At 43.6% G+C, this 133,024-nt stretch overlaps 2 protein-coding genes across 2 annotated transcripts; one reads left to right on the top strand and one right to left on the bottom strand.

Moving 5' to 3' along the window:
- Nucleotides 1–39,509: 39,509 nt before the first annotated feature.
- LOC142487782 (patched domain-containing protein 3-like) lies at nt 39,510–53,548 on the top strand. The gene is made up of 4 exons (XM_075587654.1): nt 39,510–40,279; nt 41,469–41,590; nt 48,771–48,916; nt 51,304–53,548. Exons 1-4 carry the CDS (start codon nt 39,527–39,529, stop codon nt 52,953–52,955), a joined length of 2,673 nt encoding a protein of 890 aa, XP_075443769.1. The 5' UTR covers nt 39,510–39,526; the 3' UTR covers nt 52,956–53,548.
- A 10,141-nt stretch (nt 53,549–63,689) lies between these two features.
- Nucleotides 63,690–107,203, bottom strand: LOC142487781 (phthioceranic/hydroxyphthioceranic acid synthase-like). The gene is made up of 6 exons (XM_075587653.1): nt 107,087–107,203; nt 90,570–90,723; nt 82,778–82,938; nt 80,408–80,611; nt 76,655–76,836; nt 63,690–68,930 (listed from the first exon to the last, which is right to left on the bottom strand). Exons 1-6 carry the CDS (start codon nt 107,142–107,144, stop codon nt 63,816–63,818), a joined length of 5,874 nt encoding a protein of 1,957 aa, XP_075443768.1. The 5' UTR covers nt 107,145–107,203; the 3' UTR covers nt 63,690–63,815.
- Between the last annotated feature and the right edge of the window lie 25,821 nt (nt 107,204–133,024).

The following is a 133,024-nucleotide window of genomic DNA, read 5'->3' as shown; positions in this document are numbered from 1 at the left end:
AGGGTAATAAATGAAGTTGTTTTAAAAGCTTGATTTGATGTGTTTTAAATTAATTTGTCTATGCTGCTATGCATTAATGTGTGTATAATGTATTTTAAAATTAGATAGATGTAATTGTTGATATTGTATGGTGTACTTGAGGTCAGGGTTAGCCTTGGTTTTCAATTTTGTATTCTTGTTGGTACATATATTTTTTCACAGGCTAAATTGTTCTGTTCAAGGCTTGAATTTGTTAATTGTTTAATTGTTAGGGATGGAATGTAAATTGTTTAGGGATGTCATTAATGCATGGTAATTGATTTATGTTTACTGGATTGGTTAAAATAGTATACTTGTTGGGAGGTATTTGTATTTTGCTTGCAATGTTATTGTTAACATTCATTTGCAGAATGTATATGGTGCATAGATTGTATGCATCATATATACAATGTAAATGCAATGTGTTGATTGGCATTTGAGGTATTTGTTTGGCAGTTGATGATTGTGATTGTAAGTTCAGTTAGGATTATTAAAGGAAATTAATTTTATTGTAGTGTGTCTGTATGGAGAAGTGTTATTTGGAGTACAGCATGTTTTTGATAACCCTTCTACATTTATTTGTATATTGGTTCATCATGTGTGTGTATCTCTCTCTCTCTCTCTCTCTCTCTCTCTCTCTCTCTCTCTCTCTCTCTCTCTCTCTGTATATATGTATATATATATATATATATATATATATATATATATATATATATATATATATTTGCATGATGAAGCCACTGTACAAATTCATGGGTGCAGGGTGGGTATCGGGCCAGTGTGGCTTAACCCCTTAATTACCTTTGCGGTTATTATCCGATAAGGTGTTTAAGGGGTTAATTGATATCTGAATGTAATTGCAATGTATTGGTTTTGTTTTGGCAATGTATTTTGTGGGCAAGACAAGGATGTTGCTGGCGACGGAGACTTCTTATTGATGAGGTAAGTAGCACTTTATCCCTATCTGGATAATAGTTATTTTGCACATTATTGTACTGTAGGTGTTGGGTGTGTGTGTGTGTGTGTGTGTGTGTGTGTGTATGTATGTATTGAATGTATAGGCCAGGTTTATTTTTTTTACATTAAGGGTTTGTTCCGTGGTTCCGCGTGAGACCTCTGGAGACCACCTGCGGGTCTCCTCGGGTGTCTCACGGGTATCAGGCTGGTGGTTCCACGGGTGACACATGCGGGGATGAAGCGGTGGTCCCACATCCGTGGGGGCACCACCGACCTATAGGTGCGGGGATGAAGTGGTGGTCCAACATCTGTGGGGGCACAGCGGACCCGTAGTGAGCACTCGTGAGTTCCCCAGACCCCCGTGGGAACCACCAGAGGCCCCGCAGACACCTGTGGGTCTGACCCGGGGCTCCCAGACATCCTTGGGCCTACCGTGGGGACCCAATTGTGGCCCATGGTGCCCAAGGAGACCACCTGGGGGCCATGGCACTTGGTGGGACCCACCAACAGGCCTCCAGAACCTGTTTGAAAAGGGCTGCTGGTACCCTGTAGGTCTGTCAGGTGCCCCGCCAGCCCATCGGGGACTCGCGTGGGGCTGTGTTATGAACCCTGTTTGTAAAAGGATAAATCTTGTATTTATGGGGGGGCACAGGGGGTGGGTACTGTATTTAATAAATTGAATGATGTTTATTGTGGGTCACTGTATTGTTTTTATTGTGAGTACTGGGGGTGGGGGGGGGGTTCCCCAATGGTATGTGGGTAGGCCTCCCTTGTGGGTAGTGGGTGTGGGTGGTTAGGGCTCATGGGGTGGGGGGTTAGTGTGGGAGGGTATGTAGGCATCCCGAGTGGTGGGTGAGGGTGGGTTAACCCCTTAATGACTGTAGCGGTTATTAACCGCTATTGTGATTAAGGGGTTAGGGGACTTTACATTGGATGTTTTCATTCTTGTGTCTGTTTTGCAGCAGCGGAGGGGGCATGAGCAGGATGAAGAGGAGGATGGCCTTCATCGTGGCAGCCGGACATGGGTGGTGAGTACTATATGTATTTAATTTATTTATTGTTGTTTATGTATTTCAAATACACAGTGGGTGTATGTTGTTTATTGCTATGTTTATTGGGGGCAAATGTCCCCAATAAACATGCTATTCTGCCTTAACCCCTTCATTGCCTTAGCGGCTATACGCTATGGTAATGAAGCAGCATTTCTGTATTTTTAATAATATTGTGCGGAAGCAGGGGGTCCCCTGAGCTGAACCGCATAGAGACCCCCTGCTTCCCGAGTTACAGGCCCCGGTTTGGGGCACCGGTGCCAGTGTCGCCGCCATATTTATAGCAGACACGGCGCGAATGGGGTGCTATAAAAATGGCGGCGACACTGCCACCCGATGACACATTCCGAGGCCTGTAACTCGGGAAGCAGGGGGTCCCTGGTCCACAAAGCAACACGGTTCAGCTCAGGGTACCCCCTGCTCACTGTACACTATTATTAAAAATACATTCATGCTGCTTCGTTACCGTAGCAGATAGCCGCAAAGGTAAGGAACGAGTCTTTATTGATATGTGTGTTTTACTGATAGTGGAGATGTGCAGAGGGTCTCCGGAGCTGAACCGCTTTGGTTTTAGGTCCGGGGACCCCCTGCTTCCCGAGATACAGGCCCCTTTAGGGGGTGCCTCTGCTTTGTTTACATTCCGCGGTCACGTGATCGGGACCTTTAAATGCAGAGGGATACCGGCACCTCATAAAGGGGCCTGTATCTCGGGAAGCAGGGTGTCCCCGGACCTGAAACCAATGCGGTTCAGCTCCGGAGACCCCCTGCACATGTACACTATCAGTAAAAGTTGTTTATAAATACTTTATTTTTTGCCGATGTTTGCGCTGAGAGAGCGGCTTGTCTCTCTCTGCTGCAAACATCTATCAGCAGAAAAGGCCTATCGGAAGGCTTATCGGCACAGGCTCATCGGCAGTTTTGCTTTCGCAGTGATTCGGCAGGGATCGGCATGGATTCGGCCCTTACTGAATACTGTGAGGGCAAATCGCCAAACAAAGGCCTATCGGCAACCCTTGCCGAAAAGATTTTATCGGGGCTTACTGCATGAGGCCCCAGGTCAAGAGTGCAGCCCCCTCCAAAAGGCTCTATCTCAGACCCTCGAGAACACCCTATTGTCTAGATCAGAAGGGAGCATGGAGACCGAGCACATTCCCCCAGTACTGGAACATTGGGGTCTGGTTCAGCAACATCTCAAAGTCCTGACCATAAATATGTTTGTAATATAAGGATCCCCCTCCCCTCGGTGTTTCCCTCTCCTCTGCCCTTGCCCCTCCCTCCCCCCAACCCATAAAGATTTAATAGCAAAACTATCTGGTGCAGTCACAGCTCCTCCCGCCCCCCCTTCCCGACCCCCCTTCCAGATCTTCCCTGCTCCCCAACAAGGTATATTTAAACTAAGAGTATGGAGAGCCATCCCCTTTCCTCATCCCTATCCCCCCTATCCTAGCCCACTATTCCTCACCCCCCATCATCTAACCTCCCCCTTATCCCCCCCCCAAGAAATGTGTCAAAAGCACCCCGGAATGCTTAGACCACCCAGGTTTTAACGAAAACTGTCTATCAAAGAGGTAACCGTCAGCTGATAGCATAAGTAATATGTTTGTCTCAATCTTCAGTAAATCTACTGGGAGATGTATTTAGCATACCTCCCCCCCCCCTCTACCATCACCTTTCTGCCACTCCCCCTCTCTTCCCCCCTTCACCCCTTCCCCCCCATCTCCCCTCCCAACTAATCCTCTTCCATCCCTCCCCCCTACCCTTCCCCACCTATCCCCCCAGAGGATTCGAGCTGAAGATGATACTGACAGCTGGGTAAGATCTAGTTCTCAAAATCTCGAACCAGTTACTGACGTATATAGGACGATTTAAATATGTTATGTATCTTAACTATCTGTAAGACTGATGAGAAGGCAGCAGTTATTCTGTAGGTTGAAAATGGGTTATGTTTAAAAATGCAAATAGGCAGTGGCCTTACGATATTAAGTATGCTTAGAGATGGTATCCCCAGAGAAAAGAAATATCTTAAAGAAAATAATAGGCTAATCGCTCTCACTCGCTGGATGAGGAGCAGGGTCTCTCCCTCTCCTCCCCCCTCTTCCCTTTAGTCCCTTCCACTGCTCATTTTCTTCCTTCTGCCTCTCCCCCAGTCATACCCGCCCTCCATCTCTCCCCGACTCGCCCTCTCGGGTGCTTAACCTCAGAGAACCAAGAAACACACCTGACCTACTCATCACTAAAAAACTACAACCTTGGGAAAGTGGTTAGATATAATACCCGTTCCCTGGAAACAAAACCAAATATAACTTCAATAAAAATAGTATCAATGACTGTCAAAGGTTTGAAATCAAATAAGAAAAGGAGACTAGCGCTGCAGGAACTTAAAAAAACAAGAGGAGACATCCTGTTTCTGCAAGAAACACCTTTGAATACTATTACTCCCCCAAACACATTTAGACAAACATTCCCCCAGGCATACTATGCATCATTCACAGCTAAAAAAAGAGGAGTGACTATCTTAATTAAACACAATATCCCATTTGTCACCAGTAAGGTCTCGGCTGACCCAGGAGGCAGATATCTTATTTTGCAGGGATCCCTTTCAGGGGTCCCAATAACTCTCCTCAATATTTATGCCCCCAACGAAAATCAAATAGATTTCCTGATGGGCATCTTAGAATCTATGGACTTATTGCAGGGGATATGAACATGGTAAGCGCTCCAGATCTGGATAAATCCACAACACTGGGTACGAGCCACTCAAGGGTAACCCAGGAAAACGCCAAAAAATGTAGGGAAATAATAAAGAATTTCTCACTCATAGATGTCAAGAGAGCCCAACACCAGGGCCAGCGGGATTATACTTATTTCTCAGCTCCACATCAGACCTATTCGAGGATTGGTTATTACTGGGTACCAAAGATATTCTCCAGGCATCCGTCCAGTCGAATATAGGATCAATAACCTGGTCGGACCATGCCCCCATCGAATTGGTGCTCTCCCTGCCCTTTGGTAAAAACAACAGATATCCCTGGAAACTAAATGACTCTCTATTAAATTTAAAGGAGATAGAGAACTCAATCAGGCAAAAACTAGCAGAATACTTTGCTATAAACAAAGGCTGGGTAGCGTCCCCATCAATACTGTGGGAGGCCCACAAGGCATCAATTAGGGGAGATCTTATCTCAATAGCGGCATACAGTACAAAAAAAAGTTTAAACAAAAACAATAGAAATAAATATCTGACAATTTGACTTTACTAGAGCAACAACATAAAAAGTACCCTTCAAAAAAATTATACAAACTTTTAGCCAAAACCAGATTAGAGCTTAAACAGATCCAACTGGACGAAGTGGAGAGAGCACTAAGATGGACAAATCAACGTTACTATGATAAGGGCAATAAAGCGGACCGGTTGTTGGCTAACAAGCTCAGAGATGTAAGAGTTAAATCTCAAATCCCAGCAATTCGCACTAAAGCAGGGCTGATAGTGCAGACTTCTACTCCCTCATTTCGGGTACCAACTTGAACCCTCTCTTGGCGTCCTCATCAGGTGTGGTCTCTAATGAAAAGTACCAGTCGGCCTTGTCGCATCCCGTGTTGTTAGGTACAGTGGCCATATGCTTTCACCCTGGTGAAATCTCTGTTAACCCCTTCTCCAAGTTGGAGTTCTGTCTGAAGCCTTCTTGGGCAGAGATTCGATGGCATTCCTCCTTGAATACGGGGTGAATCCATAGAGATGCTAGGGGTAATTGCCCTGCATCTTGCAGATAGGCCCGGATCAGTGCCATTACCACATCTGCGTTGGTCCCCATTATGATGGTGGAATTCGGATGTTCCCGAGGCTCGGGACATATCAAAGCTTCTACTTCCATGGGGTGACATTTGTTAGTATTGAGCTCCAAACACACTTGAATCACACCATCAATGGGGTGCTAGCCTCCACAATTTAATCTTTTTCCGCCGACTGCATAGGCAGATGCTTGAGGTGCAGGTCGTAGAATGGGCGGTAGGTGATGGTCACTTGTGACCCAGTGTCCAGCAATGCAGAGGCGTAGATTCCCTCCACTAGGAACTAGGACTCGTAGGACCTACTCGAGTACAGGCATCCAATGGGGTCTTCTCTTCGGGACTAGGTGCAGGGGTACTAACCGAGGATGTGGATGGTACCTCTGCCGAATGCACGATGAAGGCCATGGCTCCAGGGGTGGAAGTGTCCGACTTTGGGCAGTCCCGTGCGAAGTGGCCTTCTTTGTGGCAGTTGAAGCAACGATTTCTTTGGGTCGCATTGAAGCCAATGTTAGGAGCCAAGCTCTGAGGCATAGAGGGGGTCTGTCGTGGAGGACCCTAGGGGTTATTGTCCTCAGAATTCTCCTTCACACTAGGCTTCTTGGCGGGAGTTGCTTTGGTCTCCCCTTTGAAGATTCCCGAGAGGTCTTGGGAGTGTGGAAGTGAAATTAAACCTCCTGCTTCCTTATGTGGCCCAGCAATTCCAGGAAGGTGGGGTTTTTCTCGGCCCGTGGAGCACCTCTCATCATGAGAGCTACAGTATAGGGTGCAAGGTTAGAGATCCTTTCATGAGTTGCTTGAATCTGTACTCATCCACTACTGTTGCAGATATCCAAGAGTAGTTGTGTATAGGCGCACAGCAAACGAAGAACAGGTCATCTGGCAAATGAAAAATACTTATTAATGCTGCATTAAAAAAACGGTGGAGGGTACAACACTCCTACCCATTTCGTGCTGTGAGGCACTTTATCAAGGAGTTAACTCCTTGATAAAGTGCCTCAAAGCGTCGAAACGCGTAGGTGTGTTGTACCCTCCACCGTTTTTTTAATGCAGCATTAATAAATATTTTTCATTTGCCACATGACCTGTTCTTTGTTTGCTGTGCGCCTATAAACAACTACTCTTGGATATCATTGGACTTTGGATGAGGCTGCACGCTTGTGGACACTAAGGGGAAACAGTGAATTCTCAATCTTTTTTCTATGGGCCATCCCAAGGAGGAGGAAAGGTTATAATACTTTCGCCCTACACCCTCAGGGAATTATTGAGTCAATTTATGCCAAGACAGAGTACTACACTTATAGCACATATATTCCCCTTATCTGTCTTCCCCTACATGGACAAAATGATGGGACCAAGCAATTTACTTCCTACATAACCTTTATACAGCTGCGGCCGCCTTTATCCTAATGCGGCCATAGCGGTGCAACTCTGATAACCGCGGGCAGATGCAGTATGTTTTTTTCCCCACGAAATATATTGCAGTATTGTAGCGCTCGTAATATTAGCATTTTATTAGCGCTGTCTGCAATACTGCAATACCATCTAAAAACTCAGGGGGGCATTCGCGAGCTGTTGTCTTCAAAGTCTAATACTTTAGCAGTTCAACCTACAGTACGTCAGTACACAGTCTGCGTGTGCGCGCGCAGTAATTGTAAATTTGCATATTTATACATGCATGTGCAGTGCTGTATGTCTCATTTGAAAATTGTTGAAACGCATAGGCGTGTACTGTAACAGTATCACATTACGGCATATACAGCGCTCTCCCCTCGCTTGCCCCCGCACAGGTTAATTTACTGCACTTCAGTATTTCAACTTCTTATCTTATCTACAGTACAGTACAACTCTCCCACACCATTCCTTTGAATGTGTGTCTGTCTGGTTTCAATCACATTCCTGCTTGCTAGCTGATGATAACTTCACCATTGCTTGCTTGCGAAGTTCAAGAGTGAGTGACCAAAAAATCCTAATTTTTTATTGTTATTTTCTCCACAAGCCTGCCTAAACCATTTTGATATTACGATATTCAATCTGTGCTGTAGCTTTTGACTGCGACACTGTGCATTTGACTGCACATGGTTGATTTGTGTGCTTTTTATATATTTGGGGGTGTAGGGATCAAATTATTATGATAACCAGCCTTTTGAAAATATGTCATTTCTTTGAACTACAGTACAGCTAATTCTTCATGCAGCTGTACCATGTACCCCCCACCCCCACGCACAAACACAAGGCTCGCTCAAGGATTTTAACCTCTTATCGACAGACACCTCTCCAGAACCATTCCGGTCTAAAGCTTGTCATTGTGTTTTTAATCGTCCGTCCCTAGCCGAGCATCACCTCTCTGCGCCTGCGTGTAATCCTCTTTGGGATTGGAGCTACAGTACATAGCTGATGATTACTGCACACGGGCCTGTAACTTCACCATTGCTTGCTTGCGAAGTTCAAGAGTGAGTGACCAAAAAAAAACATTTTTTTTATCCTCATTTTTTATTTTTATTTTCTTCACAAGCCTGCCTAAACCATCTTGATATTACGACATTCAATCTATGCTGTAGCTTTTGACTGCGACACTGTGCGTTTGACTGCACATGGTTGATTTGTGTGCTTTTTATGTAATTGGGGGTGTAGGGATCAAATTATTATGATGACCTGTCTTTTGAAAATATGTCATTTCTTTGAACTACAGTACAGCTAATCATTCATGCAGCTGTACCCTGTACCCCCACCCCCATGCACACACACAAGGCTCACTCAAGGATTTTAACCTCTTATCGACAGGCACCTCTCCAGAACCATTTAGTTTCTTAAGCTTGTCATTGTGTTTTTAATCGTCCGTCCCTAGCCGAGCATCACCTCTCTGGGCCTGCGTGTAATCCTCTTTGGGATTGGAGCTACAGTACATAGCTGATGATTACTGCACATGCGCCTGTAACTTCCCCACTGCTTGCTTGCGAAGTTCAAAAGTGAGTGACCAAAAAATATATATATATATATTTTTTTTCTCCTCATTTTTTATTTTTATTTTCTCCACAAGCCTGCCTAAACCATCTTGATATTACGATATTCAATCTGTGCTGTAGCTTTTGACTGCGACACTATGCATTTGACTGCACATGGTTGATTTGTGTGCTTTTTATGTATTTGGGGGTGTAGGGATCAAATTATTTTGATGACCTGTCTTTTGAAAATATGTCATTTTTTTGAACTACAGTACAGCTAATCCTTCATGCAGCTGTACCCTGTACCCCCCACCCCCACGCACACACACAAGGCTCGCTCAAGGATTTTAACCTCTTATCGACAGACACCTCTCCAGAACCATTCCGTTTCTAAAGCTTGTCCTTGTGTTTTTAATCGTCCGTCCCAAGCCGAGCATCACCTCTCTGCGCCTGCGTGTAATCCTCTTGGGGATTGGAGCTACAGTACATAGCTGATGATTACTGCACATGCGCCTGTAACTTCACCATTGCTTGCTTGCGAAGTTCAAGAGTGAGTGACCAAAAAAACCCATTTTTTTTATCCTCATTTTTTATTTTTATTTTCTTCACAAGCCTGCCTAAACCATCTTGATATTACGATATTCAATCTATGCTGTAGCTTTCGACTGCGACACTGTGCGTTTGACTGCACATGGTTAATTTGTGTGCTTTTTATGTATTTGGGGGTGTAGGGATCAAATTATTATAATGACCTGTCTTTTGAAAATATGTCATTTCTTTGAACTACAGTACAGCTAATCCTTCATGCAGCTGTACCCTGTAACCCCCACCCCCACGCACACACACAATGCTCGCTCAAGGATTTTAACCTCTTATCGACAGACACCTCTCCAGAACCATTCCGTTTCTAAAGCTTGTCATTGTGTTTTTAATCGTCCATCCCTAGACGAGCATCACCTCTCTGCACCTGCGTGTAATCCTCTTTGGGATTGGAGCTACAGTACATAGCTGATGATTACTGCACATGCGCCTGTAACTTCACCACTGCTTGCTTGCGAAGTTCAAGAGTGAGTGACCAAAAAAATATATATATATATTTTTTTCTCCTCATTTTTTTTTCCACAAGCCTGCCTAAACCCTCTTGATATTACGATATTTAATCTGTGCTGTAGCTTTTGACTGCGACACTGTGCATTTGACTGCACATTGTTGATTTGTGTGCTTTTTATGTATTTGGGGGTGTAGGGATCAAATTATTATGATGACCTGCCTTTTGAAAATATGTAATTTCTTTGAACTACAGTACAGCTAATCCTTCATGCAGCTGTACCCTGTACCCCCCACCCCCACGCACACACAAGGCTCGCTCAAGGATTTGAACCTCTTATCGACAGACACCTCTCCAGAACCATTCCGGTTCTAAAGCTTGTCATTGTGTTTTTAAACGTCCATCCCTAGCCGAGCATCACCTCTCTGCGCCTGCGTGTAATCCTCTTTGGGATTGGAGCTACAGTACATAGCTGATGATTACTGCACATGCGTCTGTAAAGTCACCATTGCTTGCTTGCGAAGTTCAAGAGTGAGTGACCAAAATTTTTTTTTTTTAAATTCTCCTCATTTTTTATTTTTATTTTCTCCACAAGCCTGCCTAAACCATCTTGATATTACGATATTCAATATATGCTGTAGCTTTTGACTGCGACACTGTGCGTTTGACTGCACATGGTTGATTTGTGTGCTTTTTATATATTTGGGGGTGTAGGGATCAAATTATTATGATGACCTGTCTTTTGAAAATATGTCATTTCTTTGAACTACAGTACAGCTAATCATTCATGCAGCTGTACCCTGTACCCCCACCCCCATGCACACACACAAGGCTCGCTCAAGGATTTTAACCTCTTATCGACAGACACCTCTCCAGAACCATTCCGGTCTAAAGCTTGTCATTGTGTTTTTAATCGTCCGTCCCTAGCCGAGCATCACCTCTCTGCGCCTGCGTGTAATCCTCTTTGGGATTGGAGCTACAGTACATAGCTGATGATTACTGCACATGGGCCTGTAACTTCACCATTGCTTGCTTGCGAAGTTCAAGAGTGAGTGACCAAAAAAAAACATTTTTTTTATCCTCATTTTTTATTTTTATTTTCTTCACAAGCCTGCCTAAACCATCTTGATATTACGACATTCAATCTATGCTGTAGCTTTTGACTGCGACACTGTGCGTTTGACTGCACATGGTTGATTTGTGTGCTTTTTATGTAATTGGGGGTGTAGGGATCAAATTATTATGATGACCTGTCTTTTGAAAATATGTCATTTCTTTGAACTACAGTACAGCTAATCATTCATGCAGCTGTACCCTGTACCCCCACCCCCATGCACACACACAAGGCTCACTCAAGGATTTTAACCTCTTATCGACAGGCACCTCTCCAGAACCATTTAGTTTCTTAAGCTTGTCATTGTGTTTTTAATCGTCCGTCCCTAGCCGAGCATCACCTCTCTGGGCCTGCGTGTAATCCTCTTTGGGATTGGAGCTACAGTACATAGCTGATGATTACTGCACATGCGCCTGTAACTTCCCCACTGCTTGCTTGCGAAGTTCAAAAGTGAGTGACCAAAAAATATATATATATATATTTTTTTTCTCCTCATTTTTTATTTTTATTTTCTCCACAAGCCTGCCTAAACCATCTTGATATTACGATATTCAATCTGTGCTGTAGCTTTTGACTGCGACACTATGCATTTGACTGCACATGGTTGATTTGTGTGCTTTTTATGTATTTGGGGGTGTAGGGATCAAATTATTTTGATGACCTGTCTTTTGAAAATGTCATTTCTTTGAACTACAGTACAGCTAATCCTTCATGCAGCTGTACCCTGTACCCCCCACCCCCACGCACACACACAAGGCTCGCTCAAGGATTTTAACCTCTTATCGACAGACACCTCTCCAGAACCATTCCGTTTCTAAAGCTTGTCCTTGTGTTTTTAATCGTCCGTCCCAAGCCGAGCATCACCTCTCTGCGCCTGCGTGTAATCCTCTTGGGGATTGGAGCTACAGTACATAGCTGATGATTACTGCACATGCGCCTGTAACTTCACCATTGCTTGCTTGCGAAGTTCAAGAGTGAGTGACCAAAAAAACCCATTTTTTTTATCCTCATTTTTTATTTTTATTTTCTTCACAAGCCTGCCTAAACCATCTTGATATTACGATATTCAATCTATGCTGTAGCTTTCGACTGCGACACTGTGCGTTTGACTGCACATGGTTAATTTGTGTGCTTTTTATGTATTTGGGGGTGTAGGGATCAAATTATTATGATGACCTGTCTTTTGAAAATATGTCATTTCTTTGAACTACAGTACAGCTAATCCTTCATGCAGCTGTACCCTGTAACCCCCACCCCCACGCACACACACAATGCTCGCTCAAGGATTTTAACCTCTTATCGACAGACACCTCTCCAGAACCATTCCGTTTCTAAAGCTTGTCATTGTGTTTTTAATCGTCCATCCCTAGACGAGCATCACCTCTCTGCACCTGCGTGTAATCCTCTTTGGGATTGGAGCTACAGTACATAGCTGATGATTACTGCACATGCGCCTGTAACTTCACCACTGCTTGCTTGCGAAGTTCAAGAGTGAGTGACCAAAAAAATATATATATATATATTTTTCTCCTCATTTTTTTTTCCACAAGCCTGCCTAAACCCTCTTGATATTACGATATTTAATCTGTGCTGTAGCTTTTGACTGCGACACTGTGCATTTGACTGCACATTGTTGATTTGTGTGCTTTTTATATATTTGGGGGTGTAGGGATCAAATTATTATGATGACCTGTCTTTTGAAAATATGTAATTTCTTTGAACTACAGTACAGCTAATCATTCATGCAGCTGTACCCTGTACCCCCACCCCCATGCACACACACAAGGCTCGCTCAAGGATTTTAACCTCTTATCGACAGGCACCTCTCCAGAACCATTTAGTTTCTTAAGCTTGTCATTGTGTTTTTAATCGTCCGTCCCTAGCCGAGCATCACCTCTCTGGGCCTGCGTGTAATCCTCTTTGGGATTGGAGCTACAGTACATAGCTGATGATTACTGCATATGCGCCTGTAACTTCACCACTGCTTGCTTGCGAAGTTCAAGAGTGAGTGACCAAAAAATATATATATATATATTTTTTTTCTCCTCATTTTTTATTTTTATTTTCTCCACAAGCCTGCCTAAACCATCTTGATATTACGATATTTAATCTGTGCTGTAGCTTTTGACTGCGACACTGTGCATTTGACTGCACATTGTTGATTTGTGTGCTTTTTATGTATTTGGGGGTGTAGGGATCAAATTATTATGATGACCTGCCTTTTGAAAATATGTAATTTCTTTGAACTACAGTACAGCTAATCCTTCATGCAGCTGTACCCTGTACCCCCCACCCCCACGCACACACAAGGCTCGCTCAAGGATTTGAACCTCTTATCGACAGACACCTCTCCAGAACCATTCCGGTTCTAAAGCTTGTCATTGTGTTTTTAAACGTCCATCCCTAGCCGAGCATCACCTCTCTGCGCCTGCGTGTAATCCTCTTTGGGATTGGAGCTACAGTACATAGCTGATGATTACTGCACATGCGCCTGTAACTTCACCACTGCTTGCTTGCGAAGTTCAAGAGTGAGTGACCAAAAAATATATATATATATATATTTTTTCTCCTCATTTTTTATTTTTATTTTCTCCACAAGCCTGCCTAAACCATCTTGATATTACGATATTCAATCTGTGCTGTAGCTTTTGACTGCGACACTATGCATTTGACTGCACATGGTTGATTTGTGTGCTTTTTATGTATTTGGGGGTGTAGGGATCAAATTATTTTGATGACCTGTCTTTTGAAAATATGTCATTTCTTTGAACTACAGTACAGCTAATCCTTCATGCAGCTGTACCCTGTACCCCCCACCCCCACGCACACACACAAGGCTCGCTCAAGGATTTTAACCTCTTATCGACAGACACCTCTCCAGAACCATTCCGTTTCTAAAGCTAGTCATTGTGTTTTTAATCGTCCGTCCCAAGCCGAGCATCACCTCTCTGCGCCTGCGTGTAATCCTCTTGGGGATTGGAGCTACAGTACATAGCTGATGATTACTGCACATGCGCCTGTAACTTCACCATTGCTTGCTTGCGAAGTTCAAGAGTGAGTGACCAAAAAACCCCATTTTTTTTATCCTCATTTTTTATTTTTATTTTCTTCACAAGCCTGCCTAAACCATCTTGATATTACGATATTCAATCTATGCTGTAGCTTTCGACTGCGACACTGTGCGTTTGACTGCACATGGTTAATTTGTGTGCTTTTTATGTATTTGGGGGTGTAGGGATCAAATTATTATAATGACCTGTCTTTTGAAAATATGTCATTTCTTTGAACTACAGTACAGCTAATCCTTCATGCAGCTGTACCCTGTAACCCCCACCCCCACGCACACACACAAGGCTCGCTCAAGGATTTTAACCTCTTATCGACAGACACCTCTCCAGAACCATTCCGTTTCTAAAGCTTGTCATTGTGTTTTTAATCGTCCATCCCTAGACGAGCATCACCTCTCTGCACCTGCGTGTAATCCTCTTTGGGATTGGAGCTACAGTACATAGCTGATGATTACTGCACATGTGCCTGTAACTTCACCACTGCTTGCTTGCGAAGTTCAAGAGTGAGTGACCAAAAAAATATATATATATATATTTTTTTTTCTCCTCGTTTTTTTTCCACAAGCCTGCCTAAACCCTCTTGATATTACGATATTTAATCTGTGCTGTAGCTTTTGACTGCAACACTGTGCATTTGACTGCACATTGTTGATTTGTGTGCTTTTTATGTATTTGAGGGTGTAGGGATCAAATTATTATGATGACCTGCCTTTTGAAAATATGTAATTTCTTTGAACTACAGTACAGCTAATCCTTCATGCAGCTGTACCCTGTACCCCCCACCCCCACGCACACACAAGGCTCGCTCAAGGATTTGAACCTCTTATCGACAGACACCTCTCCAGAACCATTCCGGTTCTAAAGCTTGTCATTGTGTTTTTAAACGTCCATCCCTAGCCGAGCATCACCTCTCTGCGCCTGCGTGTAATCCTCTTTGGGATTGGAGCTACAGTACATAGCTGATGATTACTGCACATGCGTCTGTAACGTCACCATTGCTTGCTTGCGAAGTTCAAAAGTGAGTGACCAAAATTTTTTTTTTAAAAATTCTCCTCATTTTTTATTTTTATTTTCTCCACAAGCCTGCCTAAACCATCTTGATATTACGATATTCAATATATGCTGTAGCTTTTGACTGCGACACTGTGCGTTTGACTGCACATGGTTGATTTGTGTGCTTTTTATATATTTGGGGGTGTAGGGATCAAATTATTATGATGACCTGCCTTTTGAAAATATGTCATTTCTTTGAACTACAGTACAGCTAATCCTTCATGCAACTGTACCCTGTACCCCCACCCCCATGCACACACAAGGCTCGCTCAAGGATTTTAACCTCTTATCGACAGACACCTCTCCAGAACCATTCCGGTTCTAAAGCTTGTCATTGTGTTTTTAATCGTCCGTCCTTAGCCGAGCATCACCTCTCTGCGCCTGCATGTAATCCTCTTTGGGATTGGAGCTACAGTACATAGCTGATGATTACTGCACATGCGTCTGTAACGTCACCATTGCTTGCTTGAGAAGTTCAAAAGTGAGTGACCAAAAAAAATATATATATTTTTTTTCTCCTCATTTTTTATTTTTATTTTCTCCACAAGCCTGCCTAAACCATCTTGATATTACTATATTCAATCTATGCTGTAGCTTTTGACTGCGACACTGTGCGTTTGACTGCACATGGTTGATTTGTGTGCTTTTTATGTATTTGGGGGTGTAGGGATCAAATTATTATGATGACCTGCCTTTTGAAAATATGTCATTTCTTTGAACTACAGTACAGCTAATCCTTCATGCAGCCTGTACCCGCCACCCCCATGCACACACACAAGGCTCGCTCAAGGATTTGAACCTCTTATCGACAGACACCTCTCCAGAACCATTTAGTTTCTTAAGCTTGTCATTGTGTTTTTAATCGTCCATCCCAAGCCGAGCATCACCTCTCTGCGCCTGCGTGTAATCCTCAAAACCATTCATACATTTTCCTATTGTTGGTTTTGAGTTACCTCTCTGTAATCCTCTTTGGGAACGGAGCTAGCTGATGATTACTCCGCATGACTCACCCATCCACCCCCCCCAACCCTTTGAGGCTTTGTTTACGGTAACACTTATGATAATCCCTTCTCGAATTTGATATGTAAATCTGATTTGCACAGCACTGTGAAATTGAGAGTTAAAAAAACCATAATCTGATTCAGGTTTTTGGTGCAGTAATTTACCATTTTTTGTCATTCTTTCTTTTTCTTTGGTGTAGGGGGGGGGGGGGTCAATGATTATGATTATCATGAATGTAAAGAAATATTTATTTTATTTTATCAGGAACAAAAAATACAAATATACAAATAATCATGAATAATTCAAACGGCAGTCTTTATTCAGTTCTTCTGTCAGTTGAAAATTGAGGGCCGTTGGATAATCATGAATAATGCACATTGATGATAATATTAATTAATAATATATAATATATAATAATATATATAATAATATAATTTTTTCCATCTTTATCTTCTTCCTTATTCTGTGTACAGAACAGTAGTTCATTGAGAGAGGGGAGGTTTTGTGTAAATCATGACTGCAGTTTAGATACACTTAACTGTCACACAGTTCACAAACTTTACAGATGATACCCCCCTCTCCCCCAGTCCATCCTTTTTTTCTGAAAAGACAAGAAAATTAAAAATTAGTGCAGTTATGTACATACTGTATTATAGCATTGTGTACTGTATAGTACAGTACCTTCAAACTAGTATATAATGGAACTACTGTATACTGTGACTACTGTTAAATACTTTGCAATGAGATGGCTAGTGCTGCTCTCTCAGGAAAGAAAAAAATCGAGCAGTTAGGTGCATATTATGGCATTATGTACTGTATTGCTACTCCATATTGGACTACAGTATGCAGTTAGTACTGTCAAACTTGTCTATACTGGAACTACTGTATACTGTGACTACTGTTAAATACTTTGTAACCAGATGGCTAGTGCTGCTCTCTCAGGAAAGAAAAAATCTGTGCCATACTTACCTGTATCATACAGTACTGTACTTGGTGTGCCTGTACTTACCATACTACAGTACAGTACTATACCATACTACCTTCCTGATTCTTGCCCATTACGTGCAATCACAATGGGCAACACAGTCGCAATATGGCCAATATATTTATTGCATCGTTCCACGGTGACCACATCGTTCCATAAACTCATTATGCCTTGCGCCAACTCATTGTTTTTGGAGCTTTTCACGACTTTTCAGATATGGTCCTTCAGCTGATGCCAGACCATTTCTATAGGATTGAAGTCTGCCCAATCTGTCATTGGAGGGGGGAAAAATGGCCAATTAGTTAAAGAGATACAGTACACAGTAAAAGCAGTGGGAAAAAATGAGACACGGTTACCGCACTTACTCCGCTGGCATCTTCACCCAGTTGATACCGCGCTCAAGAATATGAGCTGTTGACGCGGTGTGCTTCGGATCGTTGTCCTAGTAGAAACGGTGACCATCTGGGAACTCACGTGTGATGTATTCCACAATCTCAGGCACAATTTGCTCTTGGAAAAAAGCTTTATTCATGATTCCTATAACAAGAAAAGAAAAGTGCTCAAAAAACTGCACACTTGTACAGTACAGTGCATAAGGCAAAAGCGTGTGACATATTTTACTGTAACTTCAAAGATGACGATGCATCCTGGTCCACGCCTAGAGATGGCACCCCACACATGCATCTTCACTGGGTGTTTTGGACGCGGCTTCATAGATATGCGACCTTTTTTGTGGAATGCAAAGGTGGCAAATCTCTCCAGCGAAACAGTAGACTCGCCAGTGAAGATGCAATCCTGGAAAGTTTCTCCACTGTCGATCCATGCCTGGGCCTGGACTACTCTCTGGATCTTGTTAACATCCCTTATCATAGGGTACGCTCTGTAATGACAAGGAATAATTTTATAGGTACAGTACAGTTTCTTAAACAACACTTTAACCTCCTGTACTGTCCAGTACTAACCTCACACGTCCATATTTCCATTCAATTCTGCGTCTCATCTTCTTTATGCTGGTCTCGGATACAGTGAGATTGTGATTTTGCTGCAGAGTGTATTTGACCCTTAAGGCACTCTTCTCATCATTCTCTTCACTTATTTTGTCGACCAGAAGAGTTGTCTCCCTACAGTGTACAGAAAAACAACAATTCGGTAAGTTACAGTACAGTAGGCCACAAGTGCAGCACATCAATTACAGTAAAAATAGTATAAAATTAGATAGATCTACACAATATATAGTTCTATTAATATGCAGCAATATAAACAATAATAGATATACTGTATTATATACTGTAGTTATATAAATATACCTAAATAACTATAAAATTAGATATATCTATACTAAATAGTTATATTAATATGCAGCAATATAAACAATAATAGATATACTGAACTATATACTGTAGTTATATAAATATACCGAAATAACTATAAAATTAGATAGATCTACACAATATATAGTTCTATTAATATGCAGCGATATAAACAATAATAGATATACTGTATTATATACTGTAGTTATATAAATATACCGAAATAACTATAAAATTAGATAGATCTATACTATATAGTTATATTAATATGCAGCAATATAAACAATAATAGATATACTGTATTATATACTGTAGTTATATAAATATACCGAAATAACTATAAAATTAGATAGATCTACACAATATATAGTTCAATTAATATGCAGCAATATAAACAATAATAGATATACTGTATTATATACTGCAGTTATATAAATATACCTAAATAACTATGAAATTAGATAGATCTATACAATATATAGTTCTATTAATATGCAGCAATATAAACAATAATAGATATACTGTATTATATACTGTAGTTATATAAATATACCTAAATAACTATGAAATTAGATAGATCTATACTATATAGTTATATTAATATGCAGCAATATAAACAATAATAGATATACTGTATTATATACTGTAGTTATATAAATATACCGAAATAACTATAAAATTAGATAGATCTACACAATATATAGTTCTATTAATATGCAGCAATATAAACAATAATAGATATACTGTATTATATAGTTATAAATATACTTACGCGTTATTTACCGTTGGTGTCCTCGTGCGTTGTTTGTTTTTTCCGTGTGCATGATAGCACACGGTGGTTGATGGCACAACGAGGCCAGAAGCAGCTAACCAGCGTCGGATATCTGCAATTCGTTGTCTCTGCCACCGCTTCCCGGGAACTCCAACCGGATCACGGCAACACCAACCGCATGGGAACAGCAACCGCAGCTATCAGCTTTCTGCCTAACTACTTCTAGAGTGACAGCAACCCTAACCTAGGGCCTGTCCCTGAGGAACCGCAACCTGGGATGGCTTGGGGAAACTCCTAGGGCCTGTGGACATAACCTGCCCCCCTTCCCCTAGCTACCCAGTCTCAACTGTAACTGCTAATCCTAGCAGCCTAACGCACCTGCAGCCAACACTCAGCTCACACTGTCAGCCTGCAGGGATTCACACACACTTCACACACACTGCACGCACTGCGCCCAGCACATGCAGCGACACACACACAGACAGCTGCAATCACACACAGCCACCTGGATCCCGTAGCAATCCACTACTAGCACACTGTGCCTATTTGCCAGTGCCCACAGCCCTCTCCGCTGTGGCACTGCCAAACCTGCACCTTCCACACTCAAGGGTCACCTCCCTAGCTAAGGCGTCCCTCTTCAGTTACCCCCTGCCCTTCCCGGGAATTGGGGCCTGCCTGGGAATCTAGAGAGAACCCTTACCTGATGCAGGAGCCACGCGCTCCCTGCACCCTTCCTACACCTTCCTTCTCCTCTGCCTGACTGACTGTTGCAAAGCCCGGGAAATGTATCTATATTCCCGGGCTGAGCTTCCTCCAGCCCTATTGGCTACACTCAGGCACCTGATGCCTGTCTCCCTAAGCCTCCTGGGAGTTGTAGTTCCCAGGGGCTGCCTAAAGCATTGGGGCCGCGTGCGCGCTTCCCCTGCACATGCGCAAACCCCTAATGGCCGCCTCACTCTCTCTCCTCCCTGTCCTGCCCTCGCGCGATCTCTCTGGGGCTGCCTTAACTTTCTACCCCTCTCTGCGCATGCGCGATCCCTCTGGGGCCTTCCCTGCGCCTGCCTGTCCCTGCGCATGCGCGAACTAACGCGCAATGGCGGCGCCCTGCTCTCGGAGCCGCCCGGACCTCCAGGGATGCAGAGCGCTCCCTTCACTGGCCCCCACCCTCGCGCTCTCCCGGCGGGTCCACCGCTGCCTCCGGCGGCACCCGCGACCACCCGGTCAGCGCGGAGGGAGGTCAGGGAGCCAATTTTTACCTCGGGGCTACATTCTCCCCCTTGCAGAATCCCAACGCCCTCGCTTGGGTAGCAACCATACAGGGAAAAATACATGGCATAAATCACATCACAGGTAACATGCATTTTGTCATCAATCCTCATATGGATACCCGAGGCCAGCTGAGTCTCAGAGTGGAGTGCCCCTAACAGATTGGGTGAGGGTATCCCACCGTGACTCCTGTGAGTCTTTTGGAACTCAAGACCTGTCCCTTGCACCAACCCACCTTCTCCTTCTCGCAGAAAAAATAGTAAGGGGTCCTGGGTATTGACCCTTGCCGGATCCTCCGGTCTCGTCTCACGGGAGACAGAAAAGCTCAGTCTCTTGCCTCGATCCACCACATGGCGAACATAGCGCTCCATCGCGCACCTGGGAGAGGCCACAACTACCAGAGCGGTCTCAACAGAGTCTTTGTCCGCTCCAACAATCCCTTTAACGGTGACTTCGTCCGCGGACGCACCACTTCTTCGGGTAGGCCCGTTTGGAGACTCCTCTCACAGGAGTATGTGTTGCTCCGGTCCGCTACACCGGATACCTTCATGAGGTCGGATTCGTTCCATGATCCGCAGAGATCTTCTGGGGGAGACACCTCCACCAGGACGCGATGACGGGGTGAGCCCATCGCCCGGGTGACCCTACCTCTGGCGTCACCAGGCTCCACAATCACCGGGGAGCTCACACCCAACACCCCTGGGGCAGTCAACTTACCCCTGTCGTTGTCGGCAGGTACTGATCCCAAGCCTGGGACCGCTGGTACCTCGGTGGTAGGCCGGACTGGCCGTTGCAGGGCACACGGGCCCACATCATGGTCTGGATCAGTGGAGGTGGTTGCCTCGGTGACCTCACTGGAGTGGTCCGCCGGCAGGCGCATCACCACGCTCGGTTGGTCGCTGGACTCATCACACAAGGGCGGGGGTATAAACACCTTACCCTGGCCTTCCGGGACTTGTGGTTCTGGTCTCGGTGGTTCCTGCTCGGGAACCGGATCTGGAACCGACATCGGGGGTTCCGCCATCTGGAGCTCCGCCTTCAGCGGCTCCGCCTCAGCGTCTGGAAAGTTCATTTGGGCACACGGGCCCTCCACCACCCCCATCGCTGAAGTGGGCAATTCAGGAGCGGCTTCACCCACCTCGGTAGCACCATCAGGCGCCTCGTTCTCTGCAGTTTCCGCCATCAGAGGTTCCTGCTCCTCCATTTGCATGTCCCCTTTGAGAGGGTCTGCAACAGTGGTCTGGACACACGGGTCCCCGGAGGCCTCTGCAATCAAAACAAACTGAGGACAAGTATCATTTACTGTAGGAGGGATGTCCGGCTCCTCCTCTTCTTTCTCGGCTGGTTCCGCCGCCGGGGGCAGGCTAGGCTTTAGGAACCAGGCCCCGCAACACTCACATTGGGGCTCCCATGCCAGTGCCTCCCTCCGATTACAGCCACATTTGAGGCTCCAACACTGGGTAAATGTTTCTCCATCCACCTCAGTTGACCTGAAACCTAACTGTAACTGAGATGGTTCGACTCCATCTTTAAGGGCTCCACTCAGGCAGGGGCACATTATCATCGTGACCTCCATTCCTGGCAAATTCCAGGGCTCATACACCTCAGGGTGTAACCCCTGGCAGTCTCTCTCATCCTCGGGGATGGGACACTCAATTTCTGTAACAGAGTCCTTTTCCGCTGGCGGTTTGGGTTGCAAGAACTGCGCCGCACAGTCAGGACACTTAGGCCCTTGGGTCAGCTCACCAACGGCACACTCACAGTCATACAGACGGCCGTGCAAGCATTCTTCCCCGTCTACTACGGTCATCGTGAGAGCAACTGGTGACTCAGATGCTCCGTCCAGCCAGCCACCAGTCGCTTTCCAGTCTCTTAATGCACACGGGCACACCACCATGGACAAGTCTAAATGGGGGGCCCGTACGATTCTATACAGCCAAGGGTGCTTTTCTCGGCATCCCTTGCTTTCCTTAGGGGGAACAGAATTGGCTGATTTCTGCTCACGACACTCCCTCCCCCTGGTGGACTCTAGAGGAAAAACAGCACAGTCTTTTGGGGAATGTTGCAAACTCTGTTCTGAGTCACTCACAGTGAGGGGGCGGGGCTCGGGTTTTCCCGCCAGTCCTGGAGAACGGTTGGCAACATTTTCCCGCGCGGCCGGGAACTTAGCACGTGGCTTTCTCCGCCTTGAGGGCTTCCCCATGGCGAAACAAAAATAGGACAAGGATTAGAAAAAAACATACAGGGCACCCCAGGTCTGATCTCTCAGCAGCGCCTCCAAATGTAACCCTTTTTGTGAACCGGCCGACCCACCCAATCTCACATTGGCCCCTCGTGGTCTAACCGGTCCCTTTCCCTGCAACACACCTGCTCCTAAAGGGTTACTGGTACTGAAACACACCTGCGGCTCCAGGAGATCTGAGCCTCCGCTAGCTGGGAGCCTGGGGAAACCCTTAACGTTACCTGGTGCAGCGCCTCCACTTACCCAGGATCCCCCGTTAGGAAAGATAGCCCTGAGTAAGAAATACCATAACACACGTAGATAAAACAATACTAACACTTTACTTGAGAACACATATCACATACCATAACACATTGCATAACATAACATAACCCTTACATAACCAGATGCTCTACCCGCATCACCTCAGCCCAATGTCTGGTGCTCCCCACCCAGTGTCCTGTGATCACCCCACGCCCAATGTCTCGTAAATCCTACGGAGGTCGTGGGTGACTGCGCAGTCACTAAATTAAGCTAGGGCCCAGTTGGTGCACTTAGATTACTTGAGATACCTTCCGAGCACTCCGATGCTCGGGACCGCAACTCTCTTCTCAAAGGGTCAGACGTCCGTCTGATCCTTTCCAGGTACTCTGCCGGTGGACCCCAACGAGGGTCCCACCGCTTCCCGGGAACTCCAACCGGATCACGGCAACACCAACCGCATGGGAACAGCAACCGCAGCTATCAGCTTTCTGCCTAACTACTTCTAGAGTGACAGCAACCCTAACCTAGGGCCTGTCCCTGAGGAACCGCAACCTGGGATGGCTTGGGGAAACTCCTAGGGCCTGTGGACATAACCTGCCCCCCTTCCCCTAGCTACCCAGTCTCAACTGTAACTGCTAATCCTAGCAGCCTAACGCACCTGCAGCCAACACTCAGCTCACACTGTCAGCCTGCAGGGATTCACACACACTTCACACACACTGCACGCACTGCGCCCAGCACATGCAGCGACACACACACAGACAGCTGCAATCACACACAGCCACCTGGATCCCGTAGCAATCCACTACTAGCACACTGTGCCTATTTGCCAGTGCCCACAGCCCTCTCCGCTGTGGCACTGCCAAACCTGCACCTTCCACACTCAAGGGTCACCTCCCTAGCTAAGGCGTCCCTCTTCAGTTACCCCCTGCCCTTCCCAGGAATTGGGGCCTGCCTGGGAATCTAGAGAGAACCCTTACCTGATGCAGGAGCCACGCGCTCCCTGCACCCTTTCTACACCTTCCTTCTCCTCTGCCTGACTGACTGTTGCAAAGCCCGGGAAATGTATCTATATTCCCGGGCTGAGCTTCCTCCAGCCCTATTGGCTACACTCAGGCACCTGATGCCTGTCTCCCTAAGCCTCCTGGGAGTTGTAGTTCCCAGGGGCTGCCTAAAGCATTGGGGCCGCGTGCGCGCTTCCCCTGCGCATGCGCGAACCCCTAATGGCCGCCTCACTCTCTCTCCTCCCTGTCCTGCCCTCGCGCGATCTTGTATTAATAAAGAAATGTTTTTACTTACTGTACACAAGACCTGCACAATTCCAGTCCCCGAGGGCCGCAAACAGGCCCTTTTTTCAAGGTTATCCTTAAAACGGGGCCTGTTTGCGACCCTCGAGGACTGGAGTTGTGCAGGCCTGACTGACTGTTCTGTTCACCATCCTACTGTAAATGTTTTGACTTTCTGTACATAAATGTTTTCACTAGCAGTAAACCATACACCTGTTAATGTTTTGAATTGCTGTACACTTAAAATGTTTTTAAATTGTATTTGTAAATAAATGTTTTTGTACGTACTCCACCAATAAAAGAAAATGTTGATTTCTTTTAAATTGTTCCATTGTCTCCTTTTATACTGTAACAAAATACAGTATTTCTAGAACATACTGTACAGTACTGTCCAGACATACTGTACAACAAGCATGTCAAACTCGCGGCCCGCGGGCCGCATGCGGCCCACAATGAGTATCTGTGCGGCCCAGCCAATGTGTCCTGGTTACGGCGGCGGTGAGGAGGATGCGGCAGCTGGTAAGTATTCTCTGTGTGAGTGAATGCTGCCAGGGGATTGGATGTAGGGCCGCATGGGTTTGAATGAAGGAGGCGGGGCTTAGAATGCCAGTCGGGATGCAGGGGATTGGTCGCAAGGAGGTCAGAGGAAACCGGGGGCGGGGCTTCCACTTTGTGCAGAGCACACGGTGAGTGTGTCTCTGCCTTCCCGCTCCTGGCTCCTTTGCCTGCTGCGCGGTGTCCCCCGCCGGGCGGGCAGCCACAGGGACCTGGGGCAGAGGCGCTCACCCCCTTTGGCGCTCACCCCCCTTGCCGCTCACCCCCTTTGCCGCCCACCCCCTTTGCCACTCACCCCCTTTGCCGCTCACCCCTTGGCACCCCCCCCTTGCACCCTTGGCGCTCCCTTTGCCCCCGGTCTGCATGGTGCGGGAGATGGGCGTGGGGGCGGGCAGTGGGGGTGCGCGATTGCTGATGGGCGGTGGGTGCAGCGGGAGGCTCAAAAAGCAGGCCTTTCCTCTGTCCCCCGCCACCCCCCCCCTCCAGTCACTCACATCCGTTGCTGTACTCCACTTTGTGTGTGTGTGTGGGGGGGGAGGTGTGGGAGGGGGGGGTGGGGGGGGAGGGTGTGTGTGGGGGTGTGTGTGGGTGTGTGTATGTGTGTGTGTGGGTGTGTGTGGGTGTGGGGGGGGGGGGTGGGGGTATGTGTGTGTGTGTGTGTGTATGTGTGTGGGGTGGGGGGAGTGTGTGTGTGTGTGTGTGTGTGTGTGTGTGTGTGTGTGTGTGTGGCGGGGTGTGTGTGTTTTTGTGTGGAGGACTGTGTGTGTGTGGGGGGGGAGTGTTTGTGTGGGGGGGAGTGTGTGTGTGGGGGGGAGTGTGAGTGTGGGGGGGAGTGTGTGTGGGGGGGGAGTGTGTGTGTGGGGGGGAGTGTGTGTGTGTGGGGGGGAGTGTGTGTGGGGGAGGCTGTTTATAACACACACACACACATACACACACACACACACACACACTGTACTTTTCAAAATAAACCTGCGTTTCTATGAAAATTAAAGTTTTTGATTTTTTGCGGCCCGCATAAACTTAAACCTTGTTTATTTGGCCCGTGTTAGCCTTTGAGTTTGACATGCTTGCTGCACAGTATACTGTAGGCATGCTCAGCACTGTACAGTACATCACGAGTATTAAAACAATACAAGCTGTACGGGTATAGAATACACATATGTACTGGAATACATGTAGAATAAATACATACTTTTTATTTTTCGGGTTTATTATACAGTATATATAAAAAAGTATTGTATACGGTCTGAAAACAACAGCATACTGTTTCAGGTTTTCTATGAAGCTCTCAGTTACAGTATTCTATCCTAATCAATAACAACGGCCACTAAACTGTAGACTCCGGTACGTGTTTTTTTTAATCAGATTCAGCAATGTGCAGGCATTGTAACACAAAGCGATATTATCCATCGAAATCCCTCCATTTGCCGTTTTCCGCATGAGATGACAAAGTTTTCTTTTCTGAGGAAAAACAAAAAGTAAAAGTTTTACTGTAATTGTCAGTCAGTCCCCTAAAGAAGTTCCCACAGTCAGTCCCACCAATAATTTTCTCGGGGGGTGTATCCTGTTCACATGCGCATGCGCCTACTGTCGATGTGATGACACGCATACTGTATGCGTTTCAAGAAGGTTCCAATGCACATGCGCCTAGCTTTAAACCAATTGTTCAGTGTCTACCACAGAAGCTGCTCAGCCAATGATATTGCTTACAGGAGAATCGCTTGACTGTGCATTGATATTTAAAAAACAGAATAACAGAATAAAATACGGCAACATTACTCACCATAGACTTTGCCAATCAGCTGGCGCTGAGCCACTGCCAGTCCCGTATTCTTGATTATACACGTAGTTGACAGGTGACAGCGGGACTACTACACCCGTAGTCAGCTGATGAGGCTGGAAATCGCTTAGGTACATGCAAACTTGCTGGAATCTGTACGCGAAATCCGGCTCAGGCAGCAGGTATCCGGGCGGGGACAGACAGCAAGGGTTGTCGGTCACCAGGTTTTCACTGATGGTCGGACCGTTATTGGAAGCCGGTTCTGGCGCATTGCTTTCCTGCGACTGACGTTTCTTAGTTGGTTTTAACATGACCTTTCGCCTTTTGAAGTCTCCATGATCATAGATACGGGAAAAATCCAGTGATACACACCAATACCCTCCAATAACATCGGGATCAATACGAAAAAAACATGGATCAATACATAACTTTTTCCTTATTGCACGCTTCCACACATGAGCATCTGGTGAGAATTTGTAAAAGTCATAGTTTTCGATAAAATACTGATAAATTTGACCAACTGTGGACATCTTATCATTTGTTGCATTAATCGCGGCCCATATTAAATAAGCGTACGTTCTGTCGGGTTTTTGGAACATGGACTGCAGTTGTGCACTCATGTCGGGACTCTCAAGACTCTCAGGACAATAAAACAAGACCAGACACTGTGCTTGTATTTTTTTTAATATGAAAAGCCTAAATTGATACATTATTGTAACTTCTTCAGTCCCAAGGCAAATTTACAATGGACCACTGTGTTATTCTTTTAAACACCTGCAAGTCGACACATTACTGAAGCACATGCGCATTACAATTCATGAATATCTGCCATCTGGCGGATACGCGAAGAATTGCAACCAATTAAATCCGAAACATTATCAATAAACACATCAACCGCGGGTGTGAATGCAACATGAATGTGGTATGAATGCGGTCAGAATGCGGCGTGAAGTGCGGTGAAGTGCGTGGCATTCGGAAAAAATCCCCGAAAAAATTCAGAGATGTTGGAGAATAAAAGGGGCCGAGGCTGTACATCACTACTGTTGCAGGAATGATTTTCTTGGAGAGTGATCCCCAATAAGTATAGTTGTATGCGTCTGACAAACGTGGACAGCTCTTCTCCCTCCTTCTGGCGGAGAACGGGAACTGAGCCAAGAGCTCATCTTCATCATCCTTGCAAATTTAGGCATGGCTGAGAAGTTCGACTAGGCGGTGGCTTCTCCCTCGGTCTCGCGGTGCATTTGCACAAGTTGGGCTGCAGGGGGCCCTAGGCACTCGACTATCCGTTGCCTCTTCACGGCTTTGGGACAAGACCATTCCTTGAGCACACGTAGTGTATGCTCCTTCCATGTCTCAAATTCTTCTTCTTCGACGGGAGTGGGCGATATCCCGGAGAAAGCTTTGAGCTTACGGTAGTTGTGGGACTATGAGGACTGCATAAATTTGTCAGCTAACCTTTGTAAGATTTCCTCAACGTCCACGCTTCAGGACGAGCGTCAACTACGGCACTCCAACTGGCTACTGTGGACTGACTCTGGATTATCGTAGTTCCTTCTATGAGTGGTAGAGGGGTGGTGTTGTTCAACTACCAAGGGTACTTCAGGTGTAGGTCCCAGACTGAAAGGCCTTATTAGTATTGGTGGATCAAGGTATATTAACGGACAACCCGTGGGTAAGGCTTCCCGGAAAATGCAGGGCCGGGGGACCCTCATCCTCACTTAACTTGTTGTCGGCGGTAATGATGACTATGCTTCATCGGTAGGTGGGAAACCACATGCGGCCTAGGGGCCGAGATCCGGCTAAACCAGGGAACAGCCTTAGGGAGGTGCATATTTGCTGTGGGGTGTACCAGCTGGTACATCCCCCACCGCGACCACGTGGTGTGGACACTCGCGGAACATGATGACCTCTTGTTTGGAGGGTACGAACATGGTTCCCTAACTATTTATTCTGCTATCTCAGGCACCCCAGGTCTGAATCTCAGCAGCGCCTCCAAATTTAGCCCCTTTTCCCTATGATTAAGGGAACTACGCGTCATGATATACCTGTTTGCTCACAGGAGGTCTAGGCCTCCGCCTTTGGAAGCCAGGGGTGAGTTCTTTCTCTACTCGATACAGCACCTCCACCCATGAGGGATCCCAGCGTTGGTGGGAGAACCCCTCACAGGAACCAATCACAGTATTGAGTAATACACAAACAGGTATATAAAAACTGTTTACTGACACACACATATACAATAATAATAACAATATAATAGTCTAATGCATTATCCCAACACAGTACCCAACACCCCGGTGTTGTCCCCCCTAAGTACTAAGGGTGCCATAGGCTCAGAAACAGCCGGTGGCAATAGAAAAGTCCCACCCAAGGAATGAGGTAGCGCTACTCCTGTGTGGATCGTTGGTGCAATTAATACCTCCCTGGGCACTTCTGTACCCAGGTACCGCTGATGGATCAAAGGGATCAGTCAGGTCCCATGCCGTGGGGCCTCCAACATAATCCCCTCACTCCTTACGCATCCTGATCCGCCTTGTGAGGCGGGCTCCAGCTGGAGTATCTCGCCTAATGTCTATGATGTGGCCTGTGGCCTGGTCCCAGACCACAGAGCACTGTGTCACCGGTATGACAGCAATACTAGGCTCTAAGGGGAAGCGTCCTTATCTGGGGCCTTACCTGCAATACTCTAGCTCGGGCCTAAGGGGCAAGTCTAGACCTAGTCCAGGGAAGCACTGCTCCCTGGACACTAACTGCTCCATTGCCTCCCTCCGTCAGACTGCCTCGTGGTCCCTTTTCGCACCAAAGCTATCTCCTTCCTACTCCTGGATCAAGCCCTATTGGCTGGGACTCCCCACATGAGCAGCCCCTCCCGCTAAACACTATTGGACATGTAGTCCTGCGCGGCATCTTGTGGAGCCACCTAAGATGGCCAAAGCACTGAGCACCACTATTCTGCGCATGCGCAACCTCTAAGATGGTGGCCCCTGCACTCCAGGTCCGCAGCGGAGCTCCGGCGGCTCTGATCAACCAGGCAGCTTCCCTCCCTCACCGGAAGTAAGAGGGGCTCGGCTACATACATATGGACCAAGAAATGTTTGCGTCAACTTATGTCTGGGTTATGCCAAATAGAAGAATGATAAATTGCTGCACACTATTATAATAAGAAAAAAGGGGATACAACTACCGGTGCTCCTGGTTCAGGATTCTCTTTATCAATCTAGGGTATACGAAGGGAAGAAAATCAGGGCTCCATGGATTTGCTCAATAAACTAATTTATTGTCAATAGACAACGTTTCGGCCACACAGGCCTTTCTCAAAAGCAGGATGACATTTCTGCTTTTGAGAAAGGCCTGTGTGGCCGAAACGTTGTCTATTGGCAATAAATTAGTTTATTGAGCAGATCCGTGGAGCCCTGATTTTCTTCCCTGGGTTATGCCAAAAACACTTGACAGACAATTGAGACGCATGTACAACAACCAAGTGGTGCATGCTTGCAGTTTAATATTACATATAATTTACATGTGTGCCACACAGACAACATTCAATCTTCACGTCTAACGCTCATTTGTTTAATTGTGAAAAGAAGTTAATGCACACAGCACAACAGATAAACATAGGTTTTATACATTGGTGCACGTAAATGCACTAACTTCCAATTCTTGTGCGCGTCGCTCTTACTGTAAAATCAGTTAAATCACTCAAAGTGATACTTTACACATAGCCCCTTCGAGTTATGTGAGGCACATGTAGGTCTTGATTATCTCCAATTGCAGGTACGTTATCAGAAAAATACAGTATCCTCTTCTTTAACAGGAAATGATTTCTGTTTAAGCTCTCTTTTGTTTACAAGGTTGACTATTAAAACGAAACAAAAACTGACTTTAAATATTCTTATTTACAGTAGTTAAAAATGTATTATGTATCAAGTTTCTATGTGATACTACAGCAACAAAAGATGTCCTGTCCGGACTTGACTAATTTAAGCAACTGAAATTTGTGAGGCGTAATAAAGGAAAACAATAACATTAATTTCCTTATCAGTAAATGTGTTTTATTTGCAAATGCTGGAATATATGTTTGTCATCAATAAACGATGGTGCTTCACATCAACTGTACTTTTGCAGCAGTTTCATTTTCTTTTTTGTGTGTTTAATTTAAAAATCAAATAATCATACAAAACCATGTACTGTAGATGTTGCAAAGATGGGTATGCCAAACATTGGTCCATAAAATATATAGATTCTCAAAGCTGCTCTGATGAAAAATCGATGCTCTGTGCTAAAAGTCTCTTTGAACGACATTCTTGCAACATGGAAGGTCTCGCAAGCACTGGTATCCAAAAGCCCCTCGCAGCAAACTCACATTTTATCAGCGAGTTACTGACAACTACAATATTGAATGTCATTATCAGGGCCGCAGACAGTTTTCTAAGGGCCCAGGACAAGAGATGACTGTGCCCCCCCATCCCCCATTTCGCTTGTCCCCCTCATCTCACACCTCATGAGCCCCTCTATTTCCTTCCCCTCTTCCCATGTATTTGTTGCCCCTCCATCTCACTCCCGCTCTCTCCTCTCACTCTCCCCCCTCCATTAATTACCCCACTCTCACTAAATCCCTTCCCCCCGCATGTATTTCTATCCCCTCCGTCTCACTCTTGCTCCCTCTTTTCCTCGCTCGCTTGCTCCTCTCACTCTCCCCCCTCCATCAATTACCCCACTCTCACTCAATCCCTTCATTTCCGTATGTATTTCTCTTCCCTCCGTCACAATCTTAATCCCTATTTTCCTCACTATCTCCTCTCACTCACCCTCCATCAATTACCCCACTCTAACTCAATCTCCCCTCCTCACTTATTCCCTCCCCCGACACAGACAATCCCCCCAACAAAATACATATATAAAAAGAAAAAACACCCTGAAATACATATAAACGCCTCCACCCCACAGGGGAGGTCTGCAACCCTATACCCATTGATTGTCACAGTGGTACGTCATGCCCATATAATATGCGCATGATTAGCCACTATGGCAGTCAACGGGCAACATAAAAAAAAAACAAGCACCAAAAATACAAAATTCAATCAAACCAAGCACAAAAAATACCATATGTAATCTAACCAAGCATCAAAAAGACATAACAATTAAATTAAACTGTTGTTGTTTGCAAACTCACAAGCATGGGCCGTAGGTAATGAGTACTTTATTGCATAGTATACTGAATGATCATACAGGAGGGTCACCAAGTGACTTTGTAAGTGGAGGGCCAAAGCAGGCTTTTTATACACATTTGATTTTCTTTGTCTAACATAGGTTGCTAGGCAGAATACACAGTAAATGACTACTATTGTGAAGCCTATCATCTGAGAAGTCACTAAACCAATAAAAAAATTGGGTTAATACAGCTCAGTAGAAATAACAAAATATAATAAAATACATAAAATACAAAAGATACATTTTATCCAATTATTTTGTGTAATTGGAGACTTGGTACCTCTGGGCGTTGAGCCAAACACCTGGCCTATGGGTCAACTGATAATGAAAACTCGCAACAAGCACATTCTTCCACACACTGATAATGAGTTCTGGAATACAGCATGAAGAAATGCATATTAGACACAACAAAACAGACATGATGAATTCGGAAAACTGCTAACAATTCCCTCTCCATAGACCCCCCCCCAGTCCATTTCAATAATATGTCCATTACAACATTATTATTTGATCAAAGCCTAGCACCAAAAATAAAAAATTAAATCAAACCAAGCACCAAAACAACACAAAAATTATATAAACCAAGCACCAGAACTACACAGCAATTAAATAAACAAAGCACAAAAACTACACAACAATTAAATAAACAAAGCACCAAAACTACACAACAATTAAGTAAACAAAGCTCCAAAACTACACAACAATTAAATAAAAACAACAACCAAAAATACATAACATAACAATGAAATAAAAACAAGCATTTGAAATGCATTGCTTGTCACTGTATTTATCTATAGCCCGATTGGGGCATAGATAAGCACATTAGCAGTCAATGGGTAACCAAAAAAAAAATACAAATAAAATTAAAATACCAAAAAAACAAAAATAACATACAATCAATGTTTTTCTTGTCTTTGCCCTCCGATTCCGACTGCAGCAGGAACCTCATGATCCTCGAAGCAATGCTCCTCAACTTTTAGTAATTTCTTTTTTCCGTTCTTCAATATGCAGTGTTCTGTCTTAATTACTTGTAATCTAATCCAATGGGGCGGGTGTGGTCCCCTTTTTAAGCACAAATGAGACGGGACAGGCCTTATATAAGGCCTGTGATTTCACATTTGAGTGTCAGATGGTACACCTCCAATCCGATTGGATGGTGTACCATGTGACAGATTCTTTTTTATTTTTAAAGGATGAGATGTTATCAAAAGGGAGGGAAGCCAGACAATCAGGAAGTCTATGCTTCCCTCCCTTTATGATGACGTCACCAAAATGAAATGGCTGCCATCACCAAAATGAAATGGCTGCCATCACGTTACTCCAACCAATTGGATTGGGAGATATACCATATGAGGCATCACATGGTACACCCCCAATCTGATTGGTTATTGTAAACCATGTGACAGCTTCCATTTTTTTTTTCAAAGAATGTGACGTCATTTTATAGGGAGAGATGTCACATTGTATCTTATTTTTGCTTTTTTGGCATCTTAATTGTATTTAAGCAATTTTGGGCTTTTTGTGGCTTCTCGTATGGCTTTTTTTTTGTTGTCAGAGTGTTAAAGCTCATTAAAAAGCCATTAGAGCACGATAATGCCCTGTTATCAAACTTTAGTGACTAGCAAAACAGGCAATATCGTGCTTTAAGGGCATTTAACGTGCATTAAGCCACGTCTCAAAGTTTAGTGAATGTAAATGTGTAGTCACAAATGTGCATTCAATAGTGCTAAGAATAAAGACAGAATATATGGAAATGGTCTTTGTGTCGTTTGTGGGTGACAGAGAAAGCCTCGTGGGTGAGTGGTGTACTGTATCACAAATTGTGTCAAAAGATACAAAATATGCGTAGCGGCTGTTCTGTGTGGGAAAGCTGTTACATTGTAGTAACTTAGTACTGTAGATATTTGCAATATATTCAGATGAGTCACTTAATTGCTCTTCACTCTGAGAGCCAATTTATTTAGCTCTAGTGTCACTATTACTCTATCAGTTTAGCACAGTTAGCTAGTATTGTATCTTTTTCCACATACACCATATGTTTTCTGCACATACAGTATGCAACAGTATAAGAAACAACAAGCTTGTTACCTGTGAAGCCCTTCGGAGCACAGGTAATTGTGCAGTGTATTAAAAAAAGCTGTCATGTGCATTAGATTTTTTTTTTTTTATTACTCAGGGGTGGTATTGTTTTTGTCATTTACTTTTTGTCTGGTTCGTATCTACTTAAGAATTATTATTTGTATTTTTTCTGTGCATTTAAATACATTTTTAGAGGTGTGATGTATAAATCTCTAGATGAATTAGAACTTTTTTTTAAATCCAGCTGGTGGCACACACAAAGACTACTATTTGACAAATAACATTTCCTGGACGTTACCAGGAAATAATTTTATTTAAGCTCTCTTTTGTTTGTGTCATTGTTAATAGAAAAGAAATCAAAACAGACGTCTTATATTCTTATTTATTTAGAATTTAAATATCTATCAAGTTACGTGTGATATTAAAAGAACCATAACCTGTTCTGACTTGACTCATTTAAGCAACTGAAATGTGTTAACCTTAACCAAGACCAATAATATTCTAAGGGGCATATGTATCAAGGTAAAAGTTGTCTAATTTTGTAACTATTACCCATGTTTAATGTTATCACAGAACAAATATGGTGAAATGTTGGAGCAAACAGTCCACTCCCTATCTATTAAAAAAAAGCATCAAATTTAAATGAATAGGATTTTGTCTTTGATATACTGTATTTAGTGCAGTTTGGTTTGCTGCAGAATTGCACCATTTTTGTCTTGATATATTGCACCCTTTATTGTTTGGTGCTGGACTATGTTCTTGTCATCAGTAATCTCTTTGCTCCAGTTGTTGCCCCATATGTGTCAGCTTCTGATTTAGGGACTGTCAACAGGAAGCTAAAGATTGAAATTACAATATGCAAGATTATAATGAGATGTATGAAATTGTTCACCCCTGTAACTCTCTTATTCTCCATTTGAACTATGTAAAAAAAAACCTGGCACATATGAGGTGACATTAACATTCTTTTTAGAAGTCTGCACCAGTTGAAAAACACTGAAATAACAAGCTTGTTACATATGAACCACCGTGGAGCATTTAACCAGGGCTGCCGACAGCTCTTTCAAGCCCAGGATTACCTTTGAGCTGGTTAGGGCAGGTTTTGTTGTGCATAGGCGGAGGTTGGAGGTGTGTGGAGCAGGGAGGGAAAGATTACCTGTGTACCGCCCAATTCGTGGACCCAGCAGAGGAAGAGGCCTAGCTGTCCAATCACAGAAATTGTATCAGAATTCGAGTTGGAAGGGGCCCAACTTCAGGAATTGGCAGGCCGATCCCACCTCTGTCATAGGGCCAGGGACACTTTCCCTGCTCTGCCCCTCTTTCAGCGGCCCTGAATGTTATGTTGCAGTAGGACAAGATGTCTTGTGAGCCCAACTTTTTTTGTATAACTTGATGGTGATATTATTTTGATTATTTACTGTTTGCTTGGGCATGTACAGTCGTGTGAAAAAGAAAGTACACCTTCTTTCAATTCCATGGTTTTACATATCAGGACATAATAACAACCATCTGTTCTTTACCAGATCTTAAAATGAGGTAAATACAACCTCAGATAAACAACAATACATGACATATTACACAGTGCCATGATTTATTTAACAAAAATAAAGCCAAAATAGAGAAGCCATGTGTGAAAAACTAAGTACACCTTTTGATTCAATAGCTTGTAGAACCACCTTTAGCAGCAATAACTTGAAGTAATCGTTTTCTGTATGACTTTATCAGTCTCTCACATCGGTGTGGAGGAATTTTGGCCCACTCTTCTTTACAACGTTGCTTCAGTTCTTTGAGGTTTGTGGGCATTTATTTATGCACAGCTCTCTTAAGGTCCCGCCACATCATTTCAATCAGGTTGAGGTTTGGACTTTGACTGGGCCATTGCAACACCTTGATTCTTTTCTTTTTCAGCCATTCTGTTGTAGATTTGCTGGTGTTCTTGGGATCATTGTCCTGTTGCATGACCCTATTTGGGCCAAGCTTTAGCTGTCGGACAGATGGCCTCACATTTGACTCTAGAATACTTTGGTATACAGAGGAGTTCATGGTCCACTCAATGACAGCAAGTATCCCATGTCCCGTGGCTGCAAAACAAGCCCAAATCATCACCCCTCCACCACTGTGCTTAACAGTTGGCATGAGGTGTTTGTGCTGATATGCTGTGTTTGGTTTTCGCCAAACGTGGCGCTGTGCATTATGGCCAAACATCTCCACTTTGGTCTTGTCTATCCAAAGGACATTGTTCCAGAAGTCTTGAAGTTTGGTCAGATGCAACTTTGCAAACCTAAGCCGTGCTGCCATGTTCTTTTTAGAGAGAAAAGGCTTTCTCCTGGCAACCCTTCCATCCAAACTGCAGATTTTCCCAGAATTTCCTGTTCAAATTTGAAATTAGCGATCGGATTATGTTATTGTAAGGCCACCCGGAGTCTTAAAAATCCATCTTTGCATCTCAGCCACACGGATTTTAAGGAATCTGTTGACAGATTTAATTGAAATCCTAATCCATGGAACAACTTTATATTCAATAAAAATCCAAATCAGAAAGAATCCGAATCAGAAAGAATCCGTAAACAGGTTAAACTACAAGTTTGATTTAGTAAATATTGTATAAATGTATGACCTATAGTACTGCAGCAGCCCAACCAACCAACACCCAAATCCGGCCTACAGTACAATGCCTTAACATTGAGGCTGAACCCCTATTTATATACTCCTCCCATAATAATTCTGTTTAACGGATTCTAATCACTTTGACGGATTCGGATTCCCTTTGCAGGTTTGGATTCATAATCCATCGGACAGATTTGAAATAACTGAAAAACAAAACAAATCTGCCTTTTTGAGACTTATCGCTGAATTCTGTGGATAAAATTAACTGGCCAATTCGTGTCTGAATCGACATTACATTGCAGATTTTGCCCTCATCTCTAATTCAAAAATGCTTTTTTTTGTTCAATCCAACTAGTATTTTGGCTTGTGATTAAAAAAAGTGACATGCACAGCTTATGGGGTGCTATGTACAAAGACTGTTATTATTCATGTAATGAATGTAGGCAGTGCAGTGCAGTGCATCATGTTAAATTATATGTACATAAATATGTTACAAGTATTAATGAAACCCAATAAAAAAAAAGTACATTATTCATTGAGATATATTCATTTTATTTCATTTTACAATTAACCTCTTATTTTACCCTGAACCAAAAGTACAGTTTATCAATGACATAAATTGTAGACTGATGAAGTGTCATCAGAGCGACTATTCATACATATGGATGCACTCAGAAATGTTTGCGTCGACTTACACTTCCAGCATACGCTGGAAAAAAATATTACATATTATTTATATCTGTGCACCATAGACAACATTCAATCTCCACCTCTAACGCTGTAATTTTTTTTGATTGTGAAAAGGATTTTGATGCCCACACAGCACAACAGATAAACATTGGCTTTATACATTGATGCACGTAAACACACTAACTTGCCATTCTTGTGTGCGTCTCTCTTACTTACAGTGATACTTTATACATAGCCCCTTGGAGTTATGTGAGGCACATGTAGGTCTTTGATTACCTCCGATTGCACGTACCTGATCAGGAAAAAACAGTATCCTCTTCTTTAACAGGAAATCATTTCTGCTTAAGCTCTCTTTTGTTTACACGGTTGAATATTAAAACGAAACCAAAACTGACTTTAAATATACTTGTTTATTTAGAATTGTAATGTGTATATAGTGTTTATGTGATATAACAGTAACAAAAAGAAGTCCTGTCCGGACTTGACACATTTAAGCAACTGAAATTTGTGATACGTAACCAAGGAGACCAATAACATTAATTTCTGTATCTTAATGTGTTTATTGTCTAATGCTGAAATATATGCCTGTCATCAATAAACTATGGTTCTTCCCATTAACTATACTTCTGCAGAAGTTGGATTTGTTTTTTGTGTTTTTACTCTTAACATTAAAAAATTATACAAAACCATGCAGATGTTGCAAATGATGGGATTGCAAAACATGGGTCTATAAAATCTATAGCTCCACAAATAAACATGTTCCAAAAGGAAATGTGTACTTTTGGAATAGTGTCATCATGTTCTGATGAAAACTCATTGCTCTGTGCTAAAGTCTCTTCGAAAGACATTATTGCAACACGGAAGGGCTCCCATGCACTGGTATCCAAAAGCCCCTTGTATGCAAACTCACATTTTATCAGTGAGATGCTGTAAACTACAGTATTGAATGTCATTATTAACTCTTTGGTGCTGGCACCTGACCACCAAAAGATACACAAGAATGGCAAGGTTATATCTACAGTAACAAAATAATAATATATATCTATAGACCCCTGGTAGAGATGACATATTGTAATCTGCTCACCAAGGGATGCTTCATTAGGGGTGAGGTTGTCACAAGATCTAAGAATGAAAACATGAGTCATACATACTAAACATGTTCAAAGCATTACCACGAATAGGATGTATTACAACAATTACAATAACATTACATGTACAATGACAAACAACAACAAGATAATATAATCAAACTATGACTTACATCCCACTAATTACTAAAACCATACAGTATGTAATCCTTGTTTGCAATTTGAAAATCTAATAGACTGCCCTTTGACATAATGTAGTTTCTTAATTTCGCCGCCACCACTAGGATTGATTTTATTTTATTTTTGTATTGGCTGAATTGATAAAAAAAAAGATACTGTAAATCAGAATTATGCTGCAAAACAACATGTTTTTAAACTGAATGTGTTGTGTCCCCTTTTTTAATAACAGTAAAATGATCAAGGAGGTTACATGCTAATTTAGGCTTCTTATTACCTCAGATTGCAAATAACTAGTCTAACTAATAATAATAATAACTTTATTTCATTAAGCGCTTTTCTCCCAATGGTACTTTATTTCTATTAATACAAAAGCTTCCGTGCTCTACTCTAATACCCTTAATTAATAAAAAAAACATTACAAAAATAAAAACAAACACAAAGTCTCGTGCTCTGTCCTCCTTAGGGCCGGTTCCTCGGCTCTTCAGGGCCCTACCAGGGGACCCCAAAAACATGTACAGAAGGGAGAAAGGCAGAAAGGCACAATTCCGGTTTAGTAAAAATATATAGATATATTGTGGGCTTCAAGCCCCAATTATCACTTACATATCAGAAATGATTCAGCAGCATCAGAGGGTAAAAGGGGGTATGGAGGTCATATCCACAGTGGCGACAGGCTGCATCCATACCCTCTGATGCTGCTGAATCATTTCTGATATGTAAGTGATAATTGGGGTGTGTGGCCCACAATATATCTATATATATTTTTTACTAAACCAGAATTATGCCTTTCTTCCTTTCTCTCTTTGTGCTTATTTCTAGTAATGTTTGTGAGGTTGTACTTTGAAAATAAATAAAAACTGACTTATTTATATAGAATGTGGGGATGAAGTTTTCCTGTGATAGGAACTCAACCAAATTAGCCCTGTTGTTACTCATTTATACAACTAACATTTTTGAGCTGTAACCAAGAAGACCAGTAACATTTGTTACTGTATGTTGGCAAAGTTCACTATCAATTGAATTTCTTTATTGTCCAGTTCTGCACAAAATAATTGGCAACAATAGGCAACGCTGTTCAGATTAACTGTACATTTGAGGAAGTTGGGTTTGTTTTTCTTGTGTTTACTTTTGACATCAGGCTGCCAGATCCCTACCTTTTCCATTCTTGATGTGAGTTGTTCATTTGCTATTGAGAATGGCTAGGTGTCACACAGACTGTCTAGAGAGACCTCTCTCCCGTGGGTTCCGCTGGCTGGGAATGCTGGTTGGCAGATATCCCTGGTGGTTCCTAATAATTCCCATTGTTTTATCTGCTGGGTTAGGAGGGGGGTTTTATTTTTTACCCCAGAGACAAGCTAATGACATAGAAGACCAGTTCACTCCAGTTGGTGGTCCAGCTAAGGGTGAGAGGGACTTCATTAGGACGCACTTCCCTATCAATGACTCTGGGCACTTTTCCGCACAAAGGTTATATACAGAAGGATCCTTTGCCTCGCTTATTGCTGTCAGTTCCCCACATGATATCCTAAATGTGAGCACAATCCGGGAGATGTTGCAGTTGGATGAGCTGGTGAAGAGCCTGAATATTACAAGACTAGGAGGTGGAGGTAATGTGAGACTCAACTTTCAACAGCTGTGTGCACAAGTCCGGGGTCCCACCTGTGTTTCATCCAATCCACTGCTAGACACATTGAGAGGTAACCCTGAGCTGATAGAGACAATAGAAGTGGCTTATCCCATGTTCCCGAATAGAACGTTCCTGGCCAGGTACCTCGGTGGTGTAACACTGGGCCCAGCAAACACTGTGCAGACAGCCCAAGCCCTGAGGTTGGTGTATTACCTGAGAGAGGACAGTGACGAGGACCGAGACAACAACCTGCAGTGGCTCAACTACTTTATCAAAACCATCCCTCAGGAAATAGATGCATTACAACTGAAATCTATACAGGTAAGAAGAGATCCTGTTGTTAATACTCTGAAAAGTGAAACCAATAATACAGACAAAAAAAGACTAGAAGGTACTGCTCCACATGAGGTCAATTTATTCCAAACACTAATTTTATATTTATAATCAGCAAGACATTTTTACCTAAAAATATGTCTTCTCCCCTGATGTGTTATCTGACTATGCCACTTCCTCAGAGGGGAAAAGACCTGGAGCCGAGGAGAAAGTCTGTTTTTCTGGAAACAAATGTTAACCATATAATAGTTAAATAAAATATACATGATTAAAAGGATTAAACCATTTGCCAGGTTATGCTGGATTGTGAAAAATGAAGATATTATACAATTGTGATGCTTGTTAGATTAGACTGTGACTAGACTAGCATTAACTGTTCTTCTGAGATGTATTTAATTGCAACAACTTGATGGGAAAAAGATGTTATTTTGTAGACTACATACTGTACTTCTCTATTACTTTATAAAAAACTGTTTTTGCGAATCAAAGGTATTTCACACAATCTACAGTATATACAGTATATAATTTTGATAAAAAGTATACAAACTTTCAATTAATTCTTCTAGATTTGCAATTAAACAAATTGAAATCTAAAATAATTTCTTCAGTACATTTAAAAAATAATCTCTTTACTGGCAGATCTGGTCTCATTAAGTTCTCTCATGCAGATGGTAACATTCTTGAAAAACATTTGATCTGTAATTGATTTTATAATATTTAACGGCATATCAGTTTTTACTTTTAATGATATAATATTTCCTTTTTCTGTTGTAAGAATTAGTTTTCGGTTTTAAAATTCTACATTCATATATGTATTATTTTTGCGTACAGTAATTCAAGACTAATTTCTCAGTTGTTAAATGATTAGTTATGCAGTATACTGTACTATTGTGCTACTCATGTTGCTTCTATTGAATAGAAATTTTCATGTATACATGTTTCTCTAAATTAGGAAATGATTGAAATTGATCAAAGTTCATCGCTGTAGTTTTGGTGTTAAATGTAGTTTAAATGCAAGAAACTGACCTTAAGACAGTATAACCCAACCCATACAGTGCATCATGGGTGTAAAAAATAAAAATGGTACATGGTACCTATCTAGAAACAAACACCTTATAGAAATATTGCATTCTACAAACCTATAATTCACAAAAACTATTTTCCTGTTTTACATCAGGTATCTTACTTCACATCAGTATCCCGACAGCAGGAATTTGAAGGGAACGCAAAGACTGCGATTCCATTGTTTTCCATCACATACTTTGTCACAATAACCTTTTCCATTATCTCTTGTTTAAGGTATGTATTTTATACAACAAAAATGTAAGCAAAAAGCATGTTATATATCCACATTTGAAGAAAGTTTGATTGAGATAAAAAATAAATAAACATATTAATGAAAATACATGCATCATATTTTTCTTTGTAAAACATTACCGCCCAAATGTACTAAACAGTGCTCACCCTGAATGGGCCATAAGATGCCATGCAGTTTAGCACCAGTTAGTAAATATTGCCAGGCGTGTCTAAACATTCATAAAGAAAACTGTCTACTTATAATGTATATTTATATATACATATCTATTTCCTTTAACCCATTAGACTAGGGAGTTATTCAAAATCTAGACACGCTTTACATGTGTTGCACATTTTTACCTTCCTACAGTATATTCATGAAAGAAAGCCGTTTGTGAGACAGATATAAAGATGGCCACGATTAGTGTTTCGGGTTTTATCTTGGCAAAGGCATAGTGGCAGGATTTTAATTTCCTGGCCAAAATATGTAACTAAAGAGAACGCTTTCATTGAAATGAAACATGACAAATTATTGTTATGAATAAAATACAGGCATAAGCAGCATTTCATAGAGAATTTAAAAATAAGAACCACGTTAACAGATTACATTTTTAATTAAAGAAGTAGAATGACATGCATCAGTATCAGTTGCTTTTGCTCTTTTATAGAACATTTGAATATTATAATTCTATATACACAGAGTGCCAGAATTAGTTTTCTCAATATTTCATTGAGAATTACTTGATATTTCCCCAGTGACATATTTTATCAGGAAGAAGAACGAAACGTATACGCAATTTCTACAGAAAAAATGGGGACCCGCTAAATGGGACGGCATTATAAAACGTTTCTATATATTTCAGTGATTAGTAAATTATCATTTATATGCCCATTTCTGCCACAAGGGTTGTTAAAGAAGAATGTATTACCAATAAAATAAAACTATATCTCCAAAATGATTTATAAGGCTAAGGTTATAAAAAAAATTAAGTAGGCCAAAGTTACAACCTTTGCCGTCCCCCTTATCAATTCAGCGGTATATGTAAGCAGGATCCTTTCTAGAAGTACTATATAAAGGTCAGGTAGGTGGCATTGACCCTTCTTTAAAAACAGGTAGATCCATGGAGAGGATCAAGCAAGCTGTAAAACGTTACTTTGCTCAGGGTCCACATTTTGAAAAGAAATATAAAGTACACTCCCCCACAGCAGGAGGGGGCTAACTGCACACCTTCATATACCCTTTATATACCCACATTAAATTAATGTTCCTGAAAAGGAAAGTCAAGAATAAAAAGTTGCTTCCACCCCTCTATCTCTCTTCCACCTCTATCATTCGCCCCTTCTCAGTCTCACCCTCTTACTCTCCCACCCTCTCTTTCACTCTTTCCCCTCTCTCTCACCCTCCTTCTTGCCATTTTCCATGCCTCTCTCACTCTTCACCTCTCTCCCTATTGCCCTTATATCTCAAAACACTCACATCTCTCTCTCTCTCCCCTTCTCTTTCTCATTCTTTCCCCTCCCTCTCTTTCCCTGACTCTACCCCCTCTCTCTCTCTCACACACTATTCCTCTCTCTCACCCTCCTTCTCTCCCTCTTCCATGCCTCTCTCACTCTTCACCTCTCTTCCTATTGCCCTTATATCTTAAAACACTCACCTCTCTCTCTCTCTCTCTCTCTCTCTCTCTCTCTTCCCTTCTCTTTCTCATTCTTTCCCCTCCCTCTCTTTCCCTGACTCTACCCCCTCTCTCTCTCACACACACTATTCCTCCCCCTCTACTCCCACTCTTCCACACTCTTCCGTCCCTCTCTCTATCCATCCCCCCTCTCTTTAGAGATGGGCAACACTGTCAAAATTAGGTTTCCGAAATTCCGCTGATTATTTTGCCGAAATTCGTTCCACACACAAAATCTGCGTGTGGATTGTTAAAAAGAGAGACATACACATGAAGAAAAAGAGAGATACACATAGAGAAAGAGACACGGAGAGAGAGAGAGAGAGAGAGAGAGAGAGAGAGAGAGACACACACACAGACAGAGAGACACACACAATGAGACATACACACACAGACTCACCCTCCTTCTTGCCATTTTCCATGCCTCTCTCACTCTTCACCTCTCTCCCTATTGCCCTTATATCTCAAAACACTCACATCTCTCTCTCTCTCCCCTTCTCTTTCTCATTCTTTCCCCTCCCTCTCTTTCCCTGACTCTACCCCCTCTCTCTCTCTCACACACTATTCCTCTCTCTCACCCTCCTTCTCTCCCTCTTCCATGCCTCTCTCACTCTTCACCTCTCTTCCTATTGCCCTTATATCTTAAAACACTCACCTCTCTCTCTCTCTCTCTCTCTCTCTCTCTCTCTCTCTCTCTCTCTCTCTCTCTCTCTTCCCTTCTCTTTCTCATTCTTTCCCCTCCCTCTCTTTCCCTGACTCTACCCCCTCTCTCTCTCACACACACTATTCCTCCCCCTCTACTCCCACTCTTCCACACTCTTCCGTCCCTCTCTCTATCCATCCCCCCTCTCTTTAGAGATGGGCAACACTGTCAAAATTAGGTTTCCGAAATTCCGCTGATTATTTTGCCGAAATTCGTTCCACACACAAAATCTGCGTGTGGATTGTTAAAAAGAGAGACATACACATGAAGAAAAAGAGAGATACACATAGAGAAAGAGACACGGAGAGAGAGAGAGAGAGAGAGAGAGAGAGAGAGAGAGAGAGAGACACACACACAGACAGAGAGACACACACAATGAGACATACACACACAGACACACCCACACAGAGACAGAGGCACACACACACATATACACAGAGAGAGAGAAATTGACATACACAGACAGACGCACACACATACATACAGAGATAAACACACAGAGACCAAGATACACACAGAGACAAAGACACACATGCACACACAGACACACACACACAGAGACACACACACAGAGACAGACACACACCCACCCAGAGAGAGAGAGAGAGAGAGAGAGAAAGAGACAGAGACAGAGAGAGACAGAGACAGAGAGAGACAGAGAGAGACAGAGAGAGAGACAGAGAGACAGAGACAGAGAGACAGAGACAGAGAGACAGAGAGACAGAGACAGAGACACATACACACAGACATAGACATACAGAGAGAGAGAGAGAGAGAGAGAGACACACAGAAACACAGAGAGAGAGAGAGACACACACACACACACACAGAGACACACACACAGACAAAAACACAGAGAGACAGAGATACACACACACAAAGAGACAGAGACACAGATACACACACACAGAGACCGAGATACACACACACAGAGACAAAGACACAAACACACACTAAGACACACACGCAGACAGAGACACACACATACAGAGAGACACAAATACACACACAGTGACAGAGACACACACACACAGAGACAGACACACACAGTCACACAAATACACACAGAGAGACAAAGACACACACAGAGACAAAGACACAAACAAATACATACACAGAGACTGAGACACAAACGCAGACAGAGACTCACACATACAGTGAGACACAATACAACAGGCCGGCGGGCATCCCCGGCTGACCCCACAAGTGTCACCGGGTGATCCCCGTGGGCATCCCGGGGTCCCCGCGGGTGTCCGGGGGTCCCCGCAGGCGTCCGGGGGTCTGCGGTACCAATGGTGTGCCCCAAAAAAATAAACAATATTTTAAAATAAATACACCCTTGCCCCCTAACACATACACTACAGTAATGGGCAAAATTACTATTATCCACTTATGGCTAATAGTGCATTTGCCCATTTAAAATACATGAATCACAAAAATACAGTAAATACATATTGCACTCACCCTTTCCTGGCACCCACGATGAAGGCTGTCTTCATCCTCATCCTGCCCATGTCCCTCCGGTGCTACAAAACATACACAAGAATAAAAAGAGCCAATGTAATGCTCCTAACCCCTTAATCCCCTTGGCGGTCATTAACTGCTATAGTAATTAAGGGGTTAACCCACCCTCACCCACCACTTGGGATGCCTAACCACCCTCCCCCACTACCCACCCTGTGAGGCCTAACCACCCTCACCCACAACCCATCGGGAGGCCTACTCACCCTGGCTTGGGGACAAAACCCCCTTCCCCCACCCCCGCTACCCTCAATAAACATCACTATATTTAATAAACAAGACATAACCCACCCACCCCTATGCCCCCCCATAATTATATGATTTATTAATTTAAATACAGAGTTAATACGCCAGGCCCACGGGAGTCCCCGGTGGTCCTGGCGGGTGTCCGCATGCCCCACAGTGTACCAGTACTCCAGGGTCTGGAGGCCTCCGGGTGGACCCCGCCAGGTGCCGTGGGCCTCTGGGTGGTCCCCACGGGTCACCGTGGGCCCCAAATGGGGTCTCCACATTTGGGCCCACGGGTGTCTGGGGCTCCCCGGGTCAGCCCCACAGGTGTCTGAGTCCTCGGGTGGTTCCCACGGAGGTCTGGGGCCCTCGGGTGGTCCCTACGGGTCTGCGGGGACCAACCTCATATTCCATTGACCTGCCCAAGTTTCCATTCTTTTCAAGTCCTTCTGGAGAGAAATTACATTCTGCTATGATTCTACTACCATATACAATTTAGAGTTCTCAGCAAAGATGGAGACTTTGCTCTCTATGCCAACCTCATGTCATTAATAAACAAGTTAAAAAGTATGGGTCCCAGTACCGATCCTTGAGGTATTCCCTCACAACTTCAGCCTGAAAAAGTTCCATTTACGACAACTCTCTGCTGTTTATCCTTCAAACAGTTTTCAATTCAGGTGAAAATATTTTTACCGAGTCCTATTTGCTTTATTTTGTACACTAACCTCTTGTGTGGAACCGTATCAAAAGCCTTTGCAAAATCTACTCAACTGCATTACCCTAGTCTAAATTCCTACTTACCTCCTCAAAGAAACTAATAAGGTTAGTTTGGCATGACCTATCCTTCATAAATCCATGCTATTACTAATAATTTTGTTTTCAATTAGGTATTCCTAAATATTATCCCATACTAAACTTCAAATAGCTTCCCCACTATTAATATGAGGCTTTCAGGTCTGTAATTCTGTGGTTGTGATCTAGCTCAATTTTTAAACATATGCACCACGTCTGCTTTATGCCAATTTTGTGGTACTGTGCCTGTAGAAATAGAGTCCTTGCATATTAAATGTAATGGTTTGGCTATTACCCGATTTAGCTCCTTAAGAACTCTTGGATGTATGCCATCCAAAGCCAGGTGCCTATTTACTTTAATTGTATCATCGCCTATGAACTTCTTCCTCAGTTAACCAATTATTTGTTAGTATAGAGGTTGTGGCTTGTTCCTGTAGTACTATTATTGCCATGTATTCTTCCCTGGTAAGTACAGAGGCAAATAATTTGTTTAATATCTCTGCTTTTTCCCTATCTCCAATATATTTGCTCTCTCTTCATATTCTGATAGAGATTAAATAAAACATGTTTTCTGACACACTATCTTTCTTCCCCCTCCCTTATCCGTGGATAAAAGGAACTGCCCAATTTGAGTTGGATCCAAATTCTCTCTAAAAAAAATTGCCCCTCTCACTTCTTCCCTCTATCTCTCACTCTTCCCCCCTATCTCTTCTCCTATTCCTCTCACACTCTCCCCCCTCTCCCGCTTCCCCTCTGTCTCTCTCTTTCATGCTTCCCCCTCTCTCACACTCTTCCTCCCCTATCTCTCTTACTCTCATTCCCCCTCTATCTCAATCACCCTTTCCCCCTCTTTCTCCCTCTCTGCCCACCTTCCTTCTTCCTCCCCCTTTACTTTCTCTCTCTCTTCCTCTCTCCCTCTCTATTTCTTTCCTCACTCTCTCTAACCCCGTTTCTCTTTCTCCCCCTTTCTCTCTCTCACTCCCCCTCTCTCCCTATTTTCTACTTCTCCCCCCCTTCTGTCACTCTTTCCCCCTCGTTCTTTCTCACTCTCCTTTCCCTACCTGTCTCAGTTTTCCTGCTCTCTCTCTCTCTCTCTCTATCTCTATCGCTATCTCTATCTCTATCTCTTTCACTCTTCACTCTCTCTGACCCTCCCCATAGTCTCATATGCTTCCCCCTCGCTCTGATTTTCTCCCAATATATCTTTTTTTACTCTTCCTCTCCCTCTATCACTCTCTCACTCTCCCCCTCTCCCACTCTTTGCCATATCTCTCTCACTCTCCCCCCCTGTCTGCACTTTCCTTCACCCTATCTCTCTCACTTTCCCCACCTCTCTCTGTTCCAGCCCCCCTCTCTGTCTCACTCTTGCCCACTCTCTATCTCACGGTCCCCCCTCTCACAAACTCTTTTCCCTCTCTCACATCTATCTTTCTCACTTTTTACCCACTCTATCTTTCTGTCACTTACCCCCTCTCTCTGTCTCTTTCTCCCTCTCTCACTCTCTCAGTCTCCCCCTGCCTCTATCTCATACTCCACACCTCTCTCTCTCTGACTATTCCCCACCTCTCTAACTCTTCCACCTCACTCTTCCCCAGTCTCTCTCTGTGACTCTCCCCCCCACCCACCTCTTTCTCTCATGCCCTCCCCTCTCTCTCTCACCCCCGTTTTTTACTTTTCTCCCTCTTCCCCCTCTCATTCCTTCCCCCTCTCTCGCACTCTTCTCCTATCTCTCTCACTCTCCCCACTCTCTCTCTACCCTCTTTCACACTTCCCCTCTGTCTCTCTCTCTCTTCCCTCTCTCTCTCTCTCTCTCGCACACTCTATCCTCCCTCTCTCCCACTCTTCCCTCCCTATCTCTCTTACTCTCACCCCCCCCTCTGTCTCAATCACTCTCCACTTTCTTTCTCCCTCTCCCTCCACTATCTCTTTCTTCCATCCCCCCACCTTCTATCATCCCCCTCTCTCTCTTACAGTATGCTTTAAAAAGAAAGATAAACTATTACAGACTGTTCACCACATGGGTGAGCTATGTATACACACACACATGTGATTATCTTAACCCTTCCAAGACTATCACCTCCTAAAAGGGTAACACAGGGTGCTCTATCTGAAATCAATGTAGCCATTTGGCTATAGCCTTTAATATTCCACATTATATAAACTTACTAGGCCCAACTTTGTAGGGTGCTACAGTATAAACATATACATTATTAATACCATATGGTACCTAATAATACATTAACTTCTTTAATCTCCTTTTTTGTAGATTTGACTGTGTAAGGAATAAAGTGTGGGTTGCTACATTTGGAGTGGTTTCCTCTGGGTTAGCCGTCTTGAGTAGCTTTGGACTTATTTTGCTTTGTGGAGTGCCTTTTGTTGTAACAGTAGCAAATGCACCGTTTCTTATTCTAGGTAAGTGTGAAAAAAGGATCAAGCTGGTTTTTGTATATACATTTCATGCTGTGGGGTTTTTTTGGCGTGAAAGACGCCTACACCTGTTTGCCTCTAAGTAGGAAGATGTTACCAATTCATCTTTACCCAGTCGGGGAAGCAGTAGGTTTCACAAGGTTGGCGGCTGACAAGAAACTGCTAGAAAGCCAATCAGTTTGGGTGTCCAATGAAAGCCATTTTAAAAGTAGGCAAAATAAAATGTAAAAATATTTCTCAACGCTAGAATCTCAAAGGCTCTGACTACTGCAATCCACATTGAAGACCCTGTGGTTCAAATCCTAAAAAATGGGGGGTCTGTAGGAGGACCTTTCTGCTTAAATATATTTCTCAAATTCAGCAACTAGAAACATTAATTTAGTACATAAAATGTGCATCTAGTTTCTATATTAAGGAGTACAAGATATATCTCTGTGTAACAGGGCCAGATGGGAATATGGCGAGTCCAGTGCACTGTGTACACATGGGATCTCTTACCCCCTCTAGAGCTGCCCTCGCATCACATGATTATGTCAAGTAACGTCATGTCATCATGGTGACGTGTCGTCATCCGTGGTGACGCGTATTACCTGGGGATGCCGGCTCTTACAGAAGCCCTGCTCCCTGCCCCCCAGCCTATCGTTGGTAATCTTAGTTTAAATGTCTTGGTAGTTAATGTAACCACCACAACATTTCAATTATGATTAAAGAAGTTGGGCCGGGGAAGAACGTGGGACCCCTGTAAGCGTGGGGCCCGGTGCAGTTCCCCCCGGGCACTGCCATCAAGCCGTGTAAAGAACACAGGAATTTTTTATTTGCTAGACTGCTTAGATGGATATCAGTTTCTCACATTATGAGGTAGATCCTCAAAGCTCCATTAAATCGGGGCAACTAATGTTACCTAAATAGTTAAGAGACTTTAGCTTCCCTGACTTTAACAGGGAACCACTAAGCTACAGTAAATATAGGGGAAAAGAATGTCTGTTAGCTCCCTCATTTGCATACTGTATGAGTGTTGCCTGGCAATCATTGGCTTATATTTGTGTAAGAATTTTGTGCTGTGAGTTCTAGCTGGTTCACTATCAGCATTATGGGGTATACTGTATGTAACAAGACCAAAGTATATAATATGTATAAAAAATGGATCTATTTATTTTCACGAGGCATATGGAAAATGCTCTTCAGCTATACATGAGGGGTTGAAGGTTCACCTAGTGTGCCGAATGCCTTTTCACCGGCCCTGTACAGAGTGCTTGACAGAAGAGGTTTAGAATACAGCGAATTAAAACACAGGGGTAGGGGCACCAAACAAAAGTTTAGACATTTGAAATAAGGAAAACCACAAAATACATAAAGTCTAAATTACAATTTTTGGATTTTCATTGCCAAGCTTCTTGAAGCGAAGTCAGACCCGACAAACTAGTTTGAATTTGATAAAGTGAATGTTTTGATTATTAAGCTGGGATTTGCATGTATCAATCAAAAATGTAAAGGAAAACAAAGAAAGGTAGCGCTAGATCTGAGAGAAGTGTGTGACTAATGTAATAATTATCACCAAGTGTGATTTAATATGATGGCCTGTTATTCTATAATACGAATAGAGGCGGCTGCCTGTGATATAACTCTGACCCCCAGGTCAGAGGAACAATATGTAGAAAAGATGTTATATCTCTGGCGCCCTGCACATACAAATAATGTGATAAAAAAGGATATATACAACCAGGGCTGGTGACTGTAACAGATCCAAGGATGTGCTCCAATCGATGAATTATCGCACATAGAATAAAAACAAACAAAAATACATAGCGTGATACTGTATAGTAAATTCAAGACAAACTATAACATAAAAACAAGATGCTGAGATGAACAACAGGTGACTGATAAAAATAACACATTTAATAAAAAAACACAAGTTAAGAACATAAAGAATAATATATGATAATATAAATATGATTATGAATATGGAATAGGTCCCACTGGTAGATCTGCTGCTGCGGCTGAAAAACCCACTTACCAGACGTGAAGTGGTAACAGGCAGTGGATAATTCAGAGAGTATCCACTGCCTATGTGGCTTTCGTTGATTGCAAAAAAGTGATACATCTCTTGCACAGCCAGGACGAGGTGGTAGCGTGCACATAGGAATCAAAGAATCACAATTACATACATTAAATAGTTGCAGATATCTATTTTTCCATTTAATTGACTGTCACTTCCGTTGGATTTTTAATGTCTATTAAGCAATAATAATTATTCATTATAAAAAGTTGATATTTCATTTTTTCCTTAGTGTGGGTATTTCGAGAAGCTATCGTTGATAAACACATTTATTTGCTTTTCCTTATTGTGATTACTATGTTACTTTTTATTATAGGCATCGGGGTGGATGACATGTTTATCATGATCTCGTGCTGGCAACGGACTAAAGTTAAAAGTAAAGTTGAAGAACGAATGGCAGATACATATGCAGAGGCGGCGGTATCAATAACCATTACAACACTTACAGATGTTTTAGCCTTCTACATAGGAATTATGACTTCCTTTCAATCAGTGAAATCGTTTTGCATTTATACTGGAACTGCAGTATTATTTTGTTTTATCTACAACATCACCTGCTTTGGAGCTTTTATGGCCCTAAATGGTAGACGAGAAGAGAGTAACAGGCATTGGATGGCTTGTACAAAGGTGAACAACCAAGCTGACACAACGCGTTCCTCTATCTACAATGCATGTTGTGTTGGGGGGTCATATGACCTAAACACAGGTACAGAGATTGAGCATCCAGTTACTGTTTTCTTTCATAAGCATTATGGGCCATTCATCACAAACATCTGGACCAAGATAATGGTGCTAGTGCTCTATGGTGTATATTTAGCTAGCAGCATTTATGGCTGTCTTCAGATACAGGAAGGAATAGATCTGAGTAATCTGGCTGCTGATAATTCATATGTAGCTTCATTTTATGACAAGGAAAAATTGTATTTTTCAGAGTACGGTCCCAGGGTTATGGTTGCCGTTACGAAAGAAATAGACTACTGGGATATAAATACTCGTAATAAAATTGAAAGCTGCATGGAAGCATTAGAAAATAATTCCTATATTGATAAAACATATTCTGAGTCATGGTTACGAGTATATGTAACTATTTCTCAACCACTTATGCTGGATATAAATAATCAAAATTCCTTTATTATCAATTTAACTCAATTATTTGTTATGTTTCCAGATTTTGAACAGGATGTTGATATTCAGGCGAAAAATATAACCGCCTCTCGTTTCTTCATTCAGACTGTTAATGTAACTAGTGCAGTTCATGAGAAGGAAATGTTAAACCAGCTCCGGGACACGTCAAAGAGCTGTGATATACCATTATTGGTTTATCACCCAGCATTTATATACTTTGATCAGTATGTTGTCATAATCCAGAATACTATTCAAAACGTTCTTGTTGCTGCAGCCGTTATGCTGGTCATCTCATTATTGTTAATTCCAAACCCGCTATGTTCCTTGTGGGTGACATTTGCAATTGCTTCAATTATTGTCGGAGTTGCCGGTTTCATGGCTTATTGGAATGTCAACTTAGATTCCATTTCAATGATTAATCTTGTTATTTGCATTGGGTTCTCAGTAGACTTTTCAGCTCATATTTCATACGCATATGTTTCCAATGAGAATTTGAATGCAAATGATAGGGTGATTGATGCCTTGCATTTCCTTGGTTACCCCATTCTACAGGGAGCTCTATCAACAATCTTGGGGGTTGTAGCACTTTCCGCAGCAGCGAGTTACATCTTCAGAACATTTTTCAAGATCATGTTTCTTGTCATCACTTTTGGAGCACTCCACGGACTGGTTTTTCTTCCGGTGTTTTTAACTCTGTTTGGAAACTGTGGGAGAAAATGCCGTAACATTAAAGTGAAAGAATCCAAAGATGGAACAAGTGCTGATACCATAACAGATCCAAACAGTTTTGAGTGTTCTGAAAACAAGCTGGACAAAAAATTGACAACCATGTCAACTAATTAGATTATTGTTTACATTATAGATTTTTCTCCAGATCCTGACTGTCCATAGTTTTTTTTTTTTCTTCTGTATTTTAAATAATGATATGTCTACTGAATGAAAACGTTTGCTCAGCAGACTGGTTTTGTACACATGTTTAATCATGTTGCCCGTTTGCCTTCTGGCATGCAGATAACATACATATTCTGTAACCACAGCCTATGCATTTTTCAAAGTGCAATCAAAATAAAGGAAAGTGTAGATTTTTTTTCGTAAAACTCAAATAAGCAAAAATATAGAAAGCCAATCTCCTCATTGTTTCTTCCCCAATGACAAAAAAAAAAGAAAACAACTTTTGTGCTTTAATCATCTTTGCATTCTCTGATAACCTTCTATCCAAATGTATTTGTTTCTTCTCACAATCAATGTATTCAACTTGAATTATTCATGCCACCGTTAATTAGTTGAGCATGTACTTTGTTACATATTCACAGTGTATTTCTGTATTGATATAATTAGAGAACTGTGTACATTTATTTAATAAAGTTTCTAACCATGTATTTAATTTATAAAAGACAATTTCCTATTACCAATACAAATTTGATCATTATATGTACTTGAATTTTTATTTTATTGAATTGCTTATTTTTGTTTAAGAACAAAAACAGAATAATATACAAGAGGGGGTTCAAAAATATGAAAGTTAAAATATAAACAAATGTTGCATTAACGGACTAGCTGGAAAAAAAAATAAGACAACCTTATGCAGTATAACCTTTTTTTTATTTCACACTAAATTTTTATTGTACTTAATTTTAATATTTAACTTGCTCGTCCACATTTATGGCACCCTGGATGCCCGTATGATGTATCTTGTAATTCATTTATTTATAGGCCTTTTCTACTGCAGTACAAATCCTGACCAGGGATGACTACAGTTTTATCGGAAGACCTCAGCCTCCCGGTGACATCACAGCAATCACGTGATCACTCCGGAGCGATCATAAGATTGCTATTACCAGAGGGGCCGTGGCAACGAATATGACAGAACCCTCCAACACTGAAGGGGAATTCATTGTTCTATTAATTACTTACTTGCATACAGTGTACACAGTTTGATTGTCAAACTTCTGAGTCTTTTTAATTTTGACAGTAGTATACTGTATGGCTGAAGGAATGTAAAAATTGATTGTTTCACAAAAATGAGTGAATGGTTAAACTGGTGTTTCAATGAATAGAGCATGGAAGTAAATCAGAGAAACATTCTGGCTAATACTAATATAAAGTTGACAAAGTTATATACAGTAACAAAATATGATATAAAGTAAGGTTACTACTATCATACAGTAAATGCTACACTAGACTAGACTGTGAACAAAGGTACATGTCAATCTGGGTGCAGTCAGAATGGACATTGAGCATCCGACCTCATTCTGAAGAGACTGCTCGGGTATTGATTACCCTGTGCCAAGCCAGAATTTACACACCCAGCAAAAGAAAGAGTCTCAACCAACCATCAGACTACAATGCCAAATTAATTTCTATTTATTAATTTCCCTGATGTACTAAGAAGACATATTATACATACAACTTGATGTGTCAATCCAAATGATTGAAATCATCCAAATGATCTCCATCTAATATTAGAGGCCTTCAGAAAGGAGTTACGTTTAAGACTGTATAACCAGCTCCCCCTTTTTCAGTTGCACATTGAAGGTAATATATTATCACTTAACTTAAACGCCCTCTGGCAGATAGACAATGCACCTTTTAACAAAGAAATTCCTTAGCTAACAGATACACTCTCATATCTGATCTTGTGCTTTCTCAGCTCCCTCTAATTTCGATTACTCACAATACCCTGTCTCTGATCGCCATCTCCTCAACTTTTCCCTCATCAACTTCTTCCCCTATCTACCCTCCCTAGTCCAGTATATGATAAATCCTACAGTATATGATAAATCTCGCTCATTTACCCTTCACCAGATTGCTCCTGCGATAACTTGCTGCTACAGTTCCACCAAGCATCAACCATGGCACACACATGATACCTTCAGAGATGCTCCCGCAGTGCGAACGCCAATGTAGGAAATCACACTCTACAGTAGATTTCATACACTAAAGATTAATTGTCTGTGCCTATAATATTGACCTATTCCTTTCTAAACAAAAACATTTACTCCCTCAGATCTGCCACGCCCTCCAATCCACAACACCTGTTTTACACTTTCAACTCTCTCCATTGCCCAACTGCACCAGTACCCACTACTGCCCTTATGGTGTAAGACCTCAATAACTATTTGAAAGTTAAAATGTATCCCCAGGATTCTGTTCTAGAATCTCAACTCTTCTCCATTTAGACCTCTTCCCTTGACAAACTAATATACAGTACTGTAGTAATTTGGTTTTCACTACCACCTGTACGCTGATGATACTCAAATCTACCTCTCCACTCTTGACCTCTCCCCTTCTCTCCAGTCTCGTGTTACAGTCTTTCTGCTACAGTATCTCCTCGTGGATGTCCAATCACTATCTTAAACTTAACATGTCAAAAACGTATCATTTTCCTCCTTTCTAACTATTCACCTTTACTGAATTTCTAACTTGCAGTAGTTGACTCCAACATAATCCTAATACCACAAGATAGATGCCAGGCATCATTCTTAAATCCTCCCTTTCCTCCATTACATATGCACCAAGTTTGATTAAAGACACTGCACAGCAAATGCCAACATACTAACAATTGGCTGGAAGAAAAACCTGATGGATGTTATTGCTGTGGAAAATGTATCACCTGTAAATATGCAAGAAACAGAAAATTAGAAGAGTCCTCTTCTGGAGGAGCATTATTTCCAGTTGTATAAATTTATTATTCGTTCACTAGTGTGTTCACTGGGTTTAACAAACTGTATTTGCGCTTGATTTTTCTTCCCTTCAATTCACCTGTGAATATTTAGACAAAGACAAAAAGTAATTTGTCTCCAAGGTCACCGGTCAGAAATATGCATTTAAACAATTTATAAATTGCTTGACTACAGTACATATGTAGTGTATATGTGTCAGGATCGCCCTAAGGTCCCGCCCCTGTGACTTACCTCGGGACATCACGAGTGACGCGCGTCAACCGCAACCTGAATGCAAGCGCCGCACTCCTAGGAAGGGAAACACAGAAGGGACCGTCTCCAGGCTCCACTCCCGTGATGACATGGATAACGCATGGTGCACGCTAGCTGCGCACAGAAACCGCACGGACACAGGCAAGCAAGGGGTTAATTCACTCAACTATTCCACAGCTGCTACTCACTCCACCCCTGCCTATCAGTACACAGTATACCTGTGATTACTTATTGCTCACAGCCTCTTGCTGCTCCCCCATTGGCTGTTTGTTCTTTATAGGCTCAACCAGCCCTCTTGCAAACTGGCTGAGTATAAACTCTGTTATTGTGACTTGTGCTTACCTCAATCTTTTGCTGTCTTGCCTTTGTCTTATCTTGCTCCCTGTATATTGACCTCAGCTTGCACCCTGACTCTTGCCTTCTCTGACCCCTGGACCTCGGCTACAGATACGACAAGTCTACAGTCTCTACCCCTGGACCCTAGCACCGCACAACGACAAACTGAACTCTCCAATCCTTGACCACGGCACGAACCTCGACCAATCTGACTTCACCTACCCTGACCCAGCTACACGACGACAACTCTGGTACTGTATGTATGTGTATGTCAATGTGTGTGTATGTGTGTATATATGTGTTAAATACGTTTTGAAATAAATAAATACTTTAATAAATTGTTTATTAACATTGTACATACATACACACACACACACACACATACACACACACACACACACACACATACACACACACATACACACACACACATTTCAGCGGCGGGAGCGGCGCAAATTCTTTATTTTCTTAATCTTCCCCCCTGTCAGCCGGTTCCACAGTCACTGCCGTGCGCTTGCGGCACCATTATAGAAAGGCTGACTAACCCCAGCCAACTAAAATTGCCGCGCGCACGCGGCGTAGCAAACACACGCAGCATAGAACAGCCCTAACAGTGGAGGTGAGAGGAGGTGACAGATTCAGTCATCTCTCAAAAAGAAAATGTGAAAATTAAAAGTTTCATTAATTACAGGAGTGATCACGTGGCTTATCTACCTACGTGTCCATGTGATTTACAATAAGTGGCCGCACAATTCACCCACTTAGAACACACATTCTAGAACATATAAGAAATATATCAATAGGACTAGAATCACATAATGTCTCTCTACATTTTAAAAAGATCACGGATCTGACCCTCAAGGCCGACATATATAAGGATTGAAAAGCTTAAAAAGAATTGGTGGGGAGGGGGGGTAATAGAGTTATAGATATACACGTATCACAACAGGGGTCCTTTTGGATTCACAGACGGTGTACTCTACAATCCGTGGACTGAATATAGATTTTGATATTAATGCTTTCCTTACATAAAGGTTTTTATCATGTCCTGAGTTTGCCCCTGTTCTAGGTACCACATTTATGTTGTCCCTTTCTCCCCTTTCATCCCCATTGTGAATTTATATCGGAGTGATTCATGTTTGAGTGATTTTTATATACCAAAGTATTTTTATCAATCTTTTGATACAATTTGTATTTTTGTAATTGTATATTACAGTATATGTATTTTTATATAGCCTCTGGATTTATGTTTATAAGGAATCCGTTCCTGGGTTTGGCTGGAGCTCACTCTTGCATAGTTGGTGAGCTCTCAGACAGACCTTCCCTTGGATTTGCAAGCACTATCACCTGTGCGTGCAATCACTGCAGCTCTGTTTCTCTGCTCTGTAATTTGAGGACTTCCCACACACCCCTGTCTTTGGATTGGCTCCCTGCCATTCTTATTCTGGGCTCTCCCTTTCCCTCATTGCTGAGCATAAACCAAGATTCACTTGGATGTACTGTCGCGGCCGAGCTTATTCTAACATTTGCCCGGTCTCGGCCGCGACAGATACCGGGCGCGCGCCGAGTGTTCTCGCACGCGCGCCGGAGCCTCGGAGGATCGGTCCTCAGATCGAGGCATCCCCCTCCCCTCTCTGGGTCCGCCGGGTCCCCCGGAGCCCCCCACCGCCATCCCCCACATTAGGAGCAACCCAGGGCTCCCTCGGATGAAGCGTGACCGCGCATCGATGACGCGATGAGGGAAAACAATGCAAAAGCCGGGAAACCTCGCGGCTTGCGGCTCTAGCCATATTAGAATAAACAGTGTCGCCACTGTAACTGAGTTTGCCACAAACACTCTTGCCTTAGCCTTGCCTTGTTCCTGAGACCTGCTGCATTCACCCCTGGCAGAGGTCTGCTTTCTGGTTCCTGTACTCAAGTGCTGGATCCCCAGTGCTAGTCTTGCCTTGTTCTCGAGACCTGCTGCTGTCACCCCAGGCAGAGGTCTGCTTCCTGGTTCCTGTACTGAAGCGCTGGGTCCCCAGTGCTTGACTTACCTTGTTCCTGAGACCTGCTGTATTCACCCCAGGCAGAGGTCTACTTCCTGGTTCCTGTACTGAAGCACTGGAACCCAGTGCTAGTCTTGCCTTGTTCCTAAGACCTGCTGCATTCACCCCTTGCAGAGACCTTAATCATGGGCCGCTCCCGCTCCTCGTGCAGCTGCTACACTGAAGTGTTTCGCACCAGCCTACCAGTTGCTGAACTCCAGTCTGGATATCGACTACTCTGACGTCTCCAACTCTGACCCCGGCTTGTCCATGGATTACCCTGCATTCTCCAACCTTGAACCGGCTCCGATTGACTACGAACTGCGCAATCCAGAACCGGCTTTGTGGTCTAAGGTCGGTGTATTCACATCCCCACCTCAGCACCGCAGTCCGGTCCCGGTTTGTGGCAAGCACGTCTGTTACAATGTTATTTAAATATACAAATGAAGTCTCCAAATTATTAATCTCCCTTGGATTATTTATATTCTTATGTTTCATTATTGTCCCCTTTTTTAAATTGTATCAGAGTATTTGTTAAAATATACATTTGTTCCAACCTATGTTTGGATTTTAAACATGAATTTGCATTTTTGATTGCATATTTATATAATATTGAAATTTTCAGATATATACTTTAAGCACTAGGGTATGCATGTATTATTAAATTGTAAAAACTATTTTTTTCCCCTGATGCTATATGTATGAATTCACATCTCAAAAGATTTGCAATATGTAATTAGATCTGTTTATTGGTTTCTGCTTGTCTGTATTCGTAATTAACTTTTCTTTGTCATTGTAGCATTGTATACTCCTGTGTATTCAGTTCCTTCCTAGTCTGTATCCAATTGAGACTTATGTATGCACCTCACTATTTTGCACCTGTTTGCGGCGTGACATCAGTCAATTAAGGACTATTTAAAGATGCACACTGCAATCACAAATTAGAATCCTGAGGAAGTTTCCATGGAACGAAACGCGTAGGGCAGTGTAGCAGGATCAGGACTAGGCTATTAAGCAAAGCACAAGTTGCAGGACCCCCAAACGATTCCTCCATTTCCTTTTGAAAGCGACGCTTCCGGAAGCGAGACAGAAGTAAGGCTGGTGTGCACTCTCTGTGTTGGTTCCTGGACCCAGGGTGCAGAGCGCCCTTTGTGAGTGCATTGACCTTTTGTTTAAGAAAATTGCATATCTGTTCTATTAGAAAAATGGGGAAAATCCCCACGTGGAAGCTGCAAATATGGCAAGTGCTGTATGCTTAAGGAATCACATAAACCGGCATAAAAAATAAAGCATAGAGTGTCCCGTGATGAACCCGATGTTGTGTGTGGGTCTGTGTAACACCCACCTCACCTGCGAAATGTCGGGGTATACACCGACATAGCCGATGGTACCAGCCCCCCGTATAAGATGGAAACAACCTCCTCACTCGGGACTGCGGTAATGGCTCCCAGGTGTAACAGGACTGGCTGTTGGTAGTAGAGACCTGCAAGCAGAGTCTCCCGCCGCCTTACCGGGTGCCCGATGGTAATGCCGCGATGTAACATCCGACGGAGTCTGGGGGGTGGTGGTCACTGCAGGAGAAACGGTGAGCGATCCAGGGCTGTAGCCGTTCGTCCCCGTCAGCTGTAGTCCGTCCTGAAACAGGTGAGGAGTAGGGGTGTAGACCGCACACAGGTTCAAAAACCGGATCCACTCTGCAGCTCCTAGAGGAAATCCTCTGATGCTGATCTGCAAAGATTGGTACCGGGGCGTGCTGCAACACCACTGGAACAAAAATAGAAAAGGAGAAAAAGCGGAGCACTGCCAGAAAAATGAAAAAAGACTGGGGCAAAAAAATATTGAAGATTATTTATTGGGCATAATGGCCAAAAAAAAGACAGACACACAAGGTTAAAACTCTGATGCGTTTCCCGCCGTGGAAACGCGTCAGAGTTTTAACCTTGTGTGTCTGTCTTTTTTTTGGCCATTATGCCCAATAAATAATCTTCAATATTTTTTTGCCCCAGTCTTTTTTCATTTTTCTGGCAGTGCTCTGCTTTTTCTCCTTTTCTATATCTGTTCTATGATCTGTTTTTCTCTTATTTCTATGAACGGAGGATTTGAGGTCTAATATTACACTGGATCTCTGACCCCAATCCCACACCTGCAATACTGAGGCTCCAGTCACCACATCAAGAGGTTTAACCTCTTCATCACCTTCATCACCTTATTCTAATGCATAGCATGAGTGTGAGGATTTGGGCTTTTTCTCCTTCTATATTTTGAAGCTTTTTGCTGGGTTGAACACTATTTACCCCCTCCCCCTTTTTGTGCATTTACCTGAGAGTATTTGTGTTCCGTATCCCGTACGTTACATTCAAATATGATATATTTTTATAGATATTTGATTTAGTGCCATGGTTACTGATTTTTTGAGTATCGTTAACTATATGAGCACTGTATGCATTTAAATTCCTGACCAATGAGACTATTTGCAGTGCTATTTAAGGATTAGACTTCCGTTAGAGTGCATAACCCTGATGAAGTGGATCAGATCCACGAAGCGCGTAGAGCACTTTTCTCTTTTTCAGATCTTTGTATATAGATAATGAGCTACCTGAGATCAGCTGCAGGGCATATCGTATAGAGGAAGACTGTGCAAGCCAGAGGGGTTTGAAATATATAGTTTTAAAATGTATTTATACTTACATGTTTGTACTTAATATTTAAAGATAGAATTGGTAACACTGGCCACTTTTTGTATATTTTCGATTTTTTTTTTTTACATTATATTTTTTATGCACTGAGTTTTTTTGTATTCATTTGTGATTTATTTTGTTACAATATATTGACTGTAGGTTTATTTATTTATTTTTAACACTTTTAGTAAGTCCTAAGAACAGTGACATTATATCTCATTCATAATCTTTTACTTATACATATACTTTTTCACTTAGCGCACTAAGATCACTTTTTTCTACGAGGAAATTTGTAGTGTACAGTATATGCTGGAGTGGCCATGTGGACAGCAGTATATTGGGAGGACATGTAGAATGCTGAAAGTTGGGATTCAAGAACATGTGAGGAACATAAAGAAAGGTTTAGAGTCCCATAGTGTTTCAAATCATTTTAAAATGAAACATTATCAGAAGCCTGAGGGTTTGATTTTCTCTGGTATGGATCAAGTGGACCATAATTGGTGAGGAGGGAATAGACTAAATAAATTTAGTCTATTCCCTATTGTAGGATTTTTCCTATTATAGACTTTTTCCTATTGTCTAGTCATATTTGTTGAACTTATTGTAAGTTGTTGAACTTATTGTACTATAATTCCTTGTGTTGTCTCTTTTGTAAAGAGCTACGTACAGTTGTAGGGGCTATATAAATAAAGATATACCGGTACATACATCAATTTCTCCCTGCTGCTAGGGAATGACAGCCGGGTTTCCATAACATTCCCCAACAAGGGGGATATTAATCTATATGTATATATTTTGACTGCATTTAATTAGTATCAAATAATTTCTTGTACAGACACAAATAACAATTGAAGGTAATTTCAATAGTCTTAACACAACAACAACAATTGCTCATTTTCATTATTTCAATATTTATTTTGTTTTGGTGAACAGCTGAAATCGTTGTATAAAGCTCTACAAAGTATTACTAAGGAAGTGTTTTCAGTCATTTTCTAATTGTAATAAAACGTAAGCATGGAGTTGCACACAAATAATTTCTGTAATTTCAAAAACAACAAGAAATAATTATCCTATTCTTACAATTAAAAAAGAAAATCCTACAGTAACAATAGAACTATAAAGAATGTCTTTATGAATACATACATCAACTATATTGAATAGAAATGCAGACTCTATATATAAAATACTATAGCAATTTATTTATTTATTTATAAAATATTTTACCAGGAAGTAATACATTGAGAGTTACCTCTCGTTTTCAAGTACGTCCTGGGCACAGAGTTAAGACAAATAATACATGTTTACAAATACATTTACATAATGAGCAGGGTACAGTATACATTATATACAAGACATTGCATGCACAGTTACAGATAATTTATATTATGGGCGTATGAAACAGTTACAGACCAGATTAAAATGTGTGACAGCCTTAGATTTGAAAGAACTTAGACCGGTGGTGGATGTAAGAGTCTCTGGTAGGTTGTTCCAGTTTTGGGGTGCACGGTAAGAGAAGGAGGAGCGGACGGATACTTTGTTGAGTCCTGGGACCATGAACAGTCTTTTGGAGTCTGACCTCAGGTGATATGTGCTGCATGTGGTAGGGGTGAGGAGCTTGTTCAGGTAGCTGGGTAGCTTGCCCATAAAGAATTTGAAGGCAAGACAGGAAAGGTGAAGTTTGCGCCTAGACTCGAGTGATGACCAATCTAGTTCTTTGAGCATTTCGCAGTGATATGTGTTATAGTTGCATTGGAGAACAAAACGACAAATTGAATTGTAGAGGGTGTCAAGTTTGCTAAGGTGGGTTTGAGGTGCCGAGCCATATACTATGTCTCCATAGTCAATAATTGGCATTAGCATCTGCTGTGCGATACGTTTTCTGACCAGGTGATTTAGGCAGGATTTGTTCCTGTAAAGTACCCCTAGTTTGGCGTAGGTCTTGGTTGTCAGGGTATCAATGTGCATCCCGAATGTTAAGTTGGAATCAAACCATATGCCCAGGTATTTAAAGCTAGTAACAGGAGCTAGGGTGGTGTTAGTGTTGGTTCTAATCTGGAGCTCAGTCGCTGGAAGCTTTAAAAATTTAGTCTTGGTCCCAAACATCATTGTTACAGTCTTGTCAGTGTTTAAAAACAGTCTGAAACTGACCTTCAATAACTTGACGCTTATAGGAATTAACTGAATATTTTTTTCGCACTAGCCGATTGCCACCATTTTTTTCAAATACTAAGTGATCACAATGAATGTTTCGAACGGTTATGCTTACAGTAGTTTCCATTTACAATATTTCTACCAAAATGTAGCATTAGGCAATTTTTACAGTCTAGTCTCCATGTCATCGTTGGTTTTATGTGATTTTTTCCCAGATGTCAGATGACCGGTATAGTTTTCTTTAAAGAATGATAGAAAACCAAGCAGAGTTGTGTTAGGATCAAGAAGTTTAACAAAGGGCACGTTTACCTGTGTTTCATGAAAAATGCGATCTTGTAGGGTCATACCCAACATCGAATCAATACCCAGAGATACAAAAGTGTTCTCCATTGAAATGTCACTGTTACTAATATTGAAGAGTTCACTCACCAATGAGATAATGTAGTCATCAGCTTTAAATTCAGGGGACAATTCAAAGGATTTCTCTAACGTTTTGCCACATTCTTCTGTAACAAGTTGATACAGTCGTTTTCTCATCATTGGAATAAGAGAAATAACTACGTTGTTAAACTTTTTTTAATCAAATTTCATTACAGCTTGCTGAGGATTGTTCAGCATTAGGCTTTTTTTCAGGTAGTCATGTACCTCTGATGAATCCAGAAGAATTATTCCTTTTTTTTCTAAGAAAGTTTGAATTGTTTCTTTGTTCTTCAATAATCCAAGGTTAAGGGCACCCCAATTAATGGATTGCCCAGCAAGCCCTACATTTCTCCTGTAGTGACAAAAGGTGTCCAAAAATGAATTGGCAGCAGCATAATTTGCTTGTCCCGTGTTTCCAAGAAATGAAGCAATGGATGAATAGCATACGAAAAAATCAAGTTCTTTCTGACTTGTAGCACGGTGAAGATTAACTGTCCCTGCCACTTTAGGACTCAGGACTTTCTCAAACAAGGACATATTTAGCTTCTCCAGAAATGCATCATGTAAAATGACAGCACTGTGAAAAACACCCTTTATCGGAATCTTTGGGAAAGATTTTTCAATAGAATTAATGGCCTCCATGACATTACAGTAAACAACCACATCACACTGTACTGCAACTACTCTGGTCCTTTTGTTGTCATTCTCTACCATTTTCATTTGCTGTTGCATTTCGGTGGATGGTTTTCTCCTGGAAAGAATCACAATGTGTCCCCCACCATGCTGTGCAATAAACTTTACTGTTTCAAAACCCAGACCAGTGAGACCTCCAGTAACGATGTAAACAGCATCATGTCTAAAAAGTGTTTGCTCTTTAGGAGACACCGACAAGCTTGGCACCTTAATGTTGTCCAGCACAACAACTGGAACAGATTGGCATGTGAAATAGCTGGACACTAAAGCACTTGAACAGTTAGTGCTACCCGTTTGTGTAAAAATGTGTTTTGATAGACTTGCTACCTTGTCTGCCCGCATGGATTTCAGCCAGACATAAATTGTTTTTGTAAACTGTTTTAAATATGCCTTTTGAAAAATGTTAGCAAGATTGAGGAAATGAACAAGTATATTGTCATGGCAACTGTTCATTTGATTTTGTAAATCATCAGGTTGTTTTCTGTTAGACACAATCACTAAGTCTTTGAGGAGCGGTAGATGAGACAGATCTGCCTTTGAAATGCTGCTTAAGTTAGGAAAAATTATCATAGCATTACAATGATGTACTCTTGCATCTAATGTAGTCTCCAAAACCGTTGTTTGCCAGCCACTTTCTTTTGCTGTCAAAGTCAGTACTTTGCACAAAATTGATTTGGCTTCAGAAGTTATAATGGCCAACAGGGGTTTATGTCTAGCTTTCTGCAGTTTGTGATGAAAAATATCCCATGCTATAACAAATGGTGAAATGCAAGGAGCGTATCTAAGGCATGGGACACACCTGGTCTTGTAGCAAACTGTCTCTGGAAGAGCCACTCTGGATGATGCGACAGTTGGATAGCATGCGGCAACATGATCACCCACTTTAAGTTTTCTAACACCCTTTCCTACTGCAGTCACAGTACCGGTGAAATCCAGAGCGATGAGCTTATGTTTATCCATAGCTAAATTGTTCCAGTACAAAGTATTCCCAAACTGGGAGCTTGAAACACTAACAGGGAAGTAATCATCTGTATGGGTGCAGATTTCCTCTATTTGTACCTCAACATTGTGCATTCGAAGCTCACTCACCCTGGAATCAATTATTTCTGCAGAAATATCAGTTACTTTATATGGATCAGCAGTATATAAGGTGACCCACTTAGACTTTTGCAGGGGGATCATCAATTGATGTTTGCTGTCTGCAACTTCAAGTTTTGTCTGTGTAATTTGACTTGTGTGGATTTTACCCTCATTTATCCAGACCTCTGGGTAATCGTTAGGTTTATAATTAATAATAACTTGTGCTAGAGCTTTAATATCCTCTATATTTGAAGAGCTAATGTCAATGAGTTGAAACTTAATGTCAGTTACTTCAGCCGCACATGATCTAGTCATACCAATTAATGCAAATCCAGGGTTGATGTGATCTACTGTTTTCTCTGTTGTTCTGTAGGTGATTGTTCTAATGGAAGCCTTAGACTTTTGCGCTTTTACATCTAGAATTAGCTGACGATATGCCTCACAAAACATTGCGAGAGAATGTGTCAGGTTGTCCAGGCCATCTTCAGAAAACTTGTGAATTCCCCACATAAACAAAACGTCCTCATAGTTGCAGGAAATGTTATCAGGTACCGATAGCATTGTACCTTGAGTTGCCATATCTTTCTCCCAGTCTCTATTTATAATATATGCCGAATCTTCATGTAAATGTTGCAGAAGCTGCTGAGCTACTCCAAGGCTATCAGCAAACACTAGGGCTTTTGGGGCTCTCTTTGAAATATCCATTTCTATTTTGGATGTCTTCTCCCACTTATTTTCAAAGAGTAAATCTCTAACTTCGCTGTCATCGTTTCTCCATAATTTGATTCCAACATTCTTGAGTTGTACTAAAACAGAACCATTTTTATCAGAAAAATATCCACATACCTCAATGTAATTATGAGTATCTTTGCATGTTTTCAGGTATACTACCATTTCTTCTTGTAAAGGTTGCAGAACCAACAGGCTCCCTACTCTTAAAGGAAATCCAGCTTTAGGCTTGTGAGTCAACGTGGCCATAATTGCTGTGAGTTGTAGAAAACAATCCAACACAACAGGGTGAATGCAATACTCATGAAGTTGTTCCAAAATGTGCTTATTAATCTTGATGTTCGCAATAACTTCTTTTAAGTCCGCTCCATAAAATACACTAGTTAGCTGTTTGTAAACTAACCCATACTCAAATCCAAAATCAGACAATTGTTTGTAGATGTCATCAATCTTAAAAATTGATTTGCATCTTCGAAAAATAATTGGGAGGGAAATTACTCTCTCTTCTTCCACCTCTGGATTTAGTCTCTTCACATTAATTTTCCCTCCAGCATAAGCTGTCTTGGATTCCGATATTTCAAAATGTGTCACTGTATTTTCTGGTCTCAGCTTAATCTTTAGATCATATGGACTTTGGCTGACAACACATGGGCTGAAGAACTGGATGCTGATTTCAAGGGAATTTAAAGGCACTTTAGGTTTTAAGCTGTTAATTGTAGCTGCCAGACCAAGCTCTACAAAGAAAGAACCAGACACTAAAAAAACGCCATTGTTCCTGTGTTCATAGACATAAGGTGTCACTGCCTCTGAGATAGTGCAGCTGAATTCTGTGAAGTCTTTACTGACATTGTGTATCAGAGGATGGTTAGAGGGTACTACTCTTTGGGCTTCTTGATGAAGTTTTCCAAACTGTATCTGGTACTTTCTTTGATCAAACTGATATCTGGGAATAGTAGTGGGGATAGACTTATAGTCTTCAAAAACATTACACCAATTCAGGTTGTATCCTTGTACAAAAAGTGTTTCCAGGATAGCAAGAATTGAATTATACTCTTGGTTCGGTTGCACAGCAGGTAAAACTACTGGTGTTGGTCCTAAAATGTCTGTTATATGTTTTTGTAATGCTCTCCTTGGCCCAATTTCAACAAACAATGTATTTTTCTTTTCTTTAGCTGAAGTTCTTAAAGCTTGTTCAAAGACAACAGGTTCCCGAATATTCCTGGCCCAGTATTTTCCCGTTGTGAAATCCTCCTCATCTGCCGTCTTGCCAGTCACTGTTGAAACAAGTTCAATGTTTAACTTTTGTCCTTTTATGATGGGAAGACTTTTGATTATTTCCTCTAATATTGGATCCATCAGGTGACTGTGGTAAGCAGCTAAAACATCTAATCTATGAAGAAATATATTATTGTTACTGAACTGTTGCTCTAATTGTTCATGAAGATGTTCCACTGAATGTGCATCACCAGAAATAGTGCATGAGGTAGGACTGTTATATGCAGCAATGCAAATTCGTCCAGAGTAAGACTCAATAACATTTGATATATCAGTCACAGGTACATTGCTGATTACCAGCATTTTGCCTCCAGTGACTTTGGATTGTAGTGTGCTCCGGTAATAAATGACTTTAACAGCATCCTGCAGTGAAAGGAGTCCCGCGCAATGTGCTGCAGCAACTTCTCCAACAGAGTGTCCAACAATAGAGTCTGGTTTGACTCCCCAGTATCTCAGAAGAGCCACTAATGAAACCTGGATGGTAAAGAGCAGTGGCTGTGCGATGTCTGGTCTTGAGAAATCATCAAACTCCTTTTCTAATAAATCTATCACGGAAAGAGGTGTATATGCCTGAAGCATTTCATCTATCTCGTTGCATTTCTTTCTAAACACAGGTTCAGATCTCAGTAACATCTTGCACATGCCTTTGTAATTGACACCATTACCACAGAACACAAACACGATCTGTGGAATCACTTTGGCTGGAGATATATCAGTGTTTGCTAATGCAAGTTGTTGCTGTAAATGTGGTAAGGAAGTTGTGACAAATGCCGCTCTGTATTTGTAGTTAATGTGACTTCTTCTACAAGCAGACGTGTAGGCCAAGCTCTGAAGAGATAAAGATTTCATTTTACTTATCTCCTGCTTTGTATCTTCAATAGTAAGTGTAAGGGATTTACTTGAAGCTGCAGATAGAATAAATATTTCAATGGGTCTTTTTGAATAACATGGAGAGTCTTTTTGTTTATGCTGCCTAATCACAACATGAACATTTGTCCCTCCAAAACCAAAGCTATTAACACCTGCTATTCTGCCCAATTCTCCAGGGTCTTCCCATTTTTCAGAAGCAGTTGGGATAGCAATATTATTTTTTTCTGGGTCTATCCTACTTATTTCTTGAGAATAATGTAAAGATGGAATAATCATTTCATGGTGCATCATTAAGAGAATTTTAATTAAACCAGCAATTCCAGCTGCTGATTCTGTATGACCAATATTACCTTTAACTGAGCCAAGCTTTAAAGGGTGTGACCTGTTTTTTCCTATAATGCTTCCTATGCTGGCTGCCTCTATTGGATCTCTAACAGGTGTTCCAGTGCCATGTGCTTCAACATACTGCACAGCAGATGGATCTATATGGGATGAATAAATACTTTGCAGCAGGTACTCTTGTTGCTTTTGAGAGGGTTTGGTGATCGGTGTCACTGATCTGCCATCCTGATTTATGGCACTGATAAGTATCACACCCCAGATTTTGTTGAAGTCTTCTTTTGCCTATGTATAAAGAAAAAGACAGAAATACATAAAAATTAAAGCACACATTCTATATTTATGTATGTATATATAATTCTATAATACAATTCAGAAGTGCGGGGAAACAGCTTCAGGCGAGGAGAAACCTGTTTGTGCAGCCAACACAACACAGATAAACAATTTCTTCATAGTGCAGGTCTCCTCAAAGACAGGGATATACAGTACTGAGTAGAGCACTACTCAGAAGTTCATCATGAAGTTCTCCATTTAATGTGACAGCCAAGAACAGAGGACTAACAATGTTTCAGGTCCCATATGGACCTTTCATCAGACCTGAGGTCTTAGATATGCTAAATGTTTGTGCAAGTTCATAAATTATGTAAAATCAGCCCATTTTTTTTAATAACTTGAGTTTTATTAATTTTAGAGCAGTACAAAGAAAAGCATACATTCATTGTTTCTTATAAACACCAAAGTGAAACATGTTTAACATCCATTTCAAAAGTAAATTGAATAAAAAAAAAATAATAATAAAAAAAGGAGGGGGAGGGTGGGATGGGGGTGGAGGGGAGGGTAGGATGGGGGTGGAGGGGAGGGTGGGATGTTGGTGGAGGTGAGGGTGGGATGGGGGTGGTGGGGAGGGTGGGTTGGGGGTGGAGGGGAGGGTGGATTGGGGGTGGAGGTGGGTCCGCTTCTTTGTCTAAGGTCTCCGAATTTTGAGATGTTTCTGGGTGAGCTAGGATACAGTATGTGTGGTTATTAAGTCTCTTATCTCTATGGGACTTTTGTTCTCTTGTATACACAGGGGTCTCTTGGCCCCTAAGAGTCATGGGACCGGCACCGAGACCAAACGAGAACGCATCTGCAACTATCAAAGTAAAACTGTGGAACGCTCTACCCCTGGGATGTCTGTCTGTGCCAGCCATGGCGTCCAGACTTTTAGGAAATTTAATTCAGTGTCATTGATAAGACTTGTCAATTTTTCCATCTAGCACCCAAATCAAATTCTGTTCCGAATCTTGGGAATTGACGGAATTTCATTTTGTTTCCATAATGCTCGATCTCGCACCTCGTCGCTGTTGTACTGTAGGATGGACCCAACCTTGGGAGGGTAAATGGGGCTGGGAGCGAGGAAGGGTGGGGTATAAGGAACACATTTGTAGAATCAGATATGATCTGTGACGCGACTGGTTCTCTTGCCCTTGGGGTGCGACTGTAATCCGGAACACCCAAAAGGGGTGACCAGTGACCCGGATGAACATGGATATCCCTGGCCCGAGGGGCTTGCATGAGCGCCTAGGAAACATCCACGACACTCACTTCGAGGTGAAAGTAAACAGCCGCTGTGTTCCCGTCACCGGCAATCACTATATACATATCAATACTATCTAATTCGGCTTATAATATTAGAACAAAATAAACAACAACAACAAATTTAATAACTTACTTCAGTCCTAGAGTCTATTGTCTATTCCATATGAATTCGGGTTCCCTGATCCTCCCTTGAGCTACTAGTTATAGTATATGGTAGTCACTGTCTGGTGTGTATGACATCAGCTCTTTACAGCTTCTGTGTAGCCTTCCAGGGGTCCTCTATTATGGGGGTATCCCCTCACGAGCCTCCCTAGGCTATCTAAACCCAATCAGGTATTCATAATTTAGACTCCTTTTAAGCTCCCCGGTTAGCTTAATTTGGCATTGTAGGACTTATTGCTTTATTTAGATTATGGGAGGATCTCCCAGTGATTTGCAAGTAACCCATATGATCACAGCATCTGGTAGAATATCTAGCTGTTTAAAAGTTTCTAAGTGGTTCAAAACTACCCCTTCCTGAACTCCTAATGGCTTGTGGTTTGTGATCTTGGAGCATATGTATTGAGTCTCCTATCCCCCTTCTCTTAAATGATCATGTACATTCCTGTGCGGGAGGCTTAAATGTATGAATGCCTTTCGTTCCCATGTATTAGCCCAATTCTAAGTTTTGGTAACTCTAGCCTGTACTTTATCCCTTATAAAGGTCATGGTGGGTATCCCGATATCGGTAGGGAGTCCAGGGCCGCTGCATCAGAGCCCGGCATGGCATCCACTCTACCCTCTCGCCTCCCTCCTTGAAGCCCGACCCCAGCTCCTCCATCACCCATCTGCCTTCCCGGACCCAGAACACAGACAGTCACACGGCCCTACGGGGGTTGGCATACCAAAGTCTCCGCCACCCATTTCTGTATAACGAGCCAACCCGGTAAGTGAACTTATCTCCTGCATAGCAGTCCCGGGCTCTCTCCCACCTTTCCCCCCAATCCTTATTGTCCATCTCGTTGGTACTCACATTTGCTGTGGACTCACCCAGGATTTGGTACCTGATCGCCTGCGCTGTCCCGAGTCTGCTGTCTCTCATCCTCATTCAGAAGTAGCTCCGATTCCGTCCACCGCCCCCCCCCCTGCCTCCCTGCAACGTGAGTTCCCCGCCTGCCATCCCTGCGCCTCTCTCGCTGGCTGGTTCCCTCCAAGATTGCTGCCATGGTCATCCGGGTCGTCAATGTGCTCTGCTCCTCTCCACGGTCCTCCAAAGGCGCCTGGGTCTCGCCGCTCTCAGGGCCCTGTCGATCCCCGCCATCACCTAGGCCATTGCTCTTCCCGCCTTAAGATGGCAGCTGCTCCATGTGCCGATGTATTCAGGGTAGGTATTACAACTGCTAATAAGCTAACTGGGAAAAACTTGTGAAATGGGGTAAGACCACTTTAAGTGTTTCATTGGTACTTAATTGATATCAATTTGCAGGTTTATCTCTCCGATCCCACGCTGCCGCACTCACTTCACTCCATGCCAGATCGGGAGAGGACTCTTCCGCAGGCAGAAGGTTAGTGGGGCTGTCAGAGCTAGACTTTAATCCAAGTTTTCGTAGAAAGGCATCTCCATCTTCCAGGTGTCTCAGTGTGTTAACAGACCCATTCTTTATTACCATGAAACCAAATTGGAAGACCCAGCGGTATCGGGTCCACCTGTCTCTTCGGACTTTGGTAATGGGAGATAGATTTTTTCCTTTTTAAGAGCGTGGTGGGGGATATGTCCTGGAACACCATCAGTTTGATCCCTTCAAACTCGATGGTGTTAGTAGCTCTTGTAATTTGGCATAAAGCGTCCTTTACACAGAAGAAATGGAAAATAATTATGTCTCTAGGGGGGTTTCCCGGCTGAGGTTTAGATCTCAGAGCTCTATGACAGCGGTCTAATTGAAGATCTGATTTCGATCTGTCTGGGAGCATGTGTGACAGCCATTTTTACACGAACTCCTCGGGCTTGTGATGGCCTCTGGGACCCCCCTTAGCCGTATATTATTACGTCGATCCCTGTTTTCTGAGTCCTCCTGTTTATCACCCAGGTCAGATATTAGGGATTTTAGGTGAGCTGTTTCTCTCTCATTTCTTTGTAGGGCTCTGGCAGTGGAGTCTAAGCACTTATCTATTGCATCGGTTCTATTTACAACGCTGTTGATGTCCTTTCTGAGTTCTGTCAGCTCTTTCTGAAAGAATGATTTTATCTCTCTGCAGAACTCTTGTAAGTCACATTGGATCACCAGCTGTTGGTCCCTTTTATCGCCTCTCTCCTCCAATCTATCCCCGTCTGATTTGGAGCCCTCTTCCGGTGTTGGCGCTCTGGAGTCTCCCGCTCACGCCATATCACTTTTAGAGAAATAGTCAGTTAACACAGAGGTAGCCTTCCTTGATTTTGACCTAGTTGACATCCCTTAGGTATCCGAAGTCTGATTTTTATTTTGTCTTCTTGTGTATATGATTTTAACACCAAATGTTTGCTTTATTAGTGTTGTTGGGAATGGAGCTCTCTCTTCAAGCTTTCATTTCCTCGGCTGTCGCGCATGCGCCTCAAATCAGCCAATTTTTAAGAGAGAACTCAATTGTGGCTGATATTTTGATTACCTTATAAGCACATATAGCTATATATGGTGTGGAGAGACACAACGGTAAGGATGAGGAGGGGGGTGTAAGTACGGGGAGGAGATGACACGGTGAGGAGGGGGTGAGAGGATGGGGGTGAAAGAGACGGGGTGATAGAATGAGGGGGGTGGGGGTGAGGATGAAGGGGGAGGGGGATTGGATGAGGAGGGGGTGAGAGGATAAGAAAGGGGGTGAAAGGATGAAGAGAGGGGTGAGAGGATGAGGAGGGGGATGAGAGAGGATAAGAAGGGGGAGATGAGAGGATAAGTGAGGGGGTGAGAGTATAAGGGAGGGGAGGGAGAGAGAATGGGGGTATACTGTAACATTTAAAAAATAATACTCCCAAAGATCAGTGTGGAGGGAAGTGGGGGCCTCAAGGCTGGAGGTTCACCTGGGACAGTGAATAGCCTTGCACTAGCCCTGTCTGTTGACAATACAATTCTCTTAGATCAATTTGTGTTTTGTCCCGCTGATTATTACACGTGTAAGGGGAGCATAGATTATAGTAGACAGTATCAGGCAAAATAGGTTATATACTAGCTCTTTGGTCTGCTAATACATACAGTAAAGGAACTGGTGCTGAGTAATATTCTGTTGCTACACAGAGTAGTGGGATAATTAAATCATTGTCTTGTGAATTGAGCATGCAACTCTGCTTTAATTCTTTTATTATGTTTTCACATGAGCCATTTCCCTCAGTGCTCCTGGTACTGTTTTGATCAGGGGTTGATCGGAGAACCTCCCTAGCAACAAGATACATGTGGTATCTATATTCTGGATGATATATATATGGGGCTAGATGAGACACTATGAATATGTTAGTTTCTTGATGACGTTACAAACACGATAGTGCTGGCGCACTGCATTTGGAGTGGGAAGGCTGCTGGCGCACTGCATTTGGAGTGGGAAGGCTTTCACTGATAAGTTGAGGGTCACTCTTTTTTGTTCTGCACTTGACAAAGTCTATTTCCGGAACTTTATGCATCTTTTTTTTAGTATCGGTGGTGATCAAAGAGTTTGATCAAAAAAGAAACCCTTCTAGGTAGCAGACTCTTGTCATGTGTGTAGTGTCATATTTACTGGACTTGATTGGTCCAACAGTTAGATACTGTATGTCTGAGTAGTGCCCAGATTCACAGGGGAAATCAAAAATAATAAAATTTTATTAAATCTACATAGATATTAAAAACACATATACATTATTAAAAATCCCTATTATGTAGAGTGGTGATAGTGTTTTGTCATAAATCAATCGGTGTATTACCATATGTAAAACAATATCTTGACTTTCTGAATCACAGCTATATATACGGTCTCTTGACCAAAACCAATGAATATTGCAGGTGTGTACACATATGTTAATCACAGCATGATCACTCGGAGGTGAAGCATAGACCAAATGTGTACAATAGGCTTAAACGCAGGGAGCATATACTGGAGTAATGTGGGACAGATTGTGCATCAAACAGAGAAAACAACCGTGTAGATATATATCACAGCTGATGTCATCATACACAGATGGTGCATGTATATCACAAGGCGAAGGTTATACATATATCTCTGCAACACTCCGTTTGTGTATTGAGTCCTCAGGTTCTCCCAACAAAATCAGTGCTGTGTATAATTGTTCAATATATTGAACCAGTGTAATACATTTGAATACACGTAAATAGAGGATACTCCGTGGTTATAAGGTAATATAATATGCTGTAATTATACCCGTAAGTACCCGTAACCCGCAAGTACAGCTCCTATGTGGTGCCAGAGAGTGATTTATCTACTGTGGTTAGTATGGTTTGACCCGTATCAGCCAAGTCATGTAAGAGGGCTGGCTACCATGTATGCTGCGTGAATGGATACAAGCCTGCTGCTGCTGGTGCCGGTTACAGAAAGTCGCCACCCACTGACGTCACGGCTGTGACGCCTCACGTCCCGACGCACGTTTCACGTGACTAGCACGCTTCTTCAGGGGGAGGAGGGATGGAGGTAAGACATCCCCCATGTCCATTTATACTCTCAGATCCTGTTAGAGGACTCCTATCCTTACTGTGATAGGTAGGTAGGGAGTCAATCAGTTCATTAGCCTGCAGGGGGGTGTAATGAAACTAGAGTGTGTGTTTGGCTTACCAATTGCCTCTTTGCTGAAACGCTGTGGATGCCTGTGCAACAATGCAGAATGATATGAAACAAGTGTCGATCTAGTTGTTATGTTGAACATATTTTCAATAAAGAAAAATAAATGATGTCCAAGTCGTCCAGTTATTACTGTTGTTATTGCCTTATTAAATCTCATATGACAGTATGTATAACTAAAAGAGAGATTCCTATACGTGGTTTAAACAGGTAAGTGTATAACTACAGTACATGCAATAGTTTGCAAAGGTGACCTTGTAGGTAAGTAAGCAAAATCCATAACTACATGTAAATAGTGTAGGAGTGTGACTCACATATAAATACCTGCCCTTAAGGGACAATGCAGGTGTTATTAAAATGAAGCTCCCCCTGAAGAAGCGTGCTAGTCATGTGAAACGTGCGTCGGGACGTGAGGCGTCACAGCCGTCACCCTCTTACATGACTTGGCTGATACGGGTCAAACCATACTAACCGCAGTAGATAAATCACTCTCTGGCACCACATAGGAGCTGTACTTGCGGGTTACGGGTACTTACGGGTATAATTACAGCATATTATATTACCTTATAACCACGGAGTATCCTCTATTTACGTGTATTCAAATGTATTACACTGGTTCAATATATTGAACAATTATACACAGCACTGATTTTGTTGGGAGAACCTGAGGACTCAATACAAAAACGGAGTGTTGCAGAGATATATGTATAACCTTCGCCTTGTGATATACATGCACCATCTGTGTATGATGACATCAGCTGTGATATATATCTACACGGTTGTTTTCTCTGTTTGATGCACAATCTGTCCCACATTACTCCAGTATATGCTCCCTGCGTTTAAGCCTATTGTACACATTTGGTCTATGCTTCACCTCCGAGTGATCATGCTGTGATTAACATATGTGTACACACCTGCAATATTCATTGGTTTTGGTCAAGAGACCGTATATATAGCTGTGATTCAGAAAGTCAAGATATTGTTTTACATATGGTAATACACCGATTGATTTATGACAAAACACTATCACCACTCTACATAATAGGGATTTTTAATAATGTATATGTGTTTTTAATATCTATGTAGATTTAATAAAATTTTATTATTTTTGATTTCCCCTGTGAATCTGGGCACTACTCAGACATACAGTATCTAACTGTTGGACCAATTAAGTCCAGTAAATATGACACAACACACATGACAAGAGTCTGCTACCTAGAAGGGTTTCTTTTTTGATCAAACTCTTTGATCACCACCGATACTATTGTATTTAATACCCTTATAGCACCTGTCATTTATAATTACATTGTTCATATCATTTAAGGTGACAGCGGTCTATTTCACTTATTCAATGCATCTTTTTTTGTAAATACCACTCAGTATATTTGAATACATTTTGTACTTCTTAGCATATTGTTTTTTGAGTGCTGCCGGTTTTCATTTTGGTTTGTGCACACGTTTATCAAGCACCAGTATGGGTTAGTGCACCCAATCCAGCATGAACCAATTCAGTGTTAACTCCTATTCAAGTCAATGGGAGTTAACGCTAGATTGAGTGCACTAATCTGCACTGGTGCTTCAGAAATCTACCCCTTAGAATTTTGCCCATTTTGTAGAATTTGATAAAAAGAGGTCATATAGTTTTCAGAAATACTAACCTTCCGTAATGACTTCAGTAAAATCACTCCACAGCCTTCTCCTCTACCATAGCCATCTGCTTTTCTGGAGAAAGGTTTGCTTGTCCCATCAGGAGAGATTAGCTTTGCTTTGCTCAAAACTATATATTTGATGGGCTCGATTATACAGCTCACACCCCCACACAAAGCCATGTCGCAGTCTCCTATTAAAATAAAATCCATAAATGTACATTATTGCTTCCATTTCAGGTTTTGCTTCAAGGTGCAGTTCAAATTAGTACCAAAGTGAACGAAATTTAAAGGGGTAGAAGGTTGCATCTTGCAAAGCGATCATTGTGATTCAGATATGATTTTTCTTATTTACCGAAGGATTCTTGAGAATGGTGGTTATTGCTTAGCTTGTTTCTTTCACTCACATGATAATATAATTTGATTTATTGACATACCCTCTCTGTTATTCAACCAGTAATGTGGAAAAACAGAATTAGGGTATATATCACACAGTAAAAAAAAAACAAATTGTCCAGGAACAGGATTGTATATTTTCTGTATAATTCCTCTGCTCTCACACTGCCAGCTCTCCCCAGGGAAGTTACATGTTTTTTTCCCTGCTCTGATGCAACCAGAGCTGTGTATATTGCAACATAGTTGTTGCTACAGTAGTAATCCCTTTAAACAGTCTCTAGTCAGTTGTCCTGGCAACCTACCAATACTCACAGTTGAGATTGGTTTAGTCCTCTACCCCTGCTTATCTACATTTTGCTATGACCCGTAGCCTGTTCCTGTCTGACAGGAAAGTGTGCTTTCTTTTCCTACAAGCAGCCAAAGTGAGTATACACAAACAGACACACATTGGCTGTGTCATACCAAAGTGTCACATAAAGTGTCTGTGGAGTTAATACTGGAGTTATCATCTGCGGATGCTCTCTACATCTTTTAATATCATTAAACCTGGAAGCATACTGAATACTATGGACTAACATTCTGATTTCATTTCCTCATACAGGTATGTTTGTTTGATTGGAACCCTTCTATCAATTGTAAACCCATCTGCTATTGATCTTTAATTAACAACTACCTGGTATGAGCTGAAAAGGCAGACACCCTCCCTTAATTGTTAGTCAAGTGACTGTGTGTTAGAGTATTTTAGTGAGCCATATGGCTGTGTCACCACAAAGTGTCTGTAGAGTTAGAATTGGAGTTGAATACTGCAAGAAGATCTGGACTCTGCACTCACTTCAAAAACATCTACAACCTTGTAACTGTGAGAACTTGACTTTCTAAATGCTCTGATCATTTGTACCTATTGCTTTTTCTGTTGAATGTTTCCTCGCTCCTTTGTAAATGTTTCTGTTCTCTCCCCTTCCCCACACCCCTCCTATCCACATTTCTTCATCTCTCCTCCCCTCAACCTATGTCTGTGCCCATACACTGCACCATTATTTATACACCTCTTTCCCAACAACTTCTTTACCCTTCAATAAAAAGCACCTCCACAAATCCTCTATTCACACCCTCTTTCTACTCCTTTCTGTTGCTGGTGATATCTCTCCTAATCATGAACCCAAACAAACACACCTGCTCTCACCCACGCCTCCTTGCCATCTCCTCCCATGCAAATGGTGTTAACATTCTGATTTGATAGTTTCCAACCTTACAACTTGCCCCACAAATCAAGCATTCCAATAGCCTGCACTCATGGCTATTGTCCCACACCCATAGTCACCCCAACCACCCATTTTGACCAAGCACTGCCATCTACAGCACTTATTCCCTCACCTGCTGTCTCTCTAAGTTTCCCCTCAAACCTCTTAGATTGTAAGCTCTTCGGTGCAGGGATTTCCTTTCCTATTGTCTGATTTTGCTGTGCTTAATGTATTATAATTCCCTGTACTGTATTCTTTGTGAAGCGCTGAGTACACTTTTGGCACTATATAAATAAAGACATACAATACACACACCAGCCCCGCCTTTTTTTTACGACTCTAGCACTAGGAGTGGGTCACAGAGGTGTCAACTGCCAAGGACCTAAATAAGTAAGATTTGTGGGTTCTTGTCAGATAAATTACATGCTAAAAATGCTAATTTTAAAGAGTGAAAATCTATTGGTCTATGGGATCACTGGTGTAAAAAAATGTGCCAGAATTCAAAAAATTGAGATTGATTGAAAAGAAAAACAGGACCAAGCAAGTCTGGGGTCGGTAGCCGACTATCCATACGGATTGTACGTTTTGAAGACCATGTTTGTTTCTCATTTGCGATGTATATAATCAAGGAAAACCTACTTGCATAATTACATACGTAAAAAAAAATCTAAGTGACCACTGTCCTTAAGCATTCTCCCAAGTGCCTGTCCAACTAAACAGCTTACACCAGATTGACATGGTGAATTGAAGAGTTTACATTTACATTGCTAAATAATGGAATGTAATTTAAATCAGCTGATAATATGAGATGAGGTTTCAATAAGAAAAATGTGGATGCAATGTTGTACGAAATGCTCAAAGAACTAGATTGGTCATCACTTGAGTCTAGGTGCAAAGTTCATCTTTCCGATCTTGCCTTCAAATACATTATGGGAAAGCTACCCGTCTATCTGAATAAGGTCCTCACCCCTACCACATGCAGCACTTATCTGAGATCTGACTCCAAAAGACTGTTCATGGTCCCAAGGTTCAGCCAAGTATCCAGTCACTCCTCCTTCTCTTATGGTGCACCCCAAAACTGGAACAATCTACCAGAGACTCTCACAGCCACCACCAGTCTAAGTTCTTTCAAAACTAAGGCTGTCTTATATTTTAATCTGGTCTGTAACTGTCACATACGCCCATAATATATATTATCTTTAATTGTGCATGCAATGTTTTGTATATGTAACAGTGTTTCCCCCCCACCCGGTGGGAGAATTGGCCATTACTACGTATGTGGTGCATGATACCTGCTGGTAACAGGAGGGCTGAGTCATACTCCGATGGTAGTGGGGGCACAGGACTAGGTTCTGCGGTTCATACCCCACATATCTTTAGCAGTGCAGCGCCTCCATCTGCCGTAGGCTCCAGGGAACTGAAGGTGATCTCCCATGGTAGAACCGATTTATCTCTTCCCCCAGTAAGATCACACACCAGGCCGGAGGTATAATAAAATGAACGGTTTATTGTCTCGCCCTGTGCAGCACAGTACATGGCAGGATTCTGCCCAATACAGCAACTGTCAGCTACTCACTAAAGGATGGTCCCTGGACCTTCACTACAGGCCAAGGGCACCCGCAGCACGCCCCAGCTCTTCCCTGCCCCTCCAGCAGGAGCAGAGGTATGGTAAACACTCACTCTCCCCCAGAGGGAGGAGGACCAGAGAAGGCCCAATAATCAGGATCTTGGTTGTGAGACCTGCCCCTCTCAAGAAGGTAGAGGTAATTCTAAATTTAGATGGAATTGCCCTTAACAGCCAGGAGGAGGACACCAGGTCTGCCCCATGATTGGACATGCTCAGGCCTGATGTCACCGCTTCCTACTGTCACTCAAGTTCAGCAACAAGGAGGGGGAAACCCCAATGTTGACAACTGGCAGCCTGATTGTACCAGGATTTACTGCCAGGTGTAGGGCAGGTTAATAGCCATAGATGGCATGGCTACATATATAATGTGTACCCTGTTCACTTATGTAACTATGTATTTGTAACCATGTATTATTTGTCATCATAACTCTGTGCCCAGGACATACTTGAAAATGTATTACTTCCTGGTAAAACATTTTACAAATAAATAAATGTTGGTACCTTGTTTAATTGCCTGGCAGGCATAATGCAATGCAACAAGAGATGAGGAGCATGCAGTATCGATGACAAGAGAGGGTCCAGTGAGATCAAAGCAGTAAGAAATCCTGTTTGCAGCGATACTCATTGCTGAACCTGTAGCATCATAATGGTTTATAGCGGTTTCTGCCTGATGTAAAATGGCCGTGTAGTCTGTGTTCATAAGACCTGCAGAAAAAAAATGCACATTTAGGACACTATTAAATGAGTAAATACCTTCTGTGGGAAGAGAGACTTGGGCCAATAGGAAGCTGCAACATCTTCAGGTTATGCTTTCTTTTTTTACAGCCAATTAAATCCCCTTTAAAAACAAGGCTGTAATACTAGTAACTTCAGCAGCTGGTTAGTTAAGGGGAATTGCTGCTTTAAAATTAGCTTTTGATTCCGAAACTATTTTAGTAACATATACAAAATGAAAATATGTTCTATTTGTCATAGAAAGACAAAAAAAATAGGCGGTTGATACTAGCCTCATTCCTAGTTATTTGAGGTGAAATTTACAAATAAGATCTTTTCTTGCATTAAACGGGGAATGGATGGAAGGCAAGTAAACATAATTATGCCCCTCTATAAAGCATTAGTAAGACCACACATTGAATATGGAGTACAGTTTTGGGCACCACTCCACAAAAAATACATTATGGAGCTAGAAAAGGTGCAGAGAAGAGCCACCAAATTAATAAAGGGGATGGATAATCTGAGTTATGAGGAGAGGCTAGCTAAATTAGATGGACTTGGTGGACATACAGTATATCTTTTTATAACCTCATCTACTCTGTAACTATATTTAGGAGAAGAAACACATCTATAAATGAACGAAATACATTGGTCATATTGGATGGCCATTGGGGCTCAATTGTTTACTATTACGATTATTTAATACACTTTAAGTTCATTCACATGAACCTATTTCTATTTCACATCTAATTGAGTTATACAGGTAGTGCAGATTTTTTTGCCCCCTTTTTTCCTTTTCTTATTTGTTTGCTGTTGTATATTTGAGGTCACTTTGCCAGTAGCACTTCAGTTGACACAAGGAAATATATAAATATATAATACTGTGGGGCCTGGGTTTTGAGCTTACTAAGATTGCGCATGTCTAATTGTTGGGCGGTATGTGGCCCCTCCTCATATCGTATCACCCATCCCAACCCTATCTAATCAGCAGGTCCAAGTGCACACAATAAAAATAGTAATTAAAAGATGTCTTCCCCCAGGAGAAAGGTGGGGATAACCTTTGCTGCAGCAATCAGCTTGGAAAGTAGAGTATGTACTGCAGATTTTTTTCCCTCTTTCTTATGGCATTTCTGCCTTTTTTTTAACCAGTTTGAACTACACTGTAGCTCCCACATAGCACATATAGTACTTCTTCTAAAGTTTAAGCAATGTGGAGGTTATTGCTAACAATAACAATATTTTTGTTCATATTGAGTTGCAATGCGCTATGACTCTGTATGCAGACTTTTGCAAGCTCAAGTCCCAGCCCTGTAGAGTTTACAATTAAATGTTTTGCGCCTGGAGTACAGGAAGAAAAAGACCCAAAGTTACTAAGCAGTCTTTTACCTTAAGATACCTTTTGGTGCTGGAAGACATCTTACAGCCCACTCACCGCTTCGTAAATACAGTATGACCCAAAGTGAGTTGCTCAAGATCACAAGGAGCTGGCACTGAATTCCCCAGTTTAAAGACAATAACGTTACAACTATACTGTTCCCTTTCTCCCTTTATGCTCAGTTTGTACTAAATAGCACAAACACATATCAACTTTGTGAAGTTATAATGTTTGAAATTTTGATTGAGAATAGTAATACTTTATGGAAAGCTGAAATTCCTACAGATTTTGACACTGACACCCACTGTGGTCTTTGCTGGTCCAGATCAAAAATGAACATGTCATTGGCAGTTTCTGGGCAACCTCCTGGGATGCCACCTAAAATAAACATGGGCCTTACTCAACAGCCCAATGCACTGTACTATTGAAGTGCTCAAAAAAAGAGAAGCTAGTGGCCGTGATATTAGTTTAAAAAAAAGAAAGATATTTTTATTGATACAAACTCAAGAAGAGCTCATCAAAATATATAAAAAAATAAAATGTTAACTTGTTTTAAGCTTTTGTTAAATAAATGTTCTCATGTTGCCATACAAGATACAATCCACAAAATCGATGTAAACATTCTTGTGTTGCAGATCCCCCTGGCAAAATTGTGTGATAGGGATGATTTCAATAAATGAACCACTTGTCCGGTATCCTCTCTTGTATTGGTTAGGACAGTTGTAATTTGTACCATTTGGTTTTCATCCTTGTACACTTTCTGTTGCTTATAGATCACTTACCAATAAAAACCCCTGTATTGCTGCCATTGATGCTCTCGGTTGGGATGCCCGCGTCCTCAAGAGCCCGGTATGTGCACTCCAGGAGCAATTTTTGCTGAGGATCCATGCGTTCTGCTTCTGCATCACCAATGCCAAAGAGCTTATTGTCAAACATATTGAATCTGAGGGAGAGAGAGGTCAGTAAAGGTGTGATGTCAAATTATTTACAAAGATTTTTCTGTTAGCCATTATTTCAAAATCTATATGCTTACACATTTCAGTACAGAATGTCTGCTGTTGCTGGTATTCAGCAGGATTTTAGCAACTCTAGGGAATTGACTACACCCCTGAGATATTAAACTGGCTGCTATTATCTGCACACATTTAAGGGCCAGATCCATGAAGCTTCATTACATCAGGGCACATAACATCATGTTACTTAACGGAGAAATCCAAACCATTTCTTTGTTTTTTTTATTTGTAATACAGGTTCGAAGCAGGGAGTCTTCAGAGCTAAACACCTTCAATTTCAGCTCCGGGGATCCCCTGCTTCCGGAGATACTTACCTCCAAAGGGTCACTGGTGCACCGCATGACGTCACGGCTTCCTACTGGCCTGTAGGGCCCAGGAGCTGTGAAAAGCAGCCATAACATGAATCCTGGAGTTGCTACCAGCACCCCCTACAGATGTACGTATCTCCAGAATCAGGGGGTATTGTCGGTTGCAATATGTGGGAAGAACAGGCAGACCACTGAGCGACAGGAAAGAAAGAAGGATCCGAGTGACAGCGAGGCTAAACGAATTGTAGAACTCACCAGCCAAAAGTTTTGATAAAAAAACTTTATTTAACTACATAAAAAAATAGTAATGTTCCACATACAAAGAGCTCCTCCTCCCACGCGTTTCACGCCACTAGTGGCACTTTTTCAAGGCTGAGCAGTGGTGCGGTCCTGCGCCGGTTCGGGGATTCCCCAGCTCTCTCCTCCAGCTCTTCCCTCTCCGGTCGGACGGAATGTGGATCCCAGCACCGACAGGGAGTGCGGTGCCGACCGAAGGCACAGGGCTCCAGGCAACGCCGTGCTCACCTTACCCTATGTATTCCGATTGTTAATTTTTCAAATAACTAGTTTTTTGGATACTTATTAATCTCAGGTAAAATAACATTCACTACTGTGAAAGGTAATATCTGTGAATACTGTGAAAGGTAATAAAACATTGTGGATCTAGCTCTATAAATACAAAAATATTACAACTATAACATTATTTGGTTCTCACTACAAGCTGAATAGGTCAGTTAGTGTCAGTGTTATTTAAATAGAGAGAGATTCATTTAATAGAGGCTCTCACATATGTGCGACTGTTTTTTCATTATTTCTTCAGCATGCCTACAGAAATCTTCCACTTACAAAACTAGACACACAGATTCCCAGCAAGCTCTAAGAAACCCCAAAAAAACATATCTATATTATGTGGTAATGTTTGGGCTTTCTTAGAGTTTGCTGGGAATCTGGGTGTTTATTAACTTTGTCCAGCTGGTCTCAGCTGTTTGATGTTGGTGCCCCCCCCCCAGGTTTTAAGCTCGCCCCTCCCCACTTTCCAAGTGAGCAGGTCTTTTTTATGCAGCTGGTTGGGACAGATCGATGTGATCATCCTCTAATTTTAGAGGTAAATAAGAATTTTAATCAGTTAGTGTTAGGAACTGCAATATTTGGTATTGCCTTGATGTGGCTTGCAGGCTTAAAATGCTTTGGCCAAAGGGTTTAACCAAATTACCCCTTTTCAAGAGATATATAGGTATTTCACTGTGTATTTTTGTCATATTGGATGTAGCGTTGTGCTTGTTTTTTGTTACTTATAAAACTAGAAAAGAGAAGCGCAAAGTACCTCATAGCATAAAACTATTTATAGAAAAAATATAATGATTAACATGTAAGTATCACACTCACAACAGAAACAATATAACATCGCTCATTTGTACTAATAGTACTGCTTCCGATGCCAGCGGATACTCCTGTGCCCTGGTAGACATGTGTCCTCCTGGAGTACTGCTACTCACGCTCTGTTCCTGCCCGTAATGACATACTTCCATATATGGTGACATCATCTCCATTTCTCCCGTCTGGGCCCGAACACGGGAGCTATTATACAAAGGAATGAGATGTGCTCTACCAGGGCATAGGAGTATCCGCTGGCATCGAGGGCAGAAGGAGTATCTACTTGCATCTGTACTATTAGTACAGATGAGCATTTTATATTGTTCTATTGTCAGAGTGATAACTGCTAAACGATATATATATTATTTTATATTTATTGTTTTCTTTTGAGAGATAATCAGACCATTTTTAAACAATTTGTACACAAATACACCAAGATATTGTTTAACACATTTTTTTAAATGTTTTGTTTTATTTATAAATCTTACCTTTGTTTTCAACCTTTTAATAACTGTGAAAGATTTAAGAATGTATTGTCACTTTGCATAATCCCATCCCACATCCTTTATACATAAAACTGCAGTAGTATCACTATGATCAGGCTCATATGTTAAAATAAACAAAGAGCTTGGTGTATTATACCTAATTTTGAACATTACTGTTGTGGGGACAATGCAACCACACGTCGGTTTCTGACTTGGCTGGTTTATTTAGCCTCAAAAATATGCCATACAAAACTAATACAGCTTCTTTTCAGCAAACATAAACAAATAGAATGGTAAGTCCTGAACAGGGGTTTTTCCTTTCCCAACAAGGGCTGTTCAAAGTCCAGAGTCTTTATATAGCAAACAGGAATTAAAGGAAATACAGACCTTTACAGCAAGCAGTTTTCCTCCAGAGTTGCAGTGTGTCTCACTGTTTCAGACTGCCAGGCATGTGTGAGCAGCCTGGGTTTTAAAATCCCCTTAATGAGGCAGTTGGGACCTGACAAATAACAAGACCTTTTCCCAGCTGAATTTTAACCCGGTCACTGCTGCACTGCAGATCTAAATATAGGTCTGCCAGGCATAGGGCTGTGTCTTATATTCATCCTGTTACATTCCTCGCCTGTTAATGTGTGGCTGGGGCAACACACGTCTGAAGCCCGACCATCCACCCCTTCTCTAGAGAAGAAATCAGCGTTTGCGTTTTCTTTTCCCGGTCTGCGCTGAATCTCAAACGAGAAGGGTTGGAGGGCCATATACCACCTGGTCAACCTAGCATTTGAGTCTTTCATTGAATTTAACCACTTTAATGGAGTATGGTCTGTAACAAGAGTAAAATGGACTCCTGCCAGGTAATGCTTCAAGGCCTCAATTGCCCACTTTACTGCAAGGCACACCTCAATCACTGAGTAGTTTTTTTCCCTCAGGAACAATTTCATACTCAGAAAAAGGATCGGATGTTATACCCCCTCAAGCTGTTGTGACAGCACTGCCCATAGCCCTACTTCTGATGCATCGGTTTGCACGAAAAAAGGCCTATTAAAGTATGGGCTTTTAAGGATGGGACCATCTGATAGACACCGTTTTACCTCCTCAAAGGCTCTCTGACACTCCCTTGACCATACCACTTGTGTAGGGGCACACTTTTTTGTGAGGTCTGTTAGTGGTGCCGCAACTTCAGAGTAGTTAGGGATGAACCGCCGATAGTACCCTGTTAAACCCAAGAGAGAGCGTACCTATGTTTTTGTTTGGGGGGTCAGAACTTCTTTCAGGGCAGCAACCTTGTCGGCTAGTGGCCTTACATTTCCACCTCCCACTGCATAACCTAAGTATTTGGTTTCCGCCTTACCTAAGGCACATTTCTTAGGGTTGGCTGAGAGCCCTGCCTCTCTTAGAGACCTAAGGACCACTTTCAGACTATTTAGATGGGCTGTGGCATAAGCTCTATGAGGTCAGTACTTTATCCATGAGTCTCTGGAACGTGGCCAGGGCTCCATGCAGACCAAATGGCATTGTCACAAACTGGTATAAACCCATGGGAGTGGCAAAGGCGGTTTTGCATTTGGACTTCTCCTCTAAAGGTGTTTGCCAGTATCCTTTTGTTAGGTCCAGCGTGGATGTGTGTACTCCACTGTACCAAGGGCGTCAATTAACTAGTCACCCTTGGCATCGGATATGCATCAAACTTGGATACTGCATTGACCTTTCAGAGGTCTACACAAAATCTTACCTTCCCATCTGGTTTGGGGACGATAACTATTGGACTACACCACTCACTGCATGATTCCTCGATCACGCCCAAAGTTAACAAGTGTTGTACCTCCTTCTCTACAATGGCCTTATGGCTTTCAGACTGTAAGGAACGAGAACGTTTCCCATGTGAAACTAAATTTGTTTGCCCAGGTAGATCAGGAAAATATAATTGAATTGAAATATTTCTAACATGTCCCCTTTTTGTTCAGAGGACAACTGGCTACCCATAGAGATTTGATCATCACCAAAGGTGTTCCCTTGTGGGGGCTGAGGACCAGGTCTGTTTCCTCTTCCACCAGGTGGATGAACAGTGACCTCTGCACCTTCCATGGTTTTAGCAAGTTCACGTGGTAAATTTGTTTTCCCTTTCCTGGATCCTGGTTGAGAGATCTCATAATCTACATCACCCATGTGGTGGAGTACTTCGAATGGGCCCTGCCATTTTGCTAAGAGTTTGCTCTCACAACTGGGTAATAATAACATTACCTGGTCCTTCGGGTGAAACACTCTCATGCGAGTATTTTGGTTGTAATGTCTCTCCTGACTGTCCTGGGCTGATCTATGTTTCTCCATAGCAAAATGGCCAACCACATCTAGGCGCTTCCTAAGGTCCAATACATATTGCAGGGTATTCTTAGAAGGTGACCGCTGTTCTTCCCAGGACTCCTTTGGCAGATCAGGATACCCCGGAGTTGGCGGCCATACAGTTGTTCAAATGGAAAGAATCCGGGGAAGGCCAGGCGAACTACTTGCACTGCAAACAGCAGGCTCTCTTTTCCGAATCTACAAACTTTCTCAACACACCTTTTAGAGCTCGGTTAAATCTTTCCACCAATCCGTCAGTCTGCGGATGGTAGACTGTTGTCCAAACCAAGTCTACTCCAATCCTCTCAAAGGGAACTGAGACCAAGGGTAGAGTAACCAAGGGGGCTGTTTTTTGTCCCTTCAGACTGGTTAGCTGGTATTCAGGACATGTCGCACATTATTTAGCAATATCACTATGCATCCCTGGCCAATAGAACCGGAACAAAATATTGTTCATTGTTTTATCTCTACCGAGGTGACCACCCCAAAGGACAGTATGGTCTGGGGTGAAGACAGTTTTAACAAACACCTTGGGAACCAAGATTTGTCTAGTGACCTCCCCTGTTTGTGTCTGCCTGTTCACCCTATACAGAATATCATTTGACAATTCAAATGATGGAACACCATTACCCCCTGTGCATTCAATATCGGGTCATACATTTTTACCACATTCTCATATTGTCTTAAAAGGACTGGGACTTCCATCTGCCTCTGGTAAAAATCAGGGAGACATAGCTCTGAAAAAATCCCCATGCCCTATCTCTCACTCCTTCTGGGCATCCCCCGTCATTACCTGTGACTTCTGCCTATTAGTATGGCCACCTTTAGTCCCAGATTTCTGCAACCAGTCCTGTTTATCACAGCGTCTTTGCCTCCGAGTCTTCAGAACCCGGTGTCTACTGGGGAATAGATCTGCTGAGAAAGGGAACAGTTTACCAGGCTTCTCCTGTACCAGAGAATGAGGCTCCTCCTGAGAGGGAGCCAGTAAGTTTGAAAAAAGGGCCTGTCGTGGCCGAGCACACCTGGGGCAGGGAGCCAAGGAGCGTCTCCTACTTCGAGCCTGGCCTCCCGACCTTCTACCTGTAGCAGGATTTTGGCTTTCGGATACCATTTTACATCACAGTGTATACACTCTAAGCTCCATGGGGAGTCATAGGAAAGCACATAAGGCGGTAACAGCTCCTGGAAGACCAAAGTTTTCCCAGAGTCTGAATCCACAAGGGTCTGGGCGGTTTTACCCCTAATCAGGACTGGAAGTAGCCATGGCTTGCAGCTTTCTCTGGGGAAGGCTGAGGCAATGGTTCAGCTGAAGGAACAATCCATCAGCGGGCACTGCATGTAATGATGGCCTTATTCCCTGCAGGTAGAACATGGCGAGGTATCTCTCACCAGGGATTGCCACGGATATCGCTCAGCTAGACTGGATATTGGAGTCAGGTGGGTCCTGCGTGCGATGCCTTCTGAAGTATCTCTCGTTTGGCGATGAGCCAGCATCAGGAAGTAGACGAGGGTCTCGGCGGGGAGTGGCGTCCAGACCTCTCCATTGCGGGACTGACTGCTCCTTTCGTGGGACTTGACATTTATGTGCGGAGGGGTCTTAGTTTACCCGCTGGTGAAGTCTCCCTCTTTGGGCAATCGTCGGCGTCAGGCCCGCCGTGGCCAGGACACTTTCCTAGTCCTCAGCCCTGAGGAAGTTTGCAATGAGCTGGACAGCCAAAGTTAGGACTTTAGCTGCATGGTGTTTTACCCAAGAGCGTGTGCGAGGGTAGGAATTGTTCCAAAACAAATTGTTCGAGAATCACCTCCTTAGTGAGCTGCTCGGGTTGTAACCAGCAAGTACACAAGGCCAGTAACCGCTGAGCTAGGACCCAGGGCCTCATCTTAGTGGTGTACTTCAGGTCCAGGAACTGCTGACGGTAGGTCTCTGGGGTCAGACCTAATTGATCCAGTATAGCTGCTTTTACTTGTTTATAGTCCATAGCCTGATCCGCTGGGAGGCACTGATATGAGGCCTGGGTTTCTCCTATAAGGAGTGGGGCCAAAACAGTTGCCCAGCGATCTGAAGACCAGTCCTGGGCTTCAGCAACCCTTTCAAACATCAAAAGAAAAGCCTCTGGATCCTCGTTCTGACTCATTTTTCTCAGGAGGACCGGGGGTTTGTTCTGAAGTTCTGGACTGGTAGCCACATGGGATTGGGCCAGCAGTCTGGCCATCCGCTCATCGTGTGCTGTCTGCTACTTGATTAGGAGCTTGGTTTGCTGCTGCAATAGTAGTTGTCTTTTCCTTGCTTGTCTTTCATCTCGCTCTGCCTGTTGTTTGGCCTGCTTCTGCATTAACAGTCCATGCTGTTTGGCCTGCTTGCACAGAAACTCTTTTAAAAAATGCTCAATTATTTTGCGGCCCTTTGGATGCAGTGGTCGCTCAAAATCCCACTTCAAACACCATTAGTTGCAGGAACAATGCAAGCACACATGGGTTTCTGAATTGGCTGGTTTATTTAGCCTCAAAAATATGCCATACAACAATACAGCTTTTTTCCAGCAAACATAAACAAATAGAATGATAAGTCTTGAGTAGGGTTTTTCCCTTTTCCCAACAAGGGCTGTTCAAAGTCCAGTCTTTATATAGCAAACAGAAATTAAAGGAAATACGGACAGTTACAGCCAGCAGTTTTCCTCCAGAGTTGCCGTTTGTCTCACTGGTTCAGACAGCCAGGCATGTGTGAGCAGCCTGGGGTTTTAAAGCCCTTTAACGGGGCAGCTTGAACCTGACCAATTAACAAGACTTTTTCCCACCTGAATTTTAACCCGGTCACTGCTGCACTGCAGACCTAAACATAGGTTTGCCAGGCATAGGGCTGTGTCTTATATTCACCCTGTTACAATTACACAATAACATTTAATAATATTTTTTAATTATTAAATGACATTGTGCTCTGGGATCCCCTGGTGACGTCCCAGAGAACCCCAGTGCTTCATGGAATAAAGATTGAAAACTACCAATTTATTATGTTTTTACATGGTATTCTAAAAAAAAATGAATGAAAAGAATACTCACCCATCAATGAGAGCTGCTCTTGTTGTGCATATTTTTCCAGACTTGTTGCTGTTTGGGTCATACCATATTTTGGTATCAAATCTTTCTGCAGGTATCTCCCCTGTACAGTTTCTGCCATCAACAAGGACTTTCCAGAAATTGTCAATCCCTTCACCTAAAGTATACAGGTTTAAATTACAAGGAGGCAATGTGACTTGTCCAAGATTACAAGGAGCATCAAATACAGTGTCACTGTTTTTCAGTCAGTGCCTCTACTCACTGAGCCATTTAGTAGATGTAGCCAGGTTTAAATGACACACTGGACATGTGCCATACTCATGTATTTATAAACCCAGTGGCACGGTGGCGATCACATAAACACAGAAGAACCAAGTTGATTGATGCAATTGTTGAGAAGGAAATGTTATTGTAACCTGTATTAACTGCAGTCTATCAAATTATTTACTTACTAGGAAGGTTGTAACCACACTTGAATTTGGCTATAAAGGGAGTGTCTGAGAATGTGTTTATTGAAGCAAAACAAAACGGTGAAGTTGGAGCAGCGGTGACAATGCGGGCCAAAAAGGAAATGGACAAATATATAGCAACACTTAGAGTTGCGATATACAAGAGAAAGTAGAATGTATAGATTTGGAGCAGACATAAATAATGCTGTAATTAAAAAGCAAATTAATTGGAAGCCATCCAAGTATAGCCCTGGTCCCCTTACCAGCGCGTGTCTTCGGCTATGGTACGCTTCCCAGCGCGCCCCCTGGCGTAAAGGCAGGCACCGCGGGGTTAGCTAGGGCGGTGCGGCGAGATAGCCAGCAGCAGGAGGCGCAGGGAGGCTCCAGTGGCTCTCCACTGGTTGGCGCTATCATCCGGGCGGGCGCCACGCATGTGCGGACGAGTGCGGCGGCCATCTCAGAGGTGGCAGACACAGCGCAGGAGAAGGTAGAGAGGCAGGAAGGCCCCCTAGAGGTTGCACATGCGCAGGGAAGTGGCGCAGTGGCCATTAGGATAGCGAAAAGGTAGGAAAAGGAGATAGGAAAAGGTAGGCGGCCATTACAGAGGTGCCCATGCGGTCTCCATAGGCAAGAGCCTCCTGGGGAACTACAGTTCCCAGGAGGCATAGCTGCAGGCAGTCAGGTGTTTTAGCTTAGCCAATAGGGCTGAGGAATCCTCCTGTTAAGGGGAGGATCTAGTTAGGGATATTAGCAGGTTTGCAGGAAGGAAGTCACTCAGGGATGGGAGGCCGACAGGGGAGGAGGTAGGTGTGCAGGGTCAGTGACCAATGAACTAGGCCAGAGTACCCTCCCCAGGCCCCAGATAGCCCTGAGTCACCAGTGAGTTGCTGCAGCTAGGGACAGACCCAAGAGAGGGATGCTGCCACCTTAGCTGAGGATGTCAATCTGAGGGGTGGATATTGGTTGGAACGCCCCCTGATGTGTGTGGGCCAATCTGTATCCGGCTCTGGCTTGCTATGCGTCAGAGACACTCCCCAAGGATGTTCAAATTGGGACATCCTCCCAAAGTCAGTTAGTTCAGTTAGTCAAGAGAGGTAGAGAGAAGATATTCTATGAGGAAACTGTCTCTCCCTTCCCCCCATGCTGGGTGGGAAGGGAAGGGATATCATGCTGTTTAAACAGAGTAGAAAGGAAAGATCATGGAAGTCTGTTTCTCTGTACTGGAGCTGCTGAATAAAATACAGAAAAGACATTACTATGTGTGAGTCCCTTTCTCTGGCTGAAGGAGTATCAGTGGGGGTGCATTCCCTGAAAATCTACAGGGGATCCTCGCTTGCTGGAGGCGCTGTGCACCATCAAGAGATATCAAGGTTATCTGTTCCTCTTGTTCCCTGTTCTGGCTCTCCCCACACCACTGCGGAGCCCTCAGCCCTTCTGTTGCCAGCAGGTCACAACACCAAAACCACCTGAAAGTAGCAGAGGAGTGTACCCCCAATATCACTTAGGGGGGGTACCCTAAAAGGGTTACAACTGTAATAATTAGTATCTGAATTATTTGTTCCCCAATCCTCCATTACCCTAGAGATGATCTATTTTATAGTAACCCCGACAGAAACACGTTTTACAGGCTACTGTTCCCAATACTATCTATCTGAATTTTCATAGTTGCATAGCAGATGCGGTTGAAAAAAGGCATACAGATGCATCGGCCGTTATCCGATCATTTACCAGCTTGACTCACGCACTATAGTGCATGGTGGTCCGAGAAGGTCCACTGCAGACTAAATGGCCCATTGGATTAACACAGCAGGGGTACCAGCTGTGTGAAACCAACCGGGGTCTACTTGTCTGTAAGAGACGTGCAGTAAGAGAGATTTGACTGATTCAGCCTATCTGTGCACCTCTAACAGGTGATCGCAGGATTTTTATTTAATTTTAAACACTACAGTAATGTAGCAGTGAGTCACCGGAGCTGAACAGCATTGATTTCAGGTCCGGGGAACCCCTAATTCCTGAGATACAGGCCATGTTAAAATCCTGTGGGTCACGTGACCGTGGGATCTAAACAAAGCAGAGGGATACCGACACCCTATAACGGGGCCTACTGTATCTCGTGAAGTAGGGGGTCCCGAGGCTGAAATCAACTTTGTTAAGCTCAGAAGACCCCCTGCTCCTGCACAATAGTATCAAACACCACCACCCCTCCCAAAGAAAAATGCATTACCTTAGCACAGGGGAGCGCAAACGTTTTCATTTGCACCCCCTTGCCTGCTCCCTCTTGCTCTCGCGCCCCTCTCACCTTGCTCTGCGGCATCAAATGACACCACCGGGTCATGTGACGTAACATCACGTGACCCTGTTGCCATGGAGATGGACGTGTGACGTCACTCTGCATGGCACCGCGGCTTGCCATGGCAGCACGTCCCGGCAGCTCTTCAGAATCCCGGTAAGTTAGTTGCAGAGGCCTTACGTGTTCCCCACGTGCCCCCCAGTTTGCGCACCGCTGCCTTAGCTAGGGTGACCAGGCGTCCCGGTTTTGCCTGGACAGTCCTGTTTTTTTGTGTCCTGTTCCGGTTGCCGGTCCGTCCCGGAAATGTCCCGGGTTTTGGCCCTGGTCCCGGTATGCGGCGAGGCAGCGGCGGTGAGGAGGATGCGGGAGCAGGTAAGTTTTTTTTCTATGTTGAATGAATGCTTGATGCCGGGGGGCGGGTTTTAGAATATCGGCCGGGCCGCAGGGGATTGCTGCAGGTCAGAGAAAGCTGGAGGTGGGGCTTCTGCTTCTTCCTTCAGAGCACACAGTGAGTGGTGTGTGTCTCTTCCCGCTCCTGTCAGCTGCAAGGTGTCTCCCTCCCCCCCCCTCCTCTGCCTGCCCGGGGTGGTAGTGTGGATGCACCCGCCGGAGGGAGGGGGGTTTGTACCTTTTCCTCCTGTCCCGGCGCTCCCTTCCCCCCGGTCCCTTTGGTGCGGGAGATGGGCGCGGGGGTGGACAGTGGTGGCTGCGCAGTGTCCCCCCCTTCTGCCCTGGGAACCAGTGGCTGTACACCGGGGGGGGGGGGTTTGTACCTTTGCATCCTGGCACTCCACTTCCCCGTCCCCTTGGTGCGGGAGATGGGGGCGGTCGGTGGGTGCAGGGGGAGGCGGGGTGCCGACTGCTCGTCGCTGCCTCTGTACTCCACTTTGTTTGTGTGTATCTGTGTGTGTGTGTGGCTGTGTGTGTATCAGTGTGTATGTATCAGTGTGTGTATCAGTGTGTGTGTGGGACCCCTGCTGTGTTAATCCGATGGGCCATTAGTCTGCCTCGGCAAAACCAGCGAGGATCACAGCAGATCTCGAAAACCAATTCGATAAATGTTTGGATAACGGCGGCGGCATCTGTACGTCCATCAAGTTCAACCTATGCTAAATTTAGATGACAGATACTTTATCCTATATCCGTACTTACAGTATATTGTTCCAAAGGAAGGCAAACAAAAAACCCCAGTGTCATATCATCCAATAATATCTCATAAAGGGGAAAATAAATTCCTTCCTGACTCTGCATTACACGCTGGGTTACAATAATCTGATTGTGTTGTTGTTGATGTTATACAGTGGGACTGCTCTCTCTGTTACCTTCAATAAAATGAATGGAAACTATAGTATTTTGAAGCTTTAGTTGCTCTGCCATCTACTGTGCAAATTTGGGATTTGTTATTATTAGTGAATTCACTTTGGCCCAGATCCACATAGCTCTGTTATTAACATAACGAGATGCTAACTTCAGATAACACATCGTTAAGCGCTAAAGTGTATAGCAGGGTCCCCCGGTCCCCAATGCCTTCCCCGGTCTTCAGTTTCCCCCCTCCCCCTTACCTCCGCTGCAACGGGTGATGTGCAGGGAGGTTGTGCCGGGTGAGCGCATCGCCGGAGTTCCGTGGGGAGCGAGCGCTCAGGGTGCCGCTATACTGCTTATGCGCGCGCATGCGCAGTGAGTCGGTGGTGGGTTACGGCCGTGCAAGGCTTGGTGAGTAACTGTACCTCATTAGTACTGTTTATGATATGTGTTGCTCATTGTTATGCGGGGCCTGTATCTCCGAGTTATGGTGTCCCTGGACCTCAAATCAGTGCTGTTCTGCTCCTGAGACGTCCTGCTCATCTACACTAGTATTAAAATTTATACTTAAACAGCTTCATTACATTAGCGGTTAGCCGCCAAGGCAATGAAGGAGTTAAACCTCAATAGCCTGTTGCTTGGGGCACCTGGGCTGGATGAAGGGAGTAATAGTCCCAGGGTGAGTGATTAGGCCAACCTATATGGTTGCAGCATGAGTTTTCCCCTTCTCTACTACGGTGGGAACCGCTAGGGTAATGAAGGGGATAACCAGCCCCGCTACCCCCGGAAGGTCTAAACATCCATCCTTGGGGCTACTACCCCATTCAACCAATCGCTCTACCCCCAAGAAACAAAAATAAACACAACAACCCTGCTATCCACCTCATCTACCCCCAACAACCCCCCAAACACATACAGTACAGTAATGGGCAAAATTACTACTATCCACATATGGATAATAGTGCATTTGCACATTATAAAATCAAACATTAGCCAGACAGTAGAAATAAAGTAAATAAATCACCTTAACGGTTAATAATAACCACTATATATTAATTAAAGGGTTAACCCCCATCCCCCGCTACCCACCCGGGAGGCCTAACCACCCACCCGGCCCCACTATACCCACCCTGTACCCATTGATTGGCACAGTGGTATATCATACCCATATAATATGGGCATGATAAGCCACTATATCACTCAATGGTCAACCTAATAAAAATAATTAAGGCCACAAATACACAATAATCAAAGAAATACACAAGCACCTAAACACTCCAACAATAAAATAACTAAAAAACCTCAACTACAAATCAATTACATTAATCTATCACTAAAACAGCAAAATAATTCAAATTGTGTTTTTCCAAAACATAAGAATACAACTAAATAAACATCTATCCAACCAATCTATTAAACCAGTAGCCAACAAATCAATTAATTAATTTAAACCAGTAGCCAACAAAACAAATAATTAATTTATACCACTAACCAATCCTAAAATGTACTAAAAACAAGCCATCTAAATTCAGAACAATTTAATCCAAACAATAAACAGAAATCGAAAAAATAACAATCAATAGAAAACAAGCATTTGCAAAAAAATGCATTGGCTGTCACTGTATTTATTTGTACCCTAAAGGGGCACTGATTAATACATTAGCAGTCAATGGGCAATCATAAACATAAAAAGATATAAATACGATAAAAAAAACCCTGAAAAAAGACATTTACATACATTCAATATTTTACTTACCTTTAGAAGTCTTCACCCTCTGACTCGCGGTGTATCTGGAAGCTCTCGACCCGCGATTTCATCACCAGCAATCCATCTCCATCCACCTTGAAGATCAGGAACAGGTAACAAAAATCTAGCTGATAAGCCTGTTGCAGGCTTTCCTGGAGCCGTTGCACATTTTTAAAGGGCGTCATATAGGGTACCCCATCGGTTGATACCCTCAGATGCACGTCTACTGGCAGCCGGGCTTCTCAACCGAACATGAGGAAGTAAGGGGAGAATTCCGTGGACTCGTTGTGGGTACAATCGTATGCATGTACCAGTGTTTCCACATGTTTGCTCCACTCCCTTTTCTGAGCGCCTTTCAGGGTACAGAGCATATCAACTTTTTTTATTTATTTATAAAAATATTTTACCAGGAAGTAATACATTGAGAGTTACCTCTCGTTTTCAAGTATGTCCTGGGCATAGTTAAAAAGTAATGTCCTGTTAAATCGCTCTGGCAGAGCGTCTCCCTCCGGATGGTACGGGGTCATTCGGGACTTAGTAATGTTGAGAATCTTGAGTAATTCCCTGATAAGTTTACTCTCAAAGTCCCGCCCTTGGTCTGAATGTAGGCGGTTGGGTAAGCCATAGTGCACGAAGTATCGCTTCCACAGGATCTTTTTGCCACTGTGATGGCCTTCTGGTCTTTAGTGGGGAAGGCTTGAGCGTAGCGTGTATAATTGTCCGTGATGACCAACACATTGCCGATGCCTCGGGCGTCTGGATCAATGCAGTGGAAATCCATGCACACCAGCTCCATGGGGCCCAAGCTCTTCAAGTGAGCCATTGGTGCGGCTCTGGTGGGGAGGGTCTTGCGCTGGATGCACCATGAGCATTGGCGGCAGTGATGCTCTACTGACTCGCATCGTGGCCAGAAGAACCGGTCTCGTATCAACCCAAAGGTTTTCTCTACGCCGAGGTGGCCATGTTCATCATGCAGTGATTTCAGGATTTCAGGTTCCTGGGCAGCAACGTTATATATGTACCAAATGTGAGTGCACTTGTTCTTCTATCATATGATACATAAGCATGTTTATACTATCTACACCATTGGAGTTTTTTCTTCTTATCCTGTGAGATGCTGAAGAGAGATCCCCGTCTGCCATACATGAAGAAGGAACCATCAAGAACATCCTATCCTATGATGAGGTGGTATTTAACCCCCATGAGACTAGCTAAATTCATCCTAGAGTTCCCAACTATATGTCCAAAAGGATGTGGAGCACAAGCCACATTTATACATATGTGGTGGGGATGCCCACTCATAGCAGCTTATTGGCTGGAAATCAAAATGTGGTCACAAAGGTTTTTCGGTTTGGACCTACCAATGGATCCATGGTTATTTCTTTTAAACAAACCATATTACCTCCTCACGAGACATGAAAATAAATTACTGTGCCACATATCTTCAGCCGCAAGACACGAATTAGCGGCAGTATGGAAACAAACAATTATTTCCTCAATTCCCAAAGTTAAAAATAAAGTCTGGCAGATTTGCTACATGGAAAAACTGGTTAGTCTTAATAACAACACCTACACAGATTTTCAGAAGGTGTGGTTACCTTGGATTCTGAGTGAAAATCAACCAGAAATTAATACCCACTTAAATTTGTTGTAATTAAAAAAAAAATAATATTTATATTAAATGTGTGACAGAATATTTTAAGAAGTCTTGTTAAGTAAAATTGTAAATGAATGTGAAAAAAAAAAAAAAGAACATCCTATCTTATTGGTTTATTAATCCATTTACTGTATATATTTCTTCACTACATACATAGTTTACACCTTGCACTGCCCTATTTTTTCTCATCACATTTTACCTCAAGGACACACAGGTTGTTCACATATTGGGTTAGAGTTACACTGTTTTTTTGTTACATTTGTGTCCGTTTATTCACTAGCGCTGGGTTATTTCTTTTATCTATATTGTAATACAACACCCATAGCAGATGCAACTATCAGCCAACGCAAGCGGACGGCAACAAATTATACTGTACTGTATGTGCATATTTATCTGTGATGGTCACTTTCATTACTGCCATTGCTCTGATGAAGATTGTGTCGGATTAAAACATTTGCTCTCTCTCAACAAAGATGTAACCACATTTGCTGCAACTCAATGTGCCTAGTTTATACTTATAATTGAACCTGGGGCTGATTGTTGTGCACTATACATTATTATTGTGATTGGTGCCGGATAAGATCTGCTATTGCTGTCTTTAAATTAAGTAAGGTAAAAAAAAACAATGTGGGTAAACTGGTTCCCCGAGGGGGTGGATATTCCTGCTCAGCTTGGTAATTGGTAGGTATAAGGAATTTAACAATCAATCAAAAAGGGGTTGGGTGCCCCAAAGGAAACAGCGATAATGGTAGTGTATGGAAGAAATAAAAAAGTGTTTCACTGGTGCTGCACTACAAGCAAAACCACAACCAAAAATATATAAAAAAAGATAGCTTTAATGAACATATATATAAGGGACAAATAGTCCTGGATATTACCTGGAAACTAGGGTCATGAAACAAAAATTAAAAACAATTACAAATGAAAAAGTAGCTGGGTGCGACTATAGAATCGGGTCCTACAGCACAGACTAACCCAGGCTGGGAAGAGCCCTATGAATTATAGTATAAATATCGGACTCTTTGGCGAGATAATTAGCTATGTACTGGTGTACCGTATACAATTAGAGGTGGAGATACTGTGTAGCTCTATAGATTGAAATAAGAGGAGTAGAGGCACATTCTGTATATCTGTGACCATACGATGAGAAGTGTGAATACTACACACCATATTTAACCCACTTAGGTATCATTCTGCACTCACCTCATGTGTTAAATTATTCTCAAGATTTTGATGAAGTTACAATGTATGTAAGCCATATGTTAATTAATTGCTTTCTGCTCGGTCCTTATGCTTAGATTTTGCCTTTGTTCGCATAATTTTTTGGAAATTAGTGAATATTTCTCACTATTCTAACTTTGTTGTGGTGTAGATAAACGTCTTTAACTGCAGATGTCTACTTGCCAAGTTGGTTCAATGTCACATACAGTACTAAGTTTACTTCTCATGCTGTGTATATGCAAGATATTGTGGTATCTGAGCTTTTGCCTCTACAGCAAGCATGTCAAACTCGCGGCCCACAATGAATATCTTTGCGGCCCAGCCAATATAACCAGTGTTCGACAAATCCAGTCGTCCACAGGCCACTGGATTTGGCTCCGGGGCAACCGGATTTGGCCGCCCCAAGCAGCGCACGCTTTTCTTTGTTTTTTCCCTGCTCACGTGCTGAAAAAAAAAAAGGCCCCCTTACCTGCTTTGTGATTGCCGCGTGCTCACAGGACTTTTTGTGTGCGCGCAGCCAGGCTCCATATAAGCACCATGCGCATCATGATCAGCCATTTTCCCTGGTGATCTTCCGTGAAGAAGTAAGTGCTCCCTCTGTCTCCCGCACTCCCCATGGCACCAGTGCCCCCCACCCCCGCACCCCATCTGCCTCACCATGCTGCCCCCTGCACTCCCCATGGCTCCAGCGCCCCCCCCCCCCCGCACCCCATCATCCTCACCATGCCTCCTCTTGCATTCCCCATGGCTCCAGTGCACGCCCCCCGCACTCTATCTGCCTCCCCATGCCACCACTACTGCCTCACCATGCTGCTTCCTGCACTCCCCATGGCTCCAGCGGCCCCACTGTCACCCACCCTGCCACCCACCCCGCCCCACCCACCATGCCTCACCCTGTCAACCACCCTGCCTCACCCTGTCACCCACCCTGCCTCACCCTGTCACACAACCTGCCTCACCCTGTCACTCACCCGGCCTCACCCTGTCACCCATCCGGCCTCACCCTGTCACCCACCCTGCCTCACCCTGTCACCCACACTGACTCCCCTAGACACCCCCTCCCCCAGACACCCCCTGCCCCAATCACCCACTCACCCCCTCACCCCCTCACCCACATTCCCTCACCCACTCACTCCGTCTCTCACCTTCTCTCTGTCACCCCCTGTCTCACCCTCTCTCTGTCACCCCCTCTCTCTCTGTCACCCTCTCTCTGTCTCCTCTCTCTCTGTCGCCCTCTCTCTCTGTCGCCCTCTCTCTCTGTCACCCTCTCACTCTGTCGCCCTCTCTCTCTGTCGCCCTCTCTCTCTGTCACCCTCTCTCTCTGTCGCTCTCTCTGTCACCCTCTCTCTGTCACCCCCTGACTCTCACCCTCACTCTTTGTCACCCCCTGTCTCTCACCCTCTCTCTTTGTCACCCCCTGTCTCTCACCCTCTCTCTCTGTCACCCCTGCCTCTCACCCTCACTCTCTGTCACCCCCTTTCTCTCACCCTCTGTCTGTCACCCCCTGTCTCTCACCTCCTGTCTCTCACCCACACTCTCTCACCCACACTCTCTCACCCACACTCTCTCACCCACACTCTCTCACCCACACTCTCTCACCCACACTCTCTCACCCACACTCTCTCACCCACACCCTCTGTCTCACACGCTCTGTCTCACACTCTCTGTCTCACACTCTCTGTCTCACACTCTCTGTCTCACACTCTCTGTCTCACACTCTCTGTCCCACACTCTCTGTCCCACACTCTCTCACCCACACTCTCTCACCCACACTCTCTCACCCACACTCTCTCACCCATACTCTCTCACCCACACTCTCCCACCCACACTCTCCCACCCACACTCTCTCACCCACACTCTCTCACCCACACTCTGTCTCACATTCTCTCACCCACACTCTCTGTCCCACACTCTCACCCACACTCTCTGTCTCACACTCTGGATATTTTATTTACCCTGTATATCTTAAGTGCCCTATACCTACACCGAAATAACCTATACTGCTTTCTTCCAGATCTGACTCAAGCTTCACACGGGAGACATAGGAATCCCCCCCTAACCCAGAAGACAGGTAGGGAACGGCTCCCCTCCAAAATATAGCATTGCGGGAATGAGGTACCTGGAGTTTTTGTATTTTTGTGGCCCACATAAACTTAAACCTTGTTTATTTGGCCTTTGAGTTTGACATGCTTGCTCTACAGTATGTGCTTCTTGCTTAAGTTTACTCGCACTGCGTTTCTGGTCCTCTTACCATAGAACAGGGGTGGCCAAACTCAGTCCTCAAGAGCCACCAAGGCTCAGTTTTAAGGATATCCCTACTACAACACAGGGGTCTCATTCTTGGCTCACAACAGCTTCATGCAACATTTCCTACCTCTGTGATAATGAACCTGCTATGTATCTCAACTTTGTTCTTTCTTGTGGCCTCATGGAAATGTTACTCTCTCTATCCGCCACAAACTCCTCCCTCCTGGCCCACACCCAACACCATCATACACCCTGCATTACTCAAAAGCCTTGCACTTGTAGCGCACTTCCCCCACCCTGTGGGAAATATGGCGACTATGGTGTGTGTGTGTGGTGCGTTACCTACGGCTCACAGGAGGCGTGAACCTCCATGGCTGGGAGCCTGGGGTGTACCTGATCCGTATGGTGACAGCGCCTCCACCTGGGCCGATCCTAACTGTGTTGGATAACCCCGTCACAGGACAATATAAGAAATACACACTTGGTATAAAATAACAGTTTACTGCAGGTATAACATAACAATGGAACCGGTACCACCAACTAGGCCAAGCATGGCCGTACCCACCAACACTCTGTCCACACTCGGTAACACAGTCCTCAAAGCACTGATGGGCCCTTGGGCACCCACCCACCCTGGTGTCCACAAGTAGCAACCCATCCATCGTGTGAGACAGCGCTATCCCACTAATGTGTGTACAGTGGTGCACTTGTCGAGATGAGGTACATGCCAGGTGATCCCATACCCGGTAAAGCCACAACAGCAGGGAGGATCCACTGATCCAGCAATGTTGTCCGCAATGATGTCCACCTCCACATGGGGTGGTCTCCAGTTGGAGTGTCCCACCATGAAGATAGTCTCTGTGCCTTGTGTTGGTGGTCTGGTCCCAACTGCTGCAGGGCGTTCTGTTGTGTCCCTGACACCAGTGAGGCTAAGTGGGGCAGTGTCCTGTCTAAGGGCCTGTCCCTGTAATAGCCACAAACTATAAAGCGTAGTCAGGGCCTAGCTGGGGCCTAAGGGGGTCTCTGGCCTAGTGCAGGGGCCACTGATACCCTGCACAAGCAAACCCTACCCTTCTGCTGTCCCAGCTTTGTTTTCTGGCGCAGTCTCAGCATGCAAAATGTATCTTCTGGGTGCAGGAGAATACTGGAGTTCCATGGTCTGTTGTCTACCCTGTGATGCCACCCCTAAGGCTCATGGGACATGTAATCCCTGTCTCTGAGCCTTTCCCTATTAGCCTCCGCTTACGCGACACAATGCGCATGCGCAAAACTCCTTAATGGCTGCCGCACTCAGGGACTAGCTCCGCATGCGCAACTGCGTGCAAGATGGCATCGCCCTGCTCAGGGAGCCGCCGGGTGCCTCCAGCGATGCAGTCAACAGCCTGGCCGCTCGCACCGCTCAACAACCTCCCCCGCTCTTGCGGAGGTAAGTGGGACCCAGGGGGACCCTATTATACACATACATCTGAATTTTGGTGGAGACCTCTGAAAACCAGCAAACCAACCACCGCTCACTCTAATGGCAAAATTACAAATTTACAACTTGCAAACAACTACTCAATTTTTTACTCATACTGTTACTCTCTTTAGCAGGTGATATTGGACTTAACCCATACCCTTGACAATACCCCCTTCAAATTCCAAAAATGTCTATTTGTCGTCCTTATAAGTATGCGGTGCCTGCTGCCCAAACTGGATGAACTAAGGGCATGGTGCCCAATGCATTATCCCAAAGCCATTATTCTCACAGAACAATGGCTAACCCCAAAACCTTTGATGTAAATATCGCCATTCAAAGATACTCCCTTTCTAGGAAAGATAGGTCAAAGGGAGGAGAAGGGGTGTTATTTTATATTGCTGACACCTTACAATTTACACTGTTAAATTGCCCCCCCAAGCCCACCCTCTTTTGAAATCCTAGTTGGCAAAATCTGCCTCCCCTTTTCTAATCCCATCTTGCTTTCTGGCATCTACCGGCCCCCTAAAGCCTCTCTACAGTCTCTGACTGATATCACCCAGTTTCTTGGCTCCATTTCCTCTCTGAACAAAAAGAGTGAGCTGCTCGTTCTTGGGAATTTCAACTACAATTGGCTTGACTCTAAAAACCACAAAATCCAGATACAACTCAAGTCACTTAACAAACACAAAAAAAATTCCCAACCCACATGGACAAACCTGAAATCTCACAACCACTCCTTGCTAGACTGGATTCTTTCCTCAAATCCAAGCAGAATCCAATCCTCTGGCATCCTTCCGGACATTTTCAGTGACCATGCAATAGTGTACTGTGTAGGAAAATGAAACCATCCCAATCAAACCCTAAATTTCTCCTCACTAGAACATTTAGAAACTTTAACCCACAAAAGTTTCTGGCTAACTTTACCAACTGCCCTTGGTACAGAATCGACTTAATTACAGACCCTGATTCTGTGCTCGACTATTTCCAATCCGAGTTCTCAAACTCTGCGATACCCATGCTCCACTACGCAGAATAAGAGTATGGGGGGCCCACCTTCCGTGGATTACACCTGACCTTTTAGCACTCTACCATTTCAGGGATGCCTTGTGGAAATCTACAAAGTAACTGGCACTACCAAGGATCTTAATCACTACAGATGTCTGCGGAATATGTGCACAAGGCAAACAAGACACGCAAAGTCACAATATTATTCTGGCAATCTTCACCGGAATACATCAAACCCAGCTCTCTTCTGGAAGGTTATTAACAATATATTTCAGCATTCTAGCCATCAACAACCAAGTAATATGACAACGGAGGATATTACTCTGACAAATACCACTGACATTGCATATGCATTCAATGATTACTTTATGGGGTGTGCTACTACCTATTAGCGAAACGCAACCCAAACCACAAACATGAACCTCATTCTGGGAGTACCCCTATAGCCCCACCCCCTCCCAACACTGCTCGCAATTTTAAATTTCTCCCAGGTTCCGAAGAGAAGATTATACAAGCGCTCCTCAAATTAAAACTAAGCAGCCAATGTCGACCTGACACTGCAATCTAAGTTCCTAAGACTTAGTGCCCCAGCCATTCCCAAAGGAATTGCTTCCATAGAGTCAACTCTATCCTGCCTGCAGGCCATATCCCTAAGACCTGGAAAACTGCCAGAGTTGTCCCTATCTTCAAAAGTGGGAACAAAAACACTGTCTCAAACTACAGGCCAATCTCTCTTCTCCCAATTCTATCCAAAGTCAAGGAAAAATGTGTTCACTCCCAATTAAGCGATTAATATACCAAGACAAATTTCCCTAGCCAATTCCAATCTGGCTTTCACCCCCAAACACTCCACGGTAACTACCCTGCTAAAAGTTTGCAATGAGATCCAGTGTGGAACGGAACTGGGACAACTCACTGGTGAAATATTCCTAGATTTTGCAAAGGCTTTTGATACTGTTGATCATGTTATCTTGCTAAACAAACTCCAGTGCTCTGGAATAGGGAAGCATGCTTTAAACTGGTTTCATTCCTAGCTATCAGGTAGATCCCAACATGTGTCCATCTCAGGCTCTAACTCCAACCCCTTGGATATCACCTGTGGTGTCATGCAAGGCTCTGTTCTGGGGTCCCTACTCTTCTCAGTGTTCATCAATGATCTTCCTACAGCTTGTAAGGAAGCTTCAATACACATGTATGAAGATGACACAATCTTATATGCACACAGCCATAGCCTCTCTGACCTTGAACACATACTTCAATCTGACTTTTTGAGACTTGAAAATTGGATTTCCCAAAGCAAACTGTTTTTAAACACTGACAAGACTATACAGTAACAATGGTATTTGGGACCCAGGCTAAATTTTTAAAGCTTCTAATGACTAAGCTCCAGATCAGAACCAACGCTAATACCACCCTAGCTCCTGTTACTAGTTTTAAATACTTCAGCATATGGTTTGTCTCCCATTTAACATTTGGGATGCACATTGATAACTTCGCTTTACAGGAACAAATCCTCCCTAAGTGTGTTGTCAGAAAGTGTATCACACAGCAGATGCTAATGCCAATTATCGACTATGGAGACATATTATACGGCTCAGCACCCCAAACCCACCTTAGCAAACTTGATACCCTATACAATTCAATATGCCGTTTTGTTCTCCAATGCAACTACAACACACATCACTGCAAAATGCTCAAAGAATTAGATTGGTCATCACTTGAGTCTAGGCACAAAGTTCACCTTTCCTGTCTTGCCTTCATATACTTTCTGGGCAAGCTACCCATCTACCTGAACAAGCTCCTCACCCCTACCACATGCAGCACTTACCATCTGAGATCTGACTCCAAAAGACTGTTCATGGTCCGAAGGTTCAGCAAAGTATCCGGCCGCTCCTCCTCCTCTTACCGTGCACCCCAAAACTTGAACAACCTACCGGAAACTCTCACAGCCTTCCTACTGTCTCTGTACGTACTCCCTACCTACCAATTAGACTGTAAGCTCCTCGGAGCAGGGACTCCTCTTCCTAAATGCTACTTTTATGTCTGAAGCACTTATTCCGATGACCTGTTATTTGTATTATTTGTTATTGTAGCAGGGTTCTCCCTGGCCCCCCTAACCCGCACGGAGCAGCGGGGACCCCCACGGTATGTCAGGCAGTTGCAGGGGCGATCGTGTCGCCGGGGGCTCTCGGTGACATCAGTGACAGGGCGCTGCCATCTTGCGTGCGTTTGCGCATGCGCGGTGCGTATTTAGAGTTGCGGCGCCCATTACCCTTAGCACAGGGACTCCCCAACGTCACCCCTGCACAGTTAAGAGTAGCGGCGGCCATTTTACGATCGTGCATGCTCAGTACAGATCGCACACGAGGGCCCAATGATAAAGAGGTCCTGAGTGGACTACAATTCCCAGCAGCCTCTGGGGACTGCCATTTCACCCAGATCACATGCAGCCAGATAGCCACTAAGGCTTACAGATTCTCATGCTGCATGTGCATACATTGTTATGTGCTGAGTCAGGAAGCAGACAGTGAAGCACATGAGTCAGTCAGACTGAGGAGACAGTGGGGGAAGGAAGGGGGCAGAGAGCTGCAAGCTTCTGCCCTAGACCAGAAGTATCCCGGGCTAGAGTTGAGGCCCTGACTCCACCACTAGTGAGGGTGGGTGTTCATAGGGACAGGCCCTTAGGTAAGGACCCTATGCCCCTTCAGCTGTGTAGTTCCTTAGTGCAGGGACCCAGTGAAAGGGTTTGCTGCATGTTCCTGTATACTGTGTTGCTGATCCAGAGACTGTCCTTATGGTGGGACGTCAGGCTGGACCCCATCCCACGCGGAGGTACAGATCAGCGCTGGGCCAAGTGGATCCGGTAGACCTTTTACAAAGACACCCAGGTGCTGGGGCACCTGGGCAGGTATTTACACCCTTCTACACGTGCACCAACATTACCTTGCTCCTCACATGTGACAGGCCTCTTCACACACTTGGGTGTACTTGGACTCTCTGGACACGGGGTTGGGAAGGGGATGCTCTGAGGATCCTGGCTTTACAAGGCACAAGAAAGAACCAAGCACTTAAGAATTAAACGCGTTACAGTAGTTATACGTGCAATCAACTCATTTTCTTATTTTACATCATTGGAATCTTACCTCCGGGAAAATTACACCCTATACCCACAATTGCAATCTCATCTCCGTTTTCATCCATACTGTTTTTAGTTATGTCCTAAAAGAAAGAGCAGTTGTTACAATAACCTTAAGATTCTTATTTTAAGGGGCTTATTCATTAGCTCCGTTAGCTCCATACCGGGCAATCTGCACGGAAAGCCCCATTAACGTGAATAGGGCTTTCCGTGCAGATCACATGGTACAGCGCTAAAGGAGCTTAATGAATAACCCCTAAGGCTCTAATAAGGGAAGTGCCAAAAAGTTGCTGGTACATCCTCATCGGGCAACAAAATAGTATTTTAAAAAAGTCAGAAAAATTATATACATATAGATAGAATACAGAAAAGAAAATGTGCTAAAAATAATCAGAAATGGGCTAACAATAACCAATACAACATTATAGATAACTGATATCCCAGTGACTATAGTATCCATGTACATACATGTAACCAGGTCCCCTCTGGTCCGCCGGTCCCTCCGCTACCCCCTATTCTTACCTCCGTTGCTGGGAGCAGGCCACCGACATTACGGTGAGGGCACCGCCATCTTTCTTTGTGCCGTGCATGCGCAGTACCAGCTCGCGCATGCGCAGTAGGTTTCCAAGTGTGGTGGCCATCTTGCTCCAGCCCACGCATGCACAGTAGGCCTAGCAAGCGGTGGCCATTACACCCAAAGCTCCGCCGGGGAGCTACAGGTCCCAGCAGCCTCAGGGGTGCACACCACATGGGGAAATACAGCCAATAGGACTGCAGTATACTCTGATTGTAGGAAGGATACATTTGGCGCGCTCAGCGGGACAACTCCAGAAGGAAGAGGGACCCCAATGGAGCAGGTAGTGTCCAGGGAGCAGTGCTTCCCTGGACTAGGTTAACACAGATTCCCAGCAAGCTCAAACTCCTACACCCACCACAAAGTGAATATATATTTATGTCAACCAGAGCGCTGTTGAGCGTGGCAATTGTATACAACAAGAGACAGGGGGTGCCCAACGCTGCATCCAATTGACAAAACATATAGAGTAAAATACTTCAATAATAAATACTTGGTTATTTAGTTAACCCTTTGGCCAAAGGCGTTATAAGCCTGCATACCAACGTCAAGGTATAACCAAGATAATGCAGGTCCTACACTACACTGTGAACCCTTCCCCTTACCTCTGTGAGAGGGAAAGAACCATAATGGGTCTTGTTCCTGCAGCAAGTGAAATGACCTTCCAACTTAAAAGGGTGAAGGGGGAGGAGTGAGCTCTGGGAGGAGGTGCCACAGCCTCCAAAAGAGACATAGGTTAACACAGATTCCCAGCAAGCTCAAACTCCTACACCCACCACAAAGTGAATATATATTTATGTCAATCAGAGCGCTATTGAGCATGGCAATTGTATACAACAAGAGACAGGGGGTGCCCAACGCTGCATCCAATTGACAAAACATATAGAGTAAAATAGGCCAGATCTCCCCCCTTAGGCCACAGCTAGGCCCCAATTCACAAGAGGTTGTGGCTATTACAAAAAAAGGCCCATAGTTACCCAGTAGCTGCTTATAGTCAGTTACAACAGCGGTGTGCAAACGGTGGGGCGCAACACCCAGGGAGGGTGCGAGACTGCCTGCGGGGGGCGCGCGGTTTACAGAGGCCCCGCTCGCTTCCTGAAGGCATTTAAATTATGTGCCGGGGGAGCTGCAGGGCCTCTGTAAACCTTTACTGTCCTTGGCTCCACACGCGTCGCTATGGCAACGCGGCGTCAAATGATGCCGCAGGGTCATGTGATGTCACATTGCTATGGCAATGTGACATCAAGACGCCGGAGCCGAGGTAAGTGGGGGTGAGGGTGGGTGCAGGGGTGAGGTGACTGCCGGCAGGGGGGCGCAGGGAAAAATGTTTGCGCCCCCTGAGTTACAGCACCTGTGAGAGACCACATGGTGACTGCAGTCTGTGGTCTGGGACCAGACCACCTCTGTTGTAAGAGACTCTGTATGTTGATACTATCCACGCAGGAATTCACCCCACGTAGAGGCAGACGCCATCGCGGATGACGACAGCATTGGATAAGACGAACCCCTTTGTAAATCTGCAGTTCCTGGGTGCTGGAGCCTCGGGTAGGTACCTCAACAAGTGCACCAACATTCCACTGGATCGTGCTATCTCCTACACTTTTGGGTGGGCCCAGACATTGGAGAAAAGAACATCAGTGTATTGGCGCCAATCACCCTATGTACTTTGAGGACACTCACTGGTGGTACTAGGTTGGGCCTATTATACTATGTGGTACAGGGTACTGCTTCTTGCATGTTCAGTAAAGGTTGTTGTTATATACCTGAGTGTGTGTTCTTGATATTGTTTCTGTAAGGGGCCTATCTCACCACGTTGGGATCCCTTACAGGCGGGCTCTGCACCGAGATGGATATCACCCTTGGCTCTCAGTGGCGGATGCTCAGGGCTTCTGTTTGCCAGACAGATAATAGCAGTACCGGTAGTTCCTTCCCAGGTACGGGGGTACAAGGGCTACATACAATACGTACAAATTGGCGCAGTCCTCACTGTTAATCAGGTTCTACTGGATTCTTCAAGGACACACCAATTAAAAAAGTGAATTTCTCTCTATTTTGTTTATTTTCCAGCCATTAATTTTTCTCAATAAAAACATGGAATTAAAGAGGGAGTATCTAATTTATCAGGAGTAAAACTAACATAGCTACAGAACCAACATCCACATGTTGTAGTTTATAACAGTATGTACTCTCTGGTCCAGCATGTCTTTCTCTCCTCTCCTGTACGGCATATCTTTCTCTCCTCCATCCCAGTATGACTCTCTACTCCCTCCGCCTCCCCCCTCCTGCATGACTCTCCTCTCCCCTCAGCATGATTCTCTCCTCCCCGGTCCACCATGGCTTTCTCTCCTCTCCCTCACAGCATCTTTCTCTCTCCTTTCCTCATACAGTAGCATGTCTTTTTCTCTCTCCTCTCCTTCTCAGCATCTTTCTCTCTCCACTCCTCCTCGGCATATCTTTCCCTCTCCTCCCCCTCAGCATGTCGATATCTCTCTCTCTCTTGTCCCCCCAACATACTTTCTCTCCTCTACCCCCTAATGCCTGCTTCTAATATAAACTAACCCTGCCTGTAACCCTTTCTTTCCACTTACCCTTCCTTACAGACTGTAAGCTCCTTGGTGCAGGACTCCCCTTATCTACTATTGCAACGTATGTTAATGTTTATTTTATTATTTTTCACCCTCCAACCCTATTGTATGACCTGTCTCTTTTTTTTTTTTTTTTACTGCTTTTAAAGTAACTCTTAATTTTTTGGGGCCTATTTTAAGTTTTTTGGTTACATTATTTTAGTTTCCAATTCCCACAAGCCCCCCAATACATAGAGGGGGGAGAGGTGGATGCCAGTGGGGGGGGGGGGAGAGAGGTGGATACCAGTTAAGGGGGGAGGGAGAGAGGTGGATGCCAGTGGGGGGGGGAGAGGTGGATGCCAGTTAGGGGGGGGGAGAGAGTGCATGCCAGTAGGGGGGGAGAGGTGGATGCCAGTAGGAGGGGGGGGGGGATGCCAGTAGGTGGGGGGGGCGGTGGATGCCAGTAGGAGGGGGGGGAAGGTGGATGCCAGTAGGAGGGGGGGAGGTGGATGCCAGTAGGAGGGGGGGAGGTGGATGCCAGCAGGAGGGTGTGGAGGTGGAAGCCAGTAGGAGGGGGGGAGGTTGTGCCGCGTAGGAGTGATGTGTCAGAGACACACAGACTGAGGGCGGGTGCGGAGGGTCTCTGGATGCCGGGCGACGGGCCAGTAGGTGTCGGGGCCTGGGGGGGGGAAGGTGGATGCCGGTGGGGGGGGGGTGGTAATGCCGGTTGGGGGGAGGGTTGTGGATGCCGGTGGTGACTGTGTGGATGCCGCTTGGGTGCAGGTGGGTGGATGCCGGTTGGGTGGAGGGGGGTGGATGCCGGTGGTGGGGGGGGGAAACCGTGTGACCGCGTGGATGCCGGTGTGGGGGGTGGGGGGGAGTGAGGAGCAGGCTGCGGCTGGACTCGGAGGGCCACGTGGGCTAGGCCAAACACCGATTGTGTTGTGTAGGAGTGGAGGGCGGGCGCGTAGGAGTGAAGGGCGGGCACGGAGGATCTCTGGATGCCGGGACGGTAGGTGTGGGGGCTTCGGGGGGTGGGGGGGTGAAGGTGGATGCCGGTGGAGGGGGATGATCCTAGGGTGACCAGATTTACAAAAGTAAAAACCGGGACACATTTTAAAAAAAATGTATAAAACAAATGATATCACCAACTGCGCCCCTTCTCCTTTATGTCTCTCTACCCCACTCTGTCCCCCCTTCTCTCACACACACACCCCTTTCTCTCTCCCTCCCCCCATATCCCTCTATTCTCATTCTCCCCATCCCTACATTCTCATTCCACCCTTCCCTGTCTCTCTCTCTCCCCCATTCTCTCTCTTTCCCCCCATTCTCTCTCTCTCCCCCTTCCCCCCCATTCTCTCTCTCCACCCATTCTCTCTCTCCCTCCCCTCATTCTCATTCTCTCTCTCCCTCCCTCTCTCTCTCTCCCCCCACATTCTCTCGCTCTCTCTCCCAATTATCTCTCCCCATTCTCTCCCCCATTCTCTCCCTCTCTCCCCCATTCTCTCCCTCTCTCCCCCATTCTCCCCCCTCTCCCTCTCATTCTGTGCTCTCCTCCATTTTCTGTCTCTCTCCCCCCCTTCTCTGTCTCTCTCTCTCCCCTCCCCCCCATTCTCTGTCTCTCTCTCCCCTCCATTCTCTGTCTCTATCCCTCCCCCCATTCTCTGTCTCTCCCCATTCTTTGTCTCTCTCTCTCTCCCCCATTCTTTGTCTCTCTCTCCGCTCCCCCATTCTCTGTGTATCTCCTCCATTTTCTGTTTCTCTCTCCCCCCCCCCATTCTCTGTGTCTCCTCCATTTTCTGTCTCTCTCCCCCCCATTCTCTGTCTCTCTCTCTCCCCTCCATTCTCTGTGTCTTCCCCCATTCTGTGAAACCCCCCATTCTCTCTCTCACCTCCCCCCCATTCTCTCCTCCCCCATTCTCTCTCTCTCTCCTGTCCATTCTCTCTCTTCCCCCATTCTCTCTCTCTCCCCCCATTCTCTCTCTCTCTTCCCCCCATTCTCTCTCTCCCCCATTCTCTCTCTCTCCCCCCCATTCTCTCTCCCCCCCATTCTCTATCACCCCCATTCTCTCTCACCCCCATTCTCGGCTCTCTACCCCTCCCCCCCCGTTCTCGGCTCTCCGTCCCCCCATTCTCTCTCTCCTTCCCCATTCTCTCTCTCCTCCCCCATTCTCTCTCTATACCCTCCATGCTCTCCCCCCCCCATTCTCTCTCCCCCCTTCTCTGTCTCTCTCCCCCCACCCCCTATTCTCGTCTCTCTCTCCCCTCCATTCTCTGTCTGTCTCTCTCTCCCCCACCCCATTCTGTGTGTCTCTCTCTCCCCCATTCTTTGTCTCTCTCTCTCCCCATTCTCTGTCTCTCTCTCCCCTCCATTCTCTGTCTCTCTCTCCCCTCCATTCTGTCTCTCTCTCCCCCCCTTTCTCTGTCTCTCCTCCATTTTCTGTCTCTCGCCCCTCCATTCTCTGTCTCTCTCCCCTCCATTCTCTGTCTCTCACCCCCATTCTCTGTGTCACCCCCCCCCCAATCTGTCTCTCTCCCCCCATTCTTTGTGTCTCTCTCTCTCCTCCCCACACTCTGTGCCCCTCTTCCCATGCTGTGCCCCTCTCCCCATGCTGTGCCTCTCTCCCCACACTGTCTCTCCACATGCTGTGCCTGTGCCTCTCTCTGTGTCTCTCCCCATGCTGTGCCTCTCTCTGTGTCTCTCCTCATGCTGTGCCTGTGTTCTCTCTGTGTCTCTCCCCATGCTGTGCTTGTGCCTCTCTCTGTGTCTCTTCCCCCCCCCCCATTGTGTGAGTGAGTGTGTGTCTGTGTCCCCCATTCTGGACCATACCTGCATGGGTGGGGGAAGCCATCTTGAGCCCTGGCAGCAGACACCAGAAGTTCTCACTGACACTTCCGGGTCTCACTGCTGGGCTCCGCAGTTCAGACCCGGCCTCTGCTCTCCTCCATGCATTGTCTGCTCTCTGCTGCCCCCCCCTGCTCTGATGGTCAAAAGCGGAACAGACACAAAAAAACAGAACATTTTACAGCATGCAGGGCAGCCGGGACAGAGACTAAAAAACGGGGACAGAGGTTAAAAAAACGGGACTGTCCCGGCTAAACCGGGACACCTGGTCACCCTAAGGTGGATGGTAATGCTGGTTGGGTGGATGCAGGGGGGACCGTGTGGATGCCGGGGGGGACGGGACCGTGTGGATGCCGGGGGGGACGGGACCGTGTGGATGCCGGGGGGGACGACTGTGTGGATGCCGGGGGGGGGACGACTGTGTGGATGCCGGGGGGGGGGGTCGAGGGAGGAGCAGGCTGCGACTCGGAGGGCTGCGTGGGCTAGACCCAAAACTGTTTATGCCGCGTTGGAGTGGAGGAGTGCCGGGCGGCGGGCTGGTAGGTGTGGGGGCCTGGGGGGAAGGCTTTCGGTGGATGCCGGTTGGGGGGGGGGAAATGTCGGACGGGACGGAGCCCGACAAAAAACAGACTAGAGTATACAGTACACTGTAGACAGACAGACACACGCACACACAACAGTGACTGAGGGTGAAACTCAGACAGACACAATCACATTCATAGGACAAATAACAATTAAAGCATGGATTTACTTAACGTTTCTGTGGTGTTGTATTTGAATAAGCAGCTGCACAGCCGGAAACATTCAAACACGCTTCTCCCGCCTGTGCAGTTGCTTATATTAGCTTAAGTTCTCCCACTCCCCGCCCATGAGGAGGGCCACGCTTCTCCCGCCAGTGCCCTCTGTACCCCGCTGTTGGCGGGCTTGGGTAGGGTCATGCCAAACCATTGGATTTGGCAGTGATTTTATCGAAGCTACTAGAATAGGCCTCTTGGGCTTGCTGCTTTGAAATACCAATAACAAAAGACATTTTTAAGGTTAGATGAAGCAATTGTCTTTTTCTCTTTCATGAGCAATATAACCAAAAAATAGTAAAATTCCATCAGGAGATTATTGCCCCATTGTGCAATTTTTTTTCATTATTCAGGAAGAAATTCAATTTGCAGTAGTCGTCTTATAATTTGCAGAGTGAATGTTGCTGTACTGTATTTTCTACAAAGTAACAGTAAAGAACATAAAGGGCTAACAGCATCCATATTTTCTGATAGTATCATTATTTAAAACATAAAAACATGACTTATTTTATTATTATTATCAATATTATTTAAGCAGCAGTTTGCATTTGTTTTGTTTTTTTTACTTGAAGAGCTCTCTTCTTGCCTTTTGTTAATGTTGTTTTTTTTTGTTTGCTTTTGAAATTGTTCCATTAAAGGAGATATATTAATATTTATTCATTAATATTAAAATGGACCTCTCCCCAGAGCCAAGTGCAGCCTAAATGTAACCATAATACCAAACAAATCATTAAAAACAGAGCAGGACATGCGCAGTGGGCAAGATACTAATATTATATGAGTTAAACCAGGGGTGCGCAAACTGGTGGGTGCAAGATTTTTCAGGGGAGTGCGGGGGTTGCAGAGGTCCTGCGCTCTTCCCCAAGGCATTTAAATTAAATGCCGGAGAATCGCATGAGGCCTCTGCAACTATCCTTACCTTGTTTTCGGCGACGCGTCGCTATGGCAATGTGACGTCAAATGACGCCGCTGGTCATGTGACATTATGTTGCCATGGCAGCATGACATCACGCGACCTCATTTGACGCCGGGGAGCCGGAGACAAGGTGAGGGAGGGGCGCAAGCAGGGAGGGAAGCAGCCAGGGGTGCGCAGCAGGGAAAGATTGCACCCCCCTGAGTTAAACACTTTACAAGTAATGGTGGTTTGTTAAGATGATGAGTAGGAGAAAGCTAGAAATAAAAAAAATTGCCTACGTGACACTTTCTGTATTTTGAAAATTATGAAATTAACAATAAAAAATCAATATAAATAATGGGTAATATTGACTAAACGGTGCTAAACAAAACAAAAAAAAAGCCTTATGGCCCATTAGTTACAAATTTACTAAGCGGTGTTAAGCCACGAGGCACCTTATTGTCTGAACGGGCCATAATACTGTATAACTTAAGGCTTAGAACCTCTTAGTAAATATGGCCCAATGTCTCTTATTTAACAATTAGTTTTATGTTCACTTTGAGGTGAATTAAATAAGCGCCTATAAGAGTAAAAAGATTTTTGGGGGTCGTAACAAAGAATATTATCATTTTCTCCTTACCTTTCATCGCAGTTGTGAAATGAAAATATGAACCGGTCTCTTATATACTGTACCATTTTAAAAATGTTATTTCACAATCATTAACTGGACCAGTCAGGGAATAAATGTGTCAGCACTACAAGGAAGATAAAAAGTTCATAGCACCCTTTCCAATTAAATATAATCTTTAACGTTTAATATATAACGTTTTTATGGCACAGTAGCTGAAGCATATCTTATAAAGATTCACAAATAATTGACTAGAAGAGAAAGGTTCACATTTCAAGCCCCCCATGGCCTTTCCTCGGGCCTCTAACACTTTTTTTGTCACTATATCTTTGTATTCGTCACATTTTTGCTTTAGATTAAATAACCTTTTTTTTGCATAAATGTAAAAGTTCATTCATTTTTGGATTTTTTCTGCACCCAGCAGAGAGACCTGAGCATCAACTATAAATGTTGCCTTTTAATATCAGGTGAGTGAGTGCATGGTCCAAATAACATTAGTTACATATTAAAGCAACACAAGGAAGATAGTTTGGAAAAACTTTAGATGAGGAGGAAATTAAAGAGTAAAAAACACACCGGCAATTTATTTTTTAACCAAAAGGGGAATTTTAAGTGTTAAATGACTGACCATAGAGGAAGAATATAACAATTAAAGTGCATATGTGAAAGTTATCTGACAGATAGTAACCACTTTGCTTGACCAGCTAACATCTTTAGTATTGCAATAGCATAGTAAAAAATGAAATCCCTATCAGATAGTTGTATTTTGTTTATGGATTTGATAGGACATGGCAGTACACATAATAATATATAGCACCCTTTTTGTATCATAAGTTTTTATTGATTTTTTTTTAACATTACATGGAATAAAAGAGATCGATAAAATGAATTAAAAATAAATGTGATCCCTTTTGAGACATAAGTTATAAAATTCCTTGTCATACTGTAGTCACCTTGCATAAATTTGGTTCGGGAAACTGGAGACTGTAGATAACATTGATCAAGATTTATATATATAACTTCCAGTAGGTGAAAATGGGCTCATGAGTTTATATTTCTATTTATTTCAATGTAGAGGCCCACAAACATCGTAAATCATTACTTTAGAATGCAATATAGATGGAACCAGATTCTAGAGATTAATTTAATCGTTGTAGAAGTAAAACTCAATAAGTGCATTTTTTTTTAAACTCATTAAATGCACTTCTGACTTGGAATATATATATTGATACAGCTCAACACTGCTATCAGCTACAACGCAGATCCGCTTATAACGCGGTCTGAGCGTGGCTCCCGATTTAGAACATCTCCCAGGTTTGTTTGTTTTTAACATAGCGATTCAATGCTTTATTGACACACAGAGACAGACACACACACGGACACACGGAGACAGACACGGACACACAGACACACACAAGCAAATTGCGTAATTTCGTTTGAGTCACTTCGCGTCATTATATCAAGCATAATCAGCACCATATAAAGTGTTTAAAAGCAGAAACGAACATGAAACACAGACAGAGCTCAATGCACATCCAGCGAAACTTTATACACGGTACAGTGCCTAAATATACATGTATTGATATCTATTAAATAAAATGGTCTTTTAGGTTAACATTTTGGCCAAATTGTTGTAAGCCCCTGAGCCACTGCACGGCAGACCAAATCTCAAGGGTCCCTACACTAATATAAATTCTTAATAACCTGTGCATTGCCAGGAAGAATGATTTATAATAAATCTGTCAAAATTAGTTACAAAGTTCTAAGTCTGATTGAAGCTTTTATTAACCTGTACATTACCAGGAAAAGCACTTCTTAATAACCTGTGCATTGCCAGACTTAGAACTTTGCAACTAATTTTGACAGATTTATTATAAATCATTCTTCCTGGTAATGTACAGGTTATTAAGAATTTATATTAGTGTTAGGACCCTTGAGACATGGTCTGCCCTGGAGTGGCTCAAGAGCTTACAACACTTTGGCCAAAGAGTTAAACTAAAAGACCATTTTATTTAATAGATATCAATACATGTATATTTAGGCACTGTACCGTGTATAAAGTTTCACATTCCCGGTTATATCGCGGTCTCATTATGTGGACCCCAAGCACTACGTTATAACGGGGTTCAGCTGTATCTCTATTGAAAAACGAATTAAATGCCTATTTAGTCATAATTCAGAGTTACCAAAACATATAACTCATTAAGCATGATTTTGAAATAACATCAAAAAGAACATTTAATCGCCTTTTCCTCAGAACTCAAAGAATGTAGTTAATGACTTTTACATATACAATGACGATATAATATTATTGAAAGACAGAGAATGGGGTAAGAGATTACCTTGCATCTCTGATCCTCTTTAAGGATAAAATGACTTTCTAATATTAAATTAAATATATTTCTAAAAAGTAAAATTTGTGTATGTGTATGTGACATGCTAAGTCATAAATACAATTTAAGTAGAACCTCATTTGCTCGTAGAGCAGGGCTCTGAACGCGGAGGATCTTCATGTTGCCTTTAGATGCCCAGCTGCCCAAACAAAGTAAAAAATTAGCCATGTACAATTTTTCACACTAAAACTCATTGTAATGTAAATACATATATGGTACAGATGTTATAAATGCTTGTAAAATGTTGCAATAGTTTCATTATTTAGGGTTTTAAATATATCTAAAGTTACATTGCAATAAGCCTGTGGCCCTTCTAATCCTACAGTAAATATTTTCTGATCTGGCCCTTTTGGAGAACTGTCTAAGAGAGTAGTGGACTGTCGTCAGCCCCCAAATCTGGTGCTCGAAAAACAATAGGTATTGAACTGGAGAAAGCTGTAAACTTGGCAAATAAATCCTTAATGTCTGCACCTGCTCCTGTGTGTCTATGAGTGCAAGCCACAATTCAGAGAAAGTCACAAAGGTAAATAGGGTTGGTATATATATATATATATATATATATATATATATATATATATATATATATATATATATATATATAAACCGTGAAACCGCTGATCAATGTCACTGGTAACAAAATATCAATGTGGCTCTGACACAACTGACTTAGTGTTATAAGCATGATGATGTTGCCGGGGCTACTCACGATCACCGGGCAGGCATCCGACGGCTCCAGCGTGACATGGTTCCCAGTAGAGCAAGTATCTTCACTCCGGACAGCCAAAATGATACACGCAGGAGCCTTCTCACAGCGACTCCAGCACAGCATGCCTCCAGGCAGAATATCAGCATAGATAGAACACGATCCAAACCAGGAACCAGAGCACAGCCGAAAAGATGTAACAAAGGGCAAGACCGTTCAAATATTTATTTCATTTAAAGAACATGCAGATAAAGTCCTGACAGATCCTCTAACGTATTTCATGCTCAGGGCGCTTTGACAAAGAGTCCTATACGTGAAATGCGTTAGAGGATCTGTCAGGACTTTATCTGCATGTTCTTTTAACTAAATAAATCTTTGAACGGTCAACTTGTCCTATGATACTTCTTTTCGGCTGTTCTCCAGTTCCTGGTTTGGATCGTGTTCTCTTTGGAGAACTTTGGTTCCTGTGCGCAGTCTTTCCCCTACCAGCTCTCATGCTCTTGATGTCCCAGAGCCTATGCAGCTAGGAAGCCACCAGCTCTCTGTCTCTGAGAAGCAACGCCGGAGGAGTGGCGGTCTCTGTCTCTATTGCGGGTTACCCGGACATCTTGTGCTTCGTTGTCCCACAAAGCCAGGAAACGCCAGGTATGAGGGGATCTCATTGGGTACCATTTCTCCTTTCCCTTCTAGTAAAGGAGTCTTGCCGACTCGGATCATGCTCCCAGTTCTCCTCGAGAGTCCCGACTTCCGTGCTTCCGCCTCCGTCTTCATTGATTCCGGGTCTGGAGGAAATTTCATGGACCATAATTTCACCATAAAAATCCCTCTGGTGAAGATATCCGTGCCCGTCGGGTTGGAGGCCATTGATGGACACCCGCTTCAGCCAGCCCTCATCTCCTTGGAGACACAGCCACTCTCTCTCTACCCTTGATGGTCACAAGGAGAACATAACTCTGGATGTAATCCATTCACCCTCGGTACAAGTAATTTTGAGTCTCCCTTGGCTCCAACAGCATAACCCACAATTAGACTGGACTGACAAGAGACCCATTCAATGGGGCCCCCTATGTACCAGCTCCTGTGTTATTCCTGTGCAACATATCTACGGCTAGATACCCCTAAGTCAGACAAGCCTACTCTTCCTTACTCCGAATTCTTAGATGTCTTTGATAAGGTCTGTTCTGAGATTCTCCCTCCTCGTCACCCTTTTGATTGCCCAATAGACCTTCTGCCCGGGGCTGTCCTTCCCAAGTCTAGGTCCTACCTGCTCTCTATGCCCGAGACCAAGACGATGAAGGACTACATTCAGGAGAATCTAAAAAAAGGCTTAATTAGGAATTCCTCTTTCCCAGACGGGGCTGTTTTTTTTTTCATTAAAAAGAAAGATGGCTCACTCCGTCCATGCATAGATTACAGAGGCCTTAAAAAAATTACCTTAAAAAAACGGTACCCCCTGCCACTTATCTTTGAATTATTTGATCGCCTGCCAGGTTCTATTATCTTTTCCAAACTTGATCTCCGTGGGGCTTACAATTTAATACGTATAAGGCAAGGGGGTGAGTGGAAGATGGCATTTAATACTAGAGATGGTCACCACGAATATCTGATCATGCCCTTCGGACTATGTAACGCCCCTGCTGTTTTTCAGGAATTTGTGAATGAGATTTTTCGGGATGTTCTCAATACCTTTGTCATAGTTTACCTCGATGATATCCTTATTTTTTCCAGATCTCTCACTGAACACATCCAGCACACCAAGCTGGTCCTCTCTCGTCTCTGCGAGCACCATCTCTATGCCAAGGTGGAGAAATGCATGTTTCACCAAACATCCACTTCCTTCCTAGGATATATCATTTCTGATGCCGGTCTCTCTATGGATCAGAGAAACTCAAGGTAGTTTTGGACTGGCAACACAACTGACTTCACTCAAAGCGATTCAGCGATTCTTGAGCTTCGCGAATTATTATCGCAAATATATCCATAATTTCTCTTCTACAGTCGCCCCGATCACTGCTCTTACGAATAAAGGGTTGGATACTTCTTCCTGGCCTCCTGAGGCACTTCAGGCCTTTGATGCTCTCAAGAACGCCTTTGTTTCTGCTCCCATCCTACGCCATCCTGACCCCAAACTCCCCTTCACTCTTGGAGATAGATGCGTCAGATGTAGGCGCTGAACTAGCAACCCCATTGAGTGGGAAAAGGGCAGAGAGACAGATTCAAGAGGGGAAAACTCAAAGGGCTGTTTTTAAACACTCTGTAACTGCTGCCATACAGTATGCCTACAATAAGACGAGCACCCGACACGAGGGAAATCTCATGACCGCGCACATAGAAAAAAGACTATACTTGGGAAAAGTCCTCCTCGAGCGACTGAGGGGTGCTGATCTCAAGCACCTTCAGGAGGAGACACGAATAAACTGGAGAAAGGGCTCCAATCCCAGCAGGACTGAGGGTTCTCTTCCTCCATCCACTCTCATTCAAGTCACAGAGATATCTAGAATGAGACTGGAAGGATGGGCTTTGGCCGTGGCAAGCCCGAGCTTCCCACAAACAGGGGAGGTATGTAACAGGGGACTTATCCCTGTTCACAAATGTGCCTCTAATCCAGCAGTGTGGTGGTTAACTGCTGGTAGGCAATTAACTAACACCATCTGCCTGATTTAGATGGCTTAGAAAAAGCCTGCCTTTGAGACAGGAAGTAACTCCTTAGCTCACATGTGAGCTGAACTTTGGAGACAGAGCAGAGGTTCTTGAGTCTCCCATGAGAGACTGACTAAGAGAACACAGATCTCTGGAACTGACCATGTCTTGAGCTCTGCCAGAAGACACAGCAGAGCTGCTTCCAAGACACAGGGGAAACTTCTAAACCTGAATGCTGACAAACCCTGAAGAAAAGGTAGCAACCAAGGACAGAGAAGATTTTCCCTCCAAACTACAAGGAACAGATAAGACTTTTATTACAAGACTTTTTATATCTGTTAATTTCATGCTATGTGTTTGGGGCTGCGAGACATGCTTAACTAAGGGAGTTGTGAATTGCATAGTACTTCACTAGAACCACTCCCAAGTGAATAGAAGTTGTGTTTCCCCCTTGTTTGGATGGTTTCCTGATGTTAAGGAAAAGGCACAATAAAGCCTCGTTATAATTTCACCTTATAAAGTCTCCAATTGTGTACCTCTGTGAACGTCCGTCTACAGTGGGCAACCGCAAACTTTTAGCTATCAAGCTAGCTCTCCAAGAATGGAGACATCTATTGGAAGCCACTGAGAACCCCATTTCGATCAACGCAGATCATAAAAATGTGTTGTATATTGAAGGGGCTCGTCGACTTGGCTCCCGTCAGGCTCGTTGGGCTCTTTTTCTCAAGATTCAACTATGTCATTTCTTACATCCCTGGAACCAAGAACCTCAAGGCCGTTGCTTTATCCCACCAATTTGTCTCTGAAGACAAAACAGAGGACATTTCTGAAACTGTCCTACCCTCTAAAATATCATCTCTGCCAATTCCTTCGACATATTGGATAAGATCCTGGCTTCCCAATCACGCGTTCCTAAGGGTATAGAGGTGCCGGATGGTTGTCTGTATGCTGCTCCACAATTCCGCAAAAAATCCTTGAATGGGGTCACTCCTCTAAATCCTCCAGTCATCCAGGTACGAAAAGAACTTCGGATTTAATCAGACACACTTTTTGGTGGCCTAACAGTTTTCTAAACAGGTGCATTTTATTCCCCTCAAGGGCCTTCCCAATTCTGCCACTCAGGCAGACATCTTTATTAAAGAGATTTTTTGCATCCATGGAGTCCCACTTTCCATAGTGTCCGATCGCGGATCCCAATTTAGATCCAAGTTCTGGCAGGCCTTCGCTCAGAGGTTGCATATTGCACTTCATTTCTCGTCAGGTTACCACCAAGACGACTGGCTGGAACTCCTGCCATGGGCCAAGTTCGCCCATAACTCCCTCAGAAACTAATCCACCCAAGAGTCGCCGTTCTTTATAAATTAGGGGTTCCACCCCTCACGCCTTCCCGTCTCTTCTACTCTATCCGGGGTCCCTGCAGCAGTCTCCAGAGTAAATACTGTACAGGACTCCTGGAGGAGAATTCAGAGAACACTACAAGAGGCCATACTGAGACAGAAATCACAGGCGGATCGCCATCGCTGTGAGGCACGCAAGTTTCGGCCAGGAGACAAGGTGTGGCTTTCTTCGAGGAATATTAGGTTGAAGACCCCTACGTTGAAGCTGGCTCTCAGGTTCCTAGGCCCCTTTACTGTGCTGGAACAGGTTAACCTGGTGGCCTATCAGCTACAACTTCCTCAATCCATGAGGATTCCGGCGGTCTTCCACGTCTTCCTTCTTAAACCGGTCTTCCAAAGTCCCAGATTCCCCGACATCTCTGCTAAACCACCACCGATGATGGTACAAGGCCGAGAGGAATTCGAAGTCCAGTCTATAATAGACTCACGAAGGTCCCGAGGATCAGTCCAGTACCTGCGTGGCAAGTTCCTAAATGCCCACTTGTCTCCTGCAGCCTATCCCTGCCTCCGCAGAGGCCACACCTCCGCTCTGCCCCAGCCTCATTGGTTCCTGTTTACATAAAAGACTTTCACTTTCACCTTGCTGAGCATAAACCTGTGTAGCCTTGTGTTCCTGCGTTTGCTATGCCTTGTTGCTGTCTCTCTGTTGCTTTCTTGTGTACCGACCCAGCTTGATTATAGGACACCATCTGGATAAAGACCCTGGTTTGACTATTGGGCCCGCTCTGGATAACGACTCCAGCTTGCCTCTGACTACCCGCACCTCTCCATCCCTGATCATGGCTTACGGACACTCTACCAATCTCCTGGCTCCAAACCCCGACCGCGGCACAATGGACTCCGACCATCCCACTGGCTCCGCCCCCGGACTACGGCAAGTATCTGAACTAACCCGATCTCTCCAATCCAGACCCAGCTACGTTGGCAACCCACTCTCCAGGCATGCCCCCGCTGCTGTGGGTGTGCAGTGTCATACTTTCCCACCTCAGTACCGGGGTCCCACCTTGTTCGTTGTGAGCGCAAGCGTTACAGATAAACAATGACACAAATATTGAGGACATTACGAAAGATCTCGTTCACAAACTCTTGGAAGAACGCTGAAGCATTACACAAGCCAAAAGGCATAACTAGATTTCGTAGTGGCCATCACATGTGTTGAAGGCCGTCTTCCATTCATCCCCCTGACGTATGCGTATCAGATTGTAGGCACCTCAAAGGTCAAGTTTAGAGAAAATTGTGGAACCTTTTAAACGATCAAAAAGCTCTGAAATAAGAGGTATGGATAACGATTCTTCAGGGTAATTTTGTTAAGCCCCCTGTAATCTATGCAGGGGTGAAGGGACCCATCTTTCTTCTTTACGAAAAAGAAACCAGCCACAGCTGGGGATGAGGAATTTCAGATGAAACCCTTTTTCAAGTTCTTTTGAATGTATTCAGACATTGCTTTAGTCTCGGGGAGAGAGAGACGGTAGGATCTGGATTTGGGAAGAACAGCTCCAGGCAAAAGATCATTAGAGCAATCAAAAGGGCAATGAGGGGGTAGAACCTCTGAACGAACTTTATAAAATACATCTAGAAATTCGGTATAAACCTCAGGAAGAGAGGCTTGTCTGGTTTGGGAATTTCCAGACCACAAATCTGTTGTCCCGAAGGGAAACAAGAATTGGCACATTGGGGACCCCATTGTATAGGTTTCTTGTTAGTCCAATCTAGGTGTGGATTGTGTCGTTGGAGTCAAGGAAGGCCCAAAATTACCTCCACAGATGGTGAATGGATCACGTCCAGGGATATCTTTTCTTTATGACCATCTTTCGTAGAGGGAGAGTACGCAGGTCTCCAAGGAGATGAAGGGTGGCTGGAGAGGACGTCCATCTATGGCCTCCAACCCGATGGGCACAGACTTTTTCAAGAGGGGAATGTTGTTCCTTGAGGCAAAATCTTGATCCACAAAATTCCCTCCAGACCCGGAATCAATGAAGGCGAACGCGAAGGCTTGGAAGCCGGAAACTTCTAGGGTGACAGGGAGCATGGGTCAGCAGGGTTTTCAAACTAGAAGGGGAAGGAGAGATAGTACCAATGAGACACCCTTATATCTCATTGAGCGTTGGCATTTCCCGGCTTGATAGGTCAGCAAAGTACCAGATGTCCAGATAGGTAAGCAGCCTGTATGACTAGTATCGCACAGCATTTTCACAGTACCTATCTCTCTCCAATCTACCTTGAATGAGAGCTCAGCTGTATTTCTGGAGTGTTAGCACGCTTCTCTTCTTTCTTTCAGAGTCTGCTCTGATCTGAGAGTTCCAATTGCAGACATAGGAATTTGCTTTTTTCCTAGTTAAGAGCGCCCTCTGCTTCTTCCAGTGCTAACTATACTTTCACAGTTCCACAAATGATGAAGCTGCGCTCGTCTGCTCTCTTTCGATTAGCTTTTTCCTCCCGCATCTCCTCACTCTCCGGTGATCAGCCGGGCAAATACACCCAAAAAACACAAAAAAGGTAGGAGCGCAGAGAGGACAAGATGTTAGGTAATATTCACATTTTAATAACACACTTAGCACTTACAGACTTACAATCAAGTGCTGCTACATGTACGATGAGGACCCCACACCCGTCCGACACTGCTACTAGACAGACCTCCTCACGATACACTGCGGATCACCGCCAGATGCAGGAACCGGAGGTGAACCCAATGAGTGACTGGAGGAAGGGCGGGCTACTCGCGAGAGTGCACAGCTAAGCTAGGGCTGCGAGCTCAATGAGTGGCATTTACAGGGACCGTCTGGGTTAGGGATTCCTCTCCCGAACAGGTATTCACCATGAACTGGACGTGAAGACCTTACAGAACCCTCTACGCGTTTTGCGCTAATTAGCGCTTCATCAGGAGTTATGGGGCATGTCGGGATGTAGCCTTATAAAGGCTACCACCCCCTAATTACCCCTAATGCTAAAAACATGTGTAACCATATTTAAAGCATACTCTGATGGTAATAAACAAAAACACATAAAAACATACCAAATCAAATACTCTAAAACATTTAAAAACATGTACATTATTATAAAAAACATAAAACATTAAAAACCTGAGAATATATATGGTTCTAGTTAAACACACTCATTGGAACTAGCTATCCTTACTATCCCTTCTACTCATGATCATCTCATCCATTGATTGTCCTCAAAAGTTCCTCCTTAACTTACCATATTCATCATACACTATTTAAAAACTATTACAGAAAAAAGGAAAGAAAAATTAAATAATGTTAACAATTAAAAAATGTATTTTGTAACCCATCGATACTTTATTGAACCAAATATTAATACTACTTTACATTTTATATTATTCAATTTATTTTAAACTCCCAAGGGGTACAATTATCTAAGAAAGGGATTGAGCTCTATCATATCATTTAATCCACCTGGTATTTTACTCCTTAGTGTGTAAATCCAATACTGTTCTCTCTGAAGCAGTTTAAGTTCCCTATCACCCTTCCTAATATCCCTTAGTATCACCTCAAGGCCTCTAAAACGTAACCCTTCCGGTACCCCGTTGTGGTGTTCCAAAAAAATGCTGTGCTAAATTGTGTATTTTTTGCCCCTTTTCTACATGGCGTTTGGCATTTTTGGTGCCATTCACATGTTCACCGATTCGCACCTTTAAAAGTCAAATGGTCTTCCTACCGTAACATTTCTTACATGGGCAATCAATAACGTATACAATAAAATTGGTTTGACATGTGATAAATTGCCCCAATATATGCTGTAGCCCTGTTTGATGGTCTACAAAAATCTTGTCCTGTGACATACTGTATATTGGCACATAACACATTTGCCACAACAGTAATTCTCAATGGGTTTGCTTAAAAAATTCCCACTACTTGCAACCGAAATATTAGACCCCTTTAAAGCACTAGGGGTCAAAATGTTTTTTAGATTTTTTGCCTTTCTAAACACTACCTTCGGTCTATCGGTTAATTTATTCCGAAGAATGGGGTCCATTAATAGCACATCCCAATGCTTTTGAATTATTTTTCGTATCTTGGATTCCTGTTTACAGAAATCAACAATAAACATTGGTGTTTGATTGTCATCAGTGGTTATAATTTTATTTTTTGTTATCAACAAAGTATTCCTAGGTCTATGCTGACTTCTAATAAAGGAATTTTGTATCACATCTGTATTGTAACCTTTTTCTAAAAATCTCTGTCTCAGAACCTCAGATTGATCGTCACAGTCCTTTGGCTTAGAGCAATTCCAGCGAATCCTCAGGAATTGCCCATAGGGTATACTATTGAGCCATTTAGCAGAATGAGTTTAGAGAAAATAGTGGAACCTTGTAAGTGATCAAAAAGCTCTGAAATAAGAGGTAATGGATAACGATTTTTCAGGGTGATTTTGTTAAGTCCCCTGTAATCTATGCAGGGGCGAAGGGACCCATCTTTCTTCTTTACAAAAAAGAAACCAGTCCCGGCTGAGGGTGAGGAATTTCAGATGAAACCCTTTTTCAAGTTCTCTTGAATGTATTCAGACATTGCTTTAGTCTCAGGGAGAGAGAGACGGTAAGATCTGGATTTGGGAAGAACAGCTCCAGGCAAAAGATCAAAAGGGCAATCAAAAGGGCGATGAGGGGGTAGAACCTCCGAACGAACTTTATAAAATACATCTAGAAATTCGGTATAAACCTCAGGAAGAGACGGCTTGTCTGGTTTGGGAATTTCCAGACCACAAATCTGTTGTATCGGAGGGACACAAGAATTGGCACATTGGGGACCCCATTTTATAGGTTTCTTGTTAGTCCAATCTTGGTGTGGATTATGTCGTTGGAGCCAAGGAAGGCCCAAAATTACCTCCACAGATGGTGAATGGATCACGTCCAGGGATATCTTTTCTTTATGACCATCTTTCGTAGAGAGGGAGAGTACGCAGGTCTCCAAGGAGATGAAGGGTGGCTAAAGAGGATGTCCATCTGTGGCCTCCAACCCGATGGGCACAGACTTTTTCAAGAGGGGAATATTGTTCCTTGAGGCGAAATCTTGATCCACAAAATTCCCTCCAGACCCGGAATCAATGAAGGCGAATGCGAAGGCTTGGAAGCCGGAAACTTCAAGGGTGACAGGGAGCATAATCCGAGTCAGCAGGGTTTCCAAACTAGAAGGGGAAGGAGAGATAGTACCAATGAGACACCCTTATATCTCATTGAGCGTTGACATTTCCCGGCTTGAAAGGTCAGCAAAGTACCAGATGTCCAGATAGGTACACTGGCGACACACTTTATTCGAGCTTGGCTAGTCCCACGAATTCGGGTATACCCGGGTGTATTGAGGTTTGTGACTGTTTTCTGCCCGAGTGCATTGAGGTATTTTCCAGGCAGGGATTGAAGCATTTCATTTCCACTGGCTGCAATACTGCACAGTATTTATATATATACTGCATTACAATTCATGAATTTATGCCATCTGGTAGACACGCGAAGCATTGCAGCCTATTAAATCCTAATCATTATCATTTAACAGATCAGCCGCCCGTCAGCCAGGCATGAACCCAGGCTGGGAAGGCAAACGCAACGGGGCTTGTCAGAGGTGAGGAGCGGCGCATTCCAGGTATCTGCCAGGTACATACTGGGTATTTGCTCGAATAAAGTGTGTCGGTGCAGTAAGCAGCCTGTATGACTAGCATCGCACAGCATTTTCACAGTACCTATCTCTCTCCAATCTACCTTGAATGAGAGCTCGGCTGTATTTCTGGAGTGTTAGCACGCTTCTCTTCTTTCTTTCAGAGTCTGCTCTGATCTGAGAGTTCCAATTGCAGACATAGGAATTTGCTTTTTTCCTAGTTAAGAGCGCCCTCTGCTTCTTCCAGTGCTAACTATACTTCCAACATTCCTCATTGGCGATGTTGCTTCTCCTTAACTTCTTTGTGAAGCTTTGTTCCCCTTTACTGGCTTGATCTTTCATATATCAAAATCTCTTCTGTCAGGTTTCTAGTCTTTGTTTCCACAGTCTCTTTAACCCTCAGGCCCTTCACGTAGTCCTCCTTCTATTTATGCACTTCTGAGTTAAAACTCCAGGTCACCTGGCGTGAGATTTCTAATTATAGGTTGAGAGCATGAAGCTCTTTCTGAGAGACTTCAAGATCTATACTAAAACTGTAGACACAAAGCAGGGAAAAAGCAGGCACTGTTTCTCAGGGGAAAAAAAACTAAATTAAATGAAATCAAGGAGAGCGTGTGCCCATAGAAAAATGATTTCATGGAACCAGCAAAAAGATACAGCTACATTACGGGGTACAGGGACCCCCACCAACTCATTTCGAGCGTGAGCTCTTTATCAAGGTTTCTGAGAGACTTCCAGCTCTGAATTGAGACTGCAAATCTCTTCCTGATAGACTCCCAGGTGTGCACTAAGCCTCAAAAACTCCATTTGAGAGATTCCCAGCTTTGTGCGGAGACTGTGAGACTCCTTCTGAGAGTTTAAGCTCTATTCTGAGACTGAGGATCTTCTTCTGAGGCTCCTCATACCTCTGCTTCCCGTCAGAAATAACTTCATCTGAGCAACACTGTTTCTTGACCATGTCGGTAATAATAGCGTTTGCCATCTTCAGCTCAGTCGTCAGGTCTTCTGAGTCACTATGCAAGTGACTCTCCATGTTCATCACAGTCCTACAGTGACTGGTGAGTGTGAGCAGATCACTCTGTAGCTCGGTGTTAGCTTCTATCTCCTTTTCCAATTATTCACGGAGTAGATGACAGTCATCAAACAAAGTTGAAGCAGCACATGGGAGTCAGGGTCAAATTTTTTAATAGAAAAAGATCTTTATTCTTGAGACATGAATTTGAAAGGGAGGCACTACTACGTGTGGGACTTTATCAAGGAGTTAGATACAGACCTAAGTTTAGGTCTTAAGTACCAACTGGTTCTCCCGGTTTTGCGCACGCCACTATGATGCCACACGTGTACATACAAAGCAAGCGCATTCGACATCAGACGCACTGCGTGAGAAACCAGAATTCAGAAATACATGGGTTGTCTAGGCAATCAATGTGCATCCCGAATGCAACCAAGGATACAGGCACCCAAACCACAAGAGGGGGACCATAGGTAACTGCCCTGCTAAAAGTTTGAAATTAAATTAAGTGTGGCATGGAACGGGAACAATTCACTGGTGCAATATTCCTAGATTTTGCAAAGGCTTTTTATACTGTTGATCATGCTATCCTGCTTAACAAACTCCAGTGCTCTGGAATAGCAAAGCATGCTTTAAACTGGTCCAGTCCTACTTATCAGGTACAGCCGCGGCAGCTTTTATTTTAACACTTCTCGGTCATTTTGCGTTGGCTTTTTTAGAATGCCACGCGCTTCACCGCGTTCATGCCACATTCATGCCGTATTCATGCCGCATTCATGCCGGCCGTCACCCGTGGTTGATCTGTTTAATGATAATGGTTCGGATTTAATTGGGTGCAATTCTTCGCGTATCCGCCAGGTGGCAGATATTCATGAATTTTAATGAATTCTAATGTGTACACTACAGTACTGTACATGTACTTCAGTAATGTGTCGACTTGCAGGTGTTTAAAAAATACCACAGTGGTCCATTGTGAATTGACCTTGGTACTGAAGAAGTTACAATACTGTATCAATTTAGGCATTTCATATTAAAAACTCAATGCACAGTGTCTGGTGTTCTATTGTTCAGAGAGTTCCGAAATGAGTACAACACCGCAGTACGTGTTCAAAAAGCCCGACATAACTTACGCTTATTTAATATGGTCCGCAATTAATGCAGCAGATGATAAGATGGCCACAGTTGGTCAAATTTATCAATATTTTTTATCGAAAAGTATGACTTTAAAAATTTTCACCAGTTATGTATCGATCCGTGTTTTTTCGTATTCATCCTGCATCCGGAGTTAGATGAGGGTATTGGTGTGTTGTGCCAGATTTTTCCAGTGTCTTTGATCATGGAGACTTCAAAAGGTGAAAGGTCATGGTAAAACCAACTAAGAATCGTCAGTCCCTGGCAAGCAATGCGCCTACGCCAGCACCGGTTTTCAATAACGGTCCGACCGTCAGTGAAAACCTGCTGACCGGCAACCCTTGCAATCTGTCCCCGCCTGGATACCTGCAGCCTGAGCAGGATTTCACGTACAGATACCAGCACGCTTGCATGTACCAAAAAGATTTCCAGCTTCATCAGCTGTCAACAGTAATTCGCAAAAATGTAGTCCAGCAATATCATTGGCTGAGCAGCTTCTACAGTAGATACTGAACAATTGGTGGACAGCTAGGCGCACGCGCCTACTGTACAGTATGTCTCATTGGAACCTTGTTGAAACGCATATGCGTGTCATCACATTTAGGCGCATGTGTGTATGTGAACAAGAGACGCCCCCGAGAAAATTATTGTGGGACTGACTGAGGGAACTGTGTGAACTTCTTTTGGGGACTGACTAATTTTAACCAACCATTACAGTATGTGAAATGTTATACAGTACTTACTGTATGTTTTAGAAAACACTGAAATATTTATAAAACGTTGCACAATGAAAAAATGAAACAATTTAAATAATATTCAACTTTAAACATCGCATTACATGTATAACCACACATGTAGTGTATTTCCTGAGATGTCCATGTGGGTTGCTCTATGTTGGCAAGAAACTAGAATGCTTAAACAGAGGTTTATTGAGCACAAAAGTGTCATCAGGAAGGGTACTGACCCCACAGCATTGGTACAGCATTGTGTGCAGCATAGGCATCCCATTGCATCATTGAGAGTTAAGGGCATTAAGGTCGTACGCCCACTTAAGGGGGCTTTGGATAGGGACATTGCGCTCCTTGAAGGGAGGCTTATTGGATGTTCCATCTTAGGACTAGTATTGAAGGTGGTCTCAACGAACAACTGAACCTTAAATGTTTCCTTGACAGGCGGTGATTGTGCACTTTTATGATGGACCTGCGTCAACGACTCTCCTGTTGTGTTTATTTATGTATTTGTATTTGGAGGATTTTGATATTTGAGTATGCCTCATTATAGTTTGGCTGTGATGACACTTCTGTCTATGCGTGTTTCATATTGTTTTTGTCTATGTTGTTTGTTATTGTCTTTTGGGTCTCTTATTGTGTATCATGTTTATTAGTTGCACTGTATCATTTGTAAATACACCATTAGTTGATGTATGTTGTGTATTATTGATCTTAAGGGTTTTTTACCCTTTATTACCCTCCCTGGGTGCTAGGATTGGTTCTTTGTTTATTCCGTTTTTTGGGGGGAGGTTCATGTTTGCTCCTTTAGTCACTGCTTTATGCTGTTGTAGCTACCTATCCTCTTTCTTGCTTTTAGCCAGTTTACCTTATTGGTTGTCTTTTTGCCTTATCAGGGTAGGTTTGTTTTAGTATTACAGCTTTGGATCGTCTCGTGCATGCGCTGGATCCCCACTTTGTTGTGGTGTGATATGCGCATGCGCGGACCTCTGTTGTGGTACTGGTAAGTTATTCTGACATTATTTTATGGGATTGGCTGCTTGTTTACTATGCTACAGGAGGAGTGGCCATTATGATTAGAGTGTGATGAGGCGTTGCACACACTTTGACTGCCCATACACTGACGTTAGACCTACACTGAGTGTTAGGCCGAGTCCATAGAAGGACAGGCCGCGCTGAGGCGTGCGGACGCTCCGCGCTGAGCCCTGCATCCTCAATGAGGATGCCTTGAGAGGGGGCTCACGCGAGCATCCGCAGGCGTGCTGACGAGATGGAGGTTTCAGCCGAGTGCCAAGCTGTTTTTCAGCGCGCTGTCGGCTGAAAACCTCCAATCCCAGCACAGCAGTGTCGACGTCACGGCGCCGTGACGTCGGCGCCGTGACGTCGACGTCAGTGCGTCGCGGGCAATTGGCCCAGCGACGTCACTGCCCCGCCTCCAACCACCTCCTCCCGGCTCCGATCGCGCCCGCTGGCTCGCCTGTATGGGCATGAAATCGCCCAGATTTCAGCAGGCGAGCCTCAGCATCAGCGCGGTTCGGATCGCCTCACCCCTCTATGGCCCGGGCCTTAGGCTTCTTCACATGCGTGGTTGTCCATCGCGGCGGTGACGTCATCACCACTCCGATTTTCGCGCCAGTCATCACCTGCAGTGACTTAAGATGGGTAAGTGGGGGGGCATCTTAAGGGACTATTTAGAATTTTTTGTCAGCTCTCACCTTGACTAAGACTGCATTTGCAATCAAAACGTTGGATTTGTTATGCTGAAATAAACTTGTTATATTGAAGACCGAGTGCCTGGACCTTGCCTTCTACTCATCTAAAGACAAACCTTGGTCCAGACTCCACAAATGTATGTAGATAAAATCCATACAGAGCAGATCCCAATGCTTGTGTATGATAGTTTTAACCTAATTACTATCACAATTAAACTGAGATATGAATATAGCAGCCTCTTTCTTATCCAACCATCCCCTATCTCTTTGCTTGTTCCATTTTTTTCATTTATTCTTTCTAATATTGTAAGTCTCATCTC

This window comes from Ascaphus truei, chromosome 2, assembly GCF_040206685.1.
Source record: "Ascaphus truei isolate aAscTru1 chromosome 2, aAscTru1.hap1, whole genome shotgun sequence".
In the NCBI taxonomy this organism is placed as follows: Eukaryota; Metazoa; Chordata; class Amphibia; order Anura; family Ascaphidae; genus Ascaphus; species Ascaphus truei.
The sequence above is the reverse complement of the archived record's forward strand: the minus strand, read 5'-3'. Positions and strand labels throughout refer to the sequence as shown.

Bases quoted from the DNA above. Each gene is read 5' to 3' on its own strand.
- LOC142487782 (XM_075587654.1), top strand. From the start codon at position 39,527: ATGGCTAGGTGTCACACAGACTGTCTAGAGAGACCTCTCTCCCGTGGG. The intron at 41,591-48,770 runs GTATGTATTTTA...CCTTTTTTGTAG, and splicing joins TCCATTATCTCTTGTTTAAG to ATTTGACTGTGTAAGGAATA. The intron at 48,917-51,303 runs GTAAGTGTGAAA...TTTTTATTATAG, and splicing joins TGCACCGTTTCTTATTCTAG to GCATCGGGGTGGATGACATG.
- LOC142487781 (XM_075587653.1), bottom strand. From the start codon at position 107,144: ATGGATGAAAACGGAGATGAGATTGCAATTGTGGGTATAGGGTGTAAT. The intron at 90,724-107,086 runs GTAAGATTCCAA...TGTATACTTTAG, and splicing joins AGGGTGTAATTTTCCCGGAG to GTGAAGGGATTGACAATTTC. The intron at 82,939-90,569 runs GTGAGTATTCTT...TCTCTCCCTCAG, and splicing joins AGAGCAGCTCTCATTGATGG to ATTCAATATGTTTGACAATA.